This window comes from Buteo buteo, chromosome 22, assembly GCF_964188355.1.
Source record: "Buteo buteo chromosome 22, bButBut1.hap1.1, whole genome shotgun sequence".
Taxonomy (NCBI): Eukaryota; Metazoa; Chordata; class Aves; order Accipitriformes; family Accipitridae; genus Buteo; species Buteo buteo.
This window is the reverse complement of record NC_134192.1, coordinates 10,510,882-10,655,060: the sequence shown is the minus strand read 5'-3', so window position 1 is coordinate 10,655,060 and position 144,179 is coordinate 10,510,882. Positions and strand designations below refer to the sequence as shown.

Below are 144,179 nucleotides of genomic sequence, written 5' to 3'. Positions count from 1 at the left end.
TAGTAAATGTAAAACAATAGAGGCTTTTGTGAAAATATAATTTGTATGATTTATACTTTAATTATAATAAAAGTAGATTAGAGAGGGTGAGGGTGGCATTGGGATTGCTTTCTCTGCGGGTTTCTGCTATCTGGAGCCTACAGAGAGTCAGTTTTGAGATAGAGTGGGAAGGAAAATAAAAATACAGCTAACTATAAAAGATTATTCATGTATTCTCTTTATAGTTATCCTCAGCATTTTCCTGAGCTCTGATTCTGAAAAGATTTTTGTTTGGATTTAGATTTATACTGAGCTTTGCTGCCCCGAGTTGCTGTCCTCGTTTCTGTGGTTTGGGTACATCTAAATAACCTCAGGTATATGTCTTTCTGGGATAGAAGCTGTGTTTGTCTAGCTGGATCTTTGTCTCCAAAGGCTTTGGATGAGAGCGTAGAATACCTTGGGTAGTATAACAAGCTCTGCAGAACATTCATACTTCATTTATATTGCATATGAAATTTAATTTTCTAGGGCTGATATAAGAAGTGCTAGTGGCTGCAGGCAGAGGTAATTTTATATCTCTTATATGAACAACGAAGACCTAGATAGGTAAATATTGTGTTCTCAGGCAGGACAAGTTATATTCTAGAGTCAGCTGGAAAATATAGTTTCTGTTCCATGTGAGTTGTTACGCCCCAATCATTACAATAAAATTGGAGTTCCATCTTGAAATACTTATCATTAATGAAATCTATCATGCCTTGTTTACTCACTCTCCTTGTCATTTTGTGGAGGGGTAGCAGTGATTGAGCAGCTATTCATTTAGCTGCTATAATGTATATATTTTAGAGAAGGCCACGTCAATAAAATGCACATAACAGTTCAAGCAAAAGATGGGAAGATTTGTGAGGAACTGAGTTCTGGGGACAATTTCACACTGCAGCTTTATTTCTGCTCCCATACAACTTCTTTTGGCATGGCTGTACTTTCCTTGTTGTAACACCATGTCATTCTGCAAAGGGGCTGAAAAGAATCCAGGATCTGGGAAGGCAATGGAGCCCACAGAGATTAGGACCAAGACCTTGTACTCAGTTGAAGATCTGTGCGAAGTAAGCATTAACACTCAATTTCTGCCTCCTGTACTTTAAGGTAAGAGTGTCATTCTTCAGTGCCTATCGATTTGTTTCAGTTGCAGGATCTTTATCTGCATGCGGCCACACATAGATTCTGTTCTTGTATCAAAGCTTTACTCTGCTTCCCCACCTACTTACAAAGTATGACATTGGGCAGTATTTCTCTAGAGCTAAAGTAGGTTGGCCAGGTTTGTTCCATGACAGTTGGTGCACTGCAATGGTTGGGTGAATGGAGGGTGATGCAAGATGTTGTTCTGTATAATTTCTGGTCTCAGGTCCTAGTATTATTTTGCTTTCTTTCAGTACAGATGCTGTAACTGGAAGCCTTTCCATTAGTGTTTGCACTAATGCAGCAGAAAATAAAGCATTTTATTTTCTTTTCAACAGTATTTCTTGAACTGCTGTGAGCATGACCCATTTACGGGCTCCATTCTCTTCTCATAACTCTCCTTTTCTCTCCCTCTTTCCTGCTCTGAAAACTCTTGCTGCACTTGCACCTTTTATTCCTGGCAGCAGCTCTGCTCATCTAGGGCAGAGGGATGAGAACTGGTTAAAATTACTGAGGTCAGTTGTAGGAGGACAGAGATGTGCCCAGCAAGTCTAAGCTAGTGTGATTTTTGTGACTCATTTATGACCACTAAAGAGCTGTAAGCCACAGTTTGAGAAACGTTGTCTAGGAATTCGGCTCTGGTCATTTACTCCAGAAACTAAGGTAAGTTATACTTGGTTAAATCAAGTATAAATAAGCTCAGACTTGGGCCCAAGTCTGAAAAATCTTTATTCAACACATTTTTAAGCTAAAATGCTAGTAAATGTCACTAAAATGTTAGACTGAAATGTCACCTGCTCTTTCATTACCATCACCATTTTGTATCAGTTTGTGTTGACTTTCATATCTCAGCAACAAGGCAGATGCCATTCTCATTTGTCTTCAAGGCAAGAGAAAAAAAGAGGTAGAAGCAAGACAGACAAAAGCATATTCCCTGCACAGAACAGGGTAAAGAGCCAACCAGAAGATACACATTTTTAAAATGAATGTTTACATTTGATTGGAAAAGGCTGACCTTTATTGCATGGGTATGTATTTTTCCTAATCTGCAAGAAAGCAGAACAGTGACTGGCAATAGAAAGATCTAATGTGTCAGAGAATTTACATATAATTTGCATATTTTTTTTTCTATTTATTGTTTATTTTTCTTGCTTCTGTTTTGCAACCCGCAGTTCATTTCATTTCATCTTTCTGTATTCTGTCTGATGAGACGGAATTTGGGTTACCAAATCATTCTCAGGTAATCTACTGCTTCAGCACATTAGAGACATTTCGTGGAAGAAACTTGGGTACAGTAAGACGTAAAACAACTGCAGATGGTTTGGGGAGGTAAAGGAAAGCAAAAGATCTAGTTCTTATTTCTTCAGTAGTTTAACCCTCTTTCTTGTAGCGAAGTAAATTGTTTAACATTAAAGTGTCTGTATTCATTTCCTCTAAGATTAAATAAGTGTTATTAGGAACTAAAATTAATATATCAAAGCACACATTCTAATGTGTGTATATGCCCATTTCGTGTGCATAACCTGCACCTATGTACAAAAGAGTGCAAATGTGTGCTCTTTTATCAAGCAAGTTAAAGCAACATGCACCAGAAGCACTTCCTTGGGGAAACAGAAATCAGAAACTGAATGATAAAATTACTTTTACTAAAAAAATATTCAAACACCCAAATCTTTCAACTCTGTGTCTCAGCACTTTGTCCAGCTTACCTTTGAAAGATGAAGAGCAGGTCAAATTACTTCAACAGTGTCTTTGAGGTGAGAACTGCAATTCATCATAATAAGTCACAGATGACTCCTGTGCTCCCTTCAATCTATACCCATCTGTAGTTTCTTTCCATATACTAGTATCGTAAGCTCTACTGGGGCATGAAGCAGGTTTTGTTCTCTGGTTGAAGTATATTTCCCACAGTGGATTTCTAATCTGTGACTAGAATTGTTGTGATATTATACTGCACACAGTAAAATATTTTGCTGTGATACAAGGCAGAGACATGCTTTTCCTCATTTACCCAACACTACTCAGTCACCAGTAGTCTATTCCCCAAATATATGGAACCAAAGACATTTCTGGAGTAGCCTTCCTTTCTCAAGTGAAGATCAGAAGACAAAGACAGATAGACAGTAATAATACTCCTGAGGGAGAGACCAAAAGGTACACCCAGCTGAATGAATAGATCTCAAAACTTGAGGTAATGACTTAGGAGGGAAGACATCCTCCCTCAAGCTACCCATATGCAAACGTATAACTAAAGGAAGTTCCCAGTGGATTGTATAATTCGCAGGATATCAGAACTCCTGCAAACCCAGGAGAAAGCAATTGAATTTCAATGATAAGATTAAATATAAAGATATTAAAATAAAGAACAGGCATGACCAGCTCATCAAAGCATTTATTCTGAAAGAAGTCTACAGGCCCATATGGGCATTAAATCTCAAGAGACTTATTAATGAATTCTTTTCCTTCAATATTTTAGCCTAATTGGTTGCATATTTTTCAGGCTGTGCAGTCCTACCATTATGCTCCATGGGATTCATGTTCTGAGACTGTCTGCTTAAAAAAAGTGAAAGATAACATCTTCACGTGATCAAACACACCATGAGCAATCACTCTAAGATAGCAGCTCAGTCACACTTAATCTCCCCCAAATATTAAAAAGTGCAGTCTAATTTTGATTGCTATTAAAATAAAGGGAGGAAAATGTCCTTCCGCCATTATTTTTTCAGGCAGCTGAAACAGTTCTCAGCCTTGTTCATCAGTGACCCTGGAACCAGGGAATGTGATGCAATCAAAACTGTGCAATTGGGAATGCATGATTAAAAAGAAGCAAAAGAGTAAATGATGGCAATGAGGCTAGAAAGTGCCAGTAGGGACAGCCTTAGTTCACCCTTGGGAATAACTGAACAATAAAAACATGATAAACATGATAGAGAAAATGGGTTGATTTTGAATTTAACAGTGGATGCCACAGAGTAGCAAAGAGCCATTAAGATGATTAAGGGATTGGAGCATCTGTCACAGAAGGAGAGGCTGAGAGAGGTGGGACTGTTCAGCCTGGGGAAGAGGAGGCTCACAGGGATCTTCTCCATTAGCATAAATACCTGATGGAGGGAGAAAAGAAGATGGAACCAGACTTTTTTCAGTGTTGCCCAGTGAGAGGACAAGAAGCAATGGGCACAAACTGAAATTCAGGAAATTCCATTTAAACATAAGAAAACACTTTCTCACTGTGAGGATACTCACAGACTGGAACAGGATGCCCAGAGAGGCTGTGGAGTTTCCATTCTCGGAGACGTTCGTAATCCAACTGGGCATGTGTCCCTGGGCAGCCTGTTCTAGTTGCTCCTGCTCTGAGCAGGGCTTCGACTGGGTGGTCTCCAGAAGTGTCTTCTCACATCAGGCCATCCTGTGATTCTCTGAGCTGACTCATTTGCTTAAAATCAATTAGTTTTGCAGCATTGTTTGGTCAATGATGTAAGCTGGTCAATTTTCCTACAGCTACATTTGCATGAGTTGCCTCATAAGCAAGGAAATGGCTCATAAAACCTTATAGCTACCACACAAATTTTTTTCTGATCCATATTTTAGGAACATCACTGTGGCAAAGCTATCAAAAGATTGACAAAAGCAAGGTAGGTTTTGTTTCCGTTCAGATGATGCTTCATGGAGATTGTAGCTAAGCCTGTTTCTGACTCTTTTTAATTTTAGTCCAATTTCAAATTTAATTGTTTTCTAATAAAAATGTATTCTTCATTTTAAAAAACAGGGTTTAGAAAACTTAGCTTTCCTTTGAGAATATTTCTGGCAGATCATTTTTTACCTTGCCTTTAGTACGTTTTTCTGCTTTCTGCACTGTACTTATCTATTTTCTCTCATGTTGCAGGATAAAGGCTGAAACTAAATTTCTTCAGTATGTGTTCATCTAAAGTCTAGCATGAAGTGCCCAGTACACCTACCTGCTTTCAGAGAGCAAATTAATAGTGGTAGCAGTGATAAAGCTGATGTTTAAGAGGTAAATTTTCCAAAATACCAACATTTATTTACCAGAGTTTTTGTAAAGAAGTAGTTTTACCTGCCCTATCTGCTGTCTTGTACATGCTTGTGTGTTTAATACAGGTTCTACTGAATATAAACGTAAGTAATTATTTCTACAGTCTTATTACAACAAGCTATAAAATTTTATTTGTAGAGGACCTTAGAAATAGGAGCAAGTCTTCATTATTCTAATTTATGGGAGAGAGGAAACAGCTCCTATTGTTCCTACAGTTCCCAGTCTGGGAAGAGGCACTGGCCTTTTCAGAAGCTTTGCTTTGCCGTTTTCTTTGCTAGACTGCCCCCATGTACTTCCCTGGTTTTCCTGCAACATTTCTCCCTCTCCTTGTATTTTACGTGAATATCACCTGCCATCAGGGCAATGGGAGGTCACCTTACCCCTGCTCACTTAGAAAAATCCGTATGAACTGGCTGAAGACAAAAATGTGGTAGAGCCAGCCACTTTTCATCATAGTCCTTGCAAGTGTGTGTCTTTGGTTGTTGCTCACAGACATACAGACAACAGGAAAGTGGGAGATTGTGAAGCAGAGACTGTGAACTTGGATTACTGTAATATTACAGTATGATCAGTACATGTGCACTACTTCCACATGTAATCTTGAGTAAAAAGTATAGCTTATCTTTACTGATACCTAAGGGGATGAGTGGGTAGGGAAAAGGAAACAAAAAGAAAGGGGTAAGAAAAGTACAGTTAAAATATACTTAATACATGAAGTGGATTTTATAAAAGAGATGGAGATGTAAAAAACATATTTAACAATCACAGTGTTTAAGTTTTCCTTAATAAACTGGTCTTATTTTAAAAGTACTTTTTTGCTGGATTCAGCATGGTCTACCTTTGCTTCCAGGAATCTGCAATAATCTATTCAGAAACACCCACAGCACATGCTAAAATATACACCAAAAACTAACAACCTGACATTTATATGGCTTATTTGACTTCTACAAGGTGTCCACTGAAACCACAGCAAGCTGGGGTGAAATTCAACCTTATTGATCAGCCCTCTTTAAGTCCTTTCTTAACCTGACTGGCCGATAAATTTTTGTTAGGTTCCCTGAAGATGGATGAATTCTGCTCATGATTAAAAATCAGCAAGGCTATGAAATTTCCGTGTGTACTTTGCCAATGCAAGGCAAGCATTACAGTGAAATTATCTTTGGGATTTTCAGTCCTGCTAGCAGAATGTGATAAGGATACTTGATCAATTGTAGTCTACTACATATCTATGAAAGCAACAATGTTCTCATCAATTTGATAGAGTACTAAATTATACCACCTACTATCTGAGACATCCTGGGTACCACAGAAAATTAAATACTGTATTTGTATGTGAATCAATACTTAAAACATCACTGTCATTGGCATTAAGTGCTAACTAATGTGAATTAGAAAACTGATGGCCAAAGGTAGCTGAGCACTTGAGGTGAGGATATGTGCTATCTGCTCTATCTCTGAAATGTACAGCACACTTAAATCAGACTTAAAGTTCCCTTAAGGGACAGCAGAGAAGAGCTCATTAGCATGAACTGTCCATTTCAAACAGGCTTTCTGCAGGAGACATCCATGGCTGTGAATATCAATATCATCCACGTGTGCTTTCAGTTGTATTACTCAGTTAGGTACCCGAGTGAGCTCTGCAGAGCTCATCCCATGAATCACTTCTGATGGAATGAGCTCTAGCAACATGAAGAGCTGTATGTTTGTGAGAAGGGGCACAAATGAAGAAGAAGGAGCCTACATCCTTTCTACTACTTTCATAGTTGTAGTGGAGTCCATGGGCATTTGTTATTTATATTTGTTTGAATGATTTTCTTTATCCTGGAAAAAATATTGTACTTGGAGATTTTAAAATGCCAAGAAGGAAGCAAACTGAGCAACTAGGAGAGCAGAATTAGTATCTGGGCACTACTATTTCATCCTCTAGAAGATCTATGCTTGGCTGACATCTACAGGATTTAAATAGTGCAGATTTCAATCTTTGGTAAAAAATTAAAATGGATGGATTTGCATTCTGGCAGAAGTGCATCTGTTCTCCCTTTGACCCATTATCCTCCACCAAGAGTATGATGGACATGAATCCTAATGACCTGCATGAAATAAGATCAATGCTGCTAAGTGATTATAAAGGGGTTTTTTTTGGATGGAATGCAATGTTTGCAGTTCTAAGTAACAACAGCCTTGATACTAAGGCTAGGTAAGCAAAAACTATGAAAGGTGCTTGAATAAAGTAGGTATGAGGACCTGATTTTCTTTTTATTTGCAGAATAATGACTAACTTGTGGCTCTTGGAGCACATATCACTCACAAATAGATGAATTGTGGCTCTCAAACTTTGCCTGTGAATTTTCCAGGAGTTCACTCATCCTTCGGGTATGTGATATATATCCAGTGGTTTTTAGCTATATCAAGCATGCAGTCTGCAGCGTCAAGATTATTGGACATCTTTGCATTAACTAAGTACTTTGGCCCTGTAATTTTTGTGATGCTGTCTCCCATGTAGTAACCATGTAGCCTGAGTCCAAAAAAACTGTAAAATATGTCATCCTTCCTAAGAATTATATGCAATACATAGTTCTCTGGCTGATAACAGTTTTTACATCTGTCTGTGATAGTTTCTAATGGACTGGCATTTCTAGGTGATAGGACCAGCTTACACATAGATTCCACTTGAATGCCCTTGAAATGGGAGATGAGTTTTGTTCAGTCACACAGAAGCTTTAAGACCAAAGACCTAAACGACTTGTAAATTATTTATCCAATGCAAATATAATTTAGTTTTGATTGCTAATCTCTCTGTAGAAAATAAAGAGGCTAATCTCTGGAATCAGAGCAGAAGACAGAGGTGAGCTGGACCTTGAACCTGACTGTTACATTCCTTGCTTTTAATCATTTTTGTTTTCCAGTAAAACAAATCTGTTAGAAAAGGATTGGACAGGCACCCCACTGCTTGCCTAGAGTGGCTTATAATAATGTAAGGGTTTGCATGAAGATGATCTTTTCTTCAAGAGCTAATCTGCCAGTGGGTCTCAGTGTGATAGATATGTGCACTGGCAAGAATTTCTCAGTAGCAAGCCTTTGACTGTATTACCACATTTATTTCACGTGATGAATAAATTTTTATTAGGAACAGGGGCTATAGATTATGCCTAGTACTGGTAGTTCATCATGGAGATGTGTTTTGTGCTGCTTTTCAATACGGGCATAGATATGTCCCTGATGATTTCAGAGACATTGAATACTGCTTCTTATTTTTATCAAATGTAACCTGGGTTTTTTCTGAGAACTCTGGGCTGAAGAAGCTGGGTACTTCTATCTTACAAAGCTATTCAAAATACGTGCATTTTACACATATATATTTTGACTAGCTCCTCATCTACCTTTCTTGTAAAAAGGTGAATTTTTTAAATAACTCATTTGGAGGTTTACGGACCAGGGAATTTGATTAAAGTTTTGCTTTAAATTATGGTTGCCTTCTCCCTGATTACCATGAAGTATAACCTGTGAAAGAGTGTCAATTTTATATCTGATCTAATTACTTTTATGCAACTGCTAGTTTTATGATGAGAATAACATTTTACTGATTTGGGCAAGATGTTAAAACTTTGTTACAGCTGTAACAGCATTTCAGACAGAAAAAGTGGAAGGCCTTTATTTATATTTATACACTTAACCATGACCTCAGTTCAAGAAAGCACCTCTACAACACAGAATATAAGGATGTGCTCAACATTAACCACATTATTGAAATCATACTAACACCAAGGCCTTCCAAAAGAAGAGGCTAATTGCTTCATTTTCAGAAGTCGCAGGGAGTGGAAGTTTCTGCACTTTCATAATTTTTTTTTTTTTATTCAGGCTAGCATTAGTACTGTAAGTTCAAATATTTGGCTTTCATCTTTTTAAACCAAAGAATGTCCATTATGCCTAAAAAAAACCCAAAATGGCTTTTTAACATCTGTGCACCCTAGTATGATGACAAAGATTTTATATTACCTATTGTATCAGAACAAGTAACCTCACCAGTGGTCTAGGACAATTATATATTATTTTATTTTAATCCAAAAAAAGTGAAAAGTAAAATTATATTTGATAATGACTATACCTGGATGATATTGTGGAAGGTGGCTTAATTCAATCTATCATTATAACAGCTAAGCTATAATGAAATGTGGGGGAAATTGAATTTGCCAATTTTGGTTACGTGCAGCTTAATTATAATTGATTTAGTGCTAATGCAGTATATCTCATGCAGAAGGCTGACTGGGTAAAGGATTTCTTAAAATTCACCAAAGCTCTTTTTCTACTCCAGTTTTATACTGCATATAGTATACTTTTAAACGCAGATACTTTGATTATTATAGCTGCACCATGAGTATTGTCCAAGTACCACATGAAATGTTGTCTTATGTCTACAGATCTCCCTTCCTCCCTCTCTTCATCAGATCTGACTGTCAAAACTGGCCAAGTAATTGGGACAATTAAGGTGCCCCTGAGATATAATTATCCTTTATAATTTCTCTATATGTTTAAGAAAAATGATGATTGGCTCACAAAAACAGGTTCCCTACGGCACAATGAGAAAGAGGATACTGGAAATGAACAAATCAGCTCTAAGTTCTTGCACTTAAATAGTCCCTAAAATAATTTAAGCCCAAACTCTTCCTTCCGTGCCAGTAACTTACACCACAAAGCAACACTTTAAGTATGTGTAGACAAATAAATGAGGATCATCGCTGTTCAACATATCCTTTGGTGTATTAGGATACTGGTAATGACTCCCAGCTGCTAGCATGAAGAAGATAAATGTGACAGCCATTTTCCCATGCCCCACTGACTCACTATTCATCTAGCTAAGTACATAGTCCTCCGAGTACACCTCCCGCCTCAGAGCTCCTCTATGGCTGAGCAGCCTTATTCCCACTTTCGCAGAGGAAGAACTGATTTAGACAAACAGAATGTCTTGTCCTCATTGTTTGGGCAGTTTATGGGGGAGAGGTTGGATGCTTACCCCCCACCATATAACTGGTAGACCAGTACCACTCACAAGGCCATGGGAGCAGGACCATGCCTGCCATGAAATCACCAGCATTTGCAATAATTCACAGAACTGGCCCTTGACTGCAAATGGCCGGGGCTCCTCAGACATGTCATTGTCCAGCCAAGGAATTTTATTCTTCCTCCCCCTGCATCTCCAAATGAATATAAGGTATAAAACTGAAATAAAATTTTTACATCATTTTGTGAAGAAAATTTAGATTAATAATTTGCAGCATTATTATTGCTTAGATTGAATGAAGAGCTGATTGTAAAATGTTTTAGAACACCAGTGTACTAACACAGCAAACTTATCTTATCTCCAAACTTCAAAATACAAATAGAATACTAAGAAGTTAATATTTCCCTCAGGAAATTGAGGTGCACCATTTACTTCAGTTTCCAAAAAATGCATACATTTAAAAGGATAAATATGACACAATGGTACAGGAATGGATGTATTCATGAGAAAGATGTTTATACCGCATCTATTCCCCTAGGCAAGAACATACTCTTTCCGACCTCCACACCTCAACTGTATGTTTCTACAAATCCACATTTCTACAATTACATTCCTGAGGAAAAATGAGCAGTGATTGCTTTAAATTCACCTCCTTTCATCCCAGAAGCGGTTCTTACACTTTCTTTGTAATGGCTATCAAATCATTGAATTCCCTGACTTGAAATAAATTCTTATTTAAAACACATAGCCCTACAGAAAAAGTCAGTGTTTAAAGTCAAAATACGATACTATCATCTCATAGGGGACAGGTTGGAAAGAATCAGTGGAACAGAAATCAGAATTTGGGGAGATTGTCAACTGGAATCTCTACTCTATACCCTAAACAGTATATCTGTGCAGATTAAAGACTTCAGGAAGAATTTACTGTTGCTTAGCACCTTGCATATTCACGTACATTCAGCAAAGCATATGAGTATACAGTTTACACTATCCCATCTGAATGAGATGGTATTTTACATTTGCTTTGCAATCTCCTTGGCTGACTGACAACATATATCAGAAAGCAGTTTAAAATCCAGCACTTCAGCACATATGTTATCTTCTAATAACCAAACAGACCAAATAGCAGCTACTTCTTTCACCCCTTTCTCACCTGGAAAATGTGCATGCCTGGTCTATAGAGTGAGGCTGAAGACCATCTTACTGTAGCAGAAGAAAAGACAAAAGCAGTTTCTTGACAGCAAAAGAAACCAATGTGTTTTAGATACTGAAGAAAAGTTATGTCCAGATTTGGCCAGCCTGAATTATACCTAAGACTTTATTCCTCAGGCCTCTTGGGTACATAGGTCTAGAATCATCTGGTTGAAACCATTGGCTAATCTGAGCCTTTCCCATCTCTAACAGCCCTTAAGCACACGAAGGGCCAAGAGCTCACCTCCATTTTCCATGGCAACTTTGGCCTTGAAACTCCTTGTCACCACCTACATACGTCTACTCACTTCCAGAAAGCCTCAGGGAGTTCTGAAGTTTGGTTCTGGAAGAAAGAAAAGAATATGTGTTTCTCCTTTGTATTTTAATTTTCTCTGTGCACTTTCCTGGTTGCTTCTCATTTGCTTGCTGCCCCCGGATTGAACTGGTTGCAGACATAAAAGGGAAAAGGAATGCAGCTGACTATACTGGCAGGCATGGGCGAGAATGTGAAAGAGGGTTGCTTGTGTAGTCAGCAAGGCTCAGATTCTTCAAGCTTTGCTTGTCATTGTCCCTACATTAAATGTGTCATATAATTCATAGCTGATATTACCATTTGCCTACCCAGATAAAACATTAAAATATTAAAGGAGGCTCTGAGATGTGTTTACTGCCTCTGGAGAAGCCATTCCCTTAGTTCCCATTTGTCCAACCTATTTATTGTGCTCTGAGCCTGTCCCGGCCCTCCTATCACTCTGTCACCATCAACTCCCCTTGGGCAAATTTGACCCATTGTGCTAGTAATACAATGACATTTAAATTGTACAAAATACATTAAGCTGCATCAGAGGACTGTGCTCATCTTCATATAAAATATTAACTTTGCATTTGCCTGTGGGAAAGGAAATACCTCAGAGCAATTTCTTGGGTCTCATAGCAAAATAGCAGGGAAAAAGGCAGAATGATATTTCCCCTGAGAAATGCTCCAAATTGCTGAGAGAAGCGTCCCCCAGTGGCCAATTCCACAGGATTTCTATAGTCACATGAAAAAAATTATACTGAGGTATGTGCCCTGTTCACCTGAACTCTGTTTTGGTTCATTTTGCATCATCTTACTGAAGTTTTGTGAGGAATATTATTCAGAAGGGTTTCTAAAGCCTTTCCTACTAACTGGCTTTTGTCAGAGGGGATGTCAGTCAGTACAAGATATGTGAATGTGTTGGCAGAGCAGGGATTTTGAGATGTTTATAGTTCCATTTTTAAAACATATATATATAAAGAATTTTACATTAGTATGGACAGGATTTGTTTTATTCCTGTTTTTATTCCCATGGCAGAGACTGAGTATGAGCTGAAATAGAAACTGTGGGTCAGTTCTTCTGGTTTAAAAGAAATAAATGGCAGCTTGCAGAGTCCTCGGAGCTCATGGACATGTGGCTAGAGACAAGGCAAAGGCAAGAACTGGTGCTACAGCTAGCAGCAGGACTCATGGAAACCCACAGCATCCCTTCCTTCCTTTATCATTTCTCAGCTCTTTTGCTCCCCACTTACAAATATCAAAAAAAAAAAAAAGAAAAGTAGAATCTATTATAAAAAGAGTTATTCCTTTCTTACATTTTCATGTGAACTCCCTTTTTTAGCCTTTATAAGTGGTTTGCAAAATATACAAGTAATTTTGGTGAAAAGAAAATAGAAATTTATATTTTTCATTTATTTTCAGTTTTATCACCTTTCCTTTTGTGTGTCTGCTCCTTCTCTCTTCTGATTTATCTCTGGAAAAGGAATGGGAGCAAGGCAGGGAATGATATGCATTTTAAAGGCTTATTTTCCAACAGTTTTAATGGAAACTTCAGGTTTAGTAAAAGGTTGAGCTTTCAAGTGATCTTTTAGAACGGCTAAATATAAAGGGTCTCGACCAACTGTTTGGACATATGTGTTAGTAATAGTAGTCATAGTATATAACATAGAGTGGTAGTACCTGGGCCTATTGTTTTTGCTAAATATTTAAAATTGCTGTCAATTCAGTACAACACAGTTGAAATATTACATTTTTATTTAGTTCTTGAGATATTTCCAATATTAGGATATTTTTGAGTGGCAGGAGTGAAAAGAAAAGATAAAATTACCTTATTGTTATCTGTCTTGAACTGAAAGTATTTCCTTGGAACTAGCCTGGTAATTATCTTCAGTAATTGCAAGACTGCTAGGTACTTGCCATATTATTTAAAATCCTGGGTCATCTTTCTGTAATTTTGATCAGCATGGTTTTCACTCTGACATGGTTTTCACATTCTAAGTATTACAGTCAGTGCTGCAAAGCACAAGAGGTAGCACATTGTAGTACCTCAGTGATATTAAAATGTATAATGAAAAAGTTGAGCTTTAACAAATTGTATATCTTACAAATAAATTTTTAAAGCAACACCTTGGGCTTCAATGCCCCACAAATAATATATTACAGATTCCCACTCTGCCTTAATTTGGTCTGTGCAGGTGAAGAGGAAATACATGAGATTAATATGAGATTTTTTTTTTTTTAATTTGTGCGATGGAATCCATGTTACACATAGGTTTCTGGGTGTAGGTACAATTATTCTGTTTCCTGCATTAGAGAATTTAATTCTGAAATGTCAACTAACTACTGAAGCAAATGTACAGTATAGGAAACTAGTAAACATAAAACAGCAAATGCATACTATTGGGGTCCCCCCCCCGCCCCCCAGATTTGGCCATTGTAGGAAACCTGGGCTAGTTTTCAAGATACTTAAATGAATCTTGATCTTGGTTATTACTAGGAACCGCAATTAATTCCATAGTTCACAGTGAGTGTTATATATGTCATGAATTTCTACTCCGATTATTAATAAAAGCAGAGTCTCAAGTATGCATAAAAATACTACATCAGTTGTACAATTCTTCCCTAGAAAAGGTCTCTGCAGTTGAAAATAGACTAGTGCCTCACCTTTGTTATTCAGGCCTGAACAGCCTGTGCAATTAGAGGTAGTCGAAGCTTGTAAAACTTTTAAGCAAGTGTTTGGTTGTACATACTTTAAGTCTCATGAACTTCAGTAATTAGCACAGTGCAAAGCAAATATGAACATCTTTGAAGAATTGAGGAGCAAATACAATTTCCAACAGATGCATAAAAATAAAAGTACTAGTTCAGCAGAAACGGCTAGGAACCACCTTAAATATAGGGCTATTTGGTCTTAACTTAGTCTGAGTTAAGGATGATTCCAAAGATCTGTCTTAAGTCTAGGTTTTTCATGCTTTTGTATTTGATAATCCTTGTAACAAGAGCTAGGACATTCCAGTGCATTTCTCTGGGATATGTAAATGCTAACAGGCTGTATCTTCACTTGGCTGCATGAGTTTATTTGAAAAGTAATAATGGAAGTGTCTGTGGGGTAGAAGTATATTTCAGGAGTTTGGGAGCTCTTCAGCAGATTACTGGGAAGCATGGGATACCATCATACTCACCGAAAAGGCCTGCACAGCCTTTAAATGTCCTATATGGATCCTGACTTTCTTGGAAGGTTACTTTATATATTAACAAAGTCTCTTGTCTTTTTTCCCCCACTTGTTCAATAAATGAACAAACCATTGAAAAGCCTGTGGGTGATAAAAGTATTCCTTGAAATCATCTCAAACAGAATGTAGCCACAAGGTAAAATTCTTCCAAGATCAAAAATTGGTCATGCACGATTACTTTCTGACACACAAAATAACTAGCTTAGAGTTTATATCATCATTAAATAAATGGGAACTAACAAAAAGTCCTTTTTTCTTTGTCTGTCCTTATTACTGCAGAATATGTTTTGACAATGTTTTCTGAGTTAATTTGGACCCAACTCAACCTTGCTCTTATTCTGCATAATGATTTACAGTAATGCAAAGAGGCTATATAGTGCTGCATTTTGGATTTCATAGCTTTTTATTCCCACATCGGTAGGCATGTACAGGACAAGTGAAGGGGATGGGAGGTAAGTCTCAGTGGTGACCAAGAGGAGTCCTCTGCAGTAAGGCAGAAGGAATGCTGTATTGTAGTGTGTCTTACCCTCACTGCTAAGTCTGTCATTGATGGACCAGATAAACTTGACACAAACTCTAGACATGTCTTTACTCCTCATTATTAATAAGAGTAGCCTCCCTTCTGATTTACTATGGGCAACATTCTGCTAACATTAACCGTATTGAATAATACCTTCCTCTCACATAAAGTCTGTGAAGCTCATTGCAGAGTGTTATCTGATATGACTGAGGTTTTCTGAATTGTCTCCTTTTCAGGAAGACATTTCTGAGGTCAGGCAGCTCACTTTGTTGCTTACCAGAATATACACAAAGTCTTTGGAAACAATGGCAGCTAATGATAGCCTGTAGTGCTACTGCTTTTCTTTTCAGTCCTGGCACTGTGATCCGTTATATGGTTGTGTGAATAAGAGCAAATGGGTGCATATTAAAAAAAGAAAAATGTCAATAAAGGCTTGTGCTTTACTCATCTTACTCAGGTCATCAGCACAGATTTACTAAGTGGTCCCTCCTTGCTGTTATCAGCAGTCAGATCAGCTTTCCTGCCTGCATCACATCACAGCCCCATGGCCCTGCTGCTCTCCCTGTCTCCGTGCCAGCTACAACCTCCGCACCCAGCACAGCCAACCACTGCTCTCCAAGTCAGTCCCTTTGAAGTTAATTACACCACTCCTGAAAGAAGGTTCTACTGAACATGGAAAAAAAAAAAGGTACAAAGTTCAAAAAATATCAGCTGTATGACTCAGTGGTCTAAGGGAATAGAGATAAATGCTGATCTGTAAACGTTTAACAACCAGAGCATTAATCAAATGATGTAAGGTCATCATTCTCCTCTAAGATTGACCACAGAGCAATGAATAACAAATGCAACATCTTCCACATGTAAAAATGAAGAAATAAGACTGAAATCCAGACTCTGATTTGATTCTCACCCTTTTGATGAGAGATTAGTAGCAGTCCTACACTTCAGTAGCCTCTGGAAGTGCCAGATGAGCTCTAAAAGGGAAGTATTTGAAAAGAGTATCTTCACCCCCCAAATAAGAACAGGTAAACATTCAGATAATAATTATTACAGCCACCCGATATTCATTTTGGATTGTGTTGTTATAACCCATTTGGCAGAACAAAGAGGTGTTTATGGGAGAGAAAGTGCCTTTCCCTAGGCTGCTGCTCAGCTGTGCTGTCGCCGAGCCCATGGGACGTACAGGGGCTCAGACAGGAGGCAGGTCAAAGCAGCAGATAGTTGGATAATTCCTCCTTTGTATCTATGACAGGCAGCAAGCTATTTAACAAGCAGGTGTGAAGTTACTCACTCCTTATGCAAGCAAGGAGCAGGGAAAAAACCCTGACTGAGTCACAAGTTGTACCTTGGTCTGACTGTATGGACTATTTCACCACGCACGCGGGATCAAGGCAGCCGGGTGTCAGCCAGCGGCTGGCTTAACTGCATAGGCAGGGGAAATGGTGAAATGCGTCACAGACGCTTTTCCTCCTGACTGTGAGATGAACTGTTATCTTGAGAGCAAGACTAGCTACGAGGCTCTGGTTCAAAGTCAAGTTATAAAACCCAGAAACATATTCCATTCCCAGCATGACACTAATGGAATATCTCAGTGGTGAGTGGTTGTTTGAGAGCTGCTATATGAAAGAGCATAGATATAAGTGATACTTACATGCTGCAATCTTCGAGAAAAATGACAAATGCGCTGTAGTTCCCATTATGGTGATTAGCTATGAGTGGAACATGCAGGTCAGTTTGGATATTTTTTGCGTGTTGAAAATACTCATGACGTTATGGGAGGGTGAGGGGGGGAGCAGAAGGGTGTCTCATATTTCCTTCTTTTGTTTTCCTTTAAAGCTGAAGATACCACAACATGAGAAGTCATCTGAGAAAGTAAGTTGCTTGGTGTGTTTGTACAGAACATGGCAGAGCTCCTGGGTCCTCCCAGCCACCACCGAACAAGTAAGCTCTTTCCAGGGGATTGCAGTGCCGGGCATGCGGTTGCCTTATTGGAAGAAGTACAAACTCTGGTTAAGGCAACTAGCTCTATTCAAGACAATGTTCATAGTGGCTCACTAGCCACTATTTATTTATAGAATAAAACTGAAGTCTCTGACTGTTGTGCCAAGCCTTTCATCTGACCCTTGACTTGCTTTCAGTCTCCTGTCTCTGGGTGCTAACACATGGGGAACTGCCCTTCCAGAGGCTGAGTTACCAGTCCTGGACCTCTTTACCATACCTAGACAGACTCATCTGATATACTACAACATAACTGAATTAAAATCAAAGACTTGCATCCATTTACTAGAAAGAAAATCTGGGTGAATATGTTTTGCACTCTTGCTGTACATCTGCAAGGTTTTCTGTACAGAATGCAGTGTTTCAATGTACTTTTTTCATAAGTCTATTGACAGCCTTTGTATCCCAACTGTGAAAGAAAAATACCGGTAAAGCTTACTAGATTTCAATGTGAACTTTATAACCCATGTTATAAAATTAGAGTGCCTGTGCATTAATTTTCGTAAGTAAATTGGCTATAGGGTAAAGGCAATTTTCTTTTCTATAGTGAATTATTGCAAACCTGATTTTTCACTTCTTTCTCAGAAGATCACCATAGCAGATCAAATAATATATGATCCAGTAAAAAACATTTCTTCTCTCTCTCTCTCAGCCCGGCCACCTCTTCCCTTCATCACTAGGAGTAAAAGTTTCATGAGAAGAATATATATACAATTGTATTCTGCTGTATTTTGCTTCACCTCTGGGTAAAGATGGATTTTTTTCCCCCAAGGAGGAACCCAGTCACTTCATGGCCATGACTTCTATTATCTTCTTGCCTGGAGAGTTTAGATCTATTCAACTGTGAAATAGCTTGTCCCTGTATTATGCAACCTTGATAATCCTCTGTTTGGCATTACTCACAGATACTCAGGGTGGAAGCATCACCTCTAGGAAAAGAAGGTAGGAAGTTGAATGTGCCACCAGAACTTTAAAATGGGATGGAGGAGGGGAAAAAAAAAAGAGGTTCATGTACCTTAGGAAAGTGCAAAATAAGAAAACTGAAAAATGATCTTTGAAAACTGATGAAGTGTCTTTGAATAGAGTGTGGGATATTTTTGAAGAGCAAATCCCAGCTGTTTGTAGAATTTTCCATTATGCAACTGAGCATTTCATGCCAGCAGAGAATTTTTTTCCACTGTCTAGACTCAGTAAGAAATCTAGTTTTTATATACACTTACACACATGCTCACATATTATGGAGATGTCAGAAGTGATGCCACAGTTAAAGATGGTTGGTTGAAATGTACAGCTAAAGCAGTACTGAAATCCCTTTTCTTCAAATTTCAGTGGCTGAATTTGGTATCCAACTTTGACAACCTAACTCTGTAGAAGAAAATTTAATTCTGGCTTTGATTTTGGTAAATAACTTACTGGCTTGCAGAAGAAATTTCCGCCTCCTTCTCTTGCTTGTTCTCTGTTAACGGGATGGATTAAAACTTTCAAAATGTTTGGGTGTAATATTCATTTAAGACATTTATAGGAGATATGTGCTCCTTTCCACAGCCAAAGGCAACTGTAGGATATCACAAAAATTTCAATACTCTTTGCTTCAGGAACTCTTCTGTGTATTGTACTGTTTGGGGAAGGCATGTGTGTGAACGTGTCTGTGCAGATGACAGGCTGATCACATAGAAGAGTGAGGCAGCAGATGTTTTTGTACAGCCTGAGCAACACCTGGGTTTGACCTTGCCAACAGATTAAAGAAGTAGGCTTTTGAGGTAACGTGGCAGCTGAACAAAGTCTGGAGCTGTAAACAAAAACCAGCGTCACTTGTTTCTCTGTATGCTCAAGAAGGTGGGATTTTGTATTTTTTTATAAATAAACAGAAATGCAACAGTTCCACCATTTTTTTCCTGCTTAACCAGAATGCTCCCAAAAACATTAAATATTGATTCTGCCGCTTGCGTCAAAAGCAATACTACAGCCCATATCGTTCCGGGCATTCTCTAGCTAAAATAGTATCTTCTCCTCCTGCTCTGCTGTTGATATAATACCCATAGTCTAATAATATCTTGAACATAGTCCAATTCTGACATTTTAAATGTGAACAGATTTAGATTCTGTTTTTCCAAACACTTTATAGTGAACCACACAGAGATTAATCAGTAAGGCTGCTCCTATCTCCAGCTACTTTTATTTTACCTTATTTCAAACCAACTTTTTAGGCCAGGACATAGGATAAAGAGCAAAGAGAATGGATGTTAGTGCTTAGAGGGACTGGAAGATTAAAAGTGGGCATGGTTTTGTATGGGTTGATGAAATTTTGCAGAAGAAAAGTTAAATAGCAGAGCCTTTAAGAGGTGTGTGAAGGAAAGGCAGATTGGTATTTTTGTGGAGCCTGCAGCTGAGGTAGATTCCACTTTTTTGAGGTAAATATCTATGTGATTCCTTCCCCACCTTCCCCCCAGATGACAGTTGGGCACTCTTGAGTGCAAAAACGCCAGCGGATGTATGCAGAGCTCCAAGTCCTTTCTGATTTTCATCCTGTTCTTTTTCAAGAGCAATAATATATTCTTTAAAAATTTTTAAATGTCAGATGATGCTGTCTCAGGTGGTTCTGTAGAAAATCATTTTAATATCTACAGTATTTTTTCATTCCCTCAATAATTCAGTTACAGATTGTTTTGACTGTCTTTCTGCGAAAATACTGAGTGCATTATAGCAGGTAAAATATAAGTTTGACAGGCAAAAACCTTCTAAAAGAATACAGTTCGCCTCTGCTACATCACACAACGTTGTTAGCAATTATAAACACCAACTCCAAACACTGTGAAAGGTTTTTAAGGAATTTGATGGTTTAGAAATGTTCATCTACATAAAAGTAGCATAATTTTTTGAAATGACTGATTCAGACTGATATGGAAATACCTGGTCCTGATTATTTTTGCCAATGAACTTTGGGACTGAGATGGATGCACTCAACTCCTTAACCAAACTAGCGGTAGTTCAGTACAGGCTCTAAAGGAGGTAAAAGCCTAAGCTGTAACCAGGCCAAGAACTTCTCTAGGTTTCAATCTGTTTCCTGAAAACCCACAAAGGAGCGGAGTGACACAGTGAGCATCGATGCAGATGAGCTTGGAACACCAATCATGCAATTAACACATCAATAGCAGGTGACTTTTCCAAGACTCATTTGTCAAGAAACAAAGAAAGTCGTGGGTACAAGGAGTCTCATGCATACCTTTCCATTTCAGGTGATTTGACTACAAGCCAACCACTTTTTTCCATAAATATGACAGCCTAAGTGAGCCTTCTTTGAGCTCTCCCTGCTAAGGAACCTGGCTCATGGTGGCGGTCTCCCCTTGAGCTGGGACACCTCTCAAGGTTGCTCCTCACGACAGAGAGACCTTTCACCCCTGGCAGATCTTTGGTAAGTGTATTGGCTTTGTGTGGCAAGGTTTTGGTAGCAGGGGGGGTTACAGGGGTGGCTTCTGTAAGAAGTTGGTGGAAGCTTCCTGTGTCCGACAGAGCCCATACCAGCCGGGTCTAAGATGGACCCGCCTCTGGTCAAGGCCGAGCCAATCAGTGATAGTGGTAACGCCTCTGGGATAACATTTTTAAGAAGGAAAAAAGTTGCTGGGCCAGAAAACAGAAGCTGGAGAGAGGAGTGAGAAGATGTTTGAGAAACAACCCTGCAGACCCCCAGGTCAGTGCAGAAGGAGGGGAGGAGATGCTCCAGGTGCCGGAGCAGAGATTCTGCTGCAGCCCGTGGTGGGTGTCCTGGGTTCAGCTGGTATAGAGTTAATTTTTACAGGAACCTGGGAGGTGGGGGGCATAGCCGGGGCAGCTGACCTGAACTAGCCAAGGAGCTATTCCATACCATGTGACATCATGCTCAGTATATATATATGGAGCGGGCCGGGGGGGTGGATCCTTCTTTCGGTGGGGGAAGTGGCGGAGCGTCGGGTCCCGGGTGGTGAGCAGTTGCACTGTGCATCACTCTTTTTGTATACTCGTTCATTAGTACCGTTGTTATTGTTGTAATTCCTTTGTGTTGTCCCAGTAAACTGCCTTTATCTCAACCCTCAAGGTTCCAGGTTTTTTTTCTTTTCTCTCCTCTGTCTTCCCCCCATCCCACCGGAGAGGGGCGGGAGGAGTAAGCGAGCGGCCGCGTGGTTCTTTGTTACCGGCTGGGCTAAAACCACGACAGTGGGGAAGACCCTGGTGAGGCAGGCTGTCCCCCTGCAGCCCAGGGAGGTCCACGGGGGAGCAGATCTCCACCTGCAGCCCGGGGAGGACCCCACGCCGGAGCAGGGGGATGCCCGAAGGATGCTGTGACCCTGTGGGAACCCCGCGCTGGAGCAGTCTCCTGGCAGAGCCTGTGGATCTGTGGAGAGATGAGCCCACAGAGCAGGTTTTCTGGCAGGACTTGTGACCCCGTGGGAAGTCCGCGCTAGAGCAGTGTGCTCCTGAAGAACTGCAGCCCGTGGGAAGGACCCACGTTGGAGAAGTTCGTGGAGGACTGTCTCCCATGGGAGGGACCCCACGCTGGAGCAGGGGAAGAGTGTGATGAGTCCTGCCCCTGAGGAGGATGAAGCGGCAGAAAATAACGTGCAATGAACTGACGGCAAACCCCATCCCCGTCCCCCTGCACTGCTGGGGGGGGTTGGTAGAGAATCCAGGAGCGAAGTTGTGCCTGGGAAGAAGGGAGGGGTGGAGGGAAGGTGTCCTGAGATTTGGTTTTATTTCTTATTACCCTACTCTGGTTGATTTGTAATAAATTGAATTAATTTTCCTCAAGTTGAGTCTGGTTTGCCTGTGACGATAATTGATGAGTGATCTCTCCTGTCCTTATCTCGACCCACAAGCTCTTTGTTATATTTTCTCTCCCCTGTCCAGCTGAGGAGGGCAGTGATAGAACAGCTTTGGTGGGCACCTGGCGTCCAGCCAGGGTCAACCAAATACGGTAAGCAACCAATATCGTGCATAACCTTTTATTATGGTAACTTTGATTTTTCTCGGTAACTTAGACTCTGCCTTGGTAGTTTTGAACCATTGTTCAAATGACTGTGCAGTACAGTAATAGACTGAACCTTGACATCACACTTTGTTAATACATTTGACAGCGGTTCTTTAAGCGATCTCAACCACCCATTCGCAACAAATTGGTGTAGTCAGCAGGATGGAAAGTAGTATTACTGATTACTTACGGAAGCATGGAGTAAGTCTGAGTCCCAAATTCTCAGAAGGGGCTCACGATCACCAGCATGACTGGGGTGCTATTGAAGAGCAATTAAAATTAACAAGAGTAAATATTAAAGATGGTAAAGGAAAAGAAATTACTTGTAAGATGTTAGGCACCTGCCTGGAAGCTGCCTGTCAGTATAGGAAAAACCATAATAGAGAGAGACAAGATCTAAGAGAGGAAGTAGAAGGAAGGAAGGCAGCAGAGTTATTACTGTCCCTGCAAATTGAGCAGCCACAGAAGCAGTTACAGGAAAAAAAGGAGAAAAAAACCAAAAGTTGGAAGAAAAGATTGAGATGATGATCATGTGGGCTCCACACCCTCCTAACCCCATGCAAATCAGGAAACTAATAGCATCCCCAGAGGATTGAGATGGTGATATTTGGGGTGATCCTGATGACCATGATGAGGGAAATGTTAACTCCCTGCTCCTTTCAGACTCCTCTGAGTATAAGACTAGACCCATCATTAAAGTAGAATACTCTGAAGGACCCTGGGGAGATGGTCAGCCATATACTGTGCAAAGCACTCCATGGGATGTGTTACAATTGGCAAATTTACAAAGGAAATACGGCAGAAAGCCAGGTGAAACTAAAACTGAATATTTGTAACATGAATGCCTTAGTAGTGGTGACTGAATAATGTTGAGTGCAGACAAAGCAAATGGTTATTGGGGTCCAAGAGTTTTACTAAGCCTAGGACATGACCTGGTAGATGAAGCCCATTTTATCACCAGCAGGGTAGCCTACTGGGCTAGGGGAAAAGATGCCTTGGATCCAGGTTAACCTTCTATAATTCCCATCCATTCCCTACATGAGCTCTCCGCTGCCATCACCAAAGCCGCCTGCATACAAGCTATGCACAAATGGGGAGAATCAGGTGATATCCCGATACCCGCTACTGTAGATTATACCATGTTAAACCACTAGTTAGGGGAGCCCTGGCAGTTCTCAAACCTTATTTAATTGCAAAAATGGGATGAGATTATGAGAGACACAGAGCACAATGAGGAATTAGGCAGTGATGATCCCCACAGACAAGTCCCTGCATGGGCAGAATTAATGCACAGCGTTGTAAACCATGGCCGTGAAACAGGGTGGGATGATCTGTCAACCGAGAAATCAGACCCAAGACCCGGAGCAGAAAACCACCAGGTGCATCCCATAACACAAACACCCCCACAAGGATGAGGAAGCAGACAAGCGGAAGGAACATAAAAGAAAAGACTTGCAAGTAGAGTCTTAAGAAAAAAGAAATGAGTTATGGAGAAAAGCACTAATGTTAGATGTTCCAAAGGTGGCAAGAGAGAGACAACCAATAAGTATAATACTGAGCTTACTACAAGCATTCCAGAAATTGAGTGAAAATGGGGAAATTAAACAGCCACTTAATGTCCCACCACTGACACAGACTCCACAGGGAGGCCAAAACCTTTTTAAACCTCTTAGGGAGGATTTGCAAACCTTGAAGTGAAAAAACAAATAGCTCCAGGATGGCAATGGGTCTGCCCATCTGGCGAGTGGAAGTCTAACAACGGCTAAATGAAGAAGGCCCTTTCATTTTAATTCCAATTGGCCCAACAACTGATAAAATTTCTAATATATATGGGAGCACAAATTTCAATACTAACACAACAAGAAGCCAAGAAGCTGGGCGTGTGACCTGGACAGCAGAGAGTTAAAGAAGTCACCAGAGTAAATGGAGCAAGTTAAATGCCAAACCACAACAGTTAATTTATGGCTTTCCGGCTGTATTGGGTTTGTGTGGTGGCGTTTTGGTAGCAGGGAAGGGGCTGCAGGGGTGCCTCCTGTGAGAAGCTGCTAGAAGCTTCCCCAGCTCCAAGTCAGACCTGCCACTGGCCCAGGCCAAGCCCATCAGGGACAGTGGTAGCACCTCTGGGAGAACAGAGTTAAGAAGGGGAACCTGCAGCCTGCAGCAAGGGAGGAGATGGGAATGTGAGAGAAAGCCCTGCGCAGATACTGAGGTCAGTGAAGAAGGAGGGGAGGAGGAGTGGGGGAGGAGGGGATGCCCCTGCAGCCCGCGGTGAGGCAGCAGGCTGTTCCCCCCCAGCCCGTGGAGGGGAGCGGGGGAGCAAATGCCCACCTGCAGCCCAGGGAGAGAGGAGCCCACGCCGGAGCAGGGGGATGCCCCTGAAGATGGCTGGGACTCCATGGGAAAGCCCACACTGGAGCAGGCTGTGCCTAAAGGACTGTAGCCCATGGAAAGGACCTGTGCCAGAGCAGTTTGTGGAGAACTGTCTCCCGTGGGAGGAACCCCACGCTGGAGCAGCGGAAGGGTGAGGAGTCCTCCCCCTGAGGAGGAAGGAGCGGCAGAGACAGCGTGTGATGAACTGACCCCAACCCCCATTCCCCGTCCCCCTGTGCCACTGAGGGGAGGAGGTAGAGAAAATTGGGAGTGGAGTTGAGCTGGGAAGGAAGGAGGGGTGGGGGGAAAGTGTTTTATGATTTGGTTTTATTTCTCATTATTCTAATTTGATTGGTAACAAATTAAATTGATTTTTTTTTTTTTTCCCCAGGTCATGTCTGTTTTGCCTGTGACCACAAGTGGTGAGTGATCCCTCCAAGTCCTTGTCTCAACCCATGAGCCTTTCATTGTATTTTCTCCTCCACATCCCACCAGTGGGAGAGAGGGGAGAGGAGTGAGCGAGCGGCTGCATGTGCTTTCTTGATGTCTGGGCTTAAACCACGACATGGGCAAGAAGCACATGTTGCCTACTGGCTTTGTGATAAAAAAGCACAATGAAAATATTTGGGGGGGTAGCTGTCTTGACCAGACAAAACTGGTGATTGCCACACAGCAGCATGTGGTTCTTCGGTACAAGTACCAACCCCAGCCCCGGTGGAAATTGGGTGACTACAGTACATGTACTCCCTGACTCAAAAATTAACTATGTCATGCAGTATTTGATTTCTGCTGTGGCACAAAATGGAATTTCTGATGTAAAAGCAGACTTGGAAAAACAACACATTATTTCCAGAACACACTCCCCATACTATTAACCTATCTGGCCAGTATGAAAGCCAGACAGGAGATGGCACCTGATAATTGATTCTCAGCACCTAAATACCAACACAGCTCTGCTAACAACTGCAGTACCTAATACTGCAACTTTAACAGCCATGGTACAAGCAGCAACACATCCATGGATGGCAGTGCTAGATGTCAGAGTATTGTTCTTTATGGTCCCCTTGCAGTAGGACGATAAAGAGAAATTGCTTTTACTTGGGAAGGTTACAATATACTTTTAACAGACTCCCACAGGGATATAAACATTCACCTACAATTGCTTGTGGTGCACTTGCTGAACTTTTACAGACAGTCTCCCTTAGAATGTGAAACTGTACCAATATACGGATGATATTCTGATTGGAGGGACCTCCCCTGAGAAAGTGGGAGAAGAAGCAGCAGCAGTGTGGCAAGCTTTATATAAAGCAGAAGTTGAGATTCCACCTGAAAAATGTCAGGGATCAAGTAGAGAAGTAAAATTTTTAGGTACCTGGAGGATTGCAGGTAGTGCAGCAATTCCACCAGACATCCTAAATAAAATGGAACAACTGCAGATGCCCCAATCTAGGAAAGAATTACAATAGGTTATGGGTACTTTAGGATACTGGAGGAAACCTGTACCTGGATTTTCTATCATTGCTCGCCCACTGTAAGAGATGGAATTGTTATCTCAAGCTGTTTGTCTCAAAGATTGTTAGGTGTAAGGGACTGGACTGTCATCTCAAGGAACCGTGAACTGTTTATGTCCAGCCCTTTGCCTCTGAGATGGCCTGATTAAGCAGGACACTCCTCTGTCCATAAGGATGATTACCAGGCCATTGAGGCATCCAGGGGAGGAAATGGGGCTGGAGCTGATAAGATACTGGTTTCTAATGTTGATCACGGGAAGGTCGTGTGATAGACAAAACCTGCAGTGCATGACATCATCAAAATATGCCCTATAAAAACCCGTAGAGACAAGCCAGGGGGCTTTTCCCCACCACTGAAGAATTGAAGGTCGAGGACCAACAGGACGCCACTGGATCCATGGTGGTGACTATCCTAGCAATCCTATCCCAACTGCTTGCTTAATTTCTACTTTTTCTTCCATTCTATCCTAACCATTATTTTCCACTTTTGATACTTTTGATAATAAAAGCTCTTCTGGGTATACGGCATTTGACCTCATTTATGTCTTAATTTCGCTCTTGGGATCATATTGAAACCTTTCCCGACACTGGATCGGGACACCCACTGTACTCACTTTTACAAAAAGGAAAACCATGGAAATGGAAGCTAGAACATGAAGAGGCAGTCAAAACACTAATACCGGAATTAAAGACTTGTCGGTCACTGGGGCCAGTACACACCTGCGACCCTATTATAGCAGAATGGAGTTTTGCAGAACATGGTACTTATGGCAATCTGCTCCAAACCAGGCTAAAAAGGCCTTTAATGTTTGGCTCAACTGCATTTAAAGAGACATAACAGAAATATTCAAAGTGAGAAAGGGACTTTTGTCCAAGCAGTTAAATAAGTTGAGCCACTAAGAGGTCATCCATCTGCAAAAACGCTGCTGAGACTTGTATTGTTTTCCCTTTCCAGGAATGATACCAGGAATGATACCAGCACACCTCCACTGGAGATCAGGTTAACCAGTGGAGGATTGCTTATCCTTCTTGCAGGAGCAATCATCACCAGCACCAACCAAATTCAGTTCACACATCAACAAGCCCAACCCACAGGGTGGAGACACACACTTCTTTTATTTATGCTAATCAATACAGTAACTATCATACATTCTGCACCTTACATGTTTCTCAGTTATGTGTGCACTCTACTGCAACAGCAATTATAAGGGAAGAAGATGAGGGCACCTTACCCACTGAGATTCGAAAGGTAATTTGGGATAATGCAACTCAATTCAAAAGGGAAAAGGGATTTCTAATCTTGGTGGCATCTAGTTAATTTTACTTATGACCCCACTGACAGTAATGACACAGCTTTTGTTTTGACAATACACAATGCTTTGGTATACACCATATACCCAATCATTGTGCTGGCATTGAATGACAATGGAACCATCCTCTATCCATTAGAACACAGAGTATGGGCCCAACAAAATGGGAATAAATGGCAAAGTACTGATGTTGATGCATGTGTTGTACAGAAACAATGGGGATTTATTTGTGAAGGTAATACCATTGAGGCCCATGACGTTTGTCCTGACATTGAGCAAAATGTTTGTTGTTTTGAAATACATCCTGATGAAACCCCTGAAACTGTACTTATATATGTTAGAAATCGATGTGCTTGTGTAAGAATGCTTTGTGATTTTATATTTATAGACAACATCATTGTAGGGACACATAATCACTCAAATATCTGTTTTTGTAATTTTATCATAACTATGGGATGCGACTTTAACTATTCAGCTCCTGTCACATCCCACTAATTGCTACAATCTAACTATACATTGTATCAAGATTTATTGCCTACCCCCATTGCAATGAATCTCACATTGGTAAGAAAACTGTTGCAACATGATGACCTGAGTCAATTGCTAAAATGAATTTGGATCAATGGGCAAAGAATCCTGATAACCATCCATCGTGATGGAAGCAGAGAGGATACACCACATCCTAGAAAGAGTAAAGACAGATGGAGAACATCACTGGTGGGAAACTTTTTGGATGGTCACCAACAGCAGCTGGAATTTTGAACTCGATGCTGTATGCAATTGTAGTTTTGTCAGTTTTGACCTTATGTTTATTGCTTATAATCATTCTGTATATCAAAGTTTGGCAAAACATGAAACAAATTATGTCAATCCAACTTATAAAACATATACAATCAACTGATACTGTATGTGAAATGGTATATAATTAGCATTAATTGTGACACTTAAACTAAACAACTTATTAAATAATTGTACCTTTACTACTGACCTGCAATATGCCACATATTTATTACATAGAGGCAAGAGGTAACCATATTACAACTCTATGAGTCAATAAAGTGGATTGACTGTAGTCACAGGGTGGAGTGTGAAGGATGTACTCGACTCTACCCAAACCAGCAGTAGTTTGGTACAGGCTCTAAAGGAGGTAAAAGCCTAAGCTGTAACCAGGCCAAGAACTTCTCTAGGTTTCAATCTGTTTCCTGAAAACCCACAAAGGAGCGGAGTGACACAGTGAGCATCGATGCAGATGAGCTTGGAACACCAATCATGCAATTAACACATCAATAGCAGGTGGCTTTTCCAAGACTCATTTGTCCAGAAACAAAGAAAGTTGTGGGTACAAGGAGTCTCATGCATACCTTTCCATTGCAGGCAATTTGACTACAAGCCAACCACTTTATTCCATAAATATGACAGCCTAAGTGAGCCTTCTTTGAGCTCTCCCTGCTAAGGAGCCTGGCTCATGGTGGTGGTGTCCCCTTGAGCTAGGACACCTCTCAAGGTTGCTGCTCGAGGCAGAGGGAGCTTTCACCAACGGCAGATGTTTGGTAAGCAACCGATATCGCGCATAACCTTTTATTATGGTAACTTTGATTTTTGTCTGGGTAACTTAAACTCTGCCTTGGTAGTTTTGAACCTCTGTTCAAATGATTGTGCAGTACAGTAATAGACTGAACCTTGACATCACACTTTGTTAAGTCGCCCTTTTACGACATCATATTCCAATAAACCACTTTTGCTAATACATTTGACAGTGGTTCTTTAAGCAGTCTAAATCACCCATTGGCAACAGGGACAACTGGAACTGTATTTCATCCATTTAGGGCTGTTGAGACCCTAGTTCAACAAAGTGCCTGCTGCAGGAAGCCCATCTACTAAACCATTTGCCTTTCTTGAATCACCCAAGCTGTTCTGCTGAGTGCATGTGCTTAAATATCTTACTGAATCATGGCCCATGGATTGGTTTTTTTTAAACAGTATTTATGGTGTTAACATCCACTGCTTAATCACCAAGGTAATTAAGTGTTTTACAAGTAGATTAGATTTGCTCTAGAAAAGAATGAACCACAAATGCATATGCTAAATAGCAGTAGTGATATCATACTTGATTAGGTGTTAGTTTGGTGAATACTAAAGTGGGAGTGAAAAGAAGCAGTTGCTTCCTGGGAGAGGACTTCCAGTTCACATGACAAATAAAGATTTCTACATCAATCCTCCCCAAGATCAGGGAGAAGGTTGTGACCCATCACTTCAACACAAACATCCCCCTCTTAATTCTCTTTTAGAGCTGAAGTCCTAAGGGACAAACTAAATGGTGTGGTGGAAATGGTGCAAGAATTGTGACACATTCCCTCATTACAAATTAGGTAGTGAGGTACTCAACATGGAAGATGGACTTTGTGCCTTCTGCAAAGTCATAATCTCACTCTTAATGCTTTGATAGTCTAATTAATGTAAATACACAAGTCTGAATAATTGCTTTGGGGTCATCTTAATTAGAACTTCCATCTTTTAATTGGCAGAGAGATTAATTAAGATATACCCTCAACCGTCCACTAAATCCCATCCCTTATATTTTATGAAGAATTATTCCATCTCTACTCAAGTGCAGGCCAAGAATGCTAATCCTACCTCACTATTCCACTTTGCCAGTAGTAATGCTATGAAGAAAAATACTCCTTCCACATATAGACTAAATCACACGGAAAATGTGGCATCAGGTTCCTTGCATTTCCCATGTATGGATGAGCTATGGAAGAAATGATTGTCACCACTACAACTCCTTCCCTGGAAGTCCAGAGGAAAAGAAAGGGCAGAGCAGAGGGAGTACTGCCCCAAGCTGGAAGGACCAATACAGAGACCAGCCCTCTCAGAGGAGCACTGGACATGTCCAAGCCTTGTCAGCCGATTGGCAGCCTGAGGAAGAGGAGCTGCAGACCTGTAGCCATGGTAGGATGCCTGGAAATTCCTGGGGCAGGGAAGGATGGGGAAAGACCTTAAAAAATGGTTAGCGTGAGAGGTGTTAATGCACAACTTTCTTTTATCCAGAATGCATGAATTCAAATAAATTTCACAATCTCAGCACTATAAACTAGGTTAAGTACATCTGCGCTGAGTTTTCAGGGGAAATTAAGTGAGAACTGTAAAAAGTTTGGAAGGCGGCATTTCCAGCCAAGTGCCTCTGCCAGGTGTAAAAATTTCTGCAGCTATTTACAGCCAACCCTTGGTGCTGCTGTTCAGTTTCTGCTGACATCTCATCAGATGGGGGTCCAATAGACCTCTTAGGACAAACTAAAGCCAGGCTGCTTTTGAGTATGCCTAGCACTTGTCCAGTCTGGCAAGAGGCATGCCTCTGCAAAAAATGAGGTTTCTTGATGAAAAACAAAATCTTAACTACCAACTTGTGTCAGATCAATTCCTTCAGTACTACCAATCACACATTCAGGATACTCTGGTGTCAGAGTGATTAAATTTAGTTGAAGTGCTTGTGGAGTAAAAGACTAGTTAGCAGATTTATTGCCAAATCAGATACTTCTTGATTAACACTTGAACAAAAAAGTCAACATTTCCTCCTTCAAATAGGGATTCTATCTTGTCCATTCAATATCAGATGAAAAGTGTGCCTGGGGGTGCTGAGTTATACTTTAACAAATGGCATCTGTTGAAATCCTGTTTACACAGGAGGTGGACCTGGAGCTGTGATCCCAGCAGAACTCCACTGCCTTAGAGAAAGCTGGGTAAGCAGATGAGTTGAGATTACCGCTAGAAGTTATAGCTTCTTTCAGTGTTTTCCTTAGAGGAGAACGTATAAATAGCTGTCCCATGGACTGGTACAATCTGTAGGGAGGGCAGCAGTGATATAAATAAGTTCCTCCTCTTTCTTTCACCAAAAAGAACCCATTTCTAGCACAGCTGCATATAAAAATTTAGGTAAGTTAGAAAGTAGGATTGAGGGGATTTTTGTATAATGGATTCAGACTTCAGCTCAGAAACTGCAAGTGTAAGTAGTCTTTGTTTCTAACAAAACCACCCATGCCCTGCCATGAACAGAAACACTTCTTCCTAGTGTTTCCTTCAAACACAGATTTAGAAACAAAAATCATACTCCATCACTAGATAAAACTATGGAAGATATGCTGCTTCAACGTGTGAAGCCAGGCATGCTGTATTAATAACATTTTACAGCACAGAAATACTGTACAAACAAAACCCCCTATATTAATAAAAATACGTTTGCCTTCAAAATTATTTCAGTGATCCAGTGAAGCCTCAAGTAGCCACATACCTTCATTACTGTACCAAAGTCAGATCAGAATGTGCAGAACCTTTATTAGTTTTTCATTAAAAACAAAACAAAACAAACATTATCTCACACTTTGCTAATCAAAACAGATAAGGGGGTTCAATGTGAGGGATATGACCCAGCTGGCTTTTCCATTTTTTTCATAATGAAATGCTGCTACATATTTAGATATTTGCTGAATCCTTTTATTGGTACATGCAAGCACACGGTCACAAAGCCCAAAAACCAGCAGAAATAGATTGAATTCATTTTTTCTATTGTTGCTTGGATTTTGAACAAAATCGTTGGAGTATGAACCAGTTGATAAATCCTGTTTTAACTGGAAATTTTCTGTTGAAAGGCCAAAGGGGCAGACAACCAAATTCTGTGGGAAGAAATTGAATGTCGTTGAAGAAAATCCTGCCAGCTGAAGGAAATGGTCAGTCTGGACAATATGCATGTATGTAATGGTCAAAAAGGCTGGACCTTCACAATTCCACAGTTTGGGGACTTACTTTCAGCAGGTTTGCAAACGGTGGCCCAGGGAAGTTCCTGTAATAATTATTACAACAGCTTTGAGTTAAAACTGGAAAGCATAACAACCATTAGTGATGAAAGGTGCTAGAATAAGCTGTCAGCACATTTTCTGCCCAAAACAAAGCCACATGAGAGTCACTCTGTACAGAGGCAGAGGATATTGTTTTTGTGGAAACAGTGCTTGTGTACCCATATGTGCCTGAGACAGAGGGAGCCCACACCTCTACTTATCTGTAGTGCAGACTTGAGAAAAGCTGGAGAGAAATAGCATGTGAGAGGACTTTTCAACCTGGCAGACCAGCATATAAAGGCAGAAGCTGTGAGCAAAGATGCTGCTGCTTCTTATTTGATTCCTCCTGCATTCAGGGAAACAGGTCTGTGTTCTCTGAAAAAAATCATAGGTCTGCCTCAAAGAGCCACTGGCCTTCATCACATATTTCTTCTAAGCAGAACACCCTGCAAAATCCTGAATGTGTGGTTGAATGCTCAGTTCAAAGGAGCAATTGTTGCCTCCAAGCTGTCTTGTCATCTAAGTGACATTACTGAGACCAAGGCCTCTGAAGGATCCTGGCATCAGGGGACCTCCCATAGCTCCTGCAAAGAAATCAAAGGAGTCGTCCGATGAGCAGTATAATCATATTTCCCTTTCTGAAATGAAGACCTCCCTTCTGACCTCCTGGCTGCTCAGAAGAATTCTAGCATTGTTATAACACATTCATTCGCCCTCAGGTGAAAGAAGGTGCCTTCGCCGGAACATTTCCACTCAGGGACATTAAACACAAGCAGATTGGGGTTGTGAGTGAAAGCCATGCATTAGAAACCTTCTCATCTACAACCTTCCCTCTCCTCTGGGCATAAATATCCCTTCTCTGACAGGGTCCTCGAAACACTAAATCCTGCGGGGCTGCGTCAGAACGTCACAGCCGTGAGCGACAGCCAAGTGTGTGACACACACCGGGCTGGGCTGGCGCGGAGCTGTGGAATTGCTCTGCCGCAGCCCAGCTGTCCTGAAATGATAGAACGCATAATAAAACCAAGACAGGTACTGAATAAAAGCTACTCTTAGGAAATACGTACAGGATATTTTTTTTTTGGAACTTCTTTACTTCCTTACCAAATGGAAAGTATGTCAAAACTAGAAAAGAAATAAGTAGCAATTTCAAAAATTACCATTTTTCTGATTAAAGACAGTTATAGACAATGTCTATTTTTGTATGGATCTATACTTTTATTTAGGCTTTTGTCTGTCTTACAGGACCTGAATAAATAAATGACAGATATGAGACAATGGAATATAAAATGGACATCTTCATAGAGATTACTTTCCTTGATATCACATAAATCATAGACTTTGTGGTGGATTAATCATCTCCTGCCCAGTCTTCATTAAAAATAATCCTGGATATTATTCTACCGTCTTTCCTAAGAGAGAAGCAGAACAAGGCTGGAACTAGCCTGAGACTCACACTCTGAGGCTTGCCTTTAGTACCAGGCAGGAGGAACAGAACCGGCACTTTTGTGGGTAGATCCTTGCTCAGTGATGACTTCTAAGCTATTTGCCAAGGAATTTAGGAAAATGGAGTGAAAATGTCATTCAGTCCTTGCCAGCCAGGACAGGAGAGGAGGTTGGAATGGCTGCTTCCCCGACCCCAGGGGCTCCAGCACTGAGGTCCACCTATTCAGGACAGCACAGGAGCTGCTTAGCACCTTGTAAGCATACACAGCTGAGCTCCAGACATCCTCTTTAGATCATCAGGTTAAGAAGTTGCAATGAATCAACCACAAAGGTCTGTTCATGAACAGTTTGAGGAGGTCTCTAGTTCAGAGTCCACCCACCTCTCTTTTTTTTTTCAGTTTTTGCTAAGCATGTAATGGTGTTTTGAAGTAGAAAATCAGATTCTCCTTCTACCAGGACTGTTTTTCTTTATTTTAGTCAAAACTGAAGAAAACTGAAAGGTCATTATTTCCTGCTTGAAGCGCAATAAAGTATTTATTGGAATGTTCCTTATAATCCTATCAAAAGTGTTCTAGGAGCTCAGTAATAAATGAGCTTCTAATTAATTAAATGCAGCTCTCCATATAGACAGATCACTCTAGAAACTAACTGTTCCTTTTTTTCTCCTCCTGCATCAACATCAGTTGTTACAAAGCAGGAAGAAGGTATTCACTGGAGTTTAATACAAAGCATCATGATTGCAGAATTTTTCACTCATGGTGAAATTCATCCTTAGTGAATTAATATTAAAAAATAAATTGAAATATTATTAGTTTCACTGTTAAAATGTAATTTATTTGGGTACAGTTTTTGAACTTGCATTTTTTTTTTATTTAAGTATTCTAAAATTGGTAATGTAAAATTGGAACTTCTGTCATTTTTAATAGGATTTTTAATAGCATTTCTCTCTAATTGCATTTAAATTACATTTTAGAAAATTAACATTCATTCTTGATCAAGACAATGTGAACTACAACAACAGTTATTTGTGTGTCAGAAGGGAAAAGAGGATGATTATTTTGCAAATGTTAGTAGTGGGATGAAAGGGCTAGTTTCAAACCATATAGGTATTTTGAGCCAATTTACTACAGGTGTTTCACTGTCAAGAGAGTTGCTCTGAAAAAAATCAAAGTGGGCACTTTTCTGCTTTACTTGGTTAAACACTCCATGCATTTGCAAAGCACAAAAATTAGACTGCAGGACACTCCAGAGATAACTGGCCTAAGCGCATTCATTCTGCTACAGTGCTAAGGAGTTGCTAAGGAGTAAGCTTAAAGCATATCAACTGCTCCATGAAGATGCCCCTTTGGTGTGCTCTGTGGTACGTACACTGTGCGGAAGGTGTGAGAGAGAAGTGAACTCTTTGGGTTTACTCTGGGATGGCGGCTACAGGGTAGGAAGCGTGCTATGTGGCCATATCTCAGCTACCTCATATACTAGGAAAGGCACTTTGTTATAATATTAATGTATGGGCACTAATAGGTAAGAAGAGTGGGCTCGAGCAGACATTCCTGAACCATCTGTGCTTCAGGTCTCTTGGGTTCTAGGAAACTGGTGGCTTACGTTTGTATATGCAGTGTAGAATCTTGATAGCATCTACTGAGTTCCTGATGAATGGAGGCTCAGGCACCTTAGGAATGGTGAAAGGAAAGAAAAAAATGTTCCTTTACTACCTAAGAACATGTTTAGTCCAGAACAATCAAAGGCAAAAGGAAGGATAGATGTAAGGTGGGGGGGGGAGGATGTTCCTCTGAACCTGAGCTACAAGATTCAGGATACTGCCGATGCCGATTGGTGCAACACCCCCAGCTTCAGGCCATACTGAGCCTTAACAATAACCTGGGGCATGATTTTGGATTCATCAGGTAGGCAAAAGTTCAAGTGCTCATTGAAGGAGATCATGCTGGAAATAAGGAATAAAATTCATGTGCGAGAAAAGTTTCCAGGGACTTACAAACAAGGCAGAGCAAAAAAGGCATTCCTGCCACTCAAATTAAAAATGTGTCGCCTCAAGAGACTGACAGTAGTGAAACAGCTGTCCCTAACCGATTCCTGAAGTCCCACCAGCACACAGCCAGAGAGCAAAGTTGCCTTTTAGACTAACACCCCTTCCAAGTGCACCAAGGAAGCAACACTGAACAACCAGGGAAACAAAAATCCATTCCTTTTGCCTCGGTGCTACAGGCTTTCCTGAGCCAGTGAAGTACTGCCAGAACTGCAGCCGGTGATCTCTGAGCTAGGAAAAGGGGGGAGGCTGGACAGAAAGGCTGACAGGGTGGCAGCAGAAGCAAACGCTCTCTCAGGCTGCTTGCAAGAGGTGGGTGCTGCTCATCCTCACCCAAGGGAAGTGTGATGCTGAACACATCCAGTGTTCGTGATGCTGAACACATCCAGTGTTCGAGGTAAAACAGCTAAACCCCGTGGTCCGATGCACCAGCATCTGCGGTTTATCCTCACAGTTATCTGGGGACCGTGTGGCTTTTAAGCTGAAGTTCCTTGCATGGAAAGTCATTGTTAAAACATTTTTGTCCTGGATCTGCGTGCCTGCTTTGACTTAGAAAGCTACAAAGGAGCAGGTCTGCTTAAAAACTTTGGTCTGTCTACCTTTATCTCCATTCATAGCAAACCCATCTTGAGCTCAAGTTTCAGCAGCTGACAGATTTTTGTTCTTTCCAGAAAGTGTCAGTTTCTACACCTGAAACAGTGTGCACAGCCCTTGCTTTGAAGCTTATCCCTGGTAAGAAATCACTCTCATTGAAATCTCTCACTAGGGCACCAACTTGCCTCATCAAATGTTCTGTATGAGAATTCTTTATGACTTTCTTCCCCTATAATTTCTGCTGAAGAATGTAATACAGAACAAAAATTAATAAGAGCAGCCCCTGAAGATAGTGTGGTCAAACTGATCCAGATTTTTGTTAACAACCCTTGCATCTGACTTCCCATTGTGCCTGATTGCCTTCCCATCATTTATGTGTGTAGCCTCTGCTGCTTGTATAACTGGGAAATCTGTATTTGTTTAGAGCGGCAGAGTTGGAAGAACAAATCTCTTGGTCAAATTCACAGAGAACAAAACTTAGTAGCAAAACTAAGAACTGGATTTAAAATTTAATCCAGGGATTTAAGTATATGTTCTGTCTACAGTTTGGTACAAGTGACAGTTGTTGATTGTCTGAACTTTTACTAATGCTGGAGTAACATGGGAAAAATTACTAGATTGTTTTCTGAGATGAAAACTGAGTCATTTGTGGGCATGTTCATATTCTTACTACATTTGCTTTCCCCAGTCATGCTGCATAAAAATAGGAAGGCATAAATATTTATGTAGAATAGAGTTTAGAGAGGCACAGCCAGAGTGTTACACAGGCATTTGTATCTACACGAGTTTGGGGCATATTCATCCCATAAAAACCTGATGCTCATGAGCCACAAGAGATTTAGCCTCAGTAGTTCTTCAGGTCCCCATTATCCAGGTGTTTCTTCAATTCAAAAAACACACTTAGCAGGAATGATTATACTGTTGCAACAGAAGTTATTAGTCACACACAGATATTAGTCATACACATAAAATTCAGAGCACTTTATTAAAAGCTGTTAGTGGGCAACTAAGTTTTGAGGAGTTTGATGGATTTTTTTATTTTATTTTTTTATTTTTAATAAAGGTATAATTGAAATGGCTGGTGCTTTTAGAGGTTGTGGCTCAGTTGTGGTGCAGTCATATCAGCGAGGCCATAATGCAGAATGACATTTGGGTTAGAGAAGAGCTGGTACTGCATTTAATTGTTCATCCATATAGATTTTCACTGAATAAGTTCCATTTTAATGTCTATATATATTTGCCACTACTATTTCGATTTTAAATGCTCTGTCCAGAAGATTGCAAATGCTGATGATATTTAATATGGCATTTTAAAGACAAAAGGCACCCATGGTAGGAAGAAGTGATGGGTTAAGAGAATGACACCAGAGTGACACCAATTAGTTAAAGGTTATGAAACAAGAGCTACTTAGTAATGGACATGTGCAGAATAAGAAGGATACTCGTTACCTTCTGAATTACGGGGTTCATAGATTATACAGCTAGATTATAAGGTCCAATCTAAGGCATAAATCAGAGGGTTTTGCTGAATTGATTTTTGTTTGAATTACAGCATGACTTCTAAGGAAAAAAAAACCCAAATATTCTTACATTGTCCTGAAGCCCTTAAGAAATTCAGGAAAGGCTGCCAATAACATGAAATGTGAAAGATATTATCTCTTTCCCTCTGTTTCTCTCTCCCCTCTCCCCCCACCTTAGATTTATGGAAGAGACACCATGTCAGAGAGAGCTTGCAATTCTCTCACAGGTATCAAAGTGGAGCTACCCCAGCTCAGAACTTGTATACTAGTGGTAAGCAAGATGCAGCTGGGAAGGAAATATCTTCTGTAATGTCATCAAATGCTAAAAGCTGTGGGCTCTGGATTTCACTAGCCTTTGAATCTCCTGCTTTTAATCCTTTTGAGGGAAAGTCTTCATCTATTTGTGAACACACAGGCATGTTCTTTTGAACTGTAAAAACTGTAGAAGACTTCCATGCTGCACAAGTTTTGTGTGACTTAGATTCACTACCATCAATGTCTGGGGAGACAATGCTTGGAACTAGAGATAAAAGTGATAGAAAGGGACCAGCTATATAATAACTGTGTAGGGCTCCAAACCTCCAGAGTGGGCACTAGTTAGAAGCATCTTACATGGACCATAATTTTTTTTCATCACTTTCACTAAATCCCCTGTGCAGACTTACAATTAAAAAGTAGGTTATTATCCCTTTCAGAAAACTATCAGGGGTAGCAGGAAGAGATACTATTACTTAGACTGAATGGATACAGTAGGAAAAAACAGACTTCTCAAAGCTGCTCTTCAGGTCTTAATGAATGTGAATAGACATTTTGGTGACTTGGCAGAGTTGTGTTCTGAAGGTCAGTATACAAACTACTAGGTGATCTTTCTGTTTTAATTCATTGGATATTTTGTAGAACTGATGTGGCACTGAGGCTAAAAGAAGCTGAAATATTTAAAAACAAATGGCACACAATTTAAAGCTATGCAACAACAAGTGGCTCTTTCCTTGGTCCACCCAGTGGTGTTAGCTCTAGTGCTGCCTTCCTTGCTTCTAAACCATGTCAACGACACTGTGAAGGCCAACAGGAAGATCTGATTTGTACTGTGATAAAGCTACGTTAATCAAACTTGTGTTTCATTACTAGAAACTAGCCCTGGGAATGACTAGAAATAACTATAGCATTGCATTTAATTTGCGGTGTGAAATTGATTGTATGTATTTGAAAAACTAGTGTTGATTACATATATTAAAGTGTAGATTACTGAGAAAGCAGATGTAAATGTTACTTCATTACTTTCTTAAGCCTTGGTAATGCAAAGTCAACAGTGAGTGCAAATAAGTGCAAGTAAAAGCATTGGTGTCCTTCTTATCAAAAGAGTGAAACCTCCAAAACCCTGGCATCAAAGCAGTGCCTGCTCAGTGGCTGCCCAGTGTCAATGATTCAGCCCTTTGAACATAAAACGCAGAGTAAGTGGGATTGAAAACTACAGGGCACTGAAAGTACATGACAGGCAAAGGCAAGGGTGTCCATGACCCAGACAAAGGTATACATGCATGACAATGTGGCCCATAGTATTTCTCTACAGGTCTTTGCAGTTGTCACAATTCTACGTGTTTCATTGATTAGAATGAAAGGACAAACCCCCTAAGGTTTCTGGTCATGAGTTTTAAAATGTTTCAGACCTGAAACACTTTTATTTGAAGGGGCACACTGCTGCAACACTTCCATTTTTGTGATACTTCACCCAGTGTTGTTTGGACATCATCAAATCATTTTATATTCTCAAAATATTTTTCAGAGATCCAGCTTGAAACTGCAAGATGATGTTCAGATATTTTTTTCCTCTAGCATGCAGCAATTATGATGAATCAGAGTTTATTCTCTGTTCTGTCGATCACCATAGTAACCTGTACTCTCTGTATTTAATAGGAAGCAAAAAGTTATTTACTTGACAGGGATGGAGTTCTGGGAAGCATTGATTTATGAACACTGGCAAAATATATTAATGGGACTATTTGCTTCTCACGTTGTTACGTGTATCAGTAATTTGATTTTCATCTGTCACGCATACAAGAAGACATTGATTGTAGTCAAAATGTATTCATTAGGATTATAGCTATTTTCTACTCTTATTGGTTGTTCTATAAAGCTAGAGAGTGCCTTATTCAGTCCAGATTATTTATGTATATGTAAAGCATAGCAAAGGTACCTTGCTAGCTATTGGGCTTGTTTTGTATTCTCAGGAACCAAAGGGATTCCTAAACTGCAAACAAGAGATAACAATTGCTTATTGCTATTTAATGAAATCATTGCTGTTCAGTATCAGACCTCTTAGGTTCTATTTTTTTCAAGCCCAAACTGTGAGATTCCCCATCAGATTTTAATAGTTCCTTTGGTGATGCAAATTGATTTATTTTATGATGAAATTACTTACTTTCAGCCTGTTAATCGATCTTTCTGACTGGTTACTCTTAATGGGGATCAATCCATTGATCTGCCTCATAGAAGTGGCCCCACAAAACGCAGAGATGGCACAGGGGCAATAACTGGTATTCAGTGTGGGGCAGAGGAAGCTGTGGAAAGCTGAAGAGTTCTTTCTGCCCAGCCCCTTGCTCTGTGGGCCTCAGACACCAAATCTGCCTTCTTACTGAACTTTTCCTTAAGCAAATTTTAGTCTTAGAGGGCAAGCTGTTGGGTAACCAGGGTGATTGCCTATGCAGTTTTTCTTTATGAAGAGAGTTTCTGCACTTTCAGTACCCTGGCGGAAACATCCCATGATATGACATACTCTCAGAAATGTTTATAAAGCAATCCATCAGGAAAAGATGCGGTCATTACATTTCTGACCTCCGCTACCTGCAATGAATGCTTCATTATTGAACTTCATTTTTATATATCTATAAACCATTTAATTTTTTCTACCTTTACAACTTACCTAAACTATAATTACAAGCACACTTTATTGAGGTAGTCTCCAGTCCCTCAAGCATTCATGTATTCTACCTATCTTTTGTTAAACATTTTATCATGCTGCAGTGTACTGTATTTTACAATGCATACAAATTTAAAGCTTGAATTTCACCAGTTCTATAGGGAATGTTTTACCCAGAAGGGTGAATTTATTTCTTCCAACTCAGGAAGAATTTTGATGTTAACTCTGAGACATTAAAATTTATGGAAAAAATAATGGAAAACACATCTATTAATTCAGAACTTTTATTTTATTGGAAACACAGGGCTAGTATTTAATATACTTATTCTACACACTTAAATATACATTATCTCCTGTAGAAGCAGATGCAATCAAAACCAAACATCAAACCATATGTGTATATTGATCATACAAAAAAACCCTTTCACACTCATATTATCAAATAGGTTTTCTAACCTCTATTCTTAGGAATGCAATTTGGAGGATGTGCATATATATGTGTAAAACGAACTATTATTATCACTTCAGCTGTGTGTGTGCTGGCACTGCAGGCTACCAGGTTTGCTGAAGTAATAATTTGGTCATATCAAGGGATGGAAAATTGGATCGTCAAAGCACTATTCAGAAGGAATGGCTGAGTAGGTTCATTGTGTTTTTTCTTTCCTGATAAGAGATTAAACATCATACCTTGATATTATCTCATAAATACTACACACGGAGTACTTACGAGATAGATAAGGGAAGACTGGTAGCACAAGCAAAAATCAGAGGCATTGGGAGTTAGGAAATGTTACCTGTGATAGATGCATTTTTCTAGCATAATGAGCTTATTGGGAATGCGGTGGTTTTGCTCTATGAAACAGTTAATCAAAATATTAGCAATGATTTTTCATCCTAAAACCAGCAGAAGACGGGGACCTGGGAATGGTGTGCTTGATGGTTTAACTTTGGAGACTAGGTTCAGATTTTTGAGTGGCTTTATAGCAAGCTAATACTGCATCATCTCCACTCTAAACATTCAAAGATACAGAAGTCTCATTTTCAAATTTGTTTAAGGCAAGTCTAGATAGGCAGGTGCACAAAGAGACAGGCTTTCCCTAGGCACACTCTGAAATGGCCACCACAAGCTAGTTCTGAACAGGAACCATATAACTGTGCCTAAGCTATTAAGCCCCACTGAGCTTTCCTAACAGTCAGGATCAGCCCAAGTGCTTTAGCCAAACACAGGATCACAAGATTCATTCCTAGCTCAGAGCACAGACAGGTAAAATTTGCATTTGCCCTTGCAGCTTTATCTGCAAAACTGGTATACAAACACCTACTTTTCAGAAAGGTGTGGTGCATTTAAAGAATGTAATATTGGATACAATAAGAAGGTCTTGGATGGGAAACTGCATAAATGCAAAGCATTAGATCATTAATTCCCACAGTTTATGCTTTCACATTCTGATGATCAGTGTATGCTTGTATCCTTTTTCCAGAAAATAAAAGAATTATTTCTGAGGTAATGGTGAACAGCTTGTAGAGAACTTATAGATGAGTTGTGCATAATTTATGCACTGAAGAATTTACATAGATATTTCATTTCCTCCGCAAATGTCATTAGTAGAGAACACTAGTGAGAGTTATCACATACAATCCACCTTTTGTTAATTTACATAGAGCCACAGTACACAGGTCACACATACCAAATAGAAGACTTTAGCTCAAGAAAAGAAATATAATTGTAGAATGGATTTGCTTACACAAATGCATGGAAGATTTCAAATAAAGCGAGAAGACAATACTGATTTTGATAAAGCCACCTCTAAAAATACAGGCTTTAGAGAGTCAATACTATCTTGATTTAGGTTCTAACCCAACCCAAAAGTCTCACATTCAGCTCCTTCCACTTATTATTGATTTGTCTGGCATGCGGGGTTGGTTTTTTTCCAGAAATGCTTTTCTGCTCTCAAATTTTAGCTAGCTCTCCCAAAAGAATGTCTAATACAGTCACAAAGAGCAATTCTATTCCTTACAACTGAGCTATTGACTATCGCAATAAAAAGGAAAGACAGAAGTCATGTCAGCTTAGCTTCTGACAGGACCTTACAGTGGTCCTTCAGTCAAAAACACTTATGTAATCAACAAGCAGTGAGTAATGAGTTGCAAAATATCAGCAGCCCTTAATTTTCTATCAGGTATGATAAAAATGTTATAAAGCTGTGCTATTTTTAAGGAATAAAAGACCTTATAACTATCACCAAGACATCAGTTCTTTGCTATTTTACTATAATACCTCTGCTTTTCTATTTTTTTTTCTCCCCTGCTACCTGACATCTAAATGGCTATAATTTTAGACATCAGGACCACATACTGGCAAAAAAAAAGTCACAGGCAGAGAGCTGAAAGATATTATTTCTGCCATTTGTAGACAGTAGTTTCACTTGATGTGCATATTCAGCACCTTCTTCATCTTTTCATGGGGAGGGGGACAAGATGCAGGAGCACAAAGAGACAGCACAGCTTCTTTAATAAGCCTCAACAATTTTGCTTTGATTAAATTTGTACAGTAAAATTGAAATCCTTTGGGTAGGGGTAAAAAAGCCCCGTTGATGAATCATAGAGGAAATCAAGAGAGTAAATAAAGCCATAAAGTTTTCAGTAAAAGTAGCATGTAGGAGATAGGAAGACACATAAGTGATTAGCTGAGGTGCAAATGTATGTGTGGGTAGGAGGAAAGTGATGGGTAAATTTGTCTGGGGAGTAAATCCATTTAGGTCATTATAGTTCAATATGGCCATGATCCAGAAAAACACTTGAGCATATGTTAGGTTTTAACATGTGAGTTGCTCTCTCCGAATCTTAGCTCTGCTCCCTTGCTGAGGCTCAGGTTTGAGTTATTTCATCGTAGCCAGGATCCTCTCTTGAATTATATTGCCCCACTCCAAAGCCCGTAAGTCAACTAACTGAAAGATTGAATGGCTTTGGATTAGGTATCTACTTGAAGAATCCTTTTTCTGGACACAGGAAAGTGCACACTCTGCTTTCCATTATGGCATGTGCTTAGAAATGGAAACACATTTTTGCACACACAGAGGTTGAAGGAAGAGGAGTGGCGATGGCAGCCAGAAGGGATGTGACACTGGGACTCTGCAAACTTTTAATTTCTGGAAAACTGTACTAATATTTTGGGAGAGGTGGCACATGGTAATCAGATTTAACTTGGCCAAAATTACTATGAACTTAATGCTCATTAGTGTGGTTTGATTAGCAGTGCCTGTGCTTGCAGGCTGCAGGGCCACAGTGGAGAAGGACCAGCTCAGGGCAGAAAGCTGTGCCCCAAGGATGCCCAAGGATGAGGCAGAGCAGCTTCTTCCTCTCACCCCAGGAGCACAAACAGGGCTCTCCAAAGTGTCTCTGTGAAGGCACTTCATGTTGCAGTCATTAACTGCTGACAACAAGAAATAGATTCTTTGACTGTTCTTTCTACCCCAAGTTTTGGTGGGATTTCTGGCCACGGCAGAGGAATGACTTTGGGAGAATTCTGGCTAAGTCCATGGTACTAACCACTGATTTGGGCTGATTAACTTGTGAAAAGGCCACAGGTTTAAATCTTACATATTTTTCCCCATCTTCTCATCCTTAGGATTCCATTCTGCTTCCTTTCTAAGTTCCAATCTTCTATTTTCTAGGGCAGAAAGAAATATAATTTTGGCTTTCCAGAAATGAACAAGGTAGAAAAGATAGATAGATATACATGTCAGTGTCACCAGGTACCATAATATTTATTTTTCTTAACTCTGTTTCCTGAGAAATGGGAATAGAAGAATCACAGCTTTCATTGAACAATAAAGTTAATTTCTAGTGCTCAAGTTTTCACAGAAAAGCATTAAAACACGATTCTTGCAATATCACCACAAACATCACTTGGACTTCTTGAATCTTCCTTGCTTCTGAGCTTGCTCTCTGAGGATGCAACAATTCACTTAGACAAGTAATTTGCAGAATAGAGGGACCTGTTTATCTAATATGCCACAGACTTCTTTTTCTCCTACAAAGCCATGATGATGCACATGAGCAAACATCTATATTTTTATACAACCAAAATATTCACAAGATATTTTTTTAACTGCTGCATTTTATTAATAAGCTACCAGTTAAGAGGCCTCTTTGAACCATTTCAGAAGTTGAAATGAAAAACTGTGTGTCTTTTTCAGCATCTTTGTTTCATTTCTTGTCAAACTCTCAGTCAGCAAGATGAGGTGGCTGATAATTATTCAGGGTTGCCAATTAACCTACTTAGCAGGTCACATAGGTAACTGGCATAGATTGTGTCAAATCTCATTACTGGGATAATAATTTAATCAACCAGTGCATTGACTGAAGGCCAGAGAATCTGGAGAATAAATTAAACAGGAAAATAAAATCAGTACCTAGACAGACATTATATTTAAATACATGAAAACAGTTTGTTACACAAAATTATAAAGCATACTACTCACTAGTAGAAACCCTGCAAAGTCTAGGGTGGGGATTAGTGGTTTTGAGGGCGGGGGTTTTTCAATCATAATATACACCATGAGTATAAAAAAATGTTATGTGTCGCCTTGCTTTTATGAATGAAAGATAGTTTTACATATGAAGAAGTCATGAGCATTTGTATTATTCTTTAGCTTTCAGACAAACATGCAATGCAATTGTCTTTAATGCAGTGTTACAGACCACAGCTTCCCAGACACATCTGCTTTGTGATCTACGTGGAACAATCCTGACCTCGCGTCTCCCATATATCCCAGCCTTGTTCAGTTCTACATGCCTGGTTTTAGACCAAAGACAAAGGAATGTCAAGTAAGAAGGTCACATAATGGATAAAATAATATTGCTGGATCTTTCAAGATGGACAGGAGAGAAGAAAAATTACAGTAAGTGCAATTGTCAAAGTAATAGAGTCGGTGAAACAGCTGTGCTTTCTCTGTACAGTAATGCTCTGCATTTACAAGGTGACTGGGTAAATAGGACGTCGGGAGAGTCAAGTCTGTCTGGAAGAAGAAAAACAGTTTCTGGGCAGATAGGGAAAGAGCTGTTAGGAGGAACAATAACGTCTTAAAAAATGGGTTTGAGTATGAAATACATATTTATATTCGCTTTGGAGGCACAAACATTACTAGAAATTATCAGAGTTCTAATATTCAAAATATAGACTGGAGAAAAACTACCACTACTAATGACAGGACCTAGTTGGTCCTGAATGTGTGAGGTGTCCCACAGCACAGACAAAAGTACATGCAAGACTCAGAAAAAGACCAGAATATGGGGAATATGCCCTTGTCTTCATAGTCTATATCAGTGGTTTACTGTGTACAAGAACAAGAGGGCTATAAAACAAGCCATCGCTCCTCCGAGTAGTGGATGATTCAGTTTAAACATATCTCATAGGTCTTATGGCCAAGAATTACAGCATACCATGCACTGCTCCAGGACTTGTAATTTATTCACTCAGTAGGAAAAAAAGTGACTACCATATCAGCTCATGATAGGCCTGTAAAATAAAAACAGCCAGCATGTAAAAATAGCCAGCATGCCAGGAATATATGCTGATCTCTTAACTAGCTTTGGGTTTTTTTAATAACAATGAGCAAGAATACACGCTTAAGTTACTAGACATGACCCAGACTACTCACTTATGTTGTCAAATGTATTATTTTGAATCATAAATTGTCTCGCTACTGAATCAGCATACATTATAGCAGAAAGGCTGAGCATATCTATTCCAATTCTGATATTACAGAAACAACACATAGCTCTTGTGTCTATTTTAACTATGCCCACAGAATACAAATGCTAGAGTAGTCAGTAACTTCTTAGATTTTTTTTTTTTAAAGACAAAAGCAGGATAGCACTATGCATGGATCCTACCCCCTAGTTCAGGAGTACCAGATAACAGAAACTGCTTGCAGAGGAAAAAGCACTTTCACCTCATTAGTAGAAAACTTAACATTGAAGAGTTAAATTTTCTCATTAAAACTTTCCCTGATAAAAAAGCAACAAGCTTAAAGATAATAGCTTTTTTTTTTTTTTTTAAACATAAAGATAGAGCTCAAAAGCACTAGATAAGGTCAGTGTAAGGGCCTCTCAGGAGGCATCAGCTCATGTAAATGAAGTTACTCTTCACTAGAAGTTTGGAGGCTAGACTCCAACTGCCAGCAGTTACTAATTTCTGTGGACAGAAGGCCCACAGCTCCCAGCCTGCTTTTCTGGTTCTTGTGAACATTTCCAGTGTTTTCAGCTCACTGGTAATTTTTATATATTATGTACTAAAGTTTTAAATGGCTAATCAAATTACATAGGCTACAAACATGGTAAAGAGTGACAGTAGATTAAGAAACTCCCTTAGAATACTGAATATTTCACTATCTAGCTATCTAGTTAAATCTGATTTTATAAATGCTTTGATAAGGCAAAAGCATTATCATCAGCTCACTTCCACGGTGGTCTAGAGACACATCATTTCAGAGGTTAGCTTAAGGCAATAATATAGCCTAGGCAGCATGATTCCCATACTGTGAAGAGAGGACATATTCTAAGCAGGGTTTCAAGTCTGGATGGAGGTAAGCCCCAGAGTGAGCAATAACATGGTTCTACAGATGTATACGCTGCTGTAGCTGTGAGGGACTGTTGCAGAGACTGAACATACACTAATTGCATCTTCATCAAAGATAGGTTGTTCTTCATCAGAGCTGCTCTGAGTGATCTCTGGGAAAACGATCAATTAGAAACTTTTTGCTCCCCTTTCATTTATTACATTTTCCATTTTTAAAAACACATTATATTTTCCATTGTTCTCTCATTTATAATTCACAGTCTGTAATTCTCATGAACAGTAATCCCATTATATTGTTGTCATTCTACAACTCTTCATTTTAAAAAAGTGCTTTTCAGTGACACTATTATTTCTTCAGTTGACAACAATCACCTGTGTATTTGTTAACTACGAATTTAATGAAAAGAAGTACTAGCTGATATTAAAGTACCGTAATACCATGTGATACTATTTTGGACAGATCTGGACCAGTTAAAATTTTATTCACATCCCCTCCCAGTAGTGTCCAGGCTTCAATATTCCTGTTTAGTGTTAATCTTTTTCATTCCTCTCCTTTCTCAAACTAACACTGACTTAGCACCTATTCCCCTATATAGGTGATGCTAATTGCTAGCATGCTTGCAGCAAATTGAGCCATACACCCCCCTTGGGACAGTCTGGGGTGGGGAATGACTTCTTCTTCCGCTGGTGAAAATTATGACTGCTCACAGCTGCTAATTTCCACTGCAAGGAAAAAAGCAGGCAGGTTTTAATCAGAGGAGGGGGAAATGAGGGAAGAAGGCAGGCTCTGAGCCTCCCCAGGGTTATAGCAACTTCTCCATAAGGAAGGCACTGCAATGCTTTCTAACCCCAAAACAGAGCTAAACATGCTGTAGCATGGCCCCTTTGCCCTGCTCCCCTTCCCAGCTCTCAGGCTCTCTCGCCCCTCATGGAGTGCTGTCTCATGGGGAAGGTTAGTTGCAACCTAGTGGGACCCTTATCTGAGCATCCACCTAAATGTCAGGGCTGGGAGAGCAAAGGGTAGACTGTATTTTTTTCCCCTATCATGATTGCCTGTTTTTCTGGACAGCAGAAATGATTTTAAATCACTGCAAGCTGCAAAGAGTCCAGACCACTCTATCCCACTCCCTAGGCAAGCATTTTATCACTAGGTTGTATTTTTTACAAATAGATACTATATATTATACTGAACACAGAGCACAGTAATCCCACTTCAAGCCCTGGCGAGAAAAGCAGTGTTGGAAACTTGGTGTAGGACACAAATTAGTCCCATATAACTTCCCATGCAGAAGGTTTCACTGGCTGCCTGCATCTGTGCTGGGCAATTCTGGCTCAGGAAGCGACAAGTCTTTTGGTTTAGGACTGCAGAATATGGATGATTTTTGTTTGCTGCCTTTGTGGCTTTCCCACTGCTCACAAAAGAAAGCCTTTATCTTTCAGTAAATGCACAGCTGAACTAATAGATTGTCAGGGATTCAGTGGAAAAGGACAGTTTACTGTTCAAGATAACTCTAAAGATTTGCAAGTGTAAGAGTCTGCAACAAAATGTAAAACATTTTAAATGTAATGCAGTGATTAACCATGGGCTTTCCATAATAATCATTGTTTAGCGAATGTATAAATAGAATAAAAGCAATATTGAAGCAAATGAACGACCTCTGACACAAAAAATGGCTTGCATTTCATAGTACTTTACTTAACTCTCCCCTCCTTCCCCCACCAAACAGAAGCTTTATTGACAAAATGTGCTCTGGTAATTTAGTCTGTAGAATCTGCAGCTCTGGGAAAAAATGAATTATGGGTTCTATTTGTGAGATGAGGAATGGCATGTAATAACTTAATGAACTGGAAGTTTATTAGTTGTAAAAGAGAGAACTAATGGAATGCGTTGTCTATCAATCTTTTTTTTTAACTCAAAAATGTGCAGGTGGGTAAGTGTAGCATCCATTATGCATTTATTATCTTATTAATACAAATATGTGCTAGAATCTCAACAAGCTACAAAAATATATCTCAGCTTCTACTTTAATGTGTATTTCATTAGTCAGTTTTGGAGGCTCTATTCTAAACCCAAGTCATTAGAATTTCTACTCAGATATTTGGCCAGCAAAAAATTCACTTGAACACAGGAGCTACCACCTTCTATCATCTAAGGTTACAGCCCTCTGCTCCCTATACAGACTGTATTCATCAAAATCATGGAGTGAAATAAATGCACACAGAGTCATGATGACAGCCTCATTTCAATAGCTATTTATTGCTCTGTAGATACATAAATACAAAAAGACAGTAAGACAACGATTTTAACAAGAAACATGTAGAGAAACCAGTCGAACATAAAATGTAAGTATCAAATCCTTGGCTGTTAAAGAAGTTTTCTCCACTGTGTAAAGTATAGAGATTTACCTCAGCTACACTTTCACGTGGACCTATTTTTTTCACACAATTGAATGATTTGGCTCAAAGTATTTTGGATCATGATATGCATGTGTGAATATGCAGAATAATGACAATAATAAAGTAGTCTAAAATCTGTTAGGATGCTTATCCAGTCTCAGCTGATATTATGTCTTAAAAACACAATGTAACAAATAGAATTTAGCCCTAAATAAATGCATAAAACATATGTGCAAGTAAAAAAAAATAAACAACAGAGAGAAGGAAACTCAAAGTTCAGTCAATGCATATGAAGGTGTAAGTAGGACAAAGTAGTCAGGTTCTACTCTATCAGCCCCAATATTTCATGTGCTGCATAGATCCTTGGGTAATTTTAATTTTAACCCTGCAATGGATTGATCAGTTTGCTTTGATTTTCTATTCCAGAGATAGAAATAAGCAAGGAAGGAAAAACAGCACTAGTTTATGCCTCTGGTAGGCTCCTGTGGGTGGGCTTTTTTCGGTTTATTGTTGTTTTTTCATGTGGCCAGTCTAGCAGCAGATGGCTTACATATATTTAGCTGTTTAGAAGACCAGTCATAACCATTCCACTTAATCAGGTCATAACATACTATCGACATATTAGACCAATTCAATACATTTGCTTTCTTTATCAATTTACATTTCATCTCAGAGGTCCAATACAACAGGACTTTGAACCATTCGTGCTGAGCACAATCGAAGGGCCAGTAATCCAATTATTTGATTTTCTTGCTGAAGAGAACAGAAGTTGAGGGAAAGCCATCTTCCCCTTGCTCTAGCGAGTGAGCTGCAAGCCTGCACTCAGCTTTAAGCTTCCTGTGTAAAACATACCCCAAGGGCAGCAGAAGGCCACTTAAATACAGCTTGGAGGGCATAAGTGGAACATGGCTGTGGCACATTGGCTTTCTGCCCAGGAACAAATGCCAACCATTAGCATCAAAAGCTCATCCTGAAGCTCTCATACTGAAATTAAATGCCATCTATCAAATGAATAAACAATAATAAATTAAAGTAGCACAAGTAAATTAAAAAAATAAACTGCAGTAATTTATACTGTGGATCATCTGTTCTGGATTGCTTTTCCAGACTGCACACCTTAGATTATCTTTCAGCTCTTTTTTTCCACAATTGTTTTTTTGCACATGCAAAATGGCCCTCAAAGCACAAATCGAATTTATTCATGGCCTACTCTACATGTTAATAAAAATAGTTTTAAATAGTGCTTGCTTTTCCGGTGCAAATAATTTTGTTTACTTCTGCTAGTCAGCAGAATCTGACCTATTTGGTACACGTTGAGTATATGTGAATTGTATCTAAATAAGAATTCAGACAACAACAATTAAGCATGCAAAAATATACCTTTAGATACCTCAGGTGGAACTGCACATTCTGATTCAGGCATTCAAGGATAATTTCAGCAGGCTTCAGAATTTGGATAGCTGTGAAGTTAAAATGAATCAGTCCTTTTAAAGTGCTCACAGGAAAAGCAGGCTATATTCTGGAACAGATTTTAAAAGGGGAATTTTCAGTAAGCAGAATTTAATTACCTAACTGGAATTTTGCCATGATGCCCTGTCTAAACCCTCACTTTTTGTGAAGAGAAAAAAAAAAAACAAACTCGGGGATATGCTCTATCTGAACCATACCTATTATGGCAATAAATTCAGCCTTGTGCTGGGATGGGACGGTATTAAGAAGGAGAGCAAAAGGGAACATCTCACCTACCGATTATTAGTCCATTTCATGAAACAAGTTGACTCTTCCCAGGAACTTCTTTCCCAAAACTTCCTTAGGGTAGGAAATAATTGGCTATTAACCAGTGTATTCTTGACCCAAAGAATGGTGCAGAAGACATGCAAGACTTGTCTGGATTACATGGATAGATAAAAGAGAAATTGGAGTTGATATGTACTGACTGAGCCCACAGCTCTCTTGATGTTGCTAGTTGAGATTCGGAGGGTTCTACCTGCATTTGTACTAGGGCAAAAGACCTGAGGAAAAGAGCAGGCAGAAAATGGCAGAAAGGAAAACAGAATGGCACAACTTTCCCCTCCCTCTGCCTGTTTGCCCTGCATTTAGCATCGGGCTGTGAAAAAGAAAGGCTGCCAGCTCCAAAGCATCATATTGCCAGGGTAGCGGGCAGCCTGTCTCACCTCAAGGCAAAAGGTGTCTGCACACTAAGAAAAAAAATATGCAAAAATCTTACTTATCACCAATCCTGTACAGAGCCTTCTGAACAATTGATAGTTTCCTTTTTTTTACCCTTGTAAATGCGATCACCTGTAACCTCCCAAAACCTCTGCAGGTCCCTTGAGGGCTGCCCCAGAGCCCGGAGCGCTGGCAGCCGCCGTGCCAGGCAAAGCTGCTGCAGTGCAGACTCCAAACGCCACGCGAGGAATGGCTGAGGATGCCGGCGTGTGCAGAGGCAGTTCCCATGCCCTGGAACGATGAAAACAAGTCGTTAGTATGCACCACGCAGCGCCGAAGGCTGAGCCCACTGCTAATGAGTGCTATGCGGAGGGCTCAGGTCACGGTTTTGCTAAATTCCGCGCACGCGGTACACCTGTGAAACACAACACCGAAACGCAGCTCGGCTCACGTTGCCCTCCGAGCGCAGCACGTTGGAACCGAGGCGCCGGGGCAGGTGTCTCTGAGATATCTGCCCCGCGACGTCGAACGGTTCGTTAGGACTGGAAAGTGAAGAAGTCCTGATGGGGCTGGTAAGCCTGCATTGCACCAGCTCTGCCGCTGGGGCAGGGGTCTCTGGGCAGGGTGCAATGCCTTAGTGCTGGTTCATAATGGTCCCCAGTAAGTGCCTGTACGCTACAGCACGCAGCATGGGGACAAACAGGAGGTATCAGAGGTCCTGGTCTAGGCTGGGATCTCGCTAGGATCACAGCAATGCGGCGCCCTAGTTCTGCGGCAGGGGACGGTCGGATGCCGTGGAGGGCTGCCATAAATGGATCCAGCTCTTCGAGAAGGAGAGGCCAGGACAGCAAGGAAGGAGAGCTGCCCTTCATGTGAGCGGGCAACTGGGGTGCACGGAGTTGGGCCTTGGGACAGATGACGAGCCAGCCAACAGCTTATGGGTCAGGATTAGAAGGCAGCCCATGGTGGGTCTCTGCTCCAGGCCACCTGATCAGGAAGAAGCAGATGATGCAAAAAAGTGGAAGAAGCCTCACGCTTACAGGCCATCAAGGGTCAGCACTGAAGCTACACCGAGTACTGCTAATGAAGCAGCAGAACACATAGACACATGCCACGAAATGCTCCTGGTAGATCCTAGTTTGGCTCTATCTACCTTAAAAGGTGGCTCTCATCCTCTGCATAAGCATTCTGCTGTCTTTCAGAGGGTGGTGTGTGCTACCTGTATAGCACGGACCTCCTCAGCAGTCTCCAAGAGGGTTTCTTTGTTGTCTTACAACCTGCCAGGGTGTTCTGCAGCAGAAAGCAAGTTTCTGGCCTCTCTGGCCTTATCCTGCTGATCACAGTTTGGTGTCCTGAATGTGTAATGCATACAAACAGGATGCACCGACAGCAAATTCTGGGAAAGCATTTCTTTTCATATGGGCAAAAAGGAGGTTGTATGCGTAGGAAGTGTGTGTGCATACACCTGCTTTAAATAAAGGTCCCCCATCTTTCCAGGTTAGATTACACTCTATTTCCAAAGATTTCACCTGACATATTGTGGTGGGCTGACCCAGGCTGGATGCCAGGAGCCCACCAAAGCCATTCTATCACTCCCCTCCTCAGCTGGACAAGGGAGAGAAAATATAACAAGGGCTTATGGGTCGAGATAAGGACAGGAGAGATCACTCACCAATTACCGTCATGGGCAAAACAGACTCAACTTGGGGAAAATTAACTCAATTTATTACAAATCAACCAGAATAGGGTAATAAGAAATAAACCCAAATCTCAGAACACCTTCCCACCACCCCTCCCTTCTTCCCAGGCACAACTTCACTCCCAGATTCTCTACCAGACCCCCCAGTGGTGCAGGGGGACGGGGAATGGGGTTTACGGTCAGTTCATCACACGTTGTCTCTGCCGCTCCTTCCTCCTTGGGGAGAGGACTCCTCACTCTTCCCCTGCTCCAGCGTGGGGTCCCACCCACAGGAGACAGTTGTCCATGAACTGCTCCAATGTGGGCCCTTCCATGGGCAGCAGTCCTCCAGGCACAGACTGCTCCAGTGTGGGTCCCCCACAGGGTCACAAGTCCTGCCAGAAAACCTGCTCCAGCGTGGGCTTCCCATGGGGTCACAGCCTCCTTCGGGAACCCACCTGCTCCGGCGTGGGGTCCTCCCCGGGCTGCAGGTGGAGATCTGCTCCCCCGTGGACTCCCTGGGCTGCAGGGGGACAGCCTGCCTCACCATGGTCTTCCCCACGGGCTGCAGGGGAATCTCTGCTCTGGAGCCTGGAGCATCTCCTCCCCCTCCTTCTGCACTGACCTGGGGGTCTGCAGGGTTGTTTCTCTCACATCTTCTCACTCTCTCTGGCTGCCGTTTCTGTACCCACTGCAACTTTTTTCTCTTCTTAAATCTGTTATCCCAGAGGCGCTACCACCATTGCTGATGGACTCGGCCTTGGCCAGTGGTGGGTCTGTCTTGGAGCCGGCTGGCATTGGCTCTGTTGGACATGGGGGAAGCTTCCAGCAGCTTCTCACAGAAGCCACCCCCGTAGCCCCCCTGCTACCAAAGCCTTGCCATGCACACCCAATACACATATATCCCAGTGTCTAGATAGAAAGGGATCGGAAGAACTTTGCTGACTACCGTAAAAAGGAAAAATTGCCTTAACATAGGTGTTTCAGCAGCTTACATGATTCATAAGTTCTCACCCTTATTGAGTGAAGGAGGCCTTCAGGATAGAGATAAGCAGTACTCAGCTGTAGGAGAGTAAATTTTCACTGGTGATGAAAGACAAGGATGAAACTTAATGGGGAAGAGTAGTATCGTCCCCAAAACTGTGCTTCCCCATTCCTACCTCTGTGGCAGGAATGTCTCTGATTTTGTGTTGTGGTTTAACCCCAGCCAGCAACTAAGCACCACGCAGCCACTCACTCACTTCCCCTCCCACACCTCCAATGGGATGGGGAAGAGAATCGGAAAAAAAAAAAAAGTAAAATTTGGGCGTTGAGATAAAGAGAGTTTAATAGGACAGAAAGGAAGAAAATAATAATAATAATAATAATAAAAATAATTAGAATATATAAATCAAGTGATGCACAATGCAATTGCTTACCACTTGCTGACCGATGCCCAGTCAGTTCCTGAGCAGCAATCTGCCTCCCCCAGCCAACTCCCCCCAGTTTACATACTAGGCATGACGTCACGTAGTATGGAATATCTCTTTGGCCACTTTGGGGTGGGTCAGCTGTCCTGGCTGTGTCCCCTCCCAACTTCTTGTGCCCCTCCAGCCTTCCTGCTGGCTGGGCATGAGAAGCTGAAAAATCCTTGGCTTAGTATAAACACTGCTTAGCAACAACTGAAAACATCAAGTGTGTTATCAACATTCTTCTCATACTAGATCCAAAACATAACACTATACCAGCTACTAGGAAGAAAAATAACTCTATCCCAGCCAAAACTAGGACATTTTGTTACAGCCAGAGTCCTCTATATCACAGAAGATGGCAGGCAGAGCCATTTTTGCCTCAGGATAGGAACAGTCTTTACATGCTCTTAAGGTGATGTGCTAATTTCCTTAGGATCTCTGAAAAGATCACGCAGCAATCAGAAAGTCCTGTGGTATGTTCTAGGGACGTGGGACCACTTCTAGAGAAATTGAGGGAGGAATTTTAAGATATTGGGAATAGCTAGCAAGGATGCAATTTAGCTGCGGGAGTCTTCCCTCCTCTGCTCTTTATAGCCTATAACTTCAAACAGAAATTAGGACCCTTAATTTGCTTTAAACTGTATGGCAAACTGTTCGGTGAGTGCCTCAGGACCTTGCCACACTACACTCTTACGCACACCTACATAATATCAATGCTTTGCTTATTCCGTATTTCAGTAACTTAATTATATGATGAATTCTCTCATGCTGCAAATTTATCTTCATTGAGCTAACTTTTGATCTCGGGCATTAACTCTGATCAGCACTAAGGCAGAGACAGTCTATCCAATTAGCAGGTGGCAGCCTCAGAAACTCAGGACACAGCACCTCTGTTACTCTGTCTTCCAGGAGCTTTGACCTCAACAAACAAGCTTGATGAACCTAGCCATGGTATTTTGGCTGCCTACCTCAACTCATCTGCTTGGATGGCATTTTGCCTGTTAGCAAGGTAACATACTACTTTCAGGAGAGGCCAGAAAAGGATGGCTTTAGATCTGTAACGTCCTAAGCTCTGTTAAAATAGCTTTCTTCTGACACTGAGCAATTACATAAACCATCTTGATTTTTTCTCTATAAAAGTGACAAATTATCAAACACTGCCCTGTATGGAATCCGAACAACTTGTTTTCCAACATCACCAAAAACAAGTATATATTTCAAAGGAGATTGGTTTTGTGCTCTTTGCAGGCTGTTCTGATATTGATGACATCAACAAATCTCTCAATAGTTTCACTCAATAGTTACACTTGGGGCAATGGCCATCTTATTCTGTGTTTTCCCATGTCTAGAGCAAGGGGCGTCTCAGCCATAGTCAAGGTTCCTAGGCACTGCACTGATATCAACTATAGTACTGCATTAAATGTCAAATAAGCCCAGCACTTTGTTTTGTTGGCAGTTCCAAAGCCACAGGGGGAATCCATGACTCAGTTTCCATTAAAAGCCACTAGTTAATTGTGAACACACCTACCTCACTGCTTTGGACCTCCATTTAATCTGTGTGTATCGGTCTGTGTCAACAGATGCCTGTTTGCTTTGACATGGCAGAACCCCAAAGCTATGCAAACAAGAATGCCAAGATTTGATAGTGTGCTGTAAGTTGCCTGAAATCAGTAACTTTCCAGATATTCCTGGATGCCTGAGGATGTGTCAAATGAGGCTGTGTTGAAGAACTCTTTGGTGACATCAGGTGAGAAATGCCCAAGCGTGAAGGAAACACTGCAGCAGAACCACCTATTGACCCTGTTTGCAAGCTCTTTGTAGCTACTTGGCATTTGACTCTAAATATCCAAAGCAAAGCTGATCACAACACAGTATAGGGGACTGAAGTCTCATGTGCTCAGAGGAGCCTTTCAGTCTGCCTCTTTGGCACACCAAATCTGTGCTTGCAAAACATAGGCTAGAATGGAAAAGTGAAACTCCCAGCTCTAGTAGTGGTCAAGATAATTTCTGAAGCTAAGCCTGATTGACTGTATGTCTGTATTCATTCAGCATCTCAAGTAGGTCATTAGCTCTGAAATCTATGGGTGATCATGTCAATAGAGCACTAGAACATCAATAAAAATGCAGGGAGGTGTGTTCTTACATTAGCTTCCGCTTGCTTGCCTTTGCCCAGTTGGGAATAACCACATTGTGGCTTCGCGGGTCCTTAACAGGAGAATACATGGGGCTTAGTCATGGCAGAATACTGGGTCACGCTGTCACTAGGGCCAGAGGAGTACAACAAAAGAAGCATTTGTGTCTCCTGGTTTTCAACAGCCCAATATATACAAGAGAGAGAACAATCCTGTGACTGCCCTTCTGCCGTATGCTGTAGAGATCCTCAGTCTATGCCAAGAAACAAAGTGCAGCATGTGTTAGCTCATAAACACCGTGGACATATCAGCTCACCTCAGCATCACACCAGGACAATTAGTTTCAGCACTGTTTTACACTGACATGGCTTCCAGTTCCAGCACTTGACTATTTCTGATAACCCTGGGATCTCCAAACTGGGCTCTTAAAATGGAGTTCACCCCATTTTTCTTTTGCATTCCCACAGCAGTCCCTCCTCTGTGCCTCTTCCAGTTTGACTACTTTTTTTTTTTTTTGTAACATGATTGATTGGAAGCCTATCTTGTCAGTCTCTGTTCAGTCCTGCTCTTGCCAGGCATTTTACATTCAATACAACAGATCTAAAACCTAGAGCTGAGATGAGAAGAAAGAGATCATAGGAACAGAAAAAAAGGATCAAGAAGAAAACCCTGCAACCCATCGAGAACACTGCTCTTTCATGACTGCTGTGTGTTGCATAGAACAGTAAAGAAGCCACAGACAACTGCTTTAATCTAACATGGAGCAAGGAACTTCATTAGGATAATGAAGGATTAGCTATATGATTGCTGAAATTACAGTGCCTTTCTTGAACTTGCTCAAGCCACGTCATGCCTGGATTATTGCTAAGAGTTTAGAGAACTGAATACACCATACTCTTCAAAGTGATGTGGGGGAAAGGGCTGGAAGTGAATGTAACAGAAGGAAACCTGGAATGGGGAGGAGGACTACAAATACAACTTTCCTCGTGCAAAATCAACTCAACTAAAATTGAGTAAAAGAACAAGATGATGTCTCCCTCCCACATTCCATTCCATTCTTCCTGTGTATTGACAAAAGAAGGGTAAACATGAAAAATAGCTCTATTTTCAGCCACGCAAAGATGAAAGAAGTTTGGGGATATATGCAAAAGAAGTTACAAGACTGACTCCAGACAATAGTTTTGTACCGCCTCAAACCTTGCATGGTCTCCTACAAGGGGACTGGCTCTGCTGGCAGTGTTAGACAGGCTTTGAGAGCCCTCTTGGGGGGCATAGAAGTGATTTTTGTACTGGCACATAGGCAGGTCACTTCACTATTGTTTCTATATTGATACAGGAACCATGTTTTCATGCAGTCAAAGGCAACCTTCCAAACACAGTTGAAAAGAAGATGATTTACCTTTCTGAATCAACAGTAGGGTCCACAGCAGGTACATAATGGAAGCCTGAAAAAAACCTTGGCTGCTGAAACTGCCACCCCCACCGAAGAATTTTTAAATGGTCATGCCCTGAACTATTCCTTCCTTCATTTTCCAAACACAATGAAGCCAACTGAAAAACAAATTGTCATTTAGTGCCTAAGCAGTGAATAATGTTAGCACTCAGTTAAACATAAATAAAGATTAACCGCATGGCTCATATTAATATAGAGGAAGATCTGATGCATAAATTTTAACACAATGTACCAGCACTGTGTTCAGTTCATTTTTGTTTAAAATAAGAATTGGTAAAATCTGTCTATCAAAAAGGTTTTTAATAAACTCAAAAGTACATGGTATTTTTCCCATAAAAGGAAAAGTGTATATGAATACACCAACAGAGATGAAAGTAATTAAAAAGGCTCTTAAAAATAGGAAAAAAGATAGGGAAAACAACTTCAGTTAATTCTCCTTTTCAGGATCTAATTAACCTTAAAAACTGTGAGTCTCCAGTCTTTCCCATGCATTTCAATGCAATGGAGAGTATCGCTTGCTACAAACTATAGGTCTGATTTAATGGAGTTTCGATTGAGGATAGAGACAGAAGAGTCAGTCTGTGGTGCCCTCTCTTCACACTGAAAAGTGTCCAATTCCAAAGGCAAATGCACTCAGCTCAGTCATCCCAATTAAAGTGTCGGCTGCTATTCAGCATAAGCAAAGATAGCACAAAGAATGCAAAAGAATCAGCCATTACGGCTTATTTACAAAGGCAGCACAGAAATTGATGTTGGCTAGGGGCAGCAAAGGAAAACACATGTTATTTAAACAAACAGATGTACATACATACACATACATATTTACACATGCAGAGCTCCCCCACACACATATATCACATAATAAAATTATAGAAAAAGGAGAAAAAAACCTTTGCTCTCTGTAGGTCATTCTCTGGAATCTTTTGTCTGTATGAAAATAAGCAGAACTACAGCTGAAGCTGCAGTATCTCGCTGTTGAAGCAGCATCTTCTTGCTGCAAGTAAAAAGTGTTAAAAATAAATACATTTTCAAAGACCATTTTTTTCATGGGTGTCTATAACAACTCATCTAGTATGCACAGCACACATAAACCCTGCTTTTACGCTGATGTCAGCCTGCCGTAACCCCTCATGCCTCTAGAGGAATTTGTGTGCTGCAATCAGGATCCAGCCCGACACCGACCGGGTCATACCCTGCAGTGGTGCCAGGCACAGATCTCCTGCTGACATCTCTGGAGGTTTTGCATCAGTGCTAGTGGCAGCCCGTTAAATTCAGGTCAAGTCACCTGAAATGCTCCAGCTTCCTTGTTTCCCAAATGCCTACCAGTTACTACAGTTTTATCAGAAAGAATGAGAGAGACAGAGAGAGTTCCCTGCCAAAGGTTATCTCCAAGTTCATACTAGGTGTCCTTACTCTGCCACATCCAATAAATCGTTAACACCGTCTGCTCCAAGCAGGCTTCCCTGGGACCGGTTTTGTGAGGCCAGCATGAATTTGTGCAGGCTGCTGCTACGTGGAGGACAAGCTGGGCTGGCACCACAGCTCTTTGTGGACAGGGCCAGCCTTCAGATGTTTGTGAAACGATCTTTCGAAGTTCAGCTTTCAGCTGCTACTGTTGTTTTCAAGAACAAAAGAGACACGGGCAATGGGAGTCTGCTCAGCAAGAGCCCAGCTCACCCACAGCAGCGGGCACCTCCCCACAGTCCTCTCTGGTGGCTTCAAACGCCCTGGCGAAGGGCGAGGGATGCTCTGCTCCTCTCAGCCTCCCTGAAGAGCACCAGTACTGGTGCTGGGGCCCTGAAGGAACCATCCCAGGGGTTTTGGACGAGGTGGATGCTTATGCTCACACTGAAGGAGCTTCAACCACTTCTGACCCATGGAGATCAAAATTACTGGGGGGGGGGGGCTGCAGTGTAATGCTGTGGCCTCCCAGTAGTGGGGGTGAAGGTAATTTCTGACTCTTCTTTGAGAGGAAATTCACTCCCAAAAGCTAACACAAGATTGATAAAGTCCTTCTTAAGTCCTCAAAGATCCACCTCAATTTCCTATGCAACAGCTGGCATGGGTTCACACTATGTGGGAATAAACTGGTACATAGCCCATGCTCTTGTACTCAGCACAGTAATGGACTTTGCACGCTCTTAACCCTTTGTAAAGCCAGATGACCCAGGCTAGCAGCAGCAGGATGCCATCCTGAAGCATAATTATTTTATAGCTTCTACTTATTTTTTGGAATATCAAAATTTATGACAATCACTAAAGCAGATTGATTAAACCCTAAGCATAAACACACAATGATAGAGAAGTTGTTTTGCTGTCATTCCAAGGAAGCATCTATTTGCAAAGTACACGGCAATATCAAAGAGCTCACTATTGATTAAACTTTGAAAATAAAATTGCACCACTTATCATATGCTGTTTGCAAAAATGCCAATCATTATAATACTCACATAAGCATACTGTGTCTTCCCCATGAACTCGTTAAATTTATTACTGAGACTCTATCCTGAGCTGCCTACATGTGGAAAAAATATCTTTCAGATAACACATTAACATTTATAACCAGTATTTAAAGCTGTGCATGGTGTCATCTCAAAAGATAAGGGTCTTGTCAGCATTTCCAGTATAAGCCTCATTTCAGGGGATGGAGGGAGGGAGGGAGTAGCAATACTGTATTTCAGCTATTTTAAATGACACCAGCAAGAAGCCTGCCATACAAGTTGTCAATCTAATTGCACCTATCTTTCAGAGATAGGTGTATCTTTCACCTCCACATTCAGTTTAAAAAATAGTGAAATTCTCAGTACATCATTGTAAACTACCTGGCAAGTGCTATCATTCTGCTTGTGCATACAGTACCCCACACAATTACAATTCTAGATCTAAACCTTCATATTACAAAAGCTTATAAGGTATGGAGCAAAAATGATACGAACATTTTCGCACAAGTATACTTGCACTCTACAGAAGAAAGAAAGAGATAAGCAAAACAATAGCTAACAATACAACAATGAGGGCTTGGTCCATGACTTGTTATCAGATGTTCCTGCAGTATCAAAATGCTAATAATACTGAGTACAAAAGTTAATGACAAAAAGGGTAAAAAAATAACAATTGAAAAAGTTTTGGGGGGCGAGAAATTTGTAGGTGCAATGCATCTGCCTTTAAGCCCAATTCCACTACAGATACAACATAATCTGTGATTTGCAAAATGAGACCCGTTAGCTGTTGATGTTAAAGTATTCTGCCAAACGAAAAGATATTTGTATTAGTAAAAACAAAAAATTATCAAAAATAAACAAGCAGTTGTCATAAGGAAAGAGAGGCTTCAGAAAGCCACAACAGCTCTAAAAAAAGAAAGTAATTCAATGCTTATACTTGACATGATCAGGACCACCGTCCAGTTCATAGCCAAATAGCAATAAAGGAATGATCTCATCCCTATGTAATTCCAAGAGCATCAGTATCACCAGCTTGAAATAACAAAGCCAAACACCTCTATCTGCAAAAGCAACAAGATTTCTAGTTATAAAGCTCAATTGCTAACCAGTGTAGTGGTTGCAAAGCAAAAATACTCTGGAGCAAATATGTGCGCAAATAACTGGTTGTGTCCGCGGTTTTCAAGATTCCAAGCCAGAGTTGATTACCAAAGCTGACTGAGCTGTCCTCTTCTCTTACCAGCTTCAGTTGCTGCTCAGTCATGAAGTGGATATTAAAATCTCCTGCTGTGCAAAGGATTTTATTGCTTTACAGGAAGAAGACAGATTGATGGTAAAAAAAGATGCCATATAAAGGATGGGCCGTTACTCATAAATTATATGCTTTGTAATGGAAAGAAATGCCACAAGTGTTACGGAATACATACACAGACTTTAGATCGAGGCCAAATGCTCACTCCCTCTTGCCAAAGCTGTTCCACACCACGTGGAATCTAATGGACTAGAAAGACACCACACAAGGAACAAGATGTCCCATGTGTGGCAGTTAGGACACATACTATCCACTGACTATTCAACTGATTCAGGTGTTCCCTGGCATCCTCTGGCATTTAAGCTAGAAGGGAGATGACTAAATACCTTTAGTATCCTGGACCACGATGACTACAATATAAAGCAGAAGTATTATTGTAACTTTTTCCCTTCCTGTTGTTCTTTCAGTTAATGTGTCATGTTTGGCACATCCCTGCTTTGCTTTGAAATAAGTCAGTCAACACAGAGGTGGCTCTGAGGATGCCCAGGAAAACCACTTCAAGCCCAGGCAAACTGTAATATTAAAAACTGAGATACCAAGCAATTTTAAGCACCATCAGAATTTGATCACTGTCAATAGGGGAGGAGATTCTGAGTATGCCTGTTTTCTACCTGAGCACCTAAATGCCACCATAAAATGTCATATTAGGTACTCAAGATTTGTGTGTGTTTCTGTGTAACTCCCCAGAGTCGAAGTCAGCTGAAATCCCGGCCCCATGAAGTCAAAGGGACATTTGTCAGCTGCTGAAGTCTGGGTCAGGATTTTATGTATGTTTGTATTGTGCTTTGTGCAATAACAACTCAGGGAGCTACTTCAGATGCCAAATAAATTTTAAGGTTTCCCTGGAGTTTGGAATTCTTTATTCTAAGTGATTCTGCCCAACATATTAATGCAACCACCATTCTCATAAGTTCTAATTGTCTCATCAATTTCTTTTCATGACACTTTGAGTTATACATCACGCTTCAAAGTCATTATTTGTAACCGACCGGCCTCCACAAAGAGAAATATTATAGGGTATTTTTCAGGTAAATGATTACTGCTCAGAGACAGCAAAGTTTCTGGCTAAAGTGATGTGGAAAAGACTGCAGGAAAGCAGAGAATATTTTTCTTCAGCCAAAAAAAAGGAGTCCTTAATTCTCAGAGACTTAACTTTTCTATCCTTGGAAAATCAGAACAGAAACTATTTCTTCCTAAAAGCTACATCACTGTTCTTTTGGTGGTCGTTGTTGTTGTTCTGACTTATTATACCCCCTTTTCAGGATAAACTGCTTGCTTTTTCAGTGTAATTTCTTCTTTCCTATCAACTCAAGGTGGCTTCTTGGCCTGCACTGTGTTGAGTGACTAGCCATAAATTAGCTTCTCCTCTGACACCAAAAGCCACCATCTCAGTCCAGTGACCTCTTTTGCAACTACATAACTTCACACAGTGAAGTACCCACATTGAGCCTATGCAGAAACAAGACCTTGAAACAGCTCTGCAAATAATGGTGTCTGATCTGAAGTGAAAACCTTTTCAACCCATAGGGCTATTCCAATCCGTTATTACTTGATATCTCAGAAGCCTGCAAACGACAAGGCAAATGCTTACAAATATGTCCCCCTCTCTGCTCCTGACAGGCAGCTGGGTGAGCAGCCAAAACACAAATTTTCAGTTTTGAGCCAAGGTCTGATGTGGATTTTTCTGATAGCTAACAGTGGATGACTGTGGGGGGTTGACCTTGGCTGAACACCAGGTGCCCACCAAGCTGCTCTATTGCTGCCCTCCTCAGCAGGACGGGGGGTGGGGTGGGGGTGGAGGAAATAAGATGGAAAAAAACTTGTGGGTCAAGATAAAGGCAGTTTAATAAAGCAAAAGCAAAGGCCTCACGTAGAAGCAAAGGAAAACAAAAGATTTATTCTCTACTTCCTATCAGCAGGCGATGTCCAGCCACTTCCCAGGAAGTAGGGCTTCAATAGGTGTAGCAGTTCCTCTGGAAGACAAAAGTTGTAATAACAAATGCCCCCACTCCTCCTCCTTTCTTTTAGCTTTTATTGCTGAGCAGATGTCCTATGGTATGGAATCTCCCTTTGGTCAGCTTGGGTCAGCTGTCCTGGCTATGTCCCATGCCAAGATCTTGCCCACCCCCAGCCTACTGGTCAGGGGGGAATGTTGGAGAGACAGCCTTGATGCTGTGGGAGCACTGCTCAGCAGCAGCCAAAACACTGGTGTGTTATCAACACCTTTCTAGCTACCAATACAGAGCACAGCACTAAGAGGGCTGCTAGGGGGAAAATTAACTTCATCTCAGCCAGACCTAATATAATGAGGCCAGGCTGCAACCTTTCTTCTGGTTGGGGCAATTCTCAGTCACTTACATCTGCTGAAGAAGTGGAAAAACTAAAAACCCTAATGGCCACTGCCTTTCATCAAATCTGGTTCAAAATATTTGTGAAGGAAGGGGACTTTGAGAGCCAGACACATACACATACTGTGCCCTACGTAAAGCACAATTACATTTCCGTTAGAAACCAGGTGGAAAACACAAAAGCCAACGACTGCCCAAATTTTTCTTCATTTGGCAACTGTTCACAAATATCTCACAGAATGAACTTAATGGAAGGAATTTTTGGGAACACATGGACTCTGAAAAAAAACCTGTTTTTTTTTTTTTCTACTCATCTCATTTTTTTCTGGAGCAAAACCAGAAATATGTGACCTCTGTGCATAATGACAACTCAATGACACGGCTCTCATTCTGAATGTGGAATATGAAATGCTCACTGTGAACTGCTCAAAAATAATCCTCGGGCCATGATTATTCATAGAAATTATTTGGTGAGTAATTTCAATTAAATAAATTCAAAGAATCAAGAAAAAGAGGCTAAACTAATAGAATGCATTATTGATGATGAATAATTCATTTGGAGGAACTTTCCCCCCTACACCATTGCAGAAAGCGAGCTCAAGGCATAGGGCACTGGAGTGCCACTTACGCCCTGTTTTGAGGTCTTAACTGGGGGCTTTCATGATGAATCACTCCGGGCTGGCTCTCTGCCCAGGACTGAATTTCACCCATTGCTCCTGCTCCTCACATATTGCTAGATATGTCATGAGCACAGTGGGATTTAGATTCTTTCAACTTTACTGCCATAAAAATAATGACATGGAGAGATTTCATTATGTTTCTTTTGCTACTAATAAATAAAGAGAAGAAACCTCTCGCATCAACCCACCAGACTTTCAACAGTGAACATTCATCATACCCATACATCAACTGCATTATGCAAATATAAGCCCCATTACTAAGGCATGTCCATTCAGTAGAGCAAGAAGACCTGATAATTTCAACAAGACTCTGAATTACTAAAAACACTTGTGTGCACTTGTGCTTGCATGATGGGACATTTCCAGTTAAAAACATTCACAGTATGTAACACATAGATTATGACAGAGGAAATCTGAAAAATTGCACTTATAAATGGTAGTGGTAAATATTACTGCAGACATTCGCCCATTCAAAATGAAAGGAACGATAAATCCATTGTTGTTTTAAGGATGGAAAAAAACTTTTTTTTTTGTTCTTGATGCTCAGCAATATCATCACAGAGTATCTATCATCAGGAAGATTCATCTCAGTGTTCCTATCAGAAAAAAGACCCATTGACATGATGAAACAAAGCACTTTCAAAAATATTTAACCCACTCAACTAAGTGCGTGCTTTTAAGTTAAACATTTGTTCAAAGATCTGATCCAAATCCCACTGAAATCAGTAGGACTCCTTCCACTGACACCAAAGGGCTTTGGATCAGACATACTACTTTGCTGAATAGGATGAACACATCCATAAATATCAACTGTCTTACAGTATTTTGCTGCATCTTATGCTAAAAGGTGTGTGTGTACAAGGGGAGGGGAGATTTGTTCTTCTATGCAAGAAAGAAAAAAAATTGGGCTAAAGCTAAAATAAAGTGCAGTCTTAATTACATAGTGGTGAGTCTGTCAGTCTCCCCAGTGCACAGGCTACCTAGGATGCTTTCTGACAGAAACCCAATATTACTGGGATTATAACTCACAAAATATGCTTCTTATTTTTAAGAAAGTTAGGATTCCACATTAATGATACAAATCATCAGAAACTGATGGTTTTACTGCTGCGTTTTCCACAACCAGTGTAAAGTCATGCTGTGCTGTTACAAAACAGGTTACCCCGGATATACTGAAACACATCGTGGTGAAGTCTCTTTGCAGAAAATTATGTTGTAATTAGATAACGGGTCTCAAACATATGTATCCTTGGCCAGGGTCTGAGTCCTTGCAGGAAGCAGCGACTGAGGGAAGAATTACAAAGCATGTTGATTTTAAGTCATAGTTCATTAAATTCTTTTATTTATAGAGGAGGTTTCATGAAGTGTCAGTAAACAATATTCTGAAGTAGCCCATGGCTCTTCATATGCTTGAATGGTTGGGGGAAATGGAGCTAAAAAATGCATCTGGAAACCAATGAAATTCATTACAGGTAATAGCAGAGGCAATTCCTGACTGCCAGCAAAAAGCAACTCAGTAGACAGCACACACTCAGAAGGCCCCGTCACTCAGGACTGCCCCTCTGCCCACAGACTGGTGCATCCACTGGCTCTCCCTCCACGGAGACCCCACCACCCACCTCTCCCTCCTCTGCCTCTCTTGGGCACGCACTGCACCAGTTTGCTGCTGCTGGGCAGTGTGGGTGAGCGGGGATGGAGGCCAGGGCCGTGGAGGGCAGAGCCTGCCAGCTCCTTCCTCCCTTTCATGCTCTCACCCTCCTTCACCCATCCCTTGCCCAAAGAAAGCAAGTGAAAGCTGGAGCCTCCTCTTTCACCCTCTCCTTGACAGCATACTTTCCAGTGCTGCTGGATGAGATAAAACCTTGCATTACAAGTAACAATTATTTTGCACACTGCTCACTGCTAAATCTGGAAACTGTTTATTTCCTTAATAATTACTTTTAAGTGAGGCACAAAAATATCCCACTTAAGTACAGGAAAGATTCCCAAAATGTACGTACTCACAGAGGGAGAATGTTTCCAGCTACAAATAGGTACTCATACACACACAGAGGCATACAGAGAAATATCCCCTTGGAAAGCAAGAATATAGAGTACTTGTTGAATAGTAAAGATGATTATCTCTGAACTCTAAAAGCTGACATGGAGTAGGCATCTCATATTATGCAGTTCAGGATCACAGGATGAGGAACACATGAGATCACTACATACGTAAATTTGCAAATTCCTATTGTTCTACCACATTAGTCATCATGTTTTGTTCACAAAAATCAATACTGGCATCTGTTTATAATACAGGAATAAATCCCTCCTTACACACCAGCAGCACCCAGGCTACCTTGATAGTTTCTAATGATCAGTAAAACTTAAATCCTGCCCTCCATCCAATTCATAGAGATTTTTGCTTAGTTTCTTGCTGCATTCTTTTCTTTATTTCATAAGACTTGGTGGATATGTTTGCTCCTTCTTCATTTATATACAGAGAAACAGAAACAGATAAACTGGTAGGTAAAGAAGCGTAAGTAGTGTTTAGCATCCATTTGCAGATAGAATGTGGAAAAAGAAAATGATCTCCACATTTCCAGTCTTATTCTGCTCCTTGATATTTACTCTCACAGAAGGGCAACAGCATGATGTGCACTAGGCAGGAAGGGTAATGATCTGTGCCAAAATTTACGTGCTCATGCTTCATGCTGTGGTCTGGCTTTTTTTCCCCTGCCAGCAGCTAGATAAAGTGGTGGCTTTAGGACCATGCAGGAGCCAAGAGCTGCTCTGGTGGGTGTACCAGCACAGGACTAACACAGACCATTTGAAGTTGGTTAAGGCTGCTATCAGGCAAGTGTTTAGTCCATAGTTGCTCTGCAGAAGTCTGGGAGTGGCCCCATAGGAAACAGGTATGGGATAATGAAGGGCTCTTAAGCCAGCAGACAAGGACATTACAAGGATAAAAATTTCAAACTGAAGGTAGCCAGATCCAGAGTTGTACAGAAAGCACATTTTTTTACCTGTGGGAGATGAATGCTATTGGAGCAATTTACCAAACATTACGGCAGATTTTCATCACAGGCAACTGCTAAAATATGCCTGGATATGTTACTGGTTTTTCAGTTTTTTGGTTTTATTTTTCTTTTTCCTAGGAAGTATGATCTAGGTTAAACAGGAATTAATTCCAATTTAGCTGATGGCCCGGGTTATGCAAGATCCAAAAGCCACAATGGTTCTATTAAGCCTTATAATCTCTGAATCTGTAAGTTTATGAATGTGTACTCAGACTTCATAACTTTGCTCCAAAAAGGAGGATGAGTGAACACAGCAAAGTTTTTGGGAAAAAAAGAAACCTTGACAATGCTTACAAATCAGGTGTAACCCCGAGTTTTCCCAAACCCTCACAGGCTGCTGTATCAACCTGCCTCCTGGCCTTCCATTCCTGGAGGCTCCCAGATAGTCACAGCCTGAAAATGTTCCCACATTCAACATGCCAAATAAAAAGGCAATAAAACAGGTGGGGAAAAAAAGCTGTTCTTTTATACTCCATGTTTTTAATTGAAGGGATTATAAAACACTTCAGGCATGCTGAGAAATCATGACTTTGTTCCTAAATAAAAAGCTGTAGCTATTTTTTTTTTTAAATCCTTGTTCCTCCTCCTACAACAGTGGTTATTATATGCATGCATTTGCAGTGTAATAGAATCAGTATCATCTCTGTGTCTTATTACTGTTGCAATCCCCTAACATGCTGTTCCTTCCATCCCACATGAATCTGGTAATTACTGCTGAGGCATGCCGTGCGTACACTTTCCCTTCCAAGGCAGCATCAGCAGTTACCACAAACACATTTCCTCCGTACTAGTAAACACAGGCAAGTGGGACAGTATATGCTGCCCCAGGAGCCAATTCCAGGACATGATGCCTGCTCACCAGAAAGCTGCACGTCACTGAAACTCACGGACATGAAACAAATGTGTGCTATGAGATGAGAGAAAAATGCATTGGACTTACTTCTGCCTTCAGCTTTTGCTGTGTGTTGGAGCGAGCCCTGTGAGTGCTGGCAACGCTGTGCGGGGCTGCTCAGGTGAGAGGCGTTGAAGGTAGGTTACAGGAACGTGTGTGTGTCTGTCAGTGTGGGCAGGTGTGTGTATGAATACATTCCCTTCAGAAAAACAAAACAAAAAAATCAAGCTGGGTCTACTTTTACCTTCTCTTTTTAGGCTCATGCCCCTAGACCGTGTTAGAAAGCTCTGAAAATAAGATTTGCTATGTTCTGTAACTAGTCCAATTTTGCTCCCCAAACACCATATTCTAATGTTTAAAGCAGAAAACAAGCAAAAAAATCTTGCAGAATAATAATCTGGCTGCTGGTGTATTAGTGTTGTAAAACCCCAGATCTGCTACACACATCTTTCCTGATCTTGGCAATTTTTGCTCCAGAGTTTAGCTGGATAAAGAGAGTTAGAAATGGAGCAGCTCTGAGTGCATTTCAGAATGCCAACCTAGTTGAAATTCATGCAGCACCACATCAAAAACATGCTCCAATGTGGCACGCTCTTGCTTTTTCCACAACCTCTCCAAATTTTAGATAGGGAAGTTGCAGCTACTCCAGTCCCGAATGCAAACTCCAGCACTATTCCTGCCCAGTAGCACCGCAAAGGCATCTGTGCTGGCAGCTGCAGGAGGCTACCTTTTCGGATCTCAAGCCCCCCATACGAACAGACAATACATTTTGGCTGCTCCTAAAATGTGGGCTCTGATACTTAATGGCCGAAGAATAACACGAGATGACAGTACCACTTTTGCCAAGCCCAGGACTCTTTTAGCAGCAAACCTCTACGTTCTAAGGACTAAGTGAAGTGTGGATAGTTCCCTATAAGGATCTGGTAATAACGCACCCTGCCATATTAGCACTTTAAAAAATCATTGTGGAGCGTCTCTTTTTTTGTTTGCCCACTGTGAACCCAAAGTTTTACCTTCCGAGACAGAGATCGTGAGCAGCCATCCTTTCCCATCACACAGATGTGCGCCCAGCGCACGGCGCTGACGCGAAGTCACGATAACGCGCATCCAACATCTCGTCTTTTTAAAGGCAGCCAAACGCTCTGCCATAACATCGCGATTTGGCAGCGGGGCCAGTCTAGCCAGTGTGAATGATCACCTTAGTTGTGGCCTTAGCTGCTCAGCGCTCGGGGCGGCTTTCCAGAGCGCGTAGGGGCTGAGGCACACGGCTGCCGTGACCTGCCAGCCCACTTTGGCGGAAAGCCTCCAAATTCCCCACGTGTGTGTGGAAATCGCCAACGGCGCCGGACGAGAGCTGGCCACGGCAATTTGGGGAAGAGGAGCCGCTGCAGCCGCAACGGGGGGGGGAGGGGGGGGGAAGAGATGCTGATGCCGGGTCCGGGTTTTGCAGCACCCCCTGCTCCCAGAGCCAGATCGTGAGTGTGTGTGCGGGGTGTGTGTGGGGGGTGCGTGTGTGTGCGGGGTGTGTGTGTGTGTGTGTGTGTGTGCAGTGCGTGCGCGCTCGCCGGCCGGCTTGTGCCGGAGAAGCCGCTTGCCTCGCTCTCGATTTTGAAGGCGCGGATTTAGGGACTTGGGGCCAAAACAAAAATTCTCCGGACCCAGGTAAATCCGCTTGTTACCTGCTTCCACTCCCCGGCTCCCCAGTCCCCGCGCTGTCCCGGCCGCGGCGCGGCTGCAGGTGCTGGCAGAGCGCTCCCCGCGATGCGCAGCCGAGCCGGGAGCGGAGCCGGATACCGGGGGGGTGGGGGAACGGACGGGCTCCGGTGAGGAGGGGGGGGGAACACGGGACCGGGGAAGGGGGGGGGGTGGGAAAAACGCGTCCCCCCCGCCCCCGGCGTGACGTCAGCGCGGCTTCGTGCGGGGCAGCCGGCAAAAGCGCCGCGCCGCGCCGCGCCCCGCGCAGAGCCGCCCGCGCTCCCGCAGCGGCGCCGCCGCCGCCGCTTCTCGGCCCCCGCCCGGCCCAACTTCCCGCCGAGCCGCGGCCGGGACGGGACGGGACGGGACGGGACGACCGGCGGCGCCTCCTCGGCGGAGCTCCTCCTGAGGCGTGAGGCGGGCGATGCCTTTCGCTCCCGGGGCGCGGCGGCGGCGGCGGCGGCACTCGGCGGCGGCCCCTGCTGCCCCCTCGGGCGCCCCGAGAGCAGGTACGAGCCGAGGAGCGGAGCGCGGGGGGGGAGCGGTTCGGAGGCGCCCTGCTGCCGGGAGGGGACCGGGGAGGGGATGTGTGGGTTGCGATCGTTTGTTCTTACCCCCCCCACACACCCCACTCCGCGGTTTAAAAAGCTGCCGGTGAAGGGGAGCCCCGCAGCCGGGAGCGGGGGGGCTGCCCCGGGCGGGCGCAGGGGCCGGAGCCGCTGGGCTGGCGGCTGCCCGGAGGGGTCGGGCGGGGAGGGCAGCGCCGGGGACGCCGGGGTTCGGAGAGCTCCCCGACGGGGCTTCCCCCACGGCGGCTCCGCGGGCGCTCTGCGAGAGGCAAAGGAGGGGCGGAGGAGGGGGGTTTCGGAGGAGTTCTGCGAGTCGCTGCCTCGCCGGTCCCCCCTTGTCCCCCTCCAGCCTTGCCACCTGCTGTGCCCTCCCCTCGCAGCCTCTGCTCCTGGGCGTTTTGACTGGGGACTTCTTCTTTCTCTCCTTACCTGTCTCAAAAGGTTTGACTGTAGGTACCGAAGCGGCGATCGACGGCGCATAAAGATGCTGAAGGGTGTTTGGTTGCTCAGTTTGTTAACAGTGGCTGGGATCTCGCAGACGGAGAGTCGCAAACCTGCCAAAGACATTTGCAGCAAAAGCCGCTGCCCTTGTGAGGAGAAGGAGAACGTGCTGAACATTAATTGTGAAAACAAAGGATTTACAACCGTCAGCCTCCTCCTGCCGCCACCGTCCAAGATCTACCAGCTGTTTCTCAACGGGAATGCGCTGACCCGCCTGTTCCCCAATGAGTTCGTCAACTACTCCAACGCCGTGACCCTCCACTTGGGCAACAACGACATGCAGGAGATCCGCACGGGGGCCTTCAGCGGCCTCCGCACCCTCAAGAGGCTGCACCTCAATAACAACAAGCTGGAAGTGCTGAAGGAGGACACGTTCCTGGGCTTGGAGAGTCTGGAGTACCTGCAGGCTGATTACAACTACATCAGTGCCATTGAGGCGGGAGCCTTCAGCAAGCTAAACAAGCTCAAGGTGCTGATTCTCAACGACAACCTCCTTCTGTCCCTGCCCAGCAATGTCTTCCGCTTCGTGCTCCTCACCCACCTGGACCTGCGGGGGAACCGGCTGAAGATGATGCCTTTTGCTGGTGTGCTGGAGCACATCGGAGGCATCATGGAAATCCAGCTGGAGGAGAACCCTTGGAACTGCACCTGCGACTTGCTGCCCCTCAAGGCCTGGCTCGACACCATCACCGTGTTCGTGGGCGAGATAGTCTGCGAAACCCCCTTCAGGCTTCACGGGAAAGATGTGACCCAGCTCACCAGGCAAGATCTCTGCCCTAGGAAAAGCTCCAGTGATTCCAACCAGAGGGAAAAACACCCTGTCCTCTCAGACCCGCACATCTCGAGGCTATCGCCCACAGCCAACTCTGCCATCAATCCCACCAGAGCCCCAAAAGCCAGCCGGCCACCCAAAACTAGGAACCGCCCCACACCCCGTGTCACTGTGTCGAAAGACAGACAGATATTCGGACCTATCATGGTTTACCAGACAAAGTCTCCCGTGCCCATCACCTGCCCAGCTGGCTGCATCTGTACTTCGCAGAGCTCAGACAACGGCTTAAATGTGAACTGCCAAGAGAAAAAGATAAGTAACATCTCCGAACTCCACCCTAGGCCGACCAGTCCAAAGAAACTTTACCTTACCAGTAACTATCTGCAAGTCATTTATAGAACCGATCTCGCAGAGTACAGCTCTCTGGATTTGTTACATCTAGGAAATAACAGAATTGCAGTGATACAAGAAGGTGCCTTTACAAACCTCACAAGTTTACGCAGACTTTACCTTAACGGCAACTACCTTGAGATTCTGTACCCGTCTATGTTCGCCGGGCTGCACAGCCTGCAGTATCTCTACCTAGAGTACAACGTCATCAAGGAGATCCTGCCACGCACCTTTGATGCTCTGAGTAATCTTCATCTCTTATTTCTCAATAACAACCTGCTCAGATCCTTGCCCGACAACGTCTTTGGCGGCACTTCCCTCACCAGACTCAACCTGAGAAACAACCATTTCTCACACCTGCCTGTGAGAGGAGTCTTGGACCAGCTCTCGGCTCTGATTCAGATAGACCTCCAGGAGAACCCTTGGGACTGCACGTGTGACATCCTGGGGCTGAGGAACTGGATAGAGCAAGTCACCGACCAGAACAACCAGCAGTCAAATCCCCCCGTAGTTATCAACGAAGTCATATGCGAGTCTCCCACCAAGCACTCTGGAGAGCACCTGAAATTCCTGAGCAAAGAAGCCATCTGCCCAGAGAACCCCAACTTGTCAGATTCTTCTCTCCTCTCCATGAACCAGAACACAGATACACCCCATCTCCTCGGTGCCTCGCCCAGCTCCTACCCAGAAATCCACACTGAAGTTCCGCTGTCTGTCTTAATTCTAGGCTTGCTGGTTGTGTTTATTTTGTCCGTCTGTTTTGGGGCAGGCCTGTTTGTCTTTGTCCTTAAGCGCCGGAAGGGGGTGCAAAGCATGCCCAGCAGCGCAAACAACTTAGATATAAGTTCGTTCCAGCTCCAGTACGGGTCTTACAACACTGAGACCCATGATAAAACTGAAGGACATGTTTATAACTACATTCCCCCTCCAGTCGGACAGATGTGCCAAAACCCCATCTACATGCAAAAGGAAGGGGATCCGGTTGCCTATTACAGGAATCTCCATGAGTTTAGCTATAGCAATCTTGACCACAAAAAGGAAGACCCTGCCAGTCTCGCATTTACAATCAGTGCAGCTGAATTACTGGAAAAGCAGTCCTCGCCAAGGGAACCAGAGCTTCTGTATCAAAATATTGCAGAAAGGGTCAAGGAACTCCCCACCGGAGGATTAGTTCATTATAACTTTTGCACCTTACCCAAAAGGCAGTTTGCCCCTTCATATGAATCAAGACGCCAAAACCAGGACAGGATAAATAAAACTGTTTTATATGGAACTCCCAGGAAATATTTTGCAGAACAGTCTAAACCCGAGCATCCTTTACTCCAAGGAAAGCTACAAACAGAACCAGACTACCTCGAAGTTCTGGAAAAACAAACTGCAATCAGTCAGCTGTGAGGGGGGGAGGTGGGAGACAAAGGAAAATTTTTAAATGAGCTCAGCATCACATTTGATTGAGTCTGAACTCAGTGCCGATGTCATCTGTCGCATTCCCAACATTTCCACTTTTTAAAATTAGAGAGGGAGTGAGAGAGAAATTGAACCCTTACAGCATAGCAGGGATATGGTGTTGCTTTTGCAACATTCCCTTTAAATTATTTCCATATCTCTCTCCTTTTGACCCTTCTGTAGGAACTGTCACTGCAAATGTATGTTTCTGTAATAGATCTTGCATAATTCTTTTTGATTTGGAAGGAAATGAGGAAGGGGGTCTTTGGGTTTTCTGTTGTTTTTTTTCTTTTCATTTCAAAGTGGAAACTTAATGTATTATATAGAAGATCTCCAAAGATCTTTTTTCCTGGACTATGACTTTCTTTTGTAAATAATAATATACAGTACTGCTGTTTCAATTACCAAGTATAGCCACTGGGCGTCACTTTTTTGTGTTAAAGTGCCTTTGCACTTTAAGTACATTATTACTTAATTGTTGCTCTTAGCTTTGATAAATTGAACCTATTTTAATGTGTTGTATTTTTGAAATTAAAAAAAAATTGTAAAATAGATCTATATGTCAGCTGCATTAAATCAGAAGGTTCGATTTATAGGAAAGCTGCCCTCCTTTAAATGAATCTAGTTCTAGGACCTTACAGTCTCAAATGTAAATTATTGGGGTATTTTTTCCCTCTAGGTTTGTTTAGAGTGATCCACTGAAATCAACTGAGAGGATTTTGCAATGGACTAGAGGTTATCAAATGCCTCAGCTGGGAGTAACAGCTCATTAATAAAAGACGTTTAACACAATGTCATAGTGAACTGAACAATTAATGTCCTTCTTAATACGTTGCATTGCAGCTCTAACACAGTAATGTTCAGTGGTTTAAGATTATCTTCATACTTAAGAGAACATTACTTATAATATTTTATGCATCAAATTAGGTATTTTTATACATTTTATGACAGAGTTTATATTTGTAACTTTTTTGGACTGAAATTAACATGTCCTTTTCCTGCCAGATACATATGTTTTTTTTACAAGCAGGGACACCAGCAGGGGTCATCCCACACCTCATTAAATTTATTAACATACAGGCAAATGAACCAATGCCAAAGGTAAAATTTGAACCCGGGTCTCTCGAGTCCTCCAAAGCAAGGTAGCAGAAATCAGTATGTGCATCACACTAACTTTCAGTAGTCTGAACCATGCCAAGTTTTCAGTCTCTAAAGCAAAAGTAATGTTGTAATAATTCTAATCTACTGGAGAATACTATTAAGTTCGTTATCTTAAATTTTAGAAAATGTTTTAAGTTAACTGAATTCCATTCTCAACGTTGGTTTTCTTAAGCCCATCAGTGAACAAACGCACTAAGTCTTCTCCTTTCCCATTAACTCAGGCCTGTTTTACTTCAAGCTTTACGTTATCGCCTTCAATTTACATTTCCTTCCTGGAGAATATTGAAACCATTTTTATTAACAAGTATACAGTCAAACTTTATTAAGCCTTATTAGCTTCTAAATAATTTTGAGATGCAAACATTATTGTGCGATTTAAACAAACAGCCCTTATTTACAACAAAAACAGTTTTGTTTTGTCTATTGTAAATCCTTATGCAACTGGGATGGTGATCTGCATATAAAGTAGGCCAGGCTTTTCAATTCCTTATTAAAGCAATTGATGGAGTCTGAAAGAAGCACACTGTTTCCTTTTCATAAATAGGTTACTGCACATAATAATCCTTTATTATCATGCGGAGATTGAAGTGGCCTCTGCTGACTGATTTTTTAGAGCTTTACTATAGTTAATAATACAGTATCTACAACTTTGAGAAATTTTAAGCAATAGCATTTGAGCTATAAATAACTACAATCAATGTTGTTCTAATCAGGACTTTGCCAAAAGGAGGTTGCTTTATATTTAAGAGCTGAAGAGGCTTTGCATGTGTATTGCCAGGTATGAGTCATTCAGTAAACTGTCTTCTAATGATTTATGTGACATCTGAGTACATTAATATGCTAACATGTCGATTCTTTATGTTTAGAGTCCATAGCATCTATGGCTGTTCATTAGATCAGGTTTAAAACTGAAGTGCTACAATGAATACGGAAGAATCAGTCTTCAAAATGGTCTCGCTTCAAGAAGGAGGCGAAATGGTATCACATTAGTTGAACTTGGAACATTTGACTGGAATAGCATCCATCTTTGAGTGAGGTAGTTGTTTGAAGGCTTCCAGTAGTGATTGTCTTATTATGGCTCCTTTGCCTGGGTAATTAAAAGCATTTATTACTGAAACCATAAGAAAAGTATAAGTATTATTTTAAAGTGAAGTTATTAACTCTTTCCATGTATGATCTTAGTATTGCCTGCAAAACAAGTGCCATGTTATATCTGGTACTCTAGCAGCTAGGATATTATTATTTATTAATCTCTAGTGAACCAGAACCAATTACAGGGCTTTTGCTCAGAAAAATGCTAATTTTTCCTATGGAAATGTTTTCCGTTTTCTAGTGTTTGCAAACAACAGAGATAGGGAATTGATTCTTTTAGTAACTTTATCTTGTTTATTTTTACTGTTTCAGTCTCAGACTGTCTTAGCATGTTTGCTTTGGTAGCACAGCCATATTTTACAAAGGTTGCTGTTGCTTTACGTTTCCTTAGCTTTCCTAGTGGAACTTACTTGGGGACTAGATTTTATTTTGCATCACCAATACCAACTTAAAAATCATTACTGCTGTAGATCTTTCAGGTTTGTTTTTATACCCTTCAGCTGACATCTATTAAGCAATTCTTTTCATAGTGTGTCTAGGTGAGAGAGAAGGAGATTTTTTTCAGTTACGCTTAAAGAGATTTATTTAACAGGGAAAGTGTGTCGGCAGCTGCTGTGTAGAAGGTCTCTGCATTTCCTCAGCTGTGCAGCCCTGGAAGCTGCTGCTTATTAGGGGAGAGCTGCTTGCCTGAGTAGTGGCTTGATAATGAGTCTGAAAAAATTTTCCTTCATAGCTTGAAAAGCTGAACTGTGAAAATTACGTAACTGAGTTAGCAAAGTATTTTTTTTCCTCCGAAAAATGGGATGCAAATAGTTCTCTTTCTTAATAAGTTTTCTTTTGTGAAAGTGGACATAATGACCTTTACAGAAACAGTAATGGTGCAGACTGAAGCACTGTTAAAACTATGCAGTTATCTCCAGTCAAAGTGAGGGGCAGTACACTTCCAATGCATGAATACATTTTTTAAGACATCTTTCTGTGTAAGCATGAAGTAATTACCACTGATCGTAGAAACTGGATTTCAGTAAGTAACTTCAGTGGCAAAACGGAGAGAGATGCTAGCCTTACACTGCTGTGCCCAGATTGCCCTGTGTTTCCTAGGCAGACATCTATCTCCCAGGACGATGCTGTGGCTTTGTAGGAACAGAACACACCCAGAGGATGACAGGTTAATTGCTTCCCTTTTTCTCCCCACAAAACAAATGCTGCTTTTTGCAAAAGGGTCCGTACTTCCTATCTGGGTTCTCAAGCCTGCTGCAGAGCTGCTCCAAATGCCCGTTGGTAGTCCTCCTTTCTGCAGCCTCTCTTCCATCAGATTTCACCCTTTTGGGTTCCAGCATTTGCTCAGTTCCTACCTCGCCTCCACTATCTGCTTCCCAAGCCCTCGCCGTGTAGTGCCCCAACCTTTCCCCTCGCGGCTGTCCCCCTGGGCTCTCCTTTTCTTCCCTCGCTAGCTCTGGAGGACCTGGTCCAGCCTTGAAGGGAATTGACGTCCCTGCTCCACTGAGAGCTCGGCCCTCACCTCCTCCTGCGACATCGCTGAGTAGCCCCATGTGAAATGAGACTCCTGATCCCAGTGGTGTTCCTGGAGGAAGGTCTGCATAGCTGTCCCCTCTTCCACTCGTTGAGCAGAGGAGAGAAGCGCAAGGTCAAACAGCTTTTCAGCTTCCACGCAGGATTTCCCGTGTGCCAACCCTGGCTATCCAAGCAGCATTTCTGAGTAAGAACAAATTTAAGACTCAGACTGGTTGTGTAGGGTTTCTAGAGTAAATAGCAAAACCCAGGCCATTCAAAAGTGGTTTATTCCCTCCCAAAATATATGGCATGCATTGGGCTACAGATACGCCTGCTTTTTTCCAGTAACTGTAGATGATGAGCGCTGATTAGAAAGCTAATTCCCCCATAGCTGCAGTCAGCCCAGCCTGACCTTTTTCTAGCACACCCACATGCAACATATATGCTCTGCTGAGTATCTGCCAGTCTCTACCCCAAGACATTTCCATTCTATCCACAGACAAATGTTCGCCGTGGAGTTTATAGCCTGCTTTGGTCAAAGGCACTGCCTTTTTATAACACCTTCTTGTGCTGATAGAGAACTATACAGTAGGTTTTAGTTTGGTTTTTTTTTTTCCTTCCCATCAACACTTGAGTTTGTAAAATAAAAATCAAACTTTTAGAAGTTAGAAGCTGTAATTAGTAGTGTTGAAATAAGGATACCAACAAGTTGAATTGCCTAAATAAAAGTCTTAAAGAATACTGATCTTGTATAGGAATACAAATGCCATAATTTTAAACTGCTCATGAGTGAAATGAGATACTGGAAATGTTAATGAAACTTCTTAGGCTCTTACAGGCTAATCACTGATACAGTTTGTGATTTTTCACATTACTGTTTTTGCAGACAGTAAATGTCATTTAACAGAGAAGAAAAAACACCCTATTTCCCAAAGTCCCTCCCCCAACTGTACCACTCCAAACCATCAGATAAATTAACTTAGGCAGATGATGTGACATTTCTTGTATTTTTCCCTTCACTTTTTCAAAGTGTTCTGTAGGAGAAGTACAAAAGTTATTCTTTTGTAAGAGGATCATTAAGTCTGTTTGGATTATTGATCTCATAGCTTTTCTGGGCACAAGGCCAATCATTTTGACTAAGGTTTTTAATCCTAGCTAATGAGGGAGGTGGATTAATGAGAAGCTTTTAGTTGTTTTTTTGTTATTGGAGGGTTGGTTGGATTTTTTGAACCAGTAGATTGACATGTTTATGAATACAGATGAATAGATCATTTTGAATGAAAGAAATGTTGGAGCTGCAATCTGAGATGCAGTCATTCTAAAGACCGAATGGACTCAAGAGTATGAGTGAAGTCTGAAAAACAAGACATCATAAAACTGTTTTTCTTCCTGAGATCATAAACACAGAGTGCCCGCATCTGAGTACAGCAGCAGCTTTTGTTACATGCTGTTAAACTTTTGGAGGGATGAATTTAGAGGCCAGAAGCACCTCCATTATCTTTCAGGATGTTCAGGTAACCAAAGTGTTCAGAATTGGGTTCTCGTCTCTGATTGTGACCCTATTTGTCCATGCATCTGTATTACCACTGGTAATGCACTATGCTTGAAAAAGTAATCAAGGTGAAATTTGGAAGAGTAGAGCTAGTGACAGTATTTCCAAATCTTTTTTATCTCTACTTTTAAAAATACAATGAATTAACCATTTGTGTAATTAATGCCATAGTCTTTTAACTTCTAAGGTCCTTTGTAAAAACTATCTTTTCAGCAAACTATTCAGATTAATATATGTAGCTAGTTACAAAACAAGAGCAACGCAAAACGTTGCTGGTCTTAAAAAGGAAGGTGGCACTACCATTTCGAAAATGAGATAATGTAAATCCCTGTTTGCAGTATAACAGAAATTACACCAACATTACGAAGTGTCTGCAATACGACGTCAGGGTTCTTTATGGCAACAGAACAAGTATAGATTTGCTTCTTAGCAACACAGATTCCTTGTATCTTCTTTTCTCGCCCTGCGTGTGCATTGCTCCCCAGAGCCAGAAGTGTTAGGCACCAGTTATCTTCTAAGCAGGAGGCAGTACAGCCATTTTAAGAATGCTGTCTGCACTGGAAAAGGCACAGCTAATGTATACAGACCTGTTGCAGTTACCTCCTCTCGAGATAAGACCTATTTCCATACAAAAGCCTGGAAAAAAATCCCCTTGAGATCACTGATAATATGACAGAGTCTATTTTAAGACATCTTGATTTTTGTTTTGAGAGCCTCTCATTGGAGAGGCAGAGCAATTGGAGTTGAGACAGTTTTTTCCCATGCTATAAACTTTTTTCCTTCTCCCCAGGGATTTGCTACTGACTTGGTACATGCCAGGATCTTAGCTGGACAGCTAAAATGAACAGAAAATTGTGAGAGAACTGTGAAAATGTAATGACTACATAAATTCTCTTCTAATCACAAAAGAACAAACAACGTAATACTGAAGCAAAGCTGACACAGAGGCTTTTAAAGGTTTCAGGGTACAGTGAAATCTGACTGATTGAGGTGTAGATGCAGACTACCTTTGTTAGCTTTACACCTGAGTGGCTTCAGCACAGTCCCCTGGGGTTGGCACCAGTGACAAGAATCTCACCAAATACGGGCAGCCACTGAACTCACCGAAATGTGAATGGCAGAGAAGAGAGAAAAAGGGTTATGTCTTCTTACCATCACTTAAAATGCCATTTGGGAGTTTTCCAGACTGAACGCTCATTCACATAAATCTGAAGTCAGCATACTCCAAGTTTATGCCTGAGTCACTAAGTATCAGATTTTAAGTAATGTTTGAGTACTCCATGATCTGACCTTTTGGCTTAAAGTGTGGCCAGAATCTTAACTGCTATCACATCTCCTGCTCCTGAGAGGGTGAGGTTTTTGCTTGGAATCTCAAGTTTATTATATCTCTGCTAAATTTTAATTCCTGATTATTCCTAACTGTATTCTTGCTATGGAGGGCAAATGGAATATGTTAGCTAAGTCTTCGTTTTTCCTTTATCTTCTTTCACAAGTAGCCACGTTCCCCAAGTACCAGGGCAGCTGAGAGTTGAACCACTCAGAAGAGTTTCAGAAACTCAGTGATCCACTCAAGTGAGCAAAGCTTTACCAAAGCTTTACTGCTCCCATCACGTCTGCTGTGTTCTGCTGAGCTATTGCTTCTATTCAGATGTATTCCAGCTTGAAACACATACACACTAATAAGTATCTGTGGAAAACCTTATAATATTCAGCTTACATGCTTACTTACAATAGAAAAAAGAGAGGGGGTTAGAGATTGGGAAAAGCCTTTCAAATTTTCTGCGCTTTTTTTTTGAAGGTTTCAGAGGGGCTTATTATGATTATTAGTGAATCAAAAGGAAATCTAGCCACACTGTTGTGTGAGGGTTTTTGCCTTTTTATGCAAGATAGTGGAAAAAAAAAGGGGGGGGGGGGTGTAGATTATAGTTGTCTTAACTGTCAAGATGTTAAAAAGGAACTATCAGAAAGCTAAGGACTTCAGCGCTCATAATTCAAAGAGCTTACACAAACGCCTATTTTTTGTGGAACTTCTAAAGGGAAATGGCACACAGACTGCTTTCCTAATGACTAAGGGAACTGGACAGGCAATTCTCTTGGACAGTTGAGAAATCCCAGCATTAAAGTTATGCCAAATTTACTGCAATTCAGACATAAGCACGGCTCGTGAAAAGACAATGATAGTGGGGAAAATGCTTAATGCTACAGTTCACACTTTAATTAGCGGTGTAGTTTTTAGCTTGTGTTTTCTGAGACCATATTTACCATCCCATCTAACTCATAAGCTACTTACCAGAACTGAGTGGATAATTCTTATTTAAATGTGGCCTTCTTTTCCGTAATGCAGTGTTTACAAATTTGTTTGCTTGTGGCTTATGTTTTCCATGGCTTCTCGTTGTTCTCCAAATAATGCGTGGGAATAATTCCTAGCTGTAGAGTCCTAATGGATAATTCACAGTGAATGCCTAAAATTGAACTATCAAGGACTTTGTTTATACTATGGTATTTATTTATTTGCTCTTGATAGGGAGGCAGTGGGCCTAGTTAAGAGCTCATTTGCTCGGACTTGAGAAATTAGTGTTCTTTTTAGTTCTGCCAGTGACCTTGCACAAGGCGTACCTGCGTCCCCATGCTTTAATTTCTGCATCATTAAATGAGGAGGATGATACCTTCTGCCTTAGTCTAGTGAGATTTACTGATGAGAAATGTTAAGTATAATTGTTTTTCAAAGCCAGTGCTTATGGCTTTATAGCTTCATCCAAATACAGCAATAGACTAGTGCTTCTTTCCCTAGTGTTATGTTATTCTGATGTAAGAATGTGGTACATACATTGCAGATTTAGTTTGGTTTTCTGTTTTTACAGTTAAAAACAGACCATGAAGATCACCTTGTACAGGGAAAAAATACTTGTAAAAGGACATGACATACATGGAATGAAAGGGGGGGGGGGAAGCTACAGTTTGTTTTTAAACTGTTGAAAATGCACAGTATCCCATCTCCTAAATCTTCCCTCCCTGGCTGAGTTGAATCACCTTGTCTGTTTCTGCCCTATAGAATCCTTCCAGCAATAGTTCTTAGCATGCCACGTATTTTTTATTCACCTTTTTTCTGCATGAAGTCAGTTTGGCTATTGCAGACAGCTTTTATGCTAGTAAGTGAGCAGAAAGAGGCTCTGAGTGGCAGACAGGTGCTGAAATAAGAACCTGGCACTCTGGGGAGAGAAAGAAATTAATTCAACTTTCCTATTCTATCTCTTCCCTGTACTCTGTACACTCTCTTTTTTTCTGCTCCATAGTTAGTGCAATAATTCTTTTGCCCATTGAATGCAGAGTGTGGGCATATTACAGCCCAGCTACATGCTGTAAAATACAACTATTTGTGTTGGAAAACCCACCATTTTCCACAGACAGTCTTCCAGAAAGTATGTGGACAAGTCATGCCGAGCAATCTGAGGATGCTTCCATGCAACAGAGAGCTGATTTGTAAATGTAGGACTACATGCTACAAGAATCTGTGGCAGCATATCCATTCAATGCAACCGAACCACAATTTCACCTCCACTTTTAAATTGGCTTTTGATTAACCAACTAAAATTCATTCACTGGCTAGGCATGTTATTCTGGTTTAGGTTTAGATTTTGAACCCGTCTACATTTTGAGACTGCTAAGACTGATGCTTTCACTTTCCTTGCTGATTCATAAAATGGGACAAATGAACAATTGTTCCTGGTCTCTAGACTGTAAATGACATGGGGTTTTTTTTGGCTGGATGTGGTAAGTGCTCTCTCTGATCCCATGCACAATTTTATACTTGTAGATAATTGCCAGTTGTTTAGAGGCTATTTATATAGAAAGTAAGATACATGGTAACCACAAAATATTTCTAGCAGTGCAGTGCTAATCATCTGTCCCGGGCCAACAGAAGTACATCAAAAGCAGTACTTCAAATAGTCCTTCAAAAGACTTGTTCTCTTTAAGTTCTGGGAAAAATCTAGATCAAGGAATGTAAACATTCAGTGATCCTTTTAATGTGTTCATCTTAGAGATTTTAAGTGTTAACTTTTCTATCCTAAGAATAACAGAGGTTATTATTTAAGTAAGGGTTTCCAGATCCTCAGCTGCTGTAAATAGTGTTTACCTCCATAAACATCCCTGTAATGGTTTATAGTAGCTGAGGATGCAGCCACTTTGTTTTGTCGACATGTTAACCTAAGCAATCAACATTTGTACCGATAATAGATCAGCACTATAAGCAACACGGTATGTTGTTCACTTTAATTTCACTGCTTTAGAATCAATACAATTTGCTGCTGTTCTGGAATTTTTAGTCACATTTAAAAAAATAAATCTTTGAAAGTTCACTACCTAGTTCATTTTGGGATGCAAATGAATAATTTGTGCAATAAAATTCTTTGGTTGATACATTTATACATTTGGTGCTTTACAAATCCTTTTAGTTCTTAAGTTTTACAGTTAGTAATACAAAGTAGTGAGACAGAAAGGCATATTTTTGTGTTCTCCATTTGGGACTCCTTACTTACTGTGAAAGAGCAAAGCTACTTAACAACTCTTGCATACCCATTCTGCCACCCTCAGAGTTTGGATGTGAGTCTGTAATCAATGGCAACTTCACTGTAACAGTAAATGTACTTTCAAAGAAAACTAGCCATAGAGTCTTGGGACATGCACAAAGTCACATTTAGAAAGTCATGCTTTCCCAAGAGTGGCCACAGCTGTTTCTTCTTCTTTGTGAGCAATACATTGTCTTCATCTAAAATATATAACCTTATTATCATGCAAATATTTATGCCACATTAGAACCAGGCTTGCTCTTTTCACAATAGATAAGCTTCCTGTATTATTACAGATAACGACAATCCAATTTCTGAAAATGTTCTGTTATTGTTTCTTTTTTCCTTTGCTTTTTATTAGTGAAGAACTTGTAATTATTTGGTCTTATTCAGACTTTCCAGAGAAGAACTGAAGTCATATTTCCCACACATTGGGATTCTGATCATTGAAATTCACTTCTTTCTCTTCTTTCTATTGCCTTTAAATAAAGCAATGTACTAGGGAAAAAGACTCTGCTCAGTCTGGAATGATACAAGTGCAAGTCAGGAATAATTGAAAATAGTTTTGATCACCCTTTGAAATCCTAGATTAAGCAGTTTTGCTAACACTCAAAGAAATTCACTGGAACCTTTTGAGTTATTGCACAATAGGTAGAAAGCTTCTTTTCTTCTTCTTCAGGCTCTTACCCTGCCAATGGATATTTGTTCTGTAAGTAGCACTGACATGAAAAGTCTGAAGTTGTCCACTTTTCTCCCTTTGACCAACATTTCCTTGGTAAACAGAGTACCATGAGGAGAGTGGTGTTAATCCTCTAAGTTTAGCTTTGTGAAAAAGCCACACTGAAAGCTGTGAAAGCTTTGAGCAAAATTAACAAAAGTTTGCAAGCCTTGCCAACATCTTTCCAGAACACTTGCCATTATATGAGATTCCAATTTAATAATACCCATAACAGTTTCTTCCAAATTCATAAAATATTAAAGTGGAAATAACAGGGGCTATACCCTTAGCTGAAGTAACTCCATTTAGCAACATGGATTGCAGTGTTGATTGCAATGCTAGTTCTCTGATCTGTTGAATTTTGCTTATTAATTGAATTAATTGAACTGATAAATTGAATTTTGCTGTCTCTGGGCTGAGCAGTCAGGCTGGGTAAGGGCCAGGCTGCCTCTGCAAAGGGGAAGTAGGGGACGGAAGCCGAACTGCAGTGGAGACACAAAAGCACAGCCCCGAAGAGAAGGTCAAGGCCCCCAAGGAGGAGAGCACTGCCCTCCCAGGAGGGACCCCCTCACTCCCACGTGGAGACAGGCTCCACCTGCACAACATGCCATCCCACCTTCCACAGTCAGGCTTTGGTGGGCTTTGGCATAACCAAACCAGGCGGTAGGCACCTGGCCTCTTTGCTTCCCCAAGAACTGCTTGCAGGGCATACACATTCGGCCAGTTGCACTGGGTTGATGTCTACCCATCCAAAGCTGTCTACGATCTCTTAAACTTGGCTAATTTGGTAAGAAATCCAACAGGCTGATAGAAATCCCAGAGCTAAGGAATTCAGTCTGGAGTGCTCTGTGTTTCAGCTGACTGGAAAAGTGTGAAGAGCACACACAACTCTCCTTAAGAGAGTCCTAGGAATCTGCCCCAACCCTCCTAATCTCATTGCACTGAATAAGTAGTCACTAGTAGTAAAGAAAAGATAAAATATAAGTAAGATGTCTCAACAAGGGCACAGAGGAAGATAAATATTAGAATGGTTATATAAGAGGAAGTACTTGGTGTTGGAGGTCAAACAGGAATTCAATGGTGGAGCCACTGAGATACAAACTGGCAACCCTGGGTACAGTCCCTTGAATAGTACGTGTGCTGCTATGTTGGTGACAACAGATACTGCTGCCACCCCTAAAGCACAGGTCAGAGGTTTCCCACAGTTTCCAAAGGGTGGGGTTTTTTTCATTGTGACTCTTGCTGAGTTGGAGTTCTCCCAAATATACCCACTGAAATCAGTTTCACTGTGCATAGGGTACATATAAACATGGGAGGCAAAATCTGTCACTACCTTCTTTTTAAGGGACCTGGCTGGCCATACAAATCAGATTCCCACTTTGCCCCTTTGCCACAGCATTTGGAGATACTGGGAGAAGGCGTAGGGTGAAGTTCTACTGGATGAACAGACGTTACTCTGAATGCAGTCCCTAACCCCTGTGGAGGAAAACATCTTGCCAATACCATGTTATTACCCAAGTACTGTTTCCCAAGGGACAGCAAACATTGGGGATGACTACTTTAAAAAATTTAACTCCCCTCTGTTAATAGGCCAACACATGGTACTGTATTCCAATAGGTTTTGTCTCCCCTATGATGAACAATATCACGTTCAGAAATCAACCTGTTTTTAAATGACGGGGGGGAGGCAGAAGAGATGGGGAATGCCACAGAACCAGCCTTGCATTTCTAGACCGAGATAAATTTTCATCTGTCCCAAATATATGAACAGGACCATTCTGAACAGGAGACTTAGGAAGATGGGACTCCCTGATGACCTCAAAAGTGAAAGAACAGATGAGCCCTGTCTTCTTTATTAACTGATCCCGGCTCCAAGTGCTTTCTGATAGCATGGATGACAGAAAGAACACTGGACTCTCTCTGCCCTTGGAATAAAGTGGGTCACACAGCACCATCAATTTTTAAGCAAAGCTGCTCCCTTGGAATCAGTGCTTGACTTGTTCTTAAAAGTTGTGCACTGCACTGATCTACCCCTTTTAATGCAGTGAAATGGTGATCTCAATACCAAACAGGGCAGTACTGTACACTAGTACAGTACTAGTAGAGTGCAGCAAGAGGTTTAGACTCCAGTGATAATAGGAGAGGGTCCTTTGACAGATGAGCTGGAAGCATTATTGCCTCCACAGATGGTTCTCTATAATAAATGTTGCTTTTTTTGCTGTTTGATTTTGTCATTCATGTGGGATTCATGTCATTTAACGGTAGCTACCTAAGCATAAGGTGTCTTGTCTAGTTCAATCGTCTGTGTTCTTTTTATAGTTAATAGAAGAACTCAGCCCCACCACAGGTTGATTCATCTCACTCACCTCAGCAAATTGTCATTGTCTGCACACTATTTATGCCTTTGTGAGTCAGTTAGACTAGTCTTCTCCCCAAGTTAAATTAAGAGCTGAAAGTCCTTTTGAAATGGATGAAACCTCCAAAGCATTTTTTATTTTCAAGTCATATCCATACGGATCTTCAAGCTTCCTGCAGAAACAAATGAATTGTCCATGCTTTAAAGGCAAGTTGAAACTCTTGTTGGGAGAAAAAAAGAATCAAGGGAAAGAAGAAAGAAATGTTCTGCTATATAAAATCATTTTTATGAGAAGGGCATACAGTTAGTGGTATGCAGCCCCCTACACCTCTTTCCTTCATGCCTACAGCCACAAATTCTCAGGGCTCCCTGAGCCTTTAGTCTCCTCTGCCCACCTCCCTGCTTGAAGATATCTGGCTCAGATAATGTTGTACCAAATCTTCTGTGCCTATGCTCATTACTTCTGTGAAAACCATCTTTTTAGCAACACTTATATGGGTCCTCATCTCCCTCCTTAACCTAGTTACAGGCAATAGGGCTTTTTCAGAGATGTGACTTGAGATTTGTAGTCCTTTTAAAACACAGGTGCCTTAACCACAAATGAAGTTTTGTAGCAAATAAATCCTTCAGTGGCACCACATGTCACAACAGCAGGAAAATTACATCCTCTCTAGCTACTAAAGGCCACATTTAGATATATTTACACAAAGACAAAGATCCAGCAGCCTTAAGAGTAGCAAAGAAACTCGTGCATGTCATGTGTTCAACTAGATTTAAGAGCAGTACAGGAGACAGAGAAAGTAATTTGGAAGATGCCTAGGAGTTAATACCATGAGGGGACTGGGAGTGGTTTTGTACTGAATAGTGAGCAAGCAAGAGATTCCACCAAGTGCTGCGAATCTTCATGTTGATCACTCTGAGGCAGCGCCAGCCATATACAGTTGCTGTGAGAATCTAGCAAAGTATTTAAAATTATTCTGCTTAGCCAGCCATAGCTTTATGATCTGCTGTCTATCATAACGGTTGCTCCCTGTACAGAGTGACCTCACTTTGCTATTACTCACTGAGACAAATCGCTCCATCTTTTTTACATGTTCTTTTGTAAATGAAAATGCTTGGGAGGAAAAAGCAGCATTTTCAAAGGCTTACTGGTGTCTAAGTGTTGAGTTGAACCATAAATTACCTCTTGAACAGCTGGTCATAAAAGAAATACAAAGTATTTTTAAGCAACTAATGCTCATTTGCTTCTCAAGCTCTGAGCAGTTTTAGAAGATGCCTGAATGCCCACTTTACTCTAGCAGTGCAAACATGAAGAACTGTTGTTACCCAGACAAGCCATAGCGAGTTTATAAATTTTGGTAATTTTTCTCTTTTTTCAGCTGCTGGTATTTTGTCACAAATCACATTTGTCCAGATCAACAGTGCCTTAGACAACTAAGGAACACTCAGTTTGGGAAGGACACACCTTCCTCATGATCCCCTGAGGTCTCTGTCCCAGCACCCAAGGTGAAACCCAAGGCTGCCGCCTTTCCAAAATGCTCACAGAAGGAAAAGTGCCCCTGCAGCCATCCCAGTTTGTATGACTTCTAGTCGTCCCTTTTGCAGAAGTCAAGGCAAGATAAATGATCGAGTAGCTGGAGATGTCTAGACCCCCCTCCCCAAACAGGCTAGCCTCCATCCACCTCTTGTGAGTCATACTGACAAAATGTGTAATACAATGCATAAAACAAAGACTTTCCTGACTGGGCTTTTTAATATCTTACTCACAGATTCAACACCATTAATCTTCACTTGGAAAGCCATGGATATTACTTTCTATAGCAAGTAAATAATCATTCTTTTTTATTACTCTGTAATAATAAAAGATGCATATTTTACTGTTCTGTTTTGTACTAAGGAGACAGAAAGACAATGCAGGCTGTATTCTGCTTTAGGTGAGCCCTCCTTGCTCCCAGTTTATACATATCCACACTTCTCTCCTTTATAAAATAAATAAACCAGCAATAACTACCTCTCTTATTCATTTACATTGGTTCCACTAAAAGAACATATTCAGATATCAACTGATCAAATAGGGCAATTCATCCATGCAATAATTGCACAACTGTGGGCTTATCCGGAAGAACTGTAAGGAAGATCAGGATTTCCCCATGGGAATTCAGACACAAGTAGAATGTAAATTTGCTAAATGCACAAAAATGCATATCATTCATTTCCTTCTATAGCAAGAATCTCAAACTGAGAAATCAGGTAACTTAAAACAGTTCTTTAAAAGTCATACAGATGAGTCATATTAATTACAGAATTACTCCCTTCTTTGCAAAAAGGGGATGTGTATTTTTTTCACAAGTCATTAGATTCCATCAGCTAGTATTCAGAGTTCTGAGTCCCAGGTAGAAAGAGCTATTGAAGTGTAAAATGTGTATTGTTATTGTTGCTCATTGTTATTTGATACCCTTCACTTTCCACTCTAAGGCATGCTAAGTATACAAGAAAATTCAGGCTGTAGGGACAACTCTTCTAAAAATATCAGCCCATTATCTACTTTGTTTTTCTTTCTTATTGAGAAAGGATGAAATACACCCATCAAAGATATTATAAACCAGCTGCACCCTTTTGACGCAATGCTGTATCACTGAAGTCCATGTAAATTCAGTAGGAGCGGGATTAGGGACTTTACTGGAACAGCAATGGTGTATTATAGGAAGCTTTCATATAATTGAAAATCCTCCCAGCAACAAAATGATTTGTAAGGAGACACTGAGTTTATGGCTGAAAAGAGAATTTTAAACCAAGTAGCATGAGCCAAGCCACTAGTTTCTGGTCCTGCATCTTTCCCATAGAAGAAAACTGCTCTGCACTGCCATATTTCTCAGCCTGGGAATAACTGCCTTACCTCTCCTTCTTGCTATGAACAGCTTCACGGTGAGATCACATCACACCTCCGAAAACTAGCAATCTTAATGAGTGTCCTAGATATGACACCTTAGAGCAGCAGACCTTCCTCTGCTGCTCAGCAAACCTCTGCTGCTGAAAGATTTTGCTGTTCAGTTCAGGAACCCGACAGTTGAGTTTGCAACTGCTTTTTAAGAAGCTGCTTAAATCTTAGAGACAGATAAGGTGAATATACAAAAGTTTCAGGAGATATATACATATTTCCTACTTTTCCAAAGAAAAAATGTACTTAATAAGAGCCTAACTTAACAGCAATGTAATAAGTGGAAATTTTCCCATTGGACACAGCAGGATGGGCATCATCCCTACCATACATAGCTCCCAGAGATTTCCACAGGACTTTAATGCACATATTACACAGACTGGAATGACAGCCCTCAGTGGCTCTGTCCTTCTGCCCTCTTTCAAGCAGAGGAATCACTCCCTCTCTTCTGTTATGGGCTTGGGTTTGAACAAGAGCTTCACCTATATAAAACAAGTGACTCTTTAATAACCTGTTGCCATCAGATGCTTATATCCATTGATTATCCCATAAGATGATCAACATAAAAGCCACCGTATCTTTTATTGCAAAGGAAATTGCTCAGATATATAGCTGCTTCTCTATTATTAGAAACTATACTGCACAATGAAACTTGAGTAACTTCCCTCTGAAATGGCAGCCGTAACATCCCATTTTATGTCATGGCCAGTCAAGCATCTGCATTTTGGTAGTTATGGCACCAACTTAATATCATGTGTCTGCACTTGTGGGAAATATACAACGCCTTTTTGGCACTGCCTGACTTTACTGTGGCAAAATAGATATATGAAGTTTGCCATTCAGCAAGTCCATTCAGTTATTTCCCATTTATTTAGTCTTCTTTTAAAGCCTTTACTCTTCTTCCAAGATTTCCATTAGACTGGGAGGTTTAAAAAGTACTGCTGAGCGAATACAACAAAATTTGTATTAAACAAAATGATAAGGAAAACAATATCAACATACCTGTGAGATAATTATCTCTGATCTCAACGCAATTGTGTTTATTTTTTAATAGTACTCACAGAATGAAGCTGTCCAAACACTGAGACACAGTTAATTCTGCTTTTTATAATTTCTCTAGTCAGGGTAAAACTACCTAATACACAAATACACACATTTCAAGCAAATATGACAGAATGAGGGCATTATGGTTATGATACTCTCTACATATATTTGGAACTGTGGGTAAATTTAGTAGGAGTGCTGCAGTTGCTTGAAATACATATGGTCAATGCCATCCTCTGAATAAGAGAGAAAAGAGCAGAAATCACTTATTAAAGATAAAATCAGGAGTGAGAGACCCTCTGGAAACTGGATGTACAATTCAGAATCCCAGTCAGCTGCAGTGAAAACCCAGCCTTCACACTGCCTGGCCTTCGCGCCGTCAGCACCGCGTACGTGCCTGGTGCCTCGTACACAGCAGTGGTTTGTACAGCTGCACAACTGCCCCACACTTTAACTCGCTCTGTGAACTTCTTACACGTGATGAGTTAAGTGAAATAATGCCGGTCTCCTGCCTCCTTGAAGCAGTATGAAAGTTTCTGCTCGTCTGTACTCTAAGGGCCATACCCAGCTTTCCTTAGCACCCGTATGCTGATTTGAATGGACTTTGGACCTGGCTGCTGTCTCTGAACCGCTTTGCTCGAAAGAGAGATTGGAAATGCAGAGCTGAGTCGCCATGCCTGAGAAAAGCCTCTCTAACGACACATCTCACGCCCAGCACAGGGCTGAACAGGATGCTGCATGTGTCAGCATCAGGAATGGATGCAGGAGCTGCAATCCTGTGTCCTATGATGGGTTACAGAGGTTAGCTTCTGCTGATCTGACTCTTTTTATATCTGTTTCCCAATAGGATAAGTTTGAACCTAATTAGTTCTTTTAATTAAGAACCTAATTATTATGATGTATTTGATAAGGCCTATTCTATGTCCTTAAAGGGGCACCAGTTATTTAATTAATCTGTTCAGACACGGGGTTGGCAGGTAGATTCAGAGTCATCAGAATGGCAGCAATGTCAGGTTGTCTTAGTCCAAAGACATAGAGAAAGCAAAGTCATCCAGGGAGTGTGACTGGGGTGAGTAGACCACCTTCCTCTCCTAGGGCCCTCCAGGTTCTTCTAAGACCAAAAGTTTGTCTGCTTTTTCCATATATATTAACCATGTAAAGAAGATATTATTTTTTCTTACAAAGCTTGAATCTTTATAGGCACACAGAAGGAGACTCTAATGTCTCATTAATATATAGGATTATAATGAAGCAAGATAACTGTAAGTTTCCTATAACTGACTTTGATTATACTTATCACAGCAAGAACTGTTCTACAGAGAAGTAAGTTTTGTGAAACAAATGTACAACATTTTCAGAATAAAAGAATCAGGCTTACAGGTTGTTTTTAAAGCGATTTTAAGAAGCAAGCAGACCCAATCAAATGTCAAGAACCAATTTGTTCATGTGAGATTTGCTACTGGTAGGATCTAAAAGTCACTGAGAGCTCAGTTTCTATTTCACAAGTCCTGATCATATCAGTTAGCTTCATGCTGTTAGATTAACTTGCACACTGAACTTACCAGAGACAGAGGGAAGAAAAAGATAAGGGAGAAAAAAAGTGAAGAGAAGCCTAAAAGAAAGGCGAAGGAAATAAAAAGAAACTGGAGATGGGATATAAGAGCCATAAAGAATACAGAACTGCTAGGAATAAAAAAAAAAAGGAGGTGGGGATATGCCAAGAGATGGGAGGGGAAAACAAATCTTCCTGATTAACAAGAAAAGAAAATGAGAATTTACTGAGACTGACAGAGGGAGGGCAAAGCACTGAGTATTTCATTGTCCCTAGCTGAAGGGATAAGACAAACACCAATGCATTATTTTGCCCTCAGAGCTAAGTAGTGATTATTTCCACTCCATCTAAGTGTTTTACAATATCCTTTATACATTCATGGAGATTGTGATCTTTCTGCTTCCGCATTGTCCTGTGGAAAATACTGTTACAAATGTAGTAGGGTCTACTCTCTGCTCAGATGTATTTACTTTCTTTATGAAATTAATAAAAAAATTGTCACAAGGTCAAAGGGAAATTCTATGTTCAAACTAGCTTGGATCAGATCATTAATGCTAAAATTATTAAGATCCCTATGGAGCTACACTAATTTACACCAGCGGGGAATTTGGACTGTGTCCGTTCAAGTACAGCCTAAAGCAGATACCGAATAAAACTATTAAAATTAAAAGTGACATAATTTCATTGAAGTGAGCATATTGTACTGTACTGAGGCCAATGGAGTGCAGTTATATTAACCAGGTCCTATATTGCTTTGCACTAATTATTAACTTCAGTATATATTTTTTTTTACACCAAATTTCAAAAATGTTTGTATCTTTCAAGAGCACACAGCAAATTTCCTGTAGTCTAATAATATTCCTCTTCAGTTTCTTTTTTATTTTTGTAGCATTTTGCTTTGACCTATGAGACACCTTTTAATGCATGTTGCCCAGAACCTAGTTCCATCAAAAGAGCTCATGTCTAAATACTGCCCCATGTATAAATGGTTTAATTTTCACCTAGCATAGGCAAAGGGCAAGAACATAGGAACACTACACTAGCTTGATCCTGTGGTTCACTTAGCCTTATAATCCTATATCTTTCTCTAATAGTGGCCAGCGGTATAATCCGTCCTCCCTATTAAATATTTCCTTACTGGGATAAGCATGGAAATGAAACATCCAGTTCATTACCTGCTTCAAAAATAATTTTGAACATTCTTCCTGTTGTTATTCTTGTTATTAATTGACTAGACTCCTTATGAATATCATTAAATTTTTGTTCTGAATGATTGGGGGGTTTTTGCAAATAAAGGTGCGGTATTTGTTCAGCTACCAAAATTACCCGTTGCTGGGGGAACATTTCCCAATCAGGTCTAATTATAATATTTTACATGTTATTCCCCATCTTATTCCTTATGCTTCTTAATGTCTTTTTGGACTTCTGGCCGTAGCTAAAGTCTTCATTAAGCCGTCTGTAGCAACGTCCAAATCTCTTTCCTGAACCGAATAATTAATTCCAAATCCTTTCCACTTTCTTAGATGTTTTAATACTTTGCATGTATTGATGGCAAGTCTCATTTGCTGTCACGATCCTCATGAAGCTCTCCATCAGCACACAGTACTGAATAAGACCACGGGGCCATGAAGTCTGGAAGCACTTCATCACATACTTCATGCTTAAACTGGTAAAAACAGTATGAACATCTTCTTTCCATTCCCACACACTATAAAGCAGTCATCCCTAGTGATGACCAACCAATATGCCTGTACCCTCTGCAAATTTTGCTGCCTTCTTATTCATCATCTTTTTCAGGAATTACTAAATATATTAAGCAATGTTGCACCTAATACAGAAAGTTAATTTATTGCGTTTATATTTTACTTGTCAGGAAGAAACTCTTAATTTCCTGTCTCTTCACATATGGAGACACAAGGTCAATGTTTACATTATCTGGAAGCCACCTTATCAAAATATAAATGCTATGATAGTCAAGGAAAATGTGTTCTAGAATTTTTATATAAATTTTTTTCTTGATTCTCATAAAATATGAATCAGGATCATGAGGAATTTATGAATTCATTTTTTTCACCAGTAAGAGAATTTGTTCCTGTAAAGAATAAATTTAGACTAAGGTATTATAAAATGCACTGAAATGCAGTAAGGAACAATTCAAATGCTTTCAGAAATAGAAAACAGTGGGTTACAGTGCAGTATCAAGGTGGTGAAGACTCACTGTTTCATTGTGCTCTGAATTTGTTTTAACTCTCCACTGGTTTTACTTTTTTCCATCTTTAGGAAAATAAAAAAGATTAAATTGTAATTACAGGTAATAAAGAATCTGATCTTCAGATACAAGCTTTAATAATTTAGGCCCCTTTTAGCAATCATAACCTGAAGCTAGAAAAGCAGAACAGAGACTCTTCCACAGAGAAGTGGTACTTCTTCAGCACTTCTTCACCATTTCTTTCACTCTAGAAGCCTGGTCACTTCACTTGTATCTGTAAGATTCTGGCACTTTGGCATATGCCAAGGAAAAAAGGGAGACTCAACTCATCCACACATCATACCATACACATTTCCAGGCCCTGCCAGCATTGCAGAAGATAATCAAGTGGTTGTTCCTGACCCTTAGAACTTCCGAGATCCCTTGTCCAGCATTGCTACAAGGAGAAGACAACATATATCATGTAAATGAGGAGAGGGAATCTCAGCTGGGCCGCATGAAAAATGACAACAGTAATAAAACGTTTTTGTAAATGGAGTTTAAAATCTGGTGAGATGTCTGAATACCTTCACAATATTTCAAAACTCTAGCATCTCACTAAACATGCATATGGAAACTATGAGACTTCCTACAGTTTCTGTATGCTGCTCCCACAGGTGAGATGGCATTTGGAACAGGAAGAACAATGTTATAGTAAAATATTAATCAACAGAAAGGTATGATTTCCCTTACCATACTTGAAAATCCAGGAAATCAAATTGATTTAATTTACGGAGATATCAACAATTTATAGCATTTGAGGAAGATTTATTATCTGGCTTCCATGAAAAAAAGTAAAGAATGCATCTCTAAATATGTGTAGGACATATTTAATCCAGGTGTCTACAAAGCATGACAGTACTTCCCTGGGAATGATTCACAGGTTTCCATATTAACTGTGTATATTGGTATTATAGGACTAAGTAAAAATGCAGCAAGACCATTCACAAATAATGCATGATTGCCTGCTATTTACAGCTTGTTGAGTTCATGAGATGTGAATAATTAACAGAGTTCTGGGAACGGTAAAAAATACTCATTTTTTAATATTAGGCCATACTTTCCATTAACCAAATGCCAAGGGCTAGACTGTGCCCCAGTCTTTTCACTAGAAGCCGCCTCACATCCTGCAGTTCAGAGTCGGGCTTGAGAAGGAGCCACCTGGGACTCAACAGGCCACTCGCAAAGGTACTATGCAACAGTTATTGATGGGGGCACCACCAGGCCTTGCTAGAATGACAGGTAATTTACAGCTGAACATGAATTTTTTAGAAATTTTTAAAAACGACTCTTCACAGTATGCAGTTAAAAATGCCCTTATTCTTCCCCTGACCTCCATGTAGTTGTAACTCTGGTTCACACACAGTCTGAGTATAATGCACAATGGTGGTGTCTGCAGGCAAAAGAACCCATATATAGGCTACAACCATCCCTAATTTGTACTAAAAGCATAATTCAAATAAGCTTTATATAAGCTGACAAAGCAGACCTATGGCACATTTGTAAAGTGAAATGTCTTTGTTGGTTAATTAAACTCTATAAAGACTGCTAGAAACCCCACTTGTGTATACCTGGTTTTGTTGAGGTGTAAGATTTGCTTGTCTGCAAAATTCAGAGTGATAGATAGGAACAGTGCAAACTCAAGCCACCTGTAAGTAAATTAAGCCATCCTTTAGAGGCACGTGACCATTCACAGTGTATTCTTTTCCCTATTTGCACTGAATTGTTTGCCACTATCCATTACCAAGCATCAATTGTTTTTTAAGGCTGAAAATTTTAAAATGTTCTGCCTACCTGCTAAACCCACCCAGCTACAGAATTGCTATCAAATAAGTACTACTGACTTTTATATAAAAAATTTGTAAATATAGGGAATGAGTGAGTGAAATAGCAATTTTTGCCCTAGATTCTGAACTGCCCAGTGGGTGTCCTTCACATTTAAAAAGCTTTCCTTCTGCCAGTAGCGCTGAGTCCTCACACATGTTCCACAGCCTCTGTTTTGCTATGCACAATGCTAATTGCAAATGTTTTGATGGGTAGGCGGGGAAAAAAATTTGTTTAGGTTTAGTAGCCAGCAAACCATGTTTATTTTGCATATTTAAACTAAACTGCACTAAATCACTAAAAGAAAAAAAGTGTGGTGCAAATGAAATATATGACCAAAGATCAGATTTACTCCTAAGCCACAAAAAATAGAGTTGGTTTACATTCAAGTCTAGCTATCATGTAAAAAAAAAACTGAAAGAAAGATGTATCCCACTAAATGTTGCCATGCTTCTGTGGTGACATCCTTTGGGCAGACAGATGATAGAAAACTTTTGTTAGAAGTAAGCCACCATTAACTGTCACCATATGTTAACACATATTTCTGTCTATTTACAGCCAATTAATAACTGCACTATTCAGTTATTTTCCCTTTATGCTAGCTAGTGTGTTAAAAAAGAAATGAGTTAAAAAGAAGCACTTAAACTGACACTAGTTCAGCAAACCTCAGCCACACTCACTGCTAGTTGACATTAGGTATCCTGCCATTTCAAATCTGTGGAACTCAGAAGGGATATTCTTATCCCTTCTGGATTGCACAATTACAGACTGAATCCTCTTATAAGCAGAATTGAAGGGATTCATAAAGAAGACAGACATTGGTAAGCATGAAGACTATGGATCTCTGCAGTATTTGCTTAAAACTAATAAGCATCACAGGTCGAATATATAAAATGGCCTTTTCTATCAGAAAAAAGATCACCATTTCCTTGCATCCTTTCCCTTAAATGGTCAAGAACGGATGTCTAAAAGACTATATGAACAACTCAACAGTGTTGTGATACTTCCTCAGATTTTTTTCTCAGCCTCCAAAAATTTGTATCATCTCATACCTTTTCTAAGCCACAAATACAGAAAGGTGGTGACTTTCAGAACTAGGTCAGATGAGAAATGCAGGGCAAAACCTCCCATAATGTAACAGAGGGTCATTAATGTAAATGTAATGGCAATGGAGTATGTTACTGAGTCGGCTGTAGAAAATAGAAACAAACATCACTGACTCCAATAGGCTGTGCCAGAATGCTACAGGCAGTAATGTCAACTGAAACAGTGAGGTCAACAGGGATAAGCAAAGGGAACCACAGACTAACAAGCAATGTTATTTAAACACAACAGAGAAGTCAATGTCAATGCTGCGAAAATGGTGTAAGTCAGGTTGGAAACAGCAGCTGAATATGTTGGGAGGACTGACATGGGGCAGAAAGCCATGATGTTTACACTAAAGAAATACTAATAATTACTCACCTTATCTAATAATTACAGTGTCCAAAGTGTGTAAACCAACATGTATTCAAACACCACTGCAAAGGGCCAAAGGTGCTGCATTTTCCAGCAGTTTTCTAACCTTTGCTCATGTGAACAAGACCTATCAATCGGCATGCACCCAGCTCTGTCACTGAATTGATGTGTTTGTCTTTAGGAAAAGACCTTATTGCTGAATTTTTCATTTTCACACCTTAAGTTTTGCTTTATTAATTAGACCATAAGAAACAAACAAAAATGTCAGAGAGAAGAATCCATCGAAGACCCTATGTCAGTTTTCAGAGCTTCCAGTTTCACACTGTCTATAAGGAACATGATTTCTGTTTTCATTATGGTCTCCAAAAACAAAGATCAGTTCCTCTGAATTGCTGTCAGCTGGACTCAGTGTTGTCTGAACATTCGCACCAGTGAATCGTAACAGCTCTTCCTTCCTGTGCTTACACAGGGGTGCTTTTCCAGGGAATGGCTTTATTTACATTTGCTTTCTAAGTGAAAGGTTTAAATTTCCTCTCTACATTGTTGTAGAATATTTAATCAGGTGGAGAATTCAAGTCTTTGTATGATTCTACTTACAAACCAAATTTGAAAAAAATATTACAGAGCATTTGGATTGTCAACTCAGACAGATTGCTGTCACTTGCATATAATCCCATTTCAGATTTTTATTTTACACAGAGAAGTAACTTAGACAAAAGGAGAAGAAAAAAAATTCAAAGAACGTCCTACTCCATGCCATTGACCAGAACTAATCTCTTCACTCTTTCTACTCAGGTTTGGACTTTGGCTTACATGTAAGTACAAACATTTCCAGCACTACAGGAAACTTATCAGGTGCTGCTGTGCTGAAACCAGCTATAATGCCCAGCTCCTCTGATCTCTCTTCCCTGCTTTTCATTGTCTGTGTGGAGTCACCTGGTTTATGCATGAAGTATATCCAATTGCTTCTTATTTGGAGAAGTTCCTTTCTATCCCATGTTCCTGCAGGCCTATGTATTATCAACATTATAACATTACAAATTGCTAAAAAAATCATGTTGTTTGAAAAAAAGAAATTCCACTGCAATGTACAAAGTGTGTTTGCTGCTGTGAACAGATTTGATAGGCAGGGCATAGGGAATGGTTAGAAGTGAAGATTTCAACAGTGGGCAAGAGCCATAACTGAGTTATAACTACTTTGCGCTATTTTCATTTTGATATTATTAACATAGAAAGTATCATCCACAGCGGGACATATAATTTGAATGGAAAGGAAATGGGTCATTAATATAGTATCAAAAGCTTGACAATAAAGCATAGTCTTTTTCTATACTTTGAAAAACAATTCAGAACAGCATTTCCATGAGGCTCTTACCAAAAGGAATGGGTTTGTTTTATTTTTGGCTTAGATTGCTTTTCAAGCTTAGTATTTTCTTCATAATAGATCTTTCTTCGATGCTTTTTGTGCTGAACATTTTTTCCCCCTTTCTTTAATAAAATCCCTGTGTTAGCTTTTGTAATGGCTTAGCTGTTTTCCTGTTCTGTTTCATTCTTTTAATTTTCTTGGAAATGCAGCCTTTTGTTCTAGACCCTAAATGAGTGGTATCGTTGCAGATGTATGTTAATTCTTGGTAGGTTTCTAGCTAGGTGAGTTTTAAACATGATGTACCTTGTCCAATATAGTATGATACAGCAAAATGTTTGTAGGGCATTTCCAACCTGTTGCAACAGAGTCTCTGAAGTCTAAGAGTACGTACTTTAGACTCAAGATAAGTTTTGATTTTGCAGCCTGGAAATTTGTGCTTACTACAAAATGAGGCAAAGATTGAGCTTTTCATCTTGTATCATTCTGGTGTCTATGCACTCAGGAATAAGAACAACATTTGGAAGCTCCTAACTCTTCCCACTGACTTTTTATGGAATCTAGAAGTCAAATGTTTAATATAAATTCTTAAGCTCTTGTCTTCACTCAGCTTTTTTAATACATCTAATACAAATCCACAGAGAACAACTGACTTCTCTGGAAGCAACAGCAAAGGAACTTCAAAATGCACTATTGGGATAGACTGTGAGGCAAAGGGGAGCTCCTGGATTCTTTTTGTATTGTTTCTGGTTACGGTCTTTAGATGTGTCATCGTATTACATCTCTCCTTCAAAGTCTTCTGCTGGTGTCCTCCAAAGGATCACTATACCTTAGTCCCCATGGATTTCTGCTGGCTATTCACTAAACAGCTCAGTTAGTTAGACTTTTCCAGTGCTTAAAGCAGAAGTCTTACCAGAAAATAAAAATTTCACCTGATTGTGGATACACTGCAGAGGATGGAAACTACAGTCAGATAAAGAAGAACAACAGATAAAGAGAGAGCATAGATTTGAAGAACAGGTACTCCTAATTACAGAGATCCCATGTAAGCATTCCCAGAAGGCATTAAGACATTTACCCCAGACAGCAGACAGTCACACTACCATACCTGCTAAGGTTTCACTTAGATCTTCCTGAATGTAGAATAGATTTCCCTATGAGCATTTATTTGCAGCTGAGTGTAAATCCAGGTCTTCCTGCTTACACCAGTGATGTTCTGGGAGCACAGGGGGGTTCTGCTACCAGACACTCTACAGGTGACATTCCATTTACATGTAGTGTTTCTTAATCCCTCACTATAAAACACATTATCCAGTTGCAAGTTCATTTACTTCATGACATTTTAACAACAGCTGCTTAATAATTGATCTGAATTTTTAAAGCATGATGATCCTTTCCATTCTTCTTCTAACCCCACTTACCATTCAGAGATGAGGAGAGTCAGAATTTTTTTAATTACTCTATTAAAATAATACACTCTTAAAGTGCTACCCTGAAAGACCTGGAGCTGGCATGTGGGCTAAATGAAGAATCAGAGAGATTGTCCCTTTCCAGAGGGCAACTGATCATGCTCAAGAGAGAAGCTCACAAGGGCAAATTGGGTCCAGCTAGCAAGGACCCTTCAGCATAAGCAGAGATGAGGAAACAGCTGAGAAGAGCAGAAATTAGATACACAGCCAGATCTTCCAGGTAATGAAGAAAAAGAAGCTTTTCTTGCAGGATCTCATGGATTTTGCTGCCACACTAGAAAACCTCTTGCGTTATTGGGGTGCTAACTCCAAGGACAAAGGGTAGACAGATGCAATTTGAAGCTGTAGATGACCAAGGGTCCTGTAACTGGGAGAAAAGGTATATTAGCACTGCAGGAATGCACTGAAAGACATTTCTAGAATATTAAAGGAGGAAAATATGTGGACTGTAAAGTCTGAGATATTTTCTAAAAGCTGAGAATATAATCTAGCACAATTTGCAGCTTTCTGGATTTGGCAACTTCACTGTGACCCTAAACAATACAGTAGACACTTTCTGAAAACATTGTCTATTCTGTATATTTAGTACTGACATTAAAAATATTTCCTGGCAGCAGGCAGTTTTAGAGGGAAGTTATTGTGATTTCTCTTAAATGAAGTGTGATTTAATAGTATTTAAATAGCATTTTCTTTCCAGCAAGAGACATATCTTAGTCACACCAGTAAAGGACTTGGTTGGTTTCCTGACTAGCTCAGCTTTGGTGGAAATGAATATACAGCACTTAGCTAGTCCCTTGGTAAAAGAAAGAATGCAAGATGTCAAAAAGCTGGTGGTGGGAACTATTCTCGCTGAAAAGTGTCAGTCTCCAGCTACAGAGGCAGGAAAACTCAGGCTGAGTTTTTCTACTACCACCCATGCTATGGTTCTGGCTACATGGGGCACTCCACTGGGAAGAGAAAACAAAAATAGCAAACAAAATAGACTGGTGTTCTATATACCTGATTTTTCTTTCTAAATAAAGCAAGCAAGCTTATCTTAGCACAGCCACATTTCTCTTCAGGAAAATGGTTGAGTCATTTCAACAGTACCTTGGCCTGGCTGGAAAAAAAGAAAAAAGAATTCTGCAAATCTCTTGCAGTTGATTTGTAGTGGATTGGCCAGCACAGTATGAGCGTAAATAAAACCAGCAAACAATCACCAATGTGTATAAAAATTAAAATGCAGGCAGTTGTGACTTAGAAGAAATAAACAAAAAGGGCTGAAAACCCTCTGGGTTTCAAACCACTAAGCCAACATGGGTCATGTGAGAGCAGGCTAAAATGAACTGAGAATTATTCCCAGATGAAGAAGAAATTTTTGATAAAGCGAATTGCGCTTCTAGTAAAATTCAGGCCACCTGCTTCTCCTGACAAGATGTGTGTTATAAAATAAAAGTGAAGGCCCCTGTGGACAGTTGCTTACTCTGAAAAAAATATGTTAATGAAAGTATAAAGCCCTCTTATCCTTTTTTTGATCACATCAGATGGAAATAAGGAATAAAGTATGACTTTCCCCTTGTATTGATTACTGTTTGCTTTTAGTTATCTGTTGTGAACACAGATAATATATGCTGAATAATAATATAATGCTGAATATCCTATTGATACCTAATAAATCATTCATGTTTTTTTTATAACCAGTAAGTCAGCATTTACATTTGATCTTCTTCCAGCTAATACTGAATATGATCCATTTGTACTAAACAAAACCTCAAGGACTGGAAGATATTCAGAATCTGCCGGCAAGGTCATGTTGGCTGAATATGTTTGATTTACACCATAATGAAAAATTAGTGTCTTTCATCTCAGTGAAGTAGGTGAATAAAATGCAGCTTTTAAACAACTGTTTTGTACTCTCCTGTGCACTCGAGTCTGTCACTTACTTAAATCCTTATCAGCACCTGAGGAATGGAAGGCAGCAAATGCAACCCGAGACTTTGAGAGGGACTCCACCTGGTATACAAGAAACTATAGATATGTAATTATGACTTTCAGACACATAGCTAAAAATCAGAATGAAAAGTAGAACTGGCAGATACTCAAATAACCATAAGGGAAGAAGTCATGCAGCTTCTGTAGGCGGAAGGTATGTCCTTCAAGCCTCTTACAGTTCTTTGAAGGAGTCAACAAGCATGTGGATAGGTGTAGTGTGGCCAATGCATTGTCCTTGGATTTTTAAAAGAGCTTTTGACAGAGTTCTTGAAGAAGGAAAGCTTTCACAGAATAAAAAAAGAACAGTTCTCTTGCAGATCAGTAACACATTAAAAACTAAGAAACAAGGATAAAAAGAAATAGCCAGTATTCACAATGGAGGATGGTTGCCACAGAGGTCCAGTGGGGTCTGTTTTATAAACACAAGCTATTCAGCATATTTATGAATGAATTGAAAAAGTGAGTGAACAGTGAGATAAAACATTTTCAGGTGATACAAATTATTCAGATTATATATTAATTATAGCAGATGAAAGGCAATGTTGATTATTGCAATCAATAATAATAACTCCAGCATTTATGATATGGGATTCAAATTTTTTTACAAGGAGAAAAAATATGTGAGTCATTTCAGATAGTTCTCTGAAAAGACCTGTTATAGGTCCAGAAGGGCAAGTAATGTTAAATAGTAGAGAAAAAAAATGAGAACAAATACGAAAACACTACATCTATGGTGTTCCCTCTGTTTTGAATGTTGAATGAAATTCTGTTAACACAAACTTAGAGAGGAACACAGCAGAACACAGCAGAACTACAAAACATACAGAAAAAGAATTAAGAAGATGGTCAGAAGTATGGAACGGTCTTCACTTTGAGACAATAAATAGTCTATGACTTCAGATTTGAAAAGAGGTAATATATGACAGACCACAACAAAATCTTGAAAGACAGGGATTTGCTAGTTTGCATGATACAAGAAGTAGCGCCTACCCATATAAATAATCAGGTACTAGATTTAAAATAAATTTAAAATTTCAGAGTGCCACACAGTATTGTGGAGTCCACAAGTACAGCTGTCTCTAAGCAGTACTGAAGAACAAATTAAACTCAGAGGTTTGTAATCATCTAGTCTGCCTCCTTCTGCTCCTGAACTCTCTAAATTTATGACTGCTGGAAGAAGGAAAGCAGCAATCTGCATATGTCCACTGTTATTCTCACCTCTGTATAACCACTGCTGACTGATATTAGCTATAGACCACCAAACTATTAGCTGCTGTAGTTCTCAAAGATCTTTAAAAAAAGACTCATATTAATATTGTGAAATCAAGCACTTGAAAGTTATGAAACACCAGCATTCAGGTTGCCCTCATAACCGTATTTCTGCCCTCTTATACTCTGTACTACTTTTTCCAAATGCCTCCAGCCTCATTCAGGCTTGGGGTGGCTCACACTCCCCAGAGGAAGTAACTAGTCAATATTACATTATATCCCTATCATTCAGCAAGCAGCCGATACAGTTCATTTACTATATGCCATCAAATACAAGCCCTGAATGCAGAATTGTTCTTTGCACAAAGGGCATGAGGACCTGATTGCCCCTCAGTTTATCTCCCTGACTCTTCAGTGAAGTCAGAAAATATTATTAGGGGAGACAGGAGACAAAGGGCTGTCGATTACTGATTCAGATTCCCAGCTATCACAAACATTCTTTCCTATCATTTTCATTAGTTTCTCAAGCTCTGTTTTGAATGTGGTTACATGTTTTTCCCTATTATTTTCCTGGAAAGGTTATTCCAGAATCTGATTGTTCCTATAGTTCAGAACTTTTTTCTAATTTATTAATGGCTAGTTTATATCCACTTTTTCTTGACACAGTGTGTATTTAATTGGCTATCTCTCTGCCAGGGTTTTTCACAACACCCTTCATGTCTCCTCCCTTTACCTTTGTAGATAGTCATAGGTTGCAGTTTTTCTCCCTTCTCCTCCCAGCCCTCTTTCTGTAAGGCTCAACAAGCCAGGCTTGTCTAGTGTCTTCCCTTAAGACAGGTACTTTGTTCCTCTAAGCATCCTAGTTATCATCCTCTGAACCTGTTCTGTTCTGAGTTCATCTTTCTTGAAGTCAGATGACCAGAGCTGTACACAGTATAGTGTCATTTATGTTTCTTTATTCCTTGGGGTGGATTTTGGTATTTTTTATTGACATGCAACTTCTTCAGCTTAAGTAATGATTTTCCATGGGGGAACCATGCCACGTTACTTTGGGTTCCTTTTCCTTATTATAACAAAAATCTAGATATTTCTTGTGCTCTAAGTAAAAATAAGAGAGTTGAGAGCATCACAAAATATTTCATAATTCCTTTGACAGTAAAGCCAAATAATTTACACCATTTCTTTTCTAAAACCCCAAAACTTTTAATATAAAAAATAAAAAAATTAAACAGATTTTTGTACTATCTTCTCAATTTTCATATGCACAAGGAGTTCATTGACTTATATGGCTCCTAAATGACTTTGACATTTCATTAATGAGACATATAAATCTCAGAAGGGTGAGGAAACGAATTTCTCTTAGAGTGCTGGGAGTTATCTTGACCTACAATCACAGCCATAGTATGATTCAGAAGGACATTACTAAAATACACTAATTAAGAGAGAACAACTTACGCTCCATGTGAGTATGTTCCAACTTTTTTTCCCTTACTTACCTACCGGTAGAGTTGGTGTGTTTTATATCAGAAACATATCAATAATGATAATGCAGAAGCTTGAGGTTGGGTAAAATATAGGCTGCTGAGGTCTTTTAGGCTTTCAGTGGAATGAAATTTGGTCTTAAATTACTTAGCTTGAGTATTGCTACTGTAGTTTAATCATATCGGCACACAGTATTTGATTATATTTGGCAAGGTCATATGTACAGGAAGCAGTCGTAACATGACAAATTTGGGATTCTGTCATAATAACTTCGTGAGGATAGGAATTTTGACTTGAAACAGAAATGGAAAAGGGTTGTAAAGAAACAATCATCACTGCCAGTTATTTTAAACTCTCTTATATTTTAAAATCCTTGACCCTAGTTGTGTAGAATTTTAGTAATCTTGATGGAAAATTACAGGAACAGCTGTCCATTCTGGTATTGGATAGAGGGTACTAAAATTAACTACATAGCCAACCTAATGGTGAGGTCGTGGATGGTAGCACAAAGGATATCTAAAAAACTGTTTATGTTCTAAATCTGGAAGTACATACTTAGTGGGATTTCTAAACATAGGCATGTTTGTTAGTTATTTAATCACTTTTACAATGGTAGTTTGGCTAACATAGATTATTAGGGTTGCATTTACAGAACTCTCTCAATCTTTAAGAAGCTAGGTGTCTTTGTAAATTTATTTTGTTACCATTTTTGCAATGCTAGCTTCCCATGGGAGCTGAGTTGAGCATCTTGAAATGGCTGTAACTTTAGAAGCATACAAATCCTACTCACAAAATTCTAAGCAATGAGGTTTTTATACATACAGACATATTGCTTGTTCATAAAAACAAGGAGAAACAATTATTAGCACACTGACACATGGCTGTTCTATCAGCAAATCTGTTTCTACTATACCTAAAGTCTTAAACTTCCAGGGCTTAGGGTAAAACAACTTATCTTCTTGTTTTTGATTGCTTGATATTAACTAAAATATTCTACAGTGCTTTGATGGTTTATGTAATATCACCAATCAGAGGCCTAAAAATTAAAAGAAAATAAAAGTAATTAGCAAAGTAATTAGGTGGTATTTAACACTAGGGATTCAGTAACTACAATACAACATACAGCTCTGGACACTCAAGTCCTTCATATAAATTTAAAGAGGGTAGTAAAATTAGTGTACATACTGGAAAAGATTAATTCTGCAATCATGCAAATGGGCCGTTTTACTTAAAAAAAAAGTTACGTTTTGATCTAGGTGGCCTCATATTTGTGCTAGACCAAATTTCAGACCTTAAAACAAAGTGTAGTTGAACTATTTGACTTTCATTTGCCTTTGTCTCAACATTAGGGTAAGCTTCAATTTCTCCAGTGATTCTGTGCAACTCTGTAAACTGTGTCCTTACTGTCAGTAAACACTGTATGATTTTTCAAGTTTGCAGTGAATTGGAATCTACGAGAGTTTTCTGAACACTACTATGTAGTCAAAGTCAGGACTCATATTTTGGCTCTAGGTGCTCATTTACAAATGAGCAATTCATCATGTGAAATAGAAAGGAAATACCTCCAGGTTTATGTCATACTGTTGTGATGTGAAGTGCTTCTCATTGACATGACTCTGCTGTAGACCGAGTACCAGCAAGTCTGACAAAGCTGAGAAAGCAGGAGCTGAATTTTGCTCTGACTTTCCACATTGTTCTGGTTAGAATGGGGAGACCGTGAAAAGCATCTAAATGTGTTTAAACCATCCAAAGCAGAAAAGAGAGGCATATCACAGGACAATGAATGCTGAAGAGGGAGAAGACTTCTTTATGATGGTACCAAATAATTGCTAGTCTCAAAAGACTTGGCAATAAATGAGGAAGAAAGCCTAACCTGAGTCCATTGTACTGTGCAGATGGCTCTTGGGAGAAGAAACAAAAGTCTCTTTGATCATTTCAGAGTAGGGAAAGAAGTCAAATATACTAATAGAGCTGTAATCCCATATTGGCAGGTCAAGGTAACCTAGCATGTTTCTCCATGTAACATCAATATCCTGTTAGAGTATTGAAGATGTTACTCTAAGACACCTTGTAACTGGGGCAGATTATGTTGTTGATTTTCGGCTGAGACAAACTATTTCTAAATTTATGAAACTCAATGGAGAAGAGAAACCTTCAGGGCCTTGCAGAGGTTTCTGCTTGGATTTAGTTTTCTTATACTGAGGCTGTTGATATCTGTAAAAAGGATAAAGAGTATCTCAAAAGAGACTGCCTGAGAATTGAAAGACAATGCCTATTAAAAACATAAAAAGGTCAAAGCAAGAAGCTGTGTGTCTTGTTTGAAAGTGTACAGTATTATTTTAAAAATAAGATGAATGAATTGTATCTAATTCCTGGCATCTAGCCCTGCAATAGACATGAATTTAATAATATTAAGAAATGCTTGGGATTCTTTTTAAAAAAATCAAAGTATTGATCAGAGACATTCAAAATATATCTTTGACTTTGTTAGATGTTAATCCATCATATTCTGCATATGCTGTGCATTCTGTGATAGAAACAAAATGTTCTTTACAATCCTATTATGTCTAGTCTCTTACCATGTACACAGAAACTAAATTTTATAAGAGGTTTTCTTCTATTGAATAGTCAGAATAGTCAGTTGCAAAAGATTTCAAGTAAACAGTCACATATCCTAAAATCTAGTTCTTTACAACAGAATTAGTAAATCTAGAGTCTGTTCCCCTCATTTTTTGTGACCTGGGGCATGAACTTGTGCCTTGGTACTATCTAGATTCTGTCTGCATAAGTCTTGGCAAAAGGTATACTATTATATGTGACTAAGGGTGCACCTCTTTCCCTTATGCTGCACTATGCAATAATCCTCCAATTGTTAATTTTGTTCTATAGTTGCCAGAATAAATTATGTCCCTGATGGCAGTTCAGTAATACACTCCTATAAATCTAATATAAAGTCAATAGAAAACAAAAGAATGACTTCTGTTAATTTCAGCAGGCCCTGGATCAGACCAGCTCTAATTTTTTTTTTTTTTTTAAATAGAAAAAAAAAGAAATAACTATAAGATACTGCCTAGGTACTTATTTTATAACGGTGTATGTATATAGAGGATATATTTTTAAAGTCTGGAAGCAAACACCTAGCATATCAGATTTTTCATTAATGCAAGTTATGGATCGCTAGAAGCATTATACTTGGGTCATGGCAGCCAGTAGTTTAATTCATCCAAAATAATGGAATGGCCACTCTCCGCCTCTATTACTCCCACTGGCATTAGGTCTAGACAATGTCACATCAAAGAGCAGCAGTTAACACCAGAGCAATCTGACACAAACGTGGAGCTATTTCCCTTTTCTGTCACATGATGAATTGTTCATTTGCAAATGAACACCTTGAGCCAAAATACTAATGCAGAGTTCGCCTGTGTCCTACTGTTGGGAAGAATTATTATAATGACAATACCTATTGATATTACATAGGTGACTGATGTGATTTGTCATTGAATAATTTAATTTGTTAGTAGTTAATATTCACACACTACAGTCTTCCAAATTAAATCACTTTTCAAGATGCTCAAATTCTATTAACCTTTGTGTTTGTTAATATAGGCTGTTACTCAGAAAACCATATATTTTGTCACCTCAGAACAAATTTCTGGGAAAGGGGAAGAGATTTTCATGAATAGAAGCAAAGCCTATTCTTTCACTGTTCAATAGCAGTCATTTCACACAGAGGAAAGTATGTTTTAAGATTGGGAAGGTCTCAATGGTTACCATTTTTGTACCTGTATTTTCTGCGGCAATGGGAAAGACTTGCAATGTCAACGCTGTGGCTTCAGATACAAGCGTGGCACATGGGTGGGTGCATAGTGGCAGCTCCATAGGACTTACATAGCAGAGAAAGGGGATATCTGAAACACTGTGCCTGTACTATTGCTCTCCTTTGGTGAGCACCCACCCCACCCTTCAGGGTGCTGAAGTATTGATTTGCAGCTGACAAAGGCTGCCACCTTGAGAGTGATGGTTAGGAAGGAATGAAATAAGCAAAATGTTAATTCCATTTCTGTAGACCATAGTCCATGTTATAAAGCAAGAAAGGTATTAAACATATCCACAACAAAGCTGGCTAGAATGAAACATTGCAAGACAAAAATCCTTTCAGCACTCAGAATGTTAATCTTTTGGTTTATTACCACTGAATATTAAGAGACAATTATCTAAATGAAGGACCCAACCTGAAAATCTTTTCCTCATCACTGTAATTACACTAGTATATGTGAGAAGGATGCATTATACCTGCCTGCAAAAAATTGCTAATACTTGTAATGCACCTTCAATATCTCAATCAAATATTGCAAATATCCTGAATTCTTTTCTTTGTTTTGCCTTTGGCAGTCCCCCTCATGCCAGAGCTGCTGTTGATTTTGTCACAACTAATAAGGCTGTATTTTTGCCTCTTTTGCAGGAATGAATGCTTGATTTGGGTTTAACACAGTTTCCAGGCCTAGATGAGCAATAAAATTGTTGTGAAAAATGACACCCAAATACACAATGCATGAACTTTAGATTTGGTTTTGGGCACTGTACACATGATTGTAACATATCATAACTTTGAAAATCATGCTTTCACAGTCTGCTAAGTGGAATCTCTTCAAAGCTATCACAAAAAATATTATCTAAGTGTGCAGGGAAGAACACCTGATGACTATGCTCCATATCACAGGTAAATCCGTTCATTTTTCTCTTCTATAACACAAAAAACCCTGTAAGCATCACGGTATCTCCACAGATACTTTAATAAAAAGGCTAAATAAGTATTTTTAATAACTTTAGACCTTCAAAGCAAAAGACCAGGGAATTCTGGGAGCTCTGTTTTATCACAAACTTTGCAAGCAAGAGACAGCATTCTAAAAGCTATAAATTTACATTCCCAAAGGAGTAGGAAAAAAACTTCTTGCAGTATACATAAAACAGGTCAGGGATGCCAATTACAATATTATACCAGTCTTTCCAGTGCTGCAAAGGATTTCTAACTGTCGGAAAATAAAAATCTCCTTCAGAAGCTAACACCTGAGTGTTTTATTAGCACTTTATCTCAAATGGTAATGCTCACTCCATTTCACTTCTTGCATTTTTATTTGAATTTCAGTCATTCAGGTTTCTCTTTTTTCCCCTGAGAACATTTTGATTATAAGGATAAATTCCTTGGAGCCTGACAGGAGAAATTAAAAAAACCCAAAACATTCTAATTAAAGATGGCCAGCACAATTTGTATTTGTTAGTTGACCTGGAGTTTAACAAGTTTAACTTACTCTATGTAGTCAAGCTACTAAACAATTTCTTTTGATTAAAAAATGTTGAAAGAACCAGAACACAGAGATGACAGAAATAAAGATAAAGAGCCTTCTCCTTCAGTGAAAATGCATGCTTTACTAATAAGTTAATCTATTTAGTGATGCTTCTAGGGGAAGAGATTTCTATGAAACACTTCAGCAAATCACCTCTTGTTCCATTCATTCGAGCCTTTCATGTGTCATTATTGCTTAGTTTTTAAAGATCATATAAATACCATTGTCCTTTCTTTTTAATAGCATATGGAACTTTTCAAACCATAGCTCATTTTCTATTCTTTCATTATACATTTTTCTAGTAAAAAAAGAACTAGTGCTTGTCAGGTAAGATAACTGTAACTTAGAATTTTCTCCTCTCCATTTCTGAGTTGCTGATGTATCACTGAAAAAAATTGTCTTTACACTTTCTCTGTCAGTACTTTTCCTGGAAGTGAGAATTTGACATTCAGAGGATGTACCAAGGAAACTAATCTTCCTCAAAGTACCACCAAATTCACTCTAAATGTTTTTGTGATTGCTTCACTGAGGCATTTCATTATTAGTGTGTTTATAACTTTAGATACCAAAGATGGTTTTCTAAAACACAACACCAAAAGGTACAGTGCAATAGTTAAAAGAATAAAACAACCTTATCAGAGTTGGGATGAGGACCTAAAGATATCTTCTTCATGACCCAAGAAAGTCAGTAATAGTTTTCAGTTCACTACCTTAATCTTTAAAGGCTCAGCCATAGGCCTGTCCAACAGCTATTAGAAACCAGTATTATCAAACTTCCATTAACCTCAGTGCCAGTAATGAGCTTCAGCACAGAACACTACGGAAAATCAGGGTTTCCAAGTGCCTACATTTGACAGAATTGGGAAACAGTAACCACACACTGTATGAAAACTCCAAGGGTGGGAACGCAGAGCTAGTGTCAGCAATCTACATTTCTTAACATATCCTGGATTATATAACCCGGTGTGCTGGTTTTGGCTGGGATAGAGTTAATTTTCTTCACAGTAGCTACTATGGGGCTGTGGTTTGGATTTATGCTGAGAACAGTGTTGATAACACAGGGATGTTTTAGCTATTGCTGAGCAGTGCTTACCCAGAGCCAAGGCCCTTTCTGCTCCTCACCCCACCCCACCAGCGAGGAGGCTGGGGGGGCACAAGGAGTTGGGAGGGGACACAGCCAGGACAGCTGATCCCGACTGACCAGAGGGATATTCCAGACCATATGACATCATGCTCAGCATAGAAAGCTGGGGGAGGAAGGGAAGGGGAGAGATGCTCGGAGTGATGGTGTTATGTCTTCCCAAGTAACTGTTAACACATGCTGGAGCCCTGCTTTCCTGGAGATGGCTGAACACCTGCCTGCCCATGGGAAGTGGGGAATGAATTCCTTGGTTTGCTTTGCTTGTGTGCATGTCTTTTGCTTTACCTATCAAACTGTCTTTATCTCAACCCATGAGTTTTCTCACTTCTACTCTTCTGATTCTCTCCCCCATCACACCAGGGGGGAGCGAGTGAGGGGCTGTGTGGGGCTCGGTTGGCAGCTGGGGTTAAACCTTGACACCTGGTCACAGCCACCAGGAATGGTTAGCCCTCAACACTCTGGAATAGTTTTTTTTTTTTAAATAAGCAGTTTTCTGATATGCTTTCTCTAGTCAGAAGGCAAAAAATCTATGAAAGGAAAGGGGTTTTTAAAAAGAATCAAGCACTAGTCCCTTCTAAAAACTCAGATCATGAGGCTGATTTTCTAACAATATGAGGTTTATGCAATTGTATTATTCTGTGTCTGTCCTTCTGTCAGCAGTAACTTCCAACAGTGTGGCTAATTTCAAGAAAATTGGCAGAAAGAGGAAAGGTCTCAAAGGTATTAAGTTCCTTCATATTTGAATGACCAGTGGCTGTGCAGGGGAATCAAAAGCTCTGCTATTTACTTATTTCCAGCAAGTTTGCCTTTCTTCCTCCTCCATCAGACCACAAAGTTTGGACATATTCAAGGGCAAATAACTGTTTGGCAGTAATCTGCAGTTTCACCAGTTCTATGTGCAACCAGAAGTCTACACAATCCTTCATAGTAGTTGCAAAGAGCAATGTCAATTACTGATCCTCTCCTCAGATACTATCTTCCTTAATGGGCATATGACAAAACAAACATGTCCTCTATCCCCATTGTTATATTACAACTTTTTCAATAATAATACAGTAATTATGAAGAAGAGACATCATGTAAAGCCGATGGCCAGTGACCACCATTAACTGGAAGGGAAGAGCTCACCAGCTAGGTAATGGCTTAACAACACCAAATTCAAAAATAAACAACAGTGAGTGCTTCCCACATTTCCTGTTTGTTTTGATGGATTGATTTCCATTTCTGGAGAGAAACAAAAGACTTGTAGCAACATAAAAATCTGAACTTTAATTTTCTTCTGACCCAAGGAGAAACACCATTCCTTGTAAGAAACCTCAGATTCTGTTGTATTTTCAAGTACAGTGTTTTATATATCAGCCTTAATAGATTGCCTGCTTAGCAGCAACATGAAGAATAACTCAAATAGCTGTCTGAACATCTAGAAAACTACATTTATACTATTTCTTCACAAATAATATTACATTTTAGGCACTACTTAGGCTTAGAGAAAGTGTCAATGGTCTTCTAATTACAAAAGCATTTGATATATGATCCTAGAAATCTTACAGGTGCAGACAACACTGTGGATGTCATGTGCATATCTACTTTACGTATTCCTTAATTTTTTTTATAACTGAAAGAAATTTATTGTATCTCTGAGAATAAAAATGCAAGTAGTCAACACATATGGTGGTCACATGGCCATTTAGTACTCATTTTAAGTCCAAGTCTCTGACTTCTGACAGAGCTTCTTGCTTGTACAGGAAACATATTCCTAATGTTCATATTCCTAATTCATAATTGTACATATAGAAATTTCTCTGAGCACAAACAGATATTCTATTTCTATACCAGGTACATAATTGCTTTCCCTAATTGTAGGTATTCCTAATAGTCCAGCCCAGAGGTACATTTGAGTCTCTCCAGATCTTATTAGCCTTAATTCTCTGGTATTAGGGTTGATTCAAAGCTACAAAGAGCCTACTTCATTTTTCTGCAGCTTCACTCAGCTTCTACTCTGTGGGAGTCTGAGCTGATTCTGCTTCCATAACAGGCTGAGACTGCCTCATGTTAGCGAGCAGAGCTAAACAGTATATCAAAGAAAGTTCCTACATAAAATGCCCAAAGCTGAGTGTGTGAGTGGGGAGTTCTCCTTCAAAGCAGCTACACATTTTACATGTAGAAAAAGATCTCTAATAAACATACAATGCAGAGAGCACTGTAGTCAGTTAATATTAGAAGTCAAAATTCACAGCAGTGTCCTAAGCTAGCCTGACACTCAAACCAGAGATGACCATGTCCTATTACACTGAAAGACCCACTAGACGGAGAAAAGGCAGGATCTAAGCACACAACAAAGCTCTAGGAGTGCTCCCCCTTGTAGTCTCACTACATCTGCTCTATGGCAACAGGGTCCCAGCAAAACTCTACACAGGCATGGTTCAGGTGCCCTTTGTTTATAAAGGAATTTATTCCTAATGAAGACAGCAACTGGGAGAAAATTCAAGCTTCTCGGGAGACTCCATCAGCATAAGAGGTGTGGCAAATTACAACCTTGATTCTTCAACACCAGGGAATGGAAATGCTCTTGCATCTAGCACTAGGAGGAAGGCATTGCAGCCCCAGATGCAGGGAGGAAGGGTGTGGGAAGGCTGCAAGGAACCATATCAAGAGCCATCCCTTGGAGATTAAAATAATGCATTTACATTACAAGATGTTGAGATATTCTTCTCCCTTTCCCCCATAGTCCATGTTTTCACATTACAGGAAAGGGTTTTCTCCCAGGACCACCTACACAAGGACCTTTCACAGTCTAAATGCTCAAACACTTGGTCTTTGTGATACTTATATTTGTAAAATATTATTTTCCATTAACTCCTGACATAACAGAATCATTGCAGTCCAGTCCTATGGAGCATGGTCAGTAATCTCTCTAGACTGCATAGGCATCTCTTTGTATTACCAAAGATGTTTTGCAGTCAGTTTCATGGATGACTTTTCTTTCATTCAGTTTACCGAATTAGTTACAAGATTGGGGTTGTATTTCTTGTTCAAAATCTCATACATTCTGGATTGCAGCATGTGAGGCATCTAGATATGGGCTTCCATCTTGGAGCGTCAAGGGTGCCAATTTTCTCGCGACTACAAACTCAGCCTTTTACATGTGAAGGCAGCTCTTTTTAATGTGCTCTGAGTGAACTACAGCTGCCACCAGTAAAAGTTAGCACTGCAATGCACTTTGCGTGCCAGAAATTACCTCCCCATGGATAAGCAATGTCAGTGCAAGAATACAATGTGGGTGATGATAAGCAACAGGGAAAGGCAGCTTTGGCATCATAAAACAAAGCAGATTTAATCCCAATTCCAAAGGGTATGAGATCATAAGTGTCCCATTTACATGTAAAAGAATGTGGAAGAGAATGAGCCCCTTCAGCTCAGAAAGGAAAAGATAAAAAAAATATATATTAAGAGAATCCTATGGTAGACTGATGGTTCAGCTGGGGCTGATAGTGTGAGAACCATACTGAAGACAAAGGACAAGTGGATTAATAGATTCTGGTTTGGGAGAGACTGCAGAGGGAGAACTGGTCCTGTCATGGCAGCAGAACTTGACAGCAATGGAGGCATTTCACACGCACATGCTATAAAATACAAATAGATAGCTCAGTTGCAGATGGAGAAAAAACACACAACACACACACCTCCCTAATGGTAAACCATTTCTAGCACACAGTTTTTAATAATGCTGACTTTTACCGATACCCACAATCTTGCCTACACGTAAAAATTGTTGTCTTTTTAACTGCAATGCAATAGTTAGAACAATATAACTCCCCCTAGTGTCAGCATTTTAGTGATAATAGCATAAAGGAGTTTATACATGTGTAGATTATACCTTTACTAAAAGGTGAGTAAAATACCCTGGCACCTTGATGGCAAAATAACTGCAACCACTCAAGGGACAGTACTAACACAACTACAGCAGTAAAGAAGAAAACAAGTCACAACTCTCATCAAAGAACAAAACTGGTAGCCCAGTCCTAACCCTCTGAAGCACACTAAATATAACTGTTTGCAGAACACAGAAAGCTTATAACACAGAAAGCTCATATAGCTGAGTTGTGCAAGAACAGAAGGATTTGCAAACTCCACATGGGATGTGTGTGTTCAGAGAGATTTGTTCAGAGGGATACTATTGCCACAGAATGAAGCATTCATTCATTTAAGGATGCAGACTGAAAGGCCATTGATTGAATCCCTGCGTCTAGGTAATAACCATCCTGTGGGTTATGTCAACTGCCAGGTGAATTATATGAGCAGCAAGTGTAAGTCTGAATAACTTCAGATGATATGGGCACAGGCACAGAGCAAAGGCAGAGCAAAATCTAGCAGTTCCAAAAACCTTTTGAGTAACCTTTCTTGTAGGCAAAGGATGTTTATCCATGTATTTTAGAGTAACAATCACTGTGAACACAAAAAGCTCAGTGTATCATATATATGCATGGTTCAGTGGACTCCTTTAAATGCTTACATTTGCCCATGAGGCTGAAAAGCAGCTTTTGAGAAAGAAGACACACAAATAGTCTTCACTTCCTGCAGTCTATAGGGTTCTAGGGAGACAGTTGACATCTCTTTGACCTCAGAAATAAATAACATGAACTACTCCAAATAAGGAATGCTCACAGTACTCCTAGTTTGAATATGGCTATAAGACACCATTCTTCACCTAGGCATGTTGGGCAAGAAACAGAAGTGTCATGAATGGCAGCAGAAACTACATCCCATTAAACACATATTAGCCAGAGATGTGAATTTAGCTGAAGAACACTCTGCAGTTGGCTAGTAGACTATAAACTATCACAGTTGAGAAAGCTGTGAGATAATATTGTACAACATGCAATTACAAAAGGGGAAGATTAGAACCAGTGAACTCAAGGGGCATATGAAATAGATCTTATTGTCTCAGTATATTATCTTTTATTATCTCTCATATAGAATCATAGAAAATTTGGATTGGAAGGGACCTTTAAAGGTCATCTAGTCCAACCCCGCCTGCAATGAGCAGGGACATCTTCAACTAGATCAGGTTGCTCAGAGCCCTGTCCAACCTGAGCTTGAATGTTTCCAGGAATGGGGCTTCTACCACCTCTCTGGACAACCTGTTCCAGTGTTTCACCACCCTCATTGTAAAAAATTTCTTCCTTATATCTAGGCTAAATCTGTCCACTTTTACTTTAAAACCATTGCCCCTTGTCCTATCACAACAGGCCCTACTAAAAAGTTTGCCCCCATCTTTCTTATAAGCCCTCTTTAAGTACTGGAAGGCTGCAATAAGGTCTCCCCAGAGCCTTCCCTTCTCCAGGCTGAACAAGTCCAACCCTCTCAGCCTTTCTTCATAGGAGAGTTGTTCCATCCCTCCGATTGTTTTTGTGTCCCTCCTCTGGACCTGCTCCAACAGGTCCGTGTCCTTCCTGTGCTGAGGACTCCAGAGCTGAACACAGTACTGCAGGTGGGGTCTCGCCAGAGCAGATTAGAGGAGGAAAATCACCTCCCTTGACCTGCTGGCCATGCTTCTTTTGATGCAGCCCAGGATACAGTTGGCTTTCTTGGCTGCGAGTGCATATTGCCATCTCACATCCAGCTTTCCATCCCCCAGTACCCCCAAGTCCTTCTCTGCTGGGCTGCTCTCAATCCCTTCATCCCCCAGCCTGTATTGATACTGGGGGTTGCCCCCACCCAGATGCAGGACCTTGCGCTTGGTTGAACCTCAGGAAGTTCACATGGGCCCAGTTCTCGAGCTTGTCCAGGTCTATCTGGATGACATCCTGTGCCTCAGGCATGTCAACCACACCACTCCGCTTGGTGTTGTCTACAAACTTGCTGAGGGTGCATTCAATCCCACTATGTCATTGATGAAGATATTAAATAGTAGTAGTCCCAATATGGACCCATGAGGGATACCACTCATCACTGATTTCCATCTGACATTGAGCTGTTGACCACTACCTTCTGGATGCAACAATCTAACCAGTTCCTTACCCACCAAACAGTCCACCCATATCTGTCCAATTTAGAGAGAAGGATGTTGTGGGGAACCATGTCAAAGGCCTTACAGAAGTCCAGACAGATGACATCTGTAGCTCTTCCCTTGTCCACTGATGTAGTCACTCCATCATAGAAGGCCACTAGGTTGGTCAGGCAGGACTTGCCCCTGGTGAAGCCATGCTGCCTGTCTCCAATCACCTCCCTGCCCTCCATGTGCCTATGTGACTATTTCGTTGTGTAAGACATACTGTGCAGAAGAATGAAGGGAACAACTAGGTTAGGGACTGGATTGGATGATGCAGAAATCCTGCAAATGGATTTTGCAAGATTTTGGTTCCAAATGGTGAAAATCCTATATGATCCTCACAGAAGGTGGCAGAGGATACTAATCCTTACAAAAAGCTCCTTGGTACTTCTATTTTGCATAAAAAGATACTGTTTGGGGCTTTTATTTATTTTTATTTTAATTTTTGCTTAAAGAATGCACATGTCACCAATAAAAAAATTCTGGCATATGGGTTACTTTTATTCATTCTTATTAACTGGAAATATCACTGAGAGTTACTTCAGAATCACTTTAAAATCATTGAAGTAATTAGCTTGAACTTTGCAGAACTTTACACCCAGCTCTTCTTTCCTCTAGATTTATTCAAAGGTGGCAACCAAAATGCTGTTTTACTAAACATCACCTTACAGATTTGTGACATTGTTTTGTTCATAAATTATTGGCTGCTTGCATTAATGAAGCAAAACAGCCAGTTCCTAAAGCAGTTTGTGATCAATTTTCTACCTGCATAGAAAGCTCTTTGAACAGTACAAAGGACTTAAACCTGGCTAAAACCATTAATAAGCTTAAGACTCCTCTCAGCTATTTGGAGCCAAACAGTAGTATAAAACTAAAGGATCCTCATCCTCTGCTATTTATCCCTCCCCCTCACTTCAAGACTGGGGATACATTAAAGTTGGGCAAAGTATTGTCGCACTCTGACAGCTCACAATATATACATGGGTCCTTGCAAACAACAGTCAGACGGTCATAAATTAGACCAGTGTATAGGTTGCTCTAAATTACTGTACGTTTAAAGAAGTTTAATGATGAGACAATGACAGCCAATTCTTTGGGAGAACCCCCATTCCTGAGCTGAAAAGACCTTGGCACAAGAGAGAATCTCGCTCTTTTTCAGTGCTTCTCCACTATTTTTAGGAGTCATCATTCTTCCATGCTGAGAGATCATTTTCTAAGTCCTCTGTGTTGCCATAGCAAAAGGCAGATTTTTTCCCCCCAATGCCTGACAAAAACAGTCTGTGCAATATTACAGAGAAAGTATAAACAACAGTTTTAAAATGACTCCAAATATTTTCCTGTATTATATGGCTTCACTGTCTGAACTAAATTAAAGTACAGTTTAGTCTCATCAAGAGTGAAAAAATATATTTGAATTCTTTCAGTTGTCCTCAGACCTGGGGATTCTGAAAAGGACTAATGTTGCCTCATGACTTTGAAAGTTTTGTGAACTGGAAGAGAATGGCTGGTGCAGAGGAAGACATGCTTTCTCAGGCAGACATTTTAAGGGATCTATTCTATTCACTTATAGCTGTGGTTAACAGAAAATCAGGACAGCTAGCAATCACAAAGAGAGAAAGACTACTACACTAAAGTTATCAGAAAAGAAATTACAACTTTCTCTACTTGTAGGAGCCTAAGCATTGGAAAAGCATTCTTGGAACTGCCAAACACAAATATAGGATCTTACACTTTAAATTTGCCCCAAAATACTTTGGAGAGTTAAAAGAAATGCACTCTTGCAATTGTATTAAGAGCAGTTTTAGATTAAACTTCAGATCACCGAGTCCTGTGTGCACCTGGGGCTGAACATTAGAATTTCGCCCCATGTTATTAATGTGCAATATAATAAGGCCTCAGTCACTGAGCTCAGTATGTAATTAAATATTCAGCAGCACTGGATGTTATTAACACAAAAGGGGACAGAATGCTGTAGCAGACACACAAACACTACAGCTTTTAGTATATAGCAATTTGCATTCTAAATAAGCACTTGACTTTTCTTCTGTGACAGTCTCACAATTGATTAGATAAATATTTTGCAGTAAACCACCAGAATGTAGGGGTATAAATCAAAGTGTCATTTTAGAGACTGAGAAATCCTTTAAACAACTACAAAAGAAATACTGTTGTTTGAAATAATCCATTACTTCCAAAGTTGTAAAGTCTTGATCAAGCTCTAGCTCTGTGAACACTACAACTTGGCTGACCATTTTCAACAACCAATCTTTCATTGTTACATTTTTTGGACATGAGTGTCCATAGAGCATAACTAGAAAGTGGAATTTCTTGATACTATAAAACCGACTGAGAAGTAATAATTTATGGCTATATATGGAACAAAACAATAGAAGTAATATGTTAAATATAAGTCAAGGTGGAAAAAGTTGTTATTTAACTATCCTGCATGTGTCCACAAATATAGCTCAGATAATAATAAAAAAAATCCCACATACCAAAATGAAGGCCTGTAAAAACAGGAAAGAATTTGTTTAATATTAGACTGTGAGTGAAATGAAGGTGGACATAAAATAGTAACCTGACTACAGCCCTCATTTCTATTGCCTACTTTTGACAGTCCGCATAAGGGCTAGCCAATATTTCAGACCTTGCACACAACAAACTTTGCTGCCAAAACATTCCATTAGGGGAAGAGCTGGCTTGAGTGAGGAGATAGTAGTTCTTCCTCCCTAAGCCCTGGATGCAGCATCTGTTAAAGAGGTTTAAGGAAAATTGTTTCTCTCTCTCTTGCATTGAGGACATTAGGAGATATGACATCTTGTAACAGTGACTAACTGTTGCCCTTGGCTGTACAACTCTACAGTCCCTATTTAGAAAATCAGTTCCTCAACACTCAGTTTCATTGTAGAGTAAATAAGGTCTTTGAAGAAATAATTTAGTCTTGCTTGCATTCCCTCTTGTAGTTTCTCTCGGAGGTCACCTTGCCCAATCCCCCTGCTCATGCAGGGTCACCTGGAGCAGGCTGCCCAGGACTATGTCCAAATGGCTTTTGCATATCTCCAAGGATGGAGACTCCCCAGTCTCCCTGGACAACCTGTGACAGTGCTCGGTCACCCTCACAGTAAAAAGTGCTTCCTTATGTTCAGAGGGAACCTCCTCTGTTTCAGTTTGTGCCCACCGCCTCTTGTCTTCCCACTGAAAAGAGCCTGGCTCTGTCTTCTTTACATCCTCGCTTCAAATATTTGTCCACATTCATGAGTTCCCCATCTGAACCTTCTCTTCTCCAGGCTAAACAGTCCCATCTCAGCCTTTTCTCATAGGAGAGATGCTCCATCCAATCTCTTCATCATCTTGGCAGCCCCTCAGCAGTCTGTCTCCAGTAGGTCCCTATCTCTCTTGCAGTGGAGAGCCCGCAACTGTACACAGTACTCCAGTACTCATCAAAGAGAGGTGTTTTAAAATTTCAAACTTGAATTCTGTCTAAAGTTTAACTGCCTAGTAAGTCTGCATTTTAGGAAGCTTGTAATTTGCAAGCTATTAGTTGTATGTCAATTAATTGCAAGAAATTTCTGATGTAATTGATTATTTATTCTGTTTTAAGAGGTACTGCATGATTTAAGCAGACAGTACAAGACATTCTTATCACTTAGAAGGTTAGGAATTTGAATAGACTACCCAAGACTGTCATTAGTAGCTGAGTTTGTGTTTGGCAATGACATAGACTCATTGTTGGCAGAAAAAGGAAATGTACATTGTCATTTTTCCAAAACTACTGTGGATTTTCAACAGCTGAGGGTTTTTGTTTGTTGGGTGTTTTTTTTCCTTAAATTTCCCAACATAAATAAAACAACTGAAGGCCAAGGTTTTTTGATGATGACAACCTATGCAAATTGCATTTCTTACAAAGTTATTGTTTAGAAAGAACTGGCCTAGTCTGACTCGCCTGCCCAGTTCAGACTGAACTGGGATTACTCACCAGCAACAGTTATTCACTAAGGAAACTATTCCCACAGTGGCTTAGGGGTTGCAGATGGAGTGGAACAGCAGCTCAAGAGAAAGAAAAAAAAATATGGATCTTTCCCTTTGATTGCACACGAACACAAAAAACAGTAGATTAACTTGGACAACTTCAATTTACATTATCTGACCTTCACTTATTTGGCATGTTCGGGATGTGACTGAGATAGCATCCTAGTAATTTCTGAGTTGGTTTAGCATGAAAAATGAATTGTCTGGGAGCTGATCCTTCTAAGCACTTGTGGTTTAAGCCCAGCCTGTAACAAAGCACCATGAAGCCACTTGCTCACTCCTCCCCCCTGGCCCCAGTGGGATGAGGAGAAAATATACAGAAACACTCATGGGTCGAGACAAGGACTGGGAGGGATCACTCACCACTTATGGTCACGGGCAAAAGACAGGATCAACTTGGGGAAGAAACAAAATCAGTTTAGTTTACTACAGATCAAATCAAAACAAAGATACTGAGAAGTAAACCCAAACCTTAGAACACCTTCCCCCCACCCCTCCCTCCTTCCCAGGCTCAACTCCACTCTCGATTTTCTCTACCTCCTCCCCTCCAGCGACTCAGGGGGACGGGGAATGGGGGTTGGGGTCAGTTCATCACACGTTGTCTCTGCCACTCCTTCCTCCTCAGGGGGAGGGTTCCTCACTCTTCCCTTGCCCCACCATGGGGTCCCTCCCACCGGAGACAGTCCTTCATGACCTTCTCCAACGTGAGTCCTTTCCACGGGCTGCAGTTCCTCACAAAATTCCCTGGCATGGGTCCTTTCCACAGGCTGCAGTCCTTCAGGCACAGACTGCTCCAGCGTGGGCTTTCCCATGGAGTCCCAGCCATCCTGGGGGGCATCCATCCCCCTGCTCCGGCGTGGGCTCCTCTCTCCCTGGGCTGCAGGTGGGCATCTGCTCCCCCGCTCCCCTCCACGGGCTGGGGGGGGGACAGCCTGCCGCCTCACCGCGGGCTGCAGGGGCATCCCCTCCTCCCCTGTTCCTCCTCCCCTCCTTCTTCATGGACTCGGTGTCTGCAGAGGGGTTCCTCTCACATTCCCATCTTCTCCCCCACTGCAGGTTCCCCTTCTTAACTCTGTTCTCCCAGAGGCGCTACCACCATCACTGATGGGCTTGGCCTGGGCCAGCGGTGGGTTGGACTTGGAGCTGTGGAAGCTTCTGGCGGCTTCTCACAGAAGCCATCCCTGCAGCCTCTCCCCTGCTACCAAAACCCCACCACACAAACACAAAACAGCACTAAAAATAAACAAGCCCACTTTTCAAGCTATGCTAAATACAGTCTCTGAATGGAAAGCTGTGAGTTTTTGCAAGGTGAAATCCAAGACAGAAAGGGACTAAAATAGTGTGCCGATGGTTTTCCTCACACTGCATACAACAATGTCTACTTATTTGCTTATGTTTATTTTGCACTTATTAGTAGGTATTGCATAGAAAAATGGCAGAGCACCTGATTTTTCTTGAGAGGCATCAGTCACCCATAGGCTGTGGTAGCTCTGTCAGGAAGAACTAAATAATGGAGTTCCTCCCCAGGATACCTTTTTTTTTTGGCAACAAAAGTGGACTGCTCTTAGCACCAGGGTTACCTCCATATACAGAGCTGCACTGACTGTGCTGCTCCTCCTCCTGCTCTTAGTCGCTTGTCCCTGCCTCTGGCCAGCTGGTAGTATCATCTGAGCGCTTCTGATTTCCAGCCACTGTGTGTCTTTGTTATTTCATTACAACCCATCTCTAGGGAGGACTTTGGGAACAGACTCACCAAATGGAGCAGAATCCATAGAGTTCCCTTGATGAGAGAGAGGTATGGAAGTAAAATTTGTGGAAACAGAATTCCACTTGTAAAAAAGTTCAGGATATTGGAGAGCACCTTGCAAAATCAAGCCTGGCTTTGCTACTCCATTATACATGAGCCAGAAATATAAGCTTGAACTCCTCCAAATATCTCTGAATTCAAGAGATTGACTTCCAAAATCAGACCTTTTTGATGCCACATCGACACACGACACACAATTTTATGTCTCTCTGAATCACTTACTTAATCTGCTACTAGTATTCCAAAGCATGAACAGAGCAATATTCATAATTAACAATTGTGTCACAGCCTATAAAAGGCTCTCTTCTCTGCTCAGGAATCTGATAACTGAGCAGAAACAAGTCAAACACATGCTGTTAAGGGCCCATTGTTCTTATGCTGAAACAATGCTGGAAAACTTTTGGAAAAAAAACCAAACAAAACAAAACAAAAAATGAAGTTGTAAAAGCCTAATGATAGTTGATAGAAGTTTGGCACATTCAGATCTGACTTATGATTCATCCGTGCATAAATGCCACATTTAACTCCTACAGAGATACAAACTGTAGTTTTATCTCTACGTTAGTGATAGTCATAGATCTAATACTCAGCTTTATCTATTAAAACATGCTTCCAGAAAAGCACCCCCATCCCGGTCTTTTACCCTAATTTAAGGCATGACTGCTATTTTCAGATATTAGGTACTTCAGATTTTGTCCCCTAGTCACGCGGAACATGACTCAGATATTCACAAACTTGACTGAGAGGAGCAGCACTACTCTCTTACAATTAAAATTATAACTCTTCTGCACTTAAAGGAATGAAATAAAATACTATCTATCTAACTGTCTGTCTATCTCATAGGGCTAGAAAATGAAAGAAATTTAGAGAAGTGACTGTTTTCAGTCCTATATTTCATCTCATTTCATATTATTAACTACTATTTTCCCCACGGTGACCACTCATAGATTGCTATCTTTGAATCCCAAGTGCCTGATACTTAACGTGATTTGTCCTGTATCCAAAAGTCCAGCTTTGATTATGAGATCAGGAAGAAAGAATAGCATCTTTTTCTTCAGCCATCATTAGTTCTTCAGCAGAAAGTAAATAGGTATCTTAAATATGGGAAATATGTGTATGAAACCCACATATAACTTGATTTTTATAGCTACATTAACAGCAATTGTGTCACTCATACAATCAATCCTGTCTTTTAGTAAACCACTGTAGAGTAGGTAAATCTTCCAAAAGATACTAAAGGACCACAACTTTAACTGTTATATGGTTCTGCCGTGTTTATTACAGGATTACCTCTATTATTATTTATATCCCACAGGAAACTACTGAAGTTAACAGAGTTAAACAAAAGTGAAAGGAAAAATTAACTCCTCAGGCAACCTTGGAGCCCATTAATGAGGTACTTCGTTCTGCTGTGCAAAACATTCAGGCTTAGTCACAACTTGCCTGTCCACAGCCTAACGGAAGGTACTATCAGCAAACAACCACCAGAGAAACTGGGTGGGCCAGTACTGTGAGAAGTTGCTGTATTCCTGCCTTAATCCAAAGTGATCAACTTCTCCTAAACCATTCCTAGCAACTATTTAATTAATAGATTCTTTAGAACTATCCATTCCACAGTCCATTTATTCCAATACTTAACTATTCCTACCGTTAAAAAATTCTAGGTACATAATCTGAAATTTTCCTTTTACAGTTGATTCCCATGGCCCCTTTATGGTTTAACATTGTCCCTACCAGTACTTACTTTTCACCACTAACAAAGAAGGCTAAAGAGAAGTAGGACCATAGTTGTGTTCCTTATTCAAGTACCTAAAATCAGGAATGATTAATCCAGTTGACAATGCTTACAATACTTTGTGGATATATAAGCAGATAGTATCTGTAATGCACAAATTCAGGCAGCCCATTTAAAAGGACAGTCACCTTAGACTCTGCATGTCAAAGGAAAGAAAGCCTTTTTCAGAGAGTGATTCAAAGAAGCCCTAGCTTCTCTTCTCTGAATGACTCTTTGGTGAAACCCTTCTCTGTTGACTATACAGAATTAGGTAAGAGAAGTAAGACATACAGCTACCTTTCTGTATTCCTGGGTTTTTCTGGGAACTGAAGTTAAGCTGACTGATGTAAAATTTCCCAGATCTATTACTCTTAAAAAACAAAAACAAAACAAAAAACAAAAGGCCCTGTGTTTCGTCTCTTTTAGGTATTGCAACTTCAACTGGCTTTTCCATTACAAAGTATGTGCAATTGCTTCAGACAGTTATCCATGGAACACAAAGATGTCTTACAGCAAGTCTAGCTCAGCTGAAGACATACAAAATGACTGAGCACCCTAGTCTGTGCCCTTACCTCTTTGCTCTGAAGATAGTCACATTTGTCATCTGATACTTCTAATGTTTATGGAAACAGGAGGCACTCAGTGCAGGACATCTCAACACTGTTAGTAACTTCCACTCTCCAATGCGTATCTTTAAATGAAAACTGAAACACAATTTCAAATAGAGCAGCAGTTGCTCAGATCACCCTATGCCATTCACAGGAGCTCTTCATACTCCAGATACTCAAACAGAAATGTAGGTTGTTCCAATAAGCTGTATCACATGCCAAAGCTATATAGTAATAGGCACAGTAGCATTTTTTCCCTATGCTTTTGGCAAACCCGAATACTAATGCTTAGTGCTACCAATGAAGTCAATAAAGAAAACACCAAATTAGTTCACCATTACCTCCTTATTAAAGTGAACTCACTGTCCCACTGCTTGGGGTCCCTCACTCCAAACTGAGGTATATTTGACTGCTGGAATGCTTGTAATTTGGGGTAGAAGTATTTCTGAATACACAGTTTGTCCTACATAGTAATAGTCTTTTACAAAATATTTCTGTACTCAATCAAGACCTCTCTTGATCATTTCACTTTTATGTAAAGCCTAGGAGATTACACTTACTCAATTTACTTAAAAATTAATCTCAATGAAATTTGGAAAGCATAGTCTAGAGGTTTTCAAAGCAGACTAATTCTTCTATTCACTTAAATACTTTAATGAACAGTGATGTTTGGATAAAACTAGATGTGGACTCATTGCCAGAAGTATGGCAAGTCACAACTCTCAGAACTACTGTTACTGTTTGTCTGCAAACTTAGGATGATGTTATTTTTGCATGCAAGGTATTTTCCTGTAACTCAGTTCACATCTGCAAATGGTAATTTCTTCATTTCTCACAATTTGTATGTCTACCTTGTCTCCTAGAAACGCCAGTTATTTTTTACATACAGTCTCCTGATATGCACATATTTAACCCGCCCACATATGCTATCTAGCCTTAATCTAAAGACAATGACTGTCTCTTTTACTGTATTTTAGTTAACTCTTTGGAAATCACTGAGGTTAGCTCCAATGTCCTTGGTTTCATGCTTGCTCTTTCATCCAGCCTGGCTTCTGTCACCAGCGGGGATTCATTTGTTGTTTGAGCCACTGTGGACTGAGAAAGTTTAGGTCATATGTAGAGAGGCATTCCCAAAATTTCTGGACAGTGGTGTAAACATGCATCTTCTCCGCAGCGTCTCTGACCTTCAAGGGTGTGAGTTATAGCACCTATACAGAAAGCCAAGCTCCACTATTCAAGCCATAGAAACTTCTAGTCTTTCCACAGCATCAGGCAAAATGAAAGCTCTCTCACACATCATGCCTAGTATGACAGTCATGATTTAGTCGGTCCTACTACAATAGGATAATTATACAAGTAGGATTTACTTCAAACTTCAGAAACACTACATTGCTCAAGTCAGCAATTTATGCTCCCTTCATTTTGAATGAGAACTACAACAATATAGCTCTACAATAGCAAATGTGATGATTGTATGCAAACAACTAAAGCAGAAAATTTACAGAACCATACATATATAAAATAGGCAAAAAAATTATAGGAGTATTTCCCTTTGAAAATGAGGTTAAGGCATAAAATGCAATCATGAATATAATGAAAATGGTTATCTTTTTTAACACTACTATCATTAACTGACAGCACAGACACTTGAGAGTTGCCTATAATTTAGTTTCCATAAGAGAAGAATTTTTTGTATTCTGCATGGCTGATTCAACAAATGGAAATAGCTGCAAGGTATTTGGCCAGTTAAAGATATTGCAGGCTGTCAATGAACTGATGGAAGGACTGCTGTGACTGGGAGATGAGATAGTCTCTATTTCACAGCCTGAAGTCCAAACCACAGACTCCCTTAATTTTCTTCCACTCTCTCACCATTACATGTGCATTAGTTCAGCTCTGGTGATGTCTGTTGTGACGAGAAGGCTAGCCCTGACAGTCCCCTGGGACTTCTGCTGCTTATAGGGCCATGTCATCATATCTGGGGACAAAGACATGAAAATTACTCTCAGCTGTTCTACCTGACCAGTGCTGCTTTCCCCAACATAAGTGTCCTTGTGATCACTGCAGCAGTGAGGAATTTGAGGAAAGCAAAAATGTACATCTCAGAAAATGCAATTCTACAATGAACCTAGAAGTCATTCCTGCAAAAGAGCCCAGTAGAAATCTACAATGAGGAGGATTTTGGTGGATATTGTGGTTTTGATGTTTTTTTCAAAAGGCAAAAATGTTCTTTAACAAGTTCAGTATCACAGTTTCTTGCCAAGATACGCAGAAAATTATCTAGACTATATGCACACAAAATATAAGCAGAGGTGTGTATGCAAGGCATGGGATGGAGCATATTAGGAATGAAGGATTCACTTTCACAGCCCTACCATCAGAATCAGTCTTAAGTTGGACATACATTCCTTTCTGAATTTTCCTTCACCCAATTTTCAGCTGCATCAAGGAGCTGCGTGTCAGCATAAACCAATGCTAGGGTTTGAATTCATAAATATCAAAAGTTACTGAATCTGCAGACCTCAGGGAAATATATTACATTCTATTTTTACTCATGGCCAGATTCTAACCTCTACTTTAACAGCCTCGAATTACAGTATGTTTGCTGGCACAAGTAATTTCTTTGTCTACCCCAGTTTATGTGAGGTCAGACAGCACATGAGAGGAAGAATGAATGGATTAGTGTACATTTATACTACAGTTTCAAGATATTGAAGCAGAATGTGAAAACTCCCAAATTAAAACTGTTCCAAACAGAGTTGATTTATTTATGATACTTGTGACAAGAGAAGGAATCAAAAAATGGCTGCAGGGAAAAGTTTTCCTGCATAAAATCTAATATTGTCTCAGATGAACATTTATAATTTCATTTTTGCCTTATGATTTTTTAACCCATATTTAAATTGCCATCTGAGAGAATTTCCAAGCTTCCAGGAATAAGCCAGCCATCCTTTAGTTATAAGAAACCCCATATAAGTACTGTCCATTTAAACACATATATAAAGCATATAAAGTTTCAAGGGTATCACATAGGATTAAGTCATTTTAGATCAAACTAATTAGCTCATCAAGTCTGAATCACTTTCCTAAAAGCTTCTGGTTACAAAAAAAGAGTTTGCAAACTCAGAGCGTACAAGATCATAAGTCAACACACCAGCCAGCTGTATGTCTAACAAATAATTGACAGAACATTCTTAACTTATTGTAATTTCTCATTCTGTATTTTTAGGATTTTTAAAAATCAATCTACATGGGGGCATAAAAGAAACTGGGAAAGAACATGCATTTTCCATTGCCCAACAGCAATCTTTAAAGAACTGAATTACTCCTTTTCTTTAGCAAATAATTACTTCAATAAAATTCAGTGCAGGATCTTGGTGGATTAGTGGATTGTTTGAATCCAGATTTCAGAGCTACATGTGGTTTGCTCAGAAGGGACTAAAGGCAGAGCTGTTGCAGGAAACAAAAACACTACCCAGTTCTCAAGAGAAAGATACCAGCTTTCCCATGGTCTGTGTTGGGATGAGGTTATCTTGAGACAAGAGGACCACAGTTAAATAGTCTTTTCTTTCCCTGATTGTTGCTTCCTGAACATTTAGAAATATAAACCTTAGAAAATAGAAATAAATTGAGGGTTTGCACAGCACCCAGCTGAATTACAAGCACTTCAGTAGTTACTTGTTCGTCTCTGTTGCTGTGTGGGAGCTGGTCTCAGGAGAAGATTAGTATTCACAGTGAAACTCCTGCAGCCATTGGCTTTCCACTGTTACAGTATAGGAATTATTTCCTCTAATGATAAAAATGATAGTGACCCCTAAAGAAAAAGATAGTTGTAACCCGTACTGCCAAAAGCTGATGGAAATGAAGACCCTACTTCTTCCTGATAAACACTGCATGAGAGGTGCCAGCTGTGCAGGAACAGCCCCAAGATGTCCCAGCAGCCACGCTGCTGGTTCACATGTCAAAAATGTCCTAGATGCTGAAAAAGAAATGACCAAACCCTCCCTTTTAAGAGAATGCCTACTTTGCAACACTTTGTCCTGCAATGACGCCCTGCTGTGTGTGTAATGCAGGATATTCATCATTCATAGTCTCTTAGGTGTATGCATGATACGTTTCAGAGCTGTTGTCTCTAATCTGCCCCATCAAGCCTGGCAATAGATAGTCTCTTCAGTAAAGATACAATGCAGCTACTCTGATGTAATTCTAGCTGTATCTACCTTTGAAAAGGACTAGAGAAATACATAAGACTGTTATCAGGCTGTTAGCTCAATTTTCTATCCTCTAAGGAAAAGAAGGCGTAAGATATCAATCCCAAGAAATTTCACTAAACACAAACAGATGTTTCAAGCAATTCAGAAAACATTTGCTACTAAGTAGAAAAAACTAATTCTCTACCATAAAAAGATTCAGGTAATTGTTCTGATCTACACTGCCAGTTTCAGAAGTTTGACTTCATGGTTGTTTTGAAAAATGAGGAGCTGATTTCTTAGTTGTGAGCTATGAGAACAAACACCAACCTCCCACAGTATAACAGAAAACTACAATTCCAGCACAGTTTCTTCAGAGCTTATAAAAGTGAATAAACTGAAATGTGGTACAAATTATTCTTACTGAACATTCAAGTTCTAATTGAAATTAGCAGATAAGCTTAACAACTAAACCGCAGCGTTTTTACAGTATGTACATTAATTTCTAACTTTAGGCTGTTTTCTCATAGATATTAATGCAAATTTCTGCTGAGCAAAATCTTAGATCTTATAACTAAGGTTCTCTTGACAGAAATCTTGCACATCTGTTATGCTTCTCTTTTACACTTCTTGACAAGGCATTAACATTTTCAAGTTGAACGCTTGCCCCACTCTGGCTTCTGCACAGTGCTGTGGTGCTCAGAAGTGGCTCGAATGTGGTTACCACATCCTCACCAGTCATAGCGCATCCCAAGGCAAGTCCTTCTGGATGGATGAGGGCTCCCAAGGTGCATCCTTAAGTGCTCAAATCTTTGATATCACATAAAAGAGCAGAACATTTTCACTTTGCATAAACAATTAATTTAATGGTACCTTCTTCTTCCCCTCTCCACAAGGAGGAATTTTAATGAGGCCTTCAACATTTACAATAAAGATGTACTAGATCTCTAGCTAATTACAGTAGCTGATTAGTCCAATTAGCTATCTATTAGAATAAATGATACTCTACTTAAATGCAATGCCTCAGTTAAAAAAAAATCTTGCAATTGATGATGAAAATCATAAAATAAGAATGACTGAAATGATGACCTGCATGGAGCTTTTTTTTAACTGTCCTGCTTTTAACTGTTTTCTTTACTGCCCCGTATTAAACACACTTAACCAGCTATCAAAACAAAGGCTCTTTTTATAGGCTTTGAACTCTGTTTACTGGACCATCATTTGTCTAATCACATCAGCTTTATCTATGCCATTTTAAGAGAAGTGCCTTTGAAATAATATCAGACCTAACTCCAAGGAGTAATACATGCAGAATGGATGAAATCCATCTTTTTTTTTTTTTAGTATAATTTCCTTTAGTATGTGTACACTGGCAGGTCTCATTAATTTGGATGCACTTATTTTCTTCTGTTTACTATATAAATTACTTCTTCTTTATATTGTATTATGTCCAAAATATTTCCTTTCCAGTTAATAGTATCCATCTGAAAACAATAAATGGGACACTAGGTAATTTTAACTACATTAGTCATTAGAAGTAGTTAGAGAAAAACTATATGGCAATTCTCCATCACTTTAAACCGGAAGTCCTATTTTCTAAAATGAGCGATCTAAACATAATCACATTTTATGACAGGCAAAACATGTTCAAATTCATTTTGAAAACATCACGTGCTTTAAAAGAGAAAAATTATCACAGTATTTTATTTAGCGGCATTCCCAACCTGATCTTAAAAATTCATAATTTACATCATAAATATGCATGAAGTGTTGGCCAAAGCTCCTGTAAGAGCGGTCTGGTGTGATTTGGTGAAGAAGGACATACAAAGCTCAGTTCTTATTTCTCCACAAGACAGTGTAAAAAAGATGACTGCAGTGAAAGAACATGGCTCAGCTGCTCACGAGGTTAAGCCAACCATTACTCTCACTGAAAACTGTGGTCCAGCACAGTCCACATGCTTTAAAAAATTGGAAAAATAAAACTCTTATTTCTAACTAAAGGTGTTATGCACTGATATCAAATCCACATGCCAATTTCTGAGAAACAGATTCAGCTTTCTTCTGGATGTTCAGTATTAGACCAAGGAGACTTTGGAAAGAGAGTACAGAATGTTTGAATTGAATACTAAGAGTGCAAGAGGTTTTTCTTTTCTTTTTTTTTTCCCCCCCCCCGATCTGTTCTGAAAATGTACTAAAAAGGAAAATAGTGTCATCAGAGTTGATTGTATCAGGATAACAACCTTAGTAAATATTGGAAGATGAGAAGCTAACAAGAATGCAACTTCTTACTAACAACTCAAGTCTCAGATTTTACACCTTTTCAATGTGAGGCTGTTACTATATTTATCACTTACTTGTAAGATATCTAGTCTAACATGAACTTAATCTTCAACAAAAGTTCCTGCAAATTACTATTAATAACAACACAGTTTTTCCCTAATGGATCTCCCCAAAACTTGCTCAAAGTACATCATAGACTTGAATATTCAAATATGATGAGATAAATGTTCCCAAAGCTATTTCTAATCACATAAAATATTAACTCTTCAATTTAAAAGGAATTTCCTGGATTATTTTTGAGGAAAACAAATATTTTCAACGTTATTAGTGATTTGTACATCTTGCAGGAAAGTAAGATTCTTTCTGCATATTCCTTACTGTACTGTAAATGAAAGACTTAAGGCAAAATTTTCAGTAAACAAAGACTCAATCAAATTATTAATTTTAAATGCTAATAATTTTTTTTCCCCTTTGAGAGATGATTAATAGACATATACCACCTTACAACACCTTGTATAATTACAGTTTAGGGAAACAATAATAGGTAAATGGATGGAGGTTCAGGCAGAATTATTTTCCTCCCTCTTCATCCTTTGAATGCAGAGTTCAGATAAGGTAATAATAATAATTTTTAAAAGTAAATCTGTCCAAAGAATTGCAACATCCCTACACAATACTTTCCACATTGTCTTTCTTACACCTGTGATAAGATGAAAGACAAAGAGACAGAAAAGCAAAATGCCTTAATTTATTAGTTGATAAAAAGGAGAATCCAGAAATGCAAAAGCATTTCTTCATTACTCCCTTAGTAGAATGTTGGACCCAGCACAAGCTGCAATTACTGAAGACCCACTTTCTAAATAAGAACAACTCTTCAATTCAAAACTGATTTCAGTGTCTTTGGAGGTGTGAAGAAGCCACACACACACAAATTAACCACAGTAACTCTCAATTCCAAGGAGAGGATTACATGAAAAAGAAGCAGCTTTCTGAAAGCAAACAAAAAGGAGCAGCCTAAAGGGTAAAAATGCTTGTACGTGATAGGAAGACTATTAAAAGACACCATTATTTGAAGCTCACAGTTAAGTGTGTAAAAATTTTCAAGACTATATTAAAGGAAGGGGAAATAATAAAAGAGACTATTAGAAGTAAAAAGCCTCTTGCACAAAGCTATAGTTATCGCTTAATTAAAAAAAAAGAGGGGAATAATGCTAACAAGCTATATTTAAAACAATAAAACAGTATTCTGAGACTTAGTGTACTGTCTACATACAAAAATTAACACATACACCCCCCAAAAAAACACTTTCTGAAGCATATTAAAAGGAACCCACCAAAGAAACATTAGGATCCATAGGTCCCTGAGCTGTAAACAGGGTGCTGATGCCACAAAATCAAATGGTACAATATGGGAGCCTTCTGTCAAGCAGAACATTTTCTTGGACAGGGTGTCTACAGGCACCTTCCCTTGATTCTACCCATTTCCATGCCAGCTCACTGTTATCACCAAAATGCAGTATGTACCTAGCACTATAATATTAAAAAACACTTAAAGATTGTCACCTTATTATCTCTAAGATGCCTTCAGTCTTCCATGCAGAAGGGTAGGACAGCAGTGGATCCACCAGATACCTTCCTTTGTTGAGCATTTTCAAACCCTACTACCAGTTTCAACATAGCTCTTGAGGAACTAATACTTCAGAAAATCAGCTCATAATCTAGAGTCCACATTCTCCATTTGTGTGGCTTTAGCATGCTCTTCAGCGATGTTGGACTGACATACTTTAACCAACTGATGCATCTCAGTGCATCTGGCCCTCCATCAGCTGGCTTGTGTACTTAAAGATGAAAACATGTCAATAAACATGATAGAAGTAGTTTTCAGGTTCCTAGACCATATCAGCTGCATTGCCTCTTCGTGAACATTTCCTGTCCTCCTCATTTATTTATTTATTTACATTTTGGTGTATTAAAAATGTGAAATTTTCAAAAGAAAATCAGAATATTTGTAAAGTCTTATTTGGTCTTGTTTTAGTTAAGCTGAATTGTGGATCTGCCTACTCAAATGGACACATTTAGAAAATATAAATGTAGCAGATGCTTACAAATATGCCCTACTTTTACAGTCATCTCTTCATGCATTTTTATTAGCTAGTAACAAGCAAATCTTCTATGCAGTTTCTGAGGTAAAAAAGAGTGGTTTTTTTTGAAAAGCAAACACTGCCACCTAATAAGCAAGTACATTTTCAAACAGAGTCGGTGTGTATAGCACGATGGGCTCCATTGAGAAATATTTGAAGAAAGATTTTTATATCCAGTTCTCATGGATCTGTGATTACATGGTGATGAAATCTAATTTATTACATTATTCACCAGAGAGAAGTTCTGGTACTTTGGCAGGTTTCTCAGCATGCAAACAAACAAATGACTGCCTACATTGCCCAGCATGGAATTTGCTGTTCATTGTTTTTGCCATAAATGTCTACACTTTATAGCTGCTCTGGGCCAGTGATTCAAACAAAATAAGAAAGAAAGCGGAAGTCAGTGGAACAAGGGGAGGAAGAGTCATAACTAGAAGAGCAAAATATTTGTGATTAATGAAGACTTCTGGTAGCACAGAGCCTACAGTAGTAATTATACAGCATCAAATATAGTTCCAAAAATAATAGCGACGGACTATCACTCTGTGGAAATACACTCCCAAGATTTACTTTTAATACTACAAAGACTTAGTCAGAACACATGGAAGATAGGAAGATCTCAATATACATTACTAAGATTATCATCTTGTCTTTAATTCAGTGTATGGGAGAGACATAGCAAATCTAAGTTGTTTTACCAAAGTATAGGTAAATTGTTGATTAACTCCAGAAACGTTATGCAAGCACTCATCAAAACACAGCAAGTCAGCTTATCCTTAAACTATATACCGTAACCTTTGTTTGGTTAGTGTATATTAGCATAATGACTTCAGCTTTATATTTTAAAAAAGACTATAATTACAATGGCTGTTTATGTCCTCCAATAAAATGATACAAACACTGGAGAGAAGATGCTGCTAGCAGGGACTGTCCAGGAAGTCTGGTTTATTTACCAAGTTGCACAGGTCATCATATTATATAGAAGAACATAAGAACGTCCATAAGAGAGATCCAGAGCAAGTGTGAGACAGAAGACTTCAAGTATGGAGGGATATAAGGGACAGGAATGGTACCGTGGTAATGAATCAGATCCCAGAGGGAACTTAGTGTGAAGCTGAATGTAAGAACATGAGAGAAAAATCTACAGGAAAATAAATTTACTTAGCTCTGTTGCTTGTGGAACAGTCTGTTACATATTACATTATGTTCTTTCATTGCCCTTGTGAACAGGTATTTCACATAAACAAATCTGAGGGTATACCTACAAAGTCCATCAGCACTTGAACGGTCAGACCTGCTTAGCTGTATGCATGTACCCTACTGGCTAGCACCTGAAGGAGGTCTATTAGCTTCCTGAGGGCTAGCTGGGGGTACCTTTTACTAGCAGTATCAAGAGAAAGGAAAGAATTAAAGAATATGAGTTTCCTGAAGGAAACTCCTACCTCAATCCAGCGGGGATCTACTCAGATCACTTAGCTCACTACAGCTTTTGTAAGACAAGAATGTGAAGTGAGCATCTTTTTCTAAACCGCATACAAACAGTACAAAGTCTACTTAGGAAAAACATTTGATTCTAATAGCCTTTGCTGGCTAAGATGAAGATGCCATCTCTTCTATTAATTTTGACAAGTTCAGCTTAATTGTTTTCAGTATTCTGTCACTAGCATTGTTCATTTTAAATAGGTAGATCAATTGGAAGTGGCATTAGCACATTAGTTAAAGGTTAGTTGTTCAAGCAGCATGGTGTATGGAAAAGAAGTTGTTGCGGTTTAACCCCAGCCAGCAACTAAGCCCCACACAGCCACTCGCTCACTCCCCTCACGGTGGGATGGGGGAGAGAATCGGGGAAAAAACCCAAAACTCGTGGGTTGAGATAAAGACAGTTTAATGGGTAAAGCAAAAGCCGTGCATGTGAGCAAAGCAAAATGAGGAATTCATTCCCCGCTTCCCATGGGCAGGCAGGTCTTCAGCCATCTCCAGGACAGCAGGGCTGCACCACATGTTAACAGTTACTTGGGAAGACATAACACCATCACTCCAAACATCTCCCCCCTTCCCTTCTTCCCCCCAGCTTTCTATGCTGAGCTTGATGTCCTATGGTCTGGAATATCCCTTTGGTCAGTCGGGGTCAGCTGTCCCGGCTGTGTCCCCTCCCAACTCCTTGTGCCCCCCCAACCTCCTCGCGGGCAGCGTGAGAAGAAGAAAAGGCTTTGATGCTGTGTAAGCACTGCTCAGCAGTAACTAAAACATCCCTGTGTTATCAGCACTGTTCTCAGCACAAATCCAAACCATAGCCCCATAGTAGCTACTGTAAAGAAAATTAACTCTATCCCAGCCAAAACCATCACAGAAGTATATCCTAATTTCATTAAAGAAGAAAGACACCTTTTCTCCTAAACAATGTATGAGTACACCAGGAGTCACATAGCATTTCAATTGGCAGGATTTTTATGGCTGAAAGTGTAACTTGAAATTCCTCCTGTAAATCTTAATTGCATCTTCATTATAATCTTATTTCTCCCTCATTTTGTCATTAGATTTCTGTGTATTTTGTGTGAACCACTTCCTTGTTTATGCCTTCAGTTTGTGCTTCACTGACTCTTGTGACTTCTTTTCTTGTAAAAGGTTGACAGGGAACAGGATGTAATTTTATAAATAAAAATAACAAATTCTCCAGAACAACCGCAGCAGAAATTTGCAATAAATACATCACACATGAATTGAGGTCATTAAAAAACACAATTCAGCACAAAATGTGATAATGCCTTTAGATGTGTTAAATTACCATTTAATTTTAATTTAACAAGGCTGTTATTGTATAGAATTTAATAGCATTCAACTGTGAGAGAAGCACATCTGGGAGCTTGATGAAGATACATTTACTGTAATTCAAACCCAGTTCATTTATTGTCATGTCAACATCCTTTATTTTCTTTTGACAGTCAAGTCTGGCTGCCCTTAGTATTTCCTATATCATTTCAGTAAAAACACATTTGTGCATTGGGTAATTTGAGGCTTGCACAGTGGCTATGTAAGCGGTATGTATACACCACTTACGCTTCACTTAAGAGACCACAGAGTGTTGGTGTTCAGAAATCAGAATCTCAGAAATCAGAATCTCAGAAATCAGAAATCAGTATCTCAGAAAAAATAATGTGGCAGTCTCTTAGGAGGCTGATCACAAAACTTGTTCCATCTGGCTGGTCAGTAGGAAACATTTTGCAAATTTCAAACACTTTTTCTTTTAAAAAAACATTGAAAATGATGGAGTTCTTTCAAGACCAAGATATTTTTGAAAGGTTTTGCATTTGATGGTATTGCCTTTGTTCTAACAAACTATTTCCCAAATACTTAAGGATTAATTTCTCTCTTAAATACTTGAAATTTAATTTAAAATGCTGTGATTTTGCCAATTTACCTATTTTTTTAATACCTGTCTTCTTTTATATTCACAACATATTTTGGAACTACTGCAGAATATACATAAGAGGCAAACTTTTTATGACAAACAGGAAACATTCTTACAAAAAGGTTGCTAACAGACTCAATACCAAGAAGCAACTACGTTTAAATCTTCTTTAGAAAGACAACAGCATTTTTTGTGGGTGCTGTTATGCCACATTATAACACTAATGGAACATATTCTGAGGGAAATTAAAAATTGAGAATAGAATGAGATAGAAAACATGAAAGAATTTTCAAATAGTAGAATTTCCCATAAAATTCCTATTCCCTTGAAAAGCAAAATTCAAGTTTCAACTTACTATGGCATTTACTACTTTATTTATTTCTCTGTTTATCAAAATACCAAGCGATTTAAGGTTGAGACTCTTTCTGTGCAGTGGTCATGTGTTCTCTGAAGCTTGTCTTTATGCAGACTACACTACAAGCATCAGAGAGGAAACCTTGGAGCAGACGGGATCATTTATTGGCCTTTGTTAGATTGAGATCCAAGAATCACAAAGAGAAAAACCTACTGCCAATCCTTGAGCTCATATAAATGCAACTGCATTAAATGACGATAAAAGACATCCCTTCTAATTAAGCCTCATTAAGTACCTTTTTAGCAATCAGATGGTATTGAATTAACTGAGAATAGCTGACCTATAAAATCTAATTCAGACATAGCTAAAATCTATTTTGCCGCAGGCTCTCTTTCTTTTTTGTCATATGTCACAAATGATCTATTGATAAAAACAGAACTTGCTTTAAATAGCACAGCCATTGGGATTTGCAGAGTGTGACACTTAAATATTTCACCCATTTGAGACACATAAATTATTATCCAAACTTCTGTGGTCAAATTTTAGTGCATTCACATTACATAAATAAAGACAACCACTGCATCTTACAGGTGGCTGAAACCGACTGGGCCATACTCTTTCCCAGCCTCGGACTGATGTAGCACAGCTGATCTCATCCACCCCCTCCCAGATTCTGTCATTCCCCTCCAATAAATCAACTATGTTGGAGAGAAGGGGGAAACTCAAAGCTGTCAAATTCTGTCGAGCCATCAGTTTCTCTACGCCACAGGGAATTTGCAGCCAGATTATGACCACTCTATGTCATCTAAGTGATGCAAATGATCGTATTAGAAAATCTGACCGAATATAATGAGACAATTAAGGACTTAGTTAAATCTGAATACAGGCATGGGAAAATTCTCATGCATAGGGAGACTGCAAAACAGACTTTTTACCTGAAGACAGACCTGAATAGGGAGAAACTTGAATAAAGAGTGAAAATGCCAACAGATCTGGAGCAGCAGGATCAGGAACTCTTTCCATCACTCACACAGAAGCATGAGGATCATGGGATGGAACTCAAAAGTGGCACATATAAAACAAAAACACAGGAAGATATAACTACATAGGATCTAATAAATACACATAGTCCTACAGCCACTTTGCCAGATTTGCCTATTTCTTTGTTCAATATCATTTTTTTAAAGAGGGAAAAAAAAAGTTCTTAATTTGAAGAGGCTGTGTATAGGTTTTTTCTTCAATTTTGCACCTTTCCCTGAACCCTAGAATTATATCAGTCAAATATATTTATTGTGTACCTCACACCACCTTCTTATTTTCCAGTGTAGGAAATCAGCATTCTTTTTGTACGTACTGTATGGGAGCTGCTTCTTTGGGATCTTCATGCTTGAAAAGAAATTTTGACAATATTTACACACTCTAGCTAGATATGATGATAAGGAGGGTAATATAAATGAGTCTCTTAGTCTTTGAAATATTTGTCCCCCTTGTATGCTTCTGAGATTGAGTTACATGCCTGTGAAAAGGAACATTCCTATTATTCCCAATTTACAAGTAGGGAGCTGAAGTATGAGGATAGGCAAACGTCCAGATACAAAAATATTTAAATTCCACAGGAGAGACTCATTTGATATGACCCTTCACTCTGACAGAAATGCTTGTTACTGGATACTAATCCAATCACTAGCTTTGCCTTCTCTTCAGCTGCTTATTACTAGCAGCTAGGAGCAGATTGGTCCAGAACTACTATACAAGCATCTTCCATGGATGATAATACTTCTTTAAGAGCCTGCCACAGTAAGACAGGTGGATTCCTTGTGACTGGTAAATGTCCATCTTCCCTATGGAAGAAATATACAGAGAGAAATAAAATAACCCCAAATAACTTCAAATTAAAGAAACACAAACAAGCAAATCAGCAGAAATAAACTACTTACAATCTAGAGTGGTAAGTGGGTAGCTACAGAAATAACAGAAAGCAATAAAACAAGCTACTTGCTTTTCAGAGCACTACCCTTAGCAATTAAAACATCTCTATGAAAGAACACAACCTCAGGAAATGCCTAGCAATTGTTCTCAGCCACTCAGTACAGCCATTCTTAATGTTTATACGTTAATTGGTTTCCATAAACCTCTCCACCAGCTCATAACTCCATAGTTCTGCTACATTCCACCAATTAAATGTAATGGCACTAGTACAAACTTATGTCAGTTTTTTCATTTGTTACAGTAAATTTTTCTGTTTCTGCAAATCCGGTCTAATGATTGAGAATTTGCTGCCTACTACTGCACTTCAGCTTTGAATTTATCCAACTTCCTCATAAAGCCTCCTTTGTAAATGCTGACAACTGGAATTGCCATCTCATGGCCATTTTACTACTAGTTCCATGCTATTATTTGAGAAGAGTTTAATGGCAGCTCTGTCATTGACTTCAGTGGTATTGAAATAAAGCTACTTACAAGGTAAGTGAAAAGAGAATTAGTTCACGTTTGGTGTCATGAAAAGCCCTATCTTGACGAGACAAATTGGCATAGCTTTATACATAAATGCCTTCTTTACTTGGCTAATAACCTTTCAGAGCATATTAGAATTTTATTGCACTTTTAAAAACAACTTTTACTGAGATTCATTCCAGCTGAGACTTACCGTTTAATACTGCTTAGTACTACCATAAAATAGTACCAACATTTTTCACTTTATTTATTCTCTTGGAATTTGGTAACTCTTTTTCTTTAAAACTAGCTTCTGTCATGTGAATAAGGAGAAGGAACACTGCAAAAATATCTGTGCCCAATACTCCTGGTCTCAGCTGGTTCTTTACTGCTAATGCATTTATACATCACATTTATTGCAGTATTATTCAAGGCAGTGGGTACTGAATGCTCTTCAGTTACATAAGACAGGGAAGTTTTGGCCCCAAACTACTTACAGCCTCATGCCTCTTACCTAAACTGCCAATAAATAAATAAATAAAAACCAAAAAAACCCCCACCAAACCACAAAAAACCCCACAGTGTTTTACCTCTGAAAAAAGAACTGCAGAGCAGGAATGCATACAACCTCCTGTTATAGACTCCTAACAAAGCATTCCATTCAGGAGAAGCCAAGGCTTCCTTTAATGCCTTTATATTGTTTCAGAAATTTGCTTCATTTGCTTATTAGGTAGCCTGGAAGTACTAACCATAGACCAGGACCTTATTGTGATAAGTGCAGTGAAGATGACCAAGTCTCTGGTTTCAACAACTTGTATTGAAGAAATAAAAGAAAATGGACAGCTATAAAGAAACTGTATTCTAAGGAAATGGTGTGACTGTATTGGTCAGAATGGAAGAAAGTGGTGTCATCACATCAACAGCTTAAAACTCAAGTTTTTAATTTAATTCTGTTATCTGTGATGTGGGGCTTTGGACAGTGACTTCCTAAGAGGTCATCTCAGTTTTCCTTATTGAAGACACCGAAGTTAAGAATTTGTACCCACAGAAAAGGCATTGTTGAAAGGATGTTGAATATGCAGTTAAATGTCCAAGTGTAAATGGGTTCTCACTATGCAGTTTTCTGAATATTCCAGCAATCATTGTTAGCATATGACTGTCTGCAATTAGAGCTACGCAAACAGAAGAATGCTGTTCTCACTATCTTCCTTCAAAAGCAGAAAACAAGCTTGATCTACCCCAAAAACATCCTGATTTTAAATTGCAAATGTATATCTGGTTGTCTGGCTTTGTTTTCTGAAGAGTTACAATTTAGACTTTGTAACTGCTTTTTCAACCTCTTGTATAAAATGAATATTAAAAAAAAATAAAATAAAGCTATTAAAGATGTCCTTGATTCATTAAAATTGGGCTTAGAGCAATTTCAGTGATTAACAGGCCTTGAGGGAAAAGTCTTCTTTAAATGGTTTGTTGAAACCGAAAAATTCTTACAGCAATATGAAGCTCAGATTCTTTTCACCAGTGATATATTCTACAATATTCACCAGATTTTTAATGATCTAACTATAGAAAGGAATTAATGCTTTTCAAGTACATAAGAAAAGACAATTGCTCCTAATTAAATTTTGCATCCTTTGCTATCTTTAAATATAAAGACAGAAAAAAAAGATGCCCTGTTTTTTCCTCATGAGGTACATTAGACACCAAGGTAAAAAGAACTACCTCCTTTTTACAGTGCATTAGATCCCTAGATTAGGTAGAGACTTTGCAGCCATAGACAGACAGAAGAAAGTGGTCAGTGTTTGTGTCCTGGTTTCAGCAGAGATGGAGTTAATTTTCTTTCTATCAGCTGGTATAGTGTTATGTTTTGGATTCAGTATGAGAAGAATGTTGATAACACACTGATGTTTTCAGTTGTTGCTGAGTAATGTTTAGACTAAGTCAGGGATTTTCAGCTTCTCGTGCCCAGCCAGCAAGAAAGCTGGAGGGGCACAAGAATTTAGGAGGGGACACAGCCAGGACAGCTGACTCAAAGTAGCCAATGGTGTATTCCATACCATGTGACGTCATGTCTAGTATATAAACCGGGGGCAGTTGGCCTGGGAGGGATCACTGCTTGGGAACTAACTGGGCATTGGT

At 40.0% G+C, this 144,179-nt stretch overlaps 1 protein-coding gene across 1 annotated transcript; it reads left to right on the top strand.

Annotated features, from left to right (window-relative positions):
- Positions 1–71,710: 71,710 nt before the first annotated feature.
- SLITRK2 (SLIT and NTRK like family member 2) lies at positions 71,711–75,760 on the top strand. The gene is made up of 2 exons (XM_075053720.1): positions 71,711–71,787; positions 72,289–75,760. Exon 2 carries the CDS (start codon positions 72,332–72,334, stop codon positions 74,903–74,905), a length of 2,574 nt encoding a protein of 857 aa, XP_074909821.1. The 5' UTR covers positions 71,711–71,787; positions 72,289–72,331; the 3' UTR covers positions 74,906–75,760.
- The last annotated feature ends 68,419 nt before the right edge of the window (positions 75,761–144,179 follow it).

Coding starts and splice junctions, on each gene's coding strand:
- SLITRK2 (XM_075053720.1), top strand. CDS start 72,332: ATGCTGAAGGGTGTTTGGTTGCTCAGTTTGTTAACAGTGGCTGGGATC.